Source organism: Rutidosis leptorrhynchoides, chromosome 9 (genome assembly GCF_046630445.1).
Source record: "Rutidosis leptorrhynchoides isolate AG116_Rl617_1_P2 chromosome 9, CSIRO_AGI_Rlap_v1, whole genome shotgun sequence".
NCBI lineage: Eukaryota > Viridiplantae > Streptophyta > Magnoliopsida > Asterales > Asteraceae > Rutidosis > Rutidosis leptorrhynchoides.
In genome coordinates, this window is record NC_092341.1 from 5,619,629 (window position 1) to 5,736,552 (window position 116,924).

Here is a 116,924-nt window from a genome sequence, read left to right on the forward strand (position 1 = left end):
TTCCAATGACCTTGGGCGATTTTGATATTGTCGTTGGTATGGATTGGCTCGATCATTACAGAGCTGATATTGCATGCCATGACAAGTTTATTCTTGTTAAGGCCCCAAGTGGGGGAGAAATGATTATTCATGGTGATAAGAGAAGAAGAACGGTGCCGATATGCACTTTTGCACGGGCGCGTCGTTCCGTTGTTACCGGTGGCATGGCTTTCCTTGCTCATGTGGTTGATACTCGTAATGAGCCACCACCTATTCGTGAAATTCCGGTAGTTAATGAGTTTGAAGACGTTTTTTCGGATGAGTTACCGGGTGTTCCGGCAGAAAGACAAGTCGAGTTTCGCATTGAGTTGGTTCCGGGGGCTACCCCCATCGCTAAAACTCCTTATCGTTTAGCACCAACGGAAATGCAAGAGTTGCTTAATCAAATTCAAGAGTTGCTTGAGAAAGGTTTTATCCGACCGAGTGCTTCGCCGTGGGGCGCTCCGGTCTTATTCGTGAAGAAGAAAGATGGTAGTATGCGTATGTGCATCGATTACCGTGAGTTAAATAAAGTGACGATCAAGAATCGTTATCCGTTACCTAGGATTGACGATTTGTTTGATCAACTTCAAGGCGCGACGTATTTCTCTAAGATCGACCTACGGTCCGGCTATCATCAAATGCGGGTCCGTGAGGAAGACATTGAGAAAACGGCTTTCCGAACGCGTTATGGGCATTATGAGTTTGTGGTTATGCCTTTTGGTCTTACGAATGCACCGGCGGCATTCATGGATCTTATGAACCGGGTGTGCCAACCTATGTTGGACAAGTCGGTCATTGTGTTCATTGACGACATACTAGTATACTCGAAAAGTATGCACGAACATGAACGTCACTTGCGTGAAGTTTTGAAGACATTAAGAAAGGAGAAGTTGTATGCAAAATTCTCTAAATGTGAATTTTGGCTAAGAGAGGTCCAATTTCTTGGCCATATTGTGAACGAAGGCGATATCCAAGTGGATCCGGGGAAGATTGAGACGGTGAAGAGTTGGGGACGACCGACTACGCCTACGGAAATCCGGAGTTTTCTCGGGTTGGCCGGTTATTATCGTCGGTTTATCCAAGATTTTTCTAAGATCGCTTCTTCGTTGACGAAATTGACAAGGAAGAATGCGAAGTTTGTTTGGGAGAACGAGCAAGAAATTGCTTTTCAATTGTTAAAAGAGAAGTTATGTCAGGCTCCGGTGTTAGTGTTGCCGGAAGGTGTCGAAGATATGGTAGTTTATTGTGATGCTTCCTTAAATGGGCTCGGGTGTGTTCTTATGCAAAGGGGTAAAGTCATTGCTTATGCCTCTCGACAATTAAAGGAGCACGATACGAGGTACCCGACTCACGATTTAGAGATGGCGGCGGTTGTGCATGCGTTGAAAATTTGGCGCCATTACTTGTATGGTGTCAAGTGTACGATATATTCGGATCATAAAAATTTGAAACATCTTTTCACTCAAAGAGATTTGAATTATCGTCAACGTAGGTGGATGGATGTGGTGAAGGACTATGATTGTGAGATACTTTATCATCCGGGTAAGGCGAATGTGGTCGCGGATGCGTTAAGTCGAAAGACTCAACATCCGGCGATACGTGTAGCATCGTTACGTTTGGTTATCACTAACGACTTTCTTGAAAAGATGGGTGAAGATCAAATAGAGGCTTATGTTCACAATAAGCATGCGGAGCGAATTGTGGGCCAATCGGAATTCATTACTATGGGCCCGCGGGGTTTATTGTCGTTTCAAGGAAGGGTGTGGGTGCCTAAGATGGGTGATTACCGACGGGTGCTACTTGACGAGGCACATAAGGCAAAATATTCTATTCATCCGGGCGCGACAAAAATGTATCACGACTTGAAGAAAGACTATTGGTGGCCGGGCATGAAACGCGATGTTGTGAAATATGTTGAACGATGTGTTACTTGCTTGCAAGTTAAAGCCGAGCACCAAAAGCCGTATGGTAAGTTGCAACCGTTAGAGATCCCGAAGTGGAAATGGGAGCACATTACCATGGATTTCATCACTAAGTTACCTAAGACGGCGAGGACTCAATATGATTCGATTTGGGTTATAGTTGATCGGTTGACGAAAAGCGCTTTGTTTCTTCCCATTAAAGAAGCAATATCGTCGGAGACCTTGGCTAAGTTGTTTATCAAGGAAGTGGTCGCTCGTCATGGGGTTCCTATATCTATTATCTCGGATCGAGATACCCGTTTTACATCTCGATTTTGGGAAAAGTTTCATGAAGATATGGGTACGCAATTGAAGTTGAGCACGGCGTATCATCCTCAAACGGACGGTCAAACCGAACGTACGAACCAAACTCTAGAAGATATGTTACGGGCGTGCATTATTGATTTTGGTGGTAGTTGGGACGAGCATGTGCCTTTGGTGGAATTCTCGTACAATAATAGTTATCATACTAGTATCGGGATGCCACCATATGAGATGCTCTATGGGCGTAGATGTCGAACTCCCGTTTGTTGGGGAGAAGTGGGTCAACGAGAGATCGGGAGTACCGATTTGGTTTTGGAGACGAACAACAAGATTGATATTATTCGGGAACATTTGAAGAAGGCTCAAGATAGGCAAAAGTCGTATGCCGACAAACGTAGGCGAACGATCGAATTTCAAGAAGGCGACATGGTGATGCTTAAAGTTTCGCCATGGAAGGGTATTATTCGATTTCGAAAACGGGGAAAGTTAGCTCCTCGGTTTATTGGGCCATTCAAGGTTTTAGCTCGTGTTGGCGAAGTTGCATATCGATTGGAATTACCCGAAGAGCTTGCGGGGATCCATAATACATTCCATGTTTCCCACCTCCGTAAGTGTCTTGCGGATGATTCCTTATGGATGCCTTTAGACGAGATCGAGCTAAACAACAAGTTGGAATATGTCGAAGAACCGGTCGCCATACTCGATGAGAAAGTTAAGAGGTTGAGACATAAAGAAGTGAGGACTTTTAAAGTCCAATGGCGGCGTAGCAAGGGTTCCGAGTTCACTTGGGAACCTGAAGAGTTCGTGTTAGTGTATCTTCCCTCTTGTCATGCGGCTTGGATTGCGAGGGCGCAATCCGAATAAGTGGGGGAGAGTTGTAAGACCCGAATAATTGAAGTGTACACATGTGTATATAAGTGTATTGTGCGGTACTCGAATCGGGGTTTGGTTGTATATATTTAAAAAGGCAAAAGGAGCTGGACTGGGAGAGTTGCGCGCCGCGCGGCCTGGTGGCGCGCCGCGCCATCTGTCTGTGACAGATTCTCTCTTTCTTTTAAATTAGATATTTTGAGGGTATTTTGGTAAAATCACTTGGAGGCCGGATTTAATGCCTTAGATCAGTTTTGGGGAGTTCATTTACTCCTTCCACAACTACCAACACTTATCCAAATCAATTCTAAAGAGAGAGTGGCTTTTAGTGAGGGAAACCCCATTTTGGAGAAGAAGAAGAAGGTTTCTTGCTTAAGTCCAAGCATTAAAGTTGTTCGCCTTCCCTCTAGCTTCGTTGTGATAGTTGTGGTATGCTCTAATCTTAATTTCTTTGTTTAATTTGATTTAGGGCTAGGGTTTGGGGTGAAGATGAACATAAAACCCATTTTGTTAGTGTTTTAGGTGTTCTAGGGTAATTTGAGTCATGTAGACTCAATATTGGGTTAACTAGGGTTTGGAAGAGTTAATTGTTGTTAGAGAACCCTAATTAGCTAGTAAAATTGCTAGAACACCATGATTTATGTAAATGGGTGTAAATGGGTTAGTGGTTGACCCAAAATGGGTAGGTTGACTTTGAAAGTGTCAAATGGGTCAAAATGAACCTAAGCTAATTAATATGTGTGGTTGAAGCCTAAAACTAGTGTTAAAATGTGTAATGAACCTACTTTGGTTAATGATAGGGTTTTGTGATGAGTTAACCCGATTTTAGGGTTAAGGGTGCAAATGGGTCGGATTTGTACCATGGGTCAAATTAACACTAGGAGTGAGCTTTAGAGTGTTGACCAACTCGAGTTGTGATTTTGATATTGTGATAAATGTAATAGGTGCGTTACATTGAAGTGTTCAAGCTCGGTTATCTTTCACCAAGAGATTTGGAGGTGAGTGGAATAATTATGCATTCGTGTATATGGCGTGTTTATTTGTGGGTGTTATGGTATGAACCATCGAGCCGGTAGTACCATAGCATGTGTGTAAATTGATGTGAACCACGAGCCGGTAGCATCGAGTGTGAACCACGAGCCGGTAGCACTATAAAATAATTGATGTGAACCACGAGCCGGTAGCATCGAGTGTGAATCACGAGCCGGTAGCACTATAAACAAAGTGTGAACCACGAGCCGGTAGCACTATAAACGAGTGAGACTCAATGCGTATGGTGTGAACCACGAGCCGGTAGCACCATAGCGTCATGGTTAACCATATTAAGATTTGTTGATATTTAGCATGCTAAATTATTTATGGTTGTGTTGAGTATATGCTAACTCGGTTATGTTATTGTATGACTTGTTAAGTGTTTGAGGTTGATGACATGCTTTTGTGTTACACGTTTCGTACGAGGTATCTTGTGTTGTGATTGCAAATAGATGGGCGATATATATGTATGTGTAATTATTGCATTCACTAAGCTTTGCTTACCCTCTCGTTGTTTACCACTTTTATAGGTTCGGTGTTGGACAAGGGTAAGGGCATCGTTTTGGACTAGGGATCCCGCTTGTTGCTAAGGGACGCTTTTGGTTTTAGTAGCTCTCGGAGTTTGACCGATAGTTGGGTAGTTTAATCCCAAACGCCATGCTCATTGTGTAGTTTGGAACTTAAACTTTTTGGTGGTCGAAACTCCTAAATTGTACTAAACTTGTAATTTGGATCGTGTGGGCCCCGCTTGTAAAACTTTAATTTTATGTTTGAAACATGTTAGTTTTACATATTTGGTTGTATGGTAAAAAGCGTTTTGTCTAAAAGTGCCGGGAACTAGTCAATCTTTTCGCGGTTAAAAGTCCCGAGGACAGCCAGATATGGCGCGGCGCGCGGGCAATATGGCGCGGCGCGCCGATGGTCTGCAACAGAATTTTTTTTTTTTTATTTCGTATTTTTACAAGGCTTTGTCGGGTGTTGGTTTGGGTTGTTACAATAACATGTTGTTTTATGGTATCTAGAGCTTGGTTCTAAGTTAAACTCTTGTGTGCAAATACTCAAAGTTTACTCAAAGTTCCAAACTAGTTATCTTGCTATCAAAAATGGAAGGCACAAATGGAAACAATGGTGGTATGGTCAATGGAATGGAGAAACTTGTAGGCAACAACTACAAGTATTGGAAGATGTGTATGGAGGCTTTTCTTCAAGGTCATGATCTATGGGAACTTGTGGTCGGAGGTGATGCCATAATTCCCGTAGAAACTCTAGAGAATGTAGAGTCAAGAAGAAAATGAAAGGTAAGGTGTGGAAAGGCTCTCTTTGCACTGAGAACTTCAATTAGCAAAGAGTTCATAGAAAACGTTCGTGATATTACTTCTCCAAAAGAAGTGTGGGATACTCTTGAGAAACTCTTTTCTAAAAAAACACCGCAAGGTTACAATTCTTGGAAAACGAGTTAGCAATCTTAAGACAAGAAGGTATGACTGTTTCCGAATATTTCTTACGGATCTCTGTTCTGAAATATCAGAGATTGATGCCAACGAGAAAATTAGTGAAGCTCGTTTGCGAAGATATCTAATTCGCGGTTTGAAGAAAGAGTATGTCCCGTTCATAACCTCTATTCACGGGTGGACTACTCAACCTTCGGTCGAAGAATTGGAGAATTTACTCTCTAATCAAGAAGCTTTGGCCAAACAAATGGCTAAAGGATTTGAAAATGATGAGGTATTATTTTCAAAAGGGAAGAACTTCAAGAAAGGTTCTTCAAACAAAGAAAAAGAAGAAGAGCAAACTAGTTACAAAGGTAACTATGAGAAGAAACCTCCTACATGTTACAAGTGTGGGAAGGTTGGTCACATCAAGAGATATTGTCTTTCTAAAGTTACAAAAGTAAACGTGGCTTGTTCAAGCAACGATGATGATGAAGTCAAATGGGAGCAATGTTTTACCATTGATAAGGTTGTCAAGAAGAATCAATGGATTGTCGATTCGGGTTGCTCTCATCATGTGACCGGTGATGGAACTCTCCTTCATGACGTTAAAGATCACAATCAAAATCGAGTTGTAATCACGGACGACAACTCAACTCATCTGGGTAAAAAGGAAGGTAATGTTATTATTGATGTTAATAACACTACAACAAAAGTGTACATATAGGACACCCAAAATGGTCCTATAATGTCACTTTATAGGACCTTTTGGCCTGAAAGGACCAACAGGACATGTGTACCAACTAAGGCGGTCGTATAAAATATAGACGCAAAAAAGTGTCCTAAAAAGGTAATAAGATTATGAAACCAATTATCGGGTCCTATAATATATATAACGACCACACCAAAAAGTCCTTACAAGTATATATCAAGTGACTTCTATTTAAATTGGGACATACAAAAGAGTCCCAAAAGTAAAAAAAAAATATATATATATATTAGTACCAACAAAGTGGTCCTATTTAAGTTTTATATTTTTTAAGGACAAAAAAAAAATGATCCTATTATTATGTTAATACCCAAATAAGAGTCCTATTATAAAAAAACACTACATTAGTACCAATAAAAAAGTCCTAATGTATCGATATATTCTTGTTTACTACCAATAAAAAGGTTCCAAAATACACAAATGTTACTTTAGTACCACCTAATAGGGTCCTAATATAATAATTTTTAAGGTTAGTACCACTAACAAAAGTCCTAATATATATTTCTTAAACTTTAAAACCACAAAATGGGTTCTAATATATAATAAGATGTTAATTTAGTACCAAATACAGAGTCCTAATATAATATTTTCAAGGTTGGTACCATTTAAAAAAGTCCTAAAACAATTGTATTGTTAGACAATATAAGGTCCTTTCAAGTGATAGTATTAAAACCACAAAATGAGTCCTTTCAAGTCATAGTAATTCCAAATAGGTTTCTACATTCGGATTCGGTTCAGATATTCGGGTCCAATTCGAGTTCTTTTACGAATCAGGTATTCGGATCGGGTTAATTATTTGGGCCCGGATCGGATTATTGGATCCATATATTCGGGCCTGATTCAATTTAATTCAAATTTTCAACATCCAATTAATAATTTCTATTAAAAATAATCATAAAATAAATTATAATCATATTATAATAAATTGTACTCATAAATTGAAAAACACCAAACATTAAAAATTCATAGATAATCCAACATATCAATACTAAAATAACATTCAACAAAGAAAATAAAAACAACGAAAAATAACGAAGAATGTCTTCGATCAACACATCTTTATTAATAATTCAAGGGTACCACCTACAAAAAAAAAAATTCATATATTTATAAGCATAAAAGTGCATGTTATATATAAAAATTAATATTATCAAAAAATCACGTAGTGTCGTACCACTATTGTACATCAAAAATAAATTGATCTATTGTTTTTCAACATTTATATACGACTTTTTTCTCAGTTGGTCCCTCTATTATACCCCAAATCGCTAGTTTGGTCCCTCAGTTTTTAATTTGGCAATCAGCGTCCCTGAGTTATTTTAATTTTGCAATTGGCGTCCCTCCGTCAAATTTCTGTTAAAAAGCTCCGTTAACCTGGTCATGTGCAATGCATGTGAGGGTAAAATCGTCTTTTTACTAAAACAAGGGACCACCGGCGCAAAACTAAAACTGAGGGACCACTGGCGCAAAAATAAAAACATAGAATTTTTCTCTTTTTTTCTGTTCTTTTTTTTATTCTTTTTTTTCTCTTTTTTTTTTAATTTTTTCCTTTTTTTTCTTTTTTTTTTAACTTTTTTTTTTGTATCGAAACTTTTTTTAACTTTTTTTAATACTTTTTTTTAACTTTTTTTTTGTATCGAAACTTTTTTTAACTTTTTTTTAATTCTTTTTTTTAACTTTTTTTTCTTGTTCGAAACTTTTTTTTAACTTTTTTTTTCTTGTTCAAAAAAAATTAATGCCATAGCCGAGACTCGAACCCGAGACCTCTCATTGACCCGACACCTCCCTAACCATCTGAACCATTCTGTTTTTCTGATTAAATGTGAGACCCGTAAATATATAACCCGTATTAATAATGTTTTTATTCCCTTCATCATTTTCTTCAAACCAATCGGCCCAAAACAATACTCAATCGTAATAATCAAAACGTTGAAATGGGTTTTAGGATTAACAAACAGAAACGATTTTACTGGAATGATCAAACACGAAAAGAAAGGAAACAAAAATAAAGAAACAGCAGAAGCAGAAGCAGAAGCTGTTCGTGAAAAAAAAAATATAAACTCAAATCGTGTTTTTGAAATTAAAGTTGTTTTAACCCACGATTCCTAAACAAAATATGTTGCAAATCTTTTATAGAAACTTTCTGAATCATCAATTTCAACAGAAACACTAAAACAAATACGAATTTCGCGATGAACAAAACGTTTGACTTTTACAACCGAAACTTTGACTCGTAAATTCGACTTTGATAACAAAAATTGGAAGTTGATATTTTACAGGAAGTTTCACTAGAGGATTCCTAACAGGACTGCATTATTACTTTTTGAAAATTGAATCGAATTCGAGGTTTTGGCAAAATGGGTCAAGAACAGAGGTGTCGATGGAAAAAAAATATTCCTGTTTAAATTCGATAAAAAAATAACTATAATAATAATAATAATAATAATAATAATAATAATAATAATAATAATAATAATAATAATAATAATAATAATAATAGTAATAATAATAGTAATAATAATAGTAATAATAATAATAATAATAATAATAATAATAATAATAATAATAATAATAATAATAATAATAATAATAATAATAATGAAACCGGGTTGTCACATTTGTTGTATTATTTCGATAAAAAAAAAGTTAAAAAAAAGAAGAAAAAAGGAAAAAAAAAGAATAAAAAAAGAACAGAAAAAAAAGAAAAGAAAAAAAAGAGAAAAATTCTATATTTTTATTTTTGCGCCAGTGGTCCCTCAGTTTTAGTTTTGCGTCGGTGGTCCCTTGTTTTAGTAAAAAGACGATTTTACCCTCACATGCATTGCACATGACCAGGTTAACGGAGCTTTTTAACAGAAATTTGACAGAGGGACGTCAATTGCAAAATTAAAATAACTCAGGGACGCTGATTGCCAAATTAAAAACCGAGGGACCAAACTAGCGATTTGAGGTATAATAGAGGGACCAACTGTGCAAAAAAGTCTTTATATACATATTGCTTGATTACGAAAATTAATCAAAATCAAATCAAATCTAATCTTCTGATTATTCGAGGTGCAAATTTGAAAGGTTCAGTAACAAGTTTTGGTTCGGGTTCAGTCGACCTAAATACTTTTTTGACTGAAATTTTAGTGTCAAATATGATTAATATACTATTTTATTCCACCAATATGCCAACTATATGAATAAATTGAAGAATTCATAAGCAACTTCTGACCAATTAGTAAGTAACTGTGCAGGGATTGCCACATGTACTTCTAATACTCATTGATAGGCAATTCTGTAAGGTCTATATTACCTGTGAATCCGAATCTCTACAGCAGCACCTGGATACTTAAGCATAACAATGATCCATTCCAGATTTTCACGAATCATTTTTGCTGTATCAGCAGAGCGATATGGAAAGCGTTGTTGCCTTCATCATCCTAAAAATAAATTAAAAACAAGCAACACATGGGTAAGTATGGATCCAAGTATCATATCATAGTCTAGAACAAAGGGATCAAAAAGGGTTAACTGCAAATAGCAGTAACAAAGATTAATTGAAAACCTAAACACGAAATTTGCTATAGAGATTTTGTGTTATTTTCAACTTGATAGGGAGAAGAGAAGGGTACCTGCAAGTTACAGTTGGCACCTGCAGAAAGAAGCATTCCGACACATGATTTTGATCCTCTTGCCAAAGCCACATGTAGAGGAATGGTATTTTGCACATTCCTTATATTTACATCGACTCCGTCATCAAGGATAATCTGTTCAAACAAAATAGCAACTGAGAAGTGAGAATCACATCTTTAATACTGGGAAAATAGTGTTAACCCACTGCTTTATTTAAATTTCACATGTTTGGTTGTTACAAATAAGTTTAGCAATAATAACTAATTAACAAAAAATCTAATTGCCCCATTTGTATGTAAGTGCTTAGAATTGCTACCCCTGACAGAAGCTAATTGGCATACCTTAACCAATTCAACATCATTAGTCATAGCAGCAGTATGCAAAGCTGTCCGTCCATGTTGGGTGTCTTGAGCAGTAGCAACTGCCCCAGCAGCAAGCAATATCCGTACCAATTCTCTACCATCTGCAACAAAATTTCATAAACTTAAACTCTCTTTTATTTCTCAACTTTTTAGGTATATAATATCACAATAATCAACCATAAACAATAATAAGTCAATATAAAGAATAAAATAATAAACATGTTAAAATGAACATGAGACAGAAACTTACTAGCTTCATGGTCTTTACTAAAACTCTCCCAAAGTCTTTACTAATGCATATAACCTCCATCAGTATCATCATCTATTAATATTTCTGTCTTAATGTAATTCTACTGATTATTTATTAAACACTTTGTGTGCATCTTAATATAAAATCTATTCAACAATCAGTTATGAAATTTTATCATGAACGAGCAAAAAAATTCAAAACCCTAGCATATGAGAATTTCATCAATCCGCTTAGAATGAAATTAAATCAAAACATGTATAGACAAACAGTTTGCATATATATGTAAAAGAAACTAAGAACCAGACTAATCGCTGAATTCTGGAGAAGAAAGAGCAATTCACCAAATCTTCAACCGAATTTACAGCAGCGAAAAGAAAGAACATTACTTCATCGCGATTAATTGATGAACTCAAACCCTAATTTTTACCATATGAAAAGGGCAGAAATCGCTCGAAATACATCAAACCTTCAATTGTGTTCGCTATATGTTCGAGATCCATCTTCGTTTTGTTTGACATCTGATTGTTTTTTGTTTGAGATCTGATTGTTTTGTTGAGATCTTCACGGTTGAACAAATATGTGGCGTAAAAGTTGGTTTTTGTTTGAGATTTAAAATTTTTAAAAGTTAAAAATGATTTTAGGAAGAAAGCTTAAAAATGTTAAAAATTATCATAAGAGGGAATAAGACCAGCAGTTTGAATTTCAGAAACTTAATTTGTAAAAAGCAGAGGAAAATTTATAATGAATATAACTTTTAACTTTTAATATATATCCAACAATAAGTGAAAAATATTAAGACCACTCTTACTTGGCATGTCAGGCCTAATTTACTAAGTCAGAAAAAGTGGAGAATGATGACCTCTGTCAGTTAAGCATGTCAGTTTATATTTTTATTACTATTATTTTTATGATTTTAAATATAACATAAATTAATAAAAATAACTTTCATTAAAAATAAAAAAATTACATTTTCATAGAAAATGTAAAAACATATAATTCCTAAAAATAAAAATAAAAACATTACGATTTCTAAAAAAAAGAAAAACATTACTAACCTGTGACGATCGCTCCAAATCCATATGGACGAACACGTCATTCATTGATTTCATTGCGAGGTATTTGACCTCTATATGATACGTTTTGTAAACATTGCATTCTTTTGAAAAGGCACACCATAAATGAATATTTAAATCAAAGGTTTTCGACATCTGATGATTTCTACATATAGACAATCACCATAAATAAAAGTTTACAACATCATTTCTGTTGACAATGCAGTCAAAATAAGATACATGGTGATGATTTGGTAAATGCAACGTCTCCTTGAAAAATATGTCATGCAAGACTCCATGCACATAGCTTGTTTAACATCTAAGCAAACAGCGGAAGACTTCTAGGAAACCTGAGAATAAACATGCTAACAAGTGTCAACACAAAGGTTGGTGAGTTCATAGTTTTAATGTTGCTCATAATCTGTATATAAAGGTGGATCACAAGATTTCAGTTGTTTAATCCAAAAACGTTTATCAATAGATTCTACATAACAGAGCACCCTGGTAACTAAACTTTAACGCTTATATAATTTGTACCCTTTGTATAATCATCTTAATAATACACGCAAACCAACGTATACGCTTCTCAAATAGCATACGTCCGTTAAAAGGCTAGCGCTCTAGCTCGGACGGGGATGTCAAGCCCTATGGATCCATATACTACTACTCGCGCCCACCAGTTCTTATAACCGGCAGTTACTAGTTACCAAAGCTAAGGGATTTTCGGTTCAAACTCAGTATAGAATTTAGTATGTACTTGTGTCCATTGTTTAAAATAAAGTGCATGTATTCTCAGCCCAAAAATATATATTGCAAAAGTAATTAAAAAGGGAGCAATGAAACTCACGCATATAAATATTGTAAATCAGTTTATAAAGCATTTGCATGTATTCTCAGCCCAAAAATGTAGAGAGTAAAAGGGATCTTATGAAACTCACTCAAATCAGTTTTAGTTTTTGTATTCATTTTATAAAACAGCGCATGTATTCTCAGTCCCAAAAATATATATAAAAAGGGAGTAATGAAACTCACTATTTAATATTGATATACAATATTGTAGAAAAGCACGTAGACGCATCGGAGATGATAAACACGAGGTTTGATTCACAAAAATACCCTCGAACATTACCCATAATTTCCTTGGCAATAACCCATATTTTCCTTAGCTCTAGCTCGCTTGGAAACACGTTTTGAAAATTACTTGGACAGCACTCCGTCGTAATATTTTATGTACATTATTATTTTTGTATCGCAAAAATAATAACATTAATAATAAAAATAATAAGATTAATAATAATCTTATTAATAATAATAATAATAATAATAATAATAATAATAATACGGAGTATATCTATATTTGTGTATGTGTGTGATTATCTCGAGCCAAAAACTGCAATTTATAGAACCTGGCCTGAAATCTGGAGTCATGCGACTCGCATGGAAATGGCCTTCTGGCCATGCGACTCGCATGAGGACCAGGGACAGCTCACATTGTTTTGTATTTTAGTTTGTCGACATATTTAAATATAATATATATTATATTTAATTTATATAATTATTTATATATTATATTATATTTACGTGCATAGTTAACTTGTAACTTTTGTTCCGATAAGTCGTACGTTGTTACTTGACTTATGTCCCGGTTCCGGTTTCTCGAATGTCCTTTCGTACGCTGAGAAAACTTGCATTTTACATTTCGTGACTCGTACCTTTGTTAAAATATAGCCTTAAATTATTCCTAAACTATACCACTCAAAGTATATCTTAAACTTTCGAGTATTTTGGTCATTTACTTCTATAAATCATCGTCTCACTATTTGTTAAAATACATTTTTAAAATAGTGGTTTACTGTAGCAAAGTTACTGTAGCAAAGTCAATTTTTACTGTAGCAATTCACTGTAGCAAAGTAAATTTTACTGTAGCAAATAATGATTTTCGAAAATACTGTAGCATTTTGGGTACTGTAGCAATTTGAAAATACTTTATCAAATTAGTGTTTTACTGGTTCATCTTAAACGTTTTAGTTAACTTATCTAAATATCAATCAAATCAATAATCGAATGTTACTATCGTTTACTAAATAACTTGAATTCATATATATTCAATTAGATATATAAACCAATAAGTTTAATGTACGGTATTATGCAATGAAAACTTTGTTACGTTTTCAAGTTATAGTATATATATGTATCTATTTACATATAATTGTTCACGAATCGTTGAGAAAATCGAAGGGTACTTGAATAGTTCAAAAATTTTGAGATTCAGTTTTACAGACTTTGTTTATCGTGTCGAAATCATTAATCCTTTAAAGATTAAGTTTAAATTTAGTCGCAAATTTTCGGGTCATTACATAACCTAAAATAAAAATAAAAAACATTACAAGTCCTAAAAATAAAAAAACAAACCGAAATTTTCTAAAAATTAACTCGTCCGATCGAGCCTTTCACGGGGTTTTAGGACTATTGTATCCCTCATCACTCTCGTCATGCGGGTAGTGAGGACGTGGGCGGCGGATGAATTCACGGGACCATATGTGGATACAATACAAGTCGACAGACTTGTCGTTGAGTTTTGCTTTCCCGACTAGTTCTTTCCTTTCTTGTTCAGTCGTGAGAAACTCAAAGGTTTGAGTTTCTGGAACAATGTACATAAAATCCGAGGCCTCGAAGTCGACATGCTCTCGTATGTAGTTGAACAAACGCCCTGTGTCCCACCCGTTAACGTCGAGGGACTCGAACGGAGTACATTGCGAGTTGGAATACGATTTCCAATCCTCGCTGAGCTCTCCACCGTGGTAAACATTCAATGAAATAATACTTGAAGAATTCATTTTTAAGCAATATTAGTGTGTTTAATTGAGAAGAGTTGAGAGTGTGTGTTTGGGTTGAGAAAATGGTTGGATATATATAGATAAAAGTGGGGAAAGTGGGGATTAAAAAAAAATATGGCCGTTGATGTTGCGTCGCCCAGGCGACTGACCAACCCGGGACGGACCATCGAAATTTGGTTGGGGAGTGGGTTGACTTGCGACGGGCTTGGGAACGAATGGGAAACGGGCCTCCACTCCCCTTGCTCTAAGTGTATGTTTCGCTAAACTAGATGTTAGTTGTTAACTTGTAGTTGATAGTTGGTAGTTTGTCAGTGTTAACTGATAGCTTATAGTTCGTAGCTTGTAGTTCGTATGTGTTTGACAGTGTAGCTGAAATTGTTAAAAAAAATTAGTAAATGACAAAAAACTATGAGTTTTTTTCCAAATGCTAGTTCTAGTTTTTAACTTTTAACTTTATCGTTTGTTCAAAAGTTTTAAGTTTTAAGCTAGGTCTAGGGTCCAATGAATCAGCATTAAGATCATATTGATCGCCTGAAAAACCGTAAGGTCGTCGGATATGACTTAAACCCTTATACCTAGACCCTAGACCATAAACCATAGACCCGAAACCCTAGACCCTAAACACTAGACCCTAAGCCATAAACTCTAGACCCTAAACCATAAACCATAGACCCGAAACCATAAACTCTAAACCCGAAACCCTAAAACATATACCCTAGACCCTAGGCCCTAAACCTATACCTTAAACCCTAGACCTTGACCCTAAACTCTAGACCTTAGACCATAAACCCTAGACCTTAAACGCTAGACCCTAAACCTAAAACCCTATACCTTAAACCCTATACCATAGACCCTAAACCATAGACCATAAACCCTAGACCCTAAACTCTAATCCCTAGACCCTAAACCCTAGCTAAACCCTAACCATGAATTCAGATGGTCATTCATAACTAACGAGTATAATAACAACTTTAAATCTTCCAAATTAGTAAGGTGACGACAAGATGTTTAATGATTAATATAGTGTTTTAACTCTGAATGGCTCAACACTTAATACTATAATATGCATCATCGGATGTCCGTTAGTCCGGTAATGGATCATTGGTGATTTGGTGGTGTTCAGTTGATCTGATGGTGGTTCAACGGTGGTTTGGTTGTGGTTCAGTTGTTCAGTGGTGGTCCGGAGGTGGTTCGGTTGTTCGTTGATCCACTAGTGAAACACCTTGTATTCTTTTTAATAGAGCAGAAGTCATGAATTACCGAAATACCATTTATCTAAACATGCAACTTAATTATTACAAATCCAGTACTAATCATTTTATTACAAAACAACCAATGATACCCTAAACAAACATTTTATTAAAAGACTAGACATCAGAATTGAGCTCGTCAAACATATCGTCTCCACGTCAACTCCCAACCCAAAACCCTACATCAAAGCAGTGTTGTGGTGTGTTTGTTTTATCGGATTCATGTAGGGTTCACATTGTACATTTATAAAATGTTTATAGTATAATAAAATACATCTTGTTGCCTTTAAAAAAAGTAAGTTGGTGATTCGGTGGTATTTTGATTATAAATTACTACTCTTATCCATATTTTTGCGTTCACAAAAAAAAATCCACAAGAGCATCGGAAACACCGAACCACTACCTGATAATCGGATTACCACTCGAGGATAGAATTATTATTGGACAGTTGAACCACCGAACCATCATCAAAAAACCTAACACACACCGAATCACCACTTTCTACCATAGGAAGAAAAAAAGTGGATATATTACGCACTATTATTAATGAATATAAATGATCAGTTACTGGCCGGGTATATGAACTCGGGTTATTTTTTCGGGTATACAGGGCCGGATAATCGGGTGTGTGTCTAAAATCATTCCCGAACCCTGATCCGTAAAAAAAATAAAAGTCGTTCCCGTACCCGCCCGATCCCCATACCCAACCCGAATCAGGCACAAATTACCTCATTTTTCTACAAACTTTCTTTGCATTCCCTCTTTTCATTTCATTTTGGCGGAATAGTTCCCTCCACCATTTTCACCAAAATATTTGGATATACCCTCTTTAAACGATTTCAGATTTCTCAAACATATTTTTATCTCCATACTTCCAGCTACTCCTCACTCTCATTTAAATTTAAATTCTTCATAAAAATTAATCTTTGTAGATCAACAGTTAGTCAGTTACGTGACCAACCAAGAAGACCACCACCCCCGCCGCTGCCACCAACAACATCGTCGCAGCTGCTCCTAGCACCTCCGCCGCTGCTGCTACTAACAACATGCTGTTAACGTACCCTCCTTCACCACCGTCGTTGTTTCTACCGCCGACCCCCTTCACAAAGTTAGTATATTTTGGGGGGTTTTGAATAGTGAATCGATATTTGCAGAATTGCAATACGAAGGAATCTATCGACTTGAACATAGTATATTTTTCACACATACGTTGAGATTATTGAAATAAGCTATTGTATAAAATACACTATTTGTGAACCCTTAATCATCAATTTCGTTTTCTAGGTTATGATGAATGTGAAAGCATTCAATGCATTTAAAGATTATAACTTATTCAGGTTTGATGCTTCGTTTTACATATGTGTTCAAATTACATAATCATAATAGCCTGCAAATAGATAAAGCATTTAATTTAAAGGATTTGGATTTCAGGTTTTGTATAATTGTCTAGGCTTTTTTATATGTGTTTACTGCTAATTGTGTTTGAAACTAATTTCTTCTTTTATTGTATAATTTAATTCAAAGTTCAAGTATTGGTTAATTTTTTAGATTTATGGTTTTTCAGGGTTGGCGTTGTTGAAGTTTCGCGTCAAATTGAGGATGACCCGTTTGGCATTTGTCTAGTTGGAATGATGACGGTGAAGCCACAGATTCAAGCCCTTGTTCTTGGTATGGAGTCGAGTGTTCGAATGGAAAAGTTGTTGTCTTGTAAGTTATTATCATATTGTTAAATTGCCATTAGATTTGAACTCATGTTTATTGTGGTGTTTGTTAGTTCCATTTACCTGACTTACATATAGAATTAGTTTTGGGTTCATTTTTTGTCGTATTTGTAGATTTATTTACCTGATTCACATGTTCAATTAGTCTTAGGAACTTTGACTGACATATTTGTTTATTGCTGATAATATTGGGGTCTTTTGTATGTATTTGTTGTTTTCTAATCTCATGTATTCATTAAACCTTGGTGCTCATGACCCACATATTATCAACTGTGTTATAATACATCAATTATTGAAGTAGAAGTCAAGAAATGGTGGCTAACAATTTTATATAATTCACAAAAGTCAAATATGTAACACTCTTTGTAGTATAAATATGCATCAATATGTACAAGATAAAAAGACCATTCTAATATACTTACATGAAGTATTATACTTCTTTCTCTCCATTATCATCTTTGTTCTTACACTTCATTATTAGTATTCTTAATCAAGAATCAAACCACTAAAGGTAGTTATAAGCCTACTGAATTATAACACGTTATCAGCACGAAGAGCTCCGTATAATCATGGTGATTCTTCTAGTTGCTCAACCACCACTTCCACCTCTCAAGTTTTCTGCCGGCCACCGTCCTCCGCCGCTGAAACCGTCAGAAGATCCTGAAACTTCCAATGTGTCTTCTCATCAAGAAGTTACCAGCTTGGATTCTTCCATCACTAAGTTATACTCATCAGGTATTCCAAAAATTGTTGACGTTATTTAATTTAAATTACTTTGAATTAATTAATTAACAAGAAAACCAAGACTTTACAACGATCATAAAATGAACCTGTTTTGAGAGGAATAGTTTAAAAAAGGGAGATATTAAGATACACATATATATATTACTTACGCATATATAAACACCCACCTCGGGTATCACCTTCTTGATGAAACCTTCACCACCATTGAATCCTTTTAGAGGCGGAGCCAGAAAATATTTTCAGTGGTGGCACAGATAATAAATTTACTTTATATATATATTTAGAGTAAAATTTAACGTAACTAAAATATCAATAAAAGAAAAGCCTAATATTAAGAATTTAGGTGTTATTTTTAATTTCAATGATAATAATGATGTTTAACCAAAATTTAATACTACAGCTTCTTTTTGCATCTTAAAAAACGTATACAATTAAAAAAGAAAAACATAAAAACAAATGTTAGATTGTAATATTGATTTCTAAGTATACTTATAATCAAAAGCTTATTACTTAAAAAATAAAGGGGTGAAAAGTTAAAAGATTACATTTCAGTAGGGGTGTAAGAGAAAAAGAGTCAAAAGTGTTTACAATGTGTGCAATTGTGATTGGCTATGGGACATATGGGGTCTTCTTCCCCACCAAACCAAATTTACGCTCTCCTCCATGAAAACTCAAATTCTCAGTTTTTTTTTTTGTAACTACAGTCAACAAATATTATCTACCAATTAATTTTTGGATGTATCGAATCGCTAATTTATTTACCATTTTCAGTGGTGGCACGTGCACCCACTAACTACTAAGTGGTTCCGCCCCTGATTATCCTTTTTGCTCGATGAAGCCATAACCACCAAGAACTAGCAAATCAAAACCGTTTCTCTCTCACTATCGTTTCCTTCTATTTCTGTTCAAAGCACTAAACCAACACCTTTGTATTCTACTACATACTTTTCTTTTCGTGACCCTGTTGCTACTTCTTTCTGGGTTATACCCAACGAAATTATGTTGATACATGAAGTAATCGGGTCATTTTAAGAGATAAAAGGGAAGTATATATATTCACAATTCAAAGCTTTGTAGAAGTAGATATGTGGAATATTAAATTGTCTTACTTTATTAATCTCCAAGAAAAAGAGTTATGCAAGTGGTAGTACTATGGCCGACCACTTAAAAGTTCGATGAGCTGTCTTCAATTTTTTTTTTTAAAAAAAAACAAACCCACAATAATGAACCTCTATTCGGAATAATCAAAGTGAGAGTGGGGACGGTGGAGTTTCAAGATAGGGACTTTACCTTGTAAAAAGTAAAGTTGTTTAGATAAAATAAAATAATTAGATACTATGAATGATTTACTATGAAATTTATGTCAATTAAATCAATTGTTATGATGAAAAATATAATAATAAAAGTAATAGTTATAGTTATTTTATTAAGCACATGTGTGGGGGCACCGCAATTGTCGGTAGCTAAAACAAGAGCATATGAACGTAGTAATGTTTTGCATCTCCATAGCAACCCCAACTACTCTTTTGGTTAAATAAATCATTAAAAAAAAAATTTACGGAGTACATTTTTTTTTTTGAGCTAAATGAGTAAATAAAAAAAAAAATAGATAAGTAATAAGTGGCGGAACTTGAACTTTTCATCTGCGGGGGCAAGAGAGATAAGAACTAAAATAATTTATCCAAAAAAACATAAATTTGTTCCAGCAAATATTATAGCATATAGCATACATATTACTAGCAAATATTAAAGTCTAAACAATTTATCAAATATACAAAAACGTAAACAAAATAATTGGAGTTTTGTGTTTAAATTTTCTGATAGGCTACCATTAAGGTATTATGCTACATTTTTTTAATGGGCCAATTGAATTACCTTTAATTTATTATTTTGGGTGGGGCTGGGAAATAATAAATACTACTAATAATTTTCCAGCCCATTACATACAAACGCTATTACGCTAGTTAGAAGAAAAAAATGAGCAGGGGCAACCGCCACACCCTGTCACATGAATCTTCCGCCCCTGTAAGTAATGATAGTGGACAGCATTAAAGAAGATATGGTTATCAATGTATACTGTTTAGAAATTATGATCATAAAGATGATAGATAATGATAGATGAATAATGCACTGAACAAAAATTTCAACTAATTGATATCAATAATACAAAGTAATAATAAAGAAATAATAAAATAATAATTTGATATCAATTGAATTCTCTGTATCTTACGAACAACTTGTGGATATTTATGAAGTTAGTGGTGATGCATGATTGCATGTATATTTAAATATTAACAGGTACAGTAATATAGGTACCTAATTGAATTTATAGCGTGCATAATAAAATTAATAATATAATAATATAGAGTAATATAGAAGAAGAGATATATATCTCTTAGGACGGCGCATATGATGAAAAGCGCAGTGCATATGATTAAAAGCGCATATGATAAAAAGCGCATATAATGAAAAGCGCAGTGCATATGATTAAAAGCGCATATGATAAAAAGCGCATATGATGAAAAGCGCAGCGCATATGATTAAAAGCGCATATGATAAAAGGCGCATATGATTAAAAGCGCAACGCATATGATTAAAAGCGCATATGATAAAAGGCGCATATGATTAAAAGCGCATATGATAAAAGCGCATATGATAAAAGGTGCATATAATGAAAAGCGCATATGATGAAAAGCACAGCGCATATGATTAAAAGCGATTAAAAGTGCATATGATGAAAAGCACATATGGTGATTAATGAAAAGAGTATTGAGAAAAATCACCAATGTTTTCTTGAAAGAATTCAAGGTTATATATGTGGACCAATTCATCCATCAAGTGGACCATTTTGATATTTCATGGTTCTAATAGACGCATCTAGCGGATGGTCTCATGTTTGTGTGTTATTAAGCCGTGATATGGCATTTGCAAAGTTTCTTGCACAAATTATTAAATTGAGAACACATTATTCTGATTACACCATTAAAGGGTGCAAATTGATAATGCTGATGAGTTAACATCTCAAGCATTTAATGATTATTATATTTCTATAGGGATTGTTGTTGAACATCCTATTTCTCATGTACATACAAAATTGATTTAGCTGAATATTTATTGCTTGCAGCTAATATCTAGACAATTGGTAATGAGTACAAAACTCTCAATATTTATATGGGGACATGTAAATTTACATGATGCGACATTGATTCACATTAAACCAAGTGCAAATCATAAATATTCTCCCCTACCAACTTAATTTTCGTCGAGAGCCAAAATGGAACATTTGGTTGTGCAGTGTATTTTCAAATTGCACCACCACAACGCACTAAAATGATTCCTCAAAGAAGGATGAGAATATATGTTGGATATGAAACATCTTCAATCATAAGATATATTGAGCCCATGACGGGTGATGTTTTTACAGCACGTTTTGATGATTGTCATTTTAATGAAACATTGTTCCCTAGATTAGGGGGAGAAATGAAAAATAAAGAAAATGATGTTTCATAGTATGAACATCAATTAAGGTATGTTGATTCTCGCACAAAAGAATGCGAAAAGAAAGTTAAAAAATAATGCATATGCAAGAATTTGCAAATTAATTACTTTATGTATTTAAAGATACAAAAGAGTGACTAAATCATATATAATAGCAGGAAATGCTCCAGCTCGAATTGAAATTCCAAAAGCTGGCAATAATGTCACTCATGAGTCTTTGCCACATCTGAAACGTGGAAGACAAATTGGTTCCAAAGATAAAAATCCTAGAAAAGGAAAATCAGCTGATAATGAGATAAAAGAAAGTGTTCAAGAAGAACCATAAATCAATATTCCTTCTGCAGAGGATATTGATAAATGTAAATACATAAATTGCTATAAATTATGCAATATTATGGAACCGAAATGAAATGAAAAAAAAAAAAAAAAAAATCTTGATGAGATATTTTCATATAATATTACAATGACATCATGAATAAAGATGATGATCTAGAACCAAAATCTGTCATTGAATATCAAAATAGACATGATTGAGCTCAATGAAAAGGAGAAATACGAGCTGAATTAGAATCGCTCAATAAAAGAAAAGTTTTCGGATTAATCGTTATCACTTTGAAAAATGTGAAACGTATGGGATACAAATGAATTTTTATCCGAAAAAGAAATGTGCAAATGAAGTTACAAGGCAAAACTAGACTTGTAACTCAAGATTTCCCACAAAGACCGGAAATGAATTATGAGGAAAACTTATCCTCCTGTAATGGATACAATTACTTATTAGATACTTAATCAACCTGATAGTTACTTAAATGCATCTCATGAATGTTGTAACTACTTATCTGTATGGATCACTTGATAGTGATATACATGAATATACCTGAAGGGTTTAAGGTATCATAAGCATCTAATGCAAAACCCAAGGGAATGTATTCTATTAAATCACAAAGATTTTTATATGGGTCTATACAATTAGGACGTATGTGGTATAACTGATTAAGTGATTACTTGATAAGAAAAGTGTATACACATAAACTTATTTGCCATGTTATTTTATTATGAAAAACAATGATCTTAACATCATATGAACAAATAAAGAGATCTATGAAACCATTCAACTTCTAAAGAATTATTTTGAAATGAAAGATCTTGAAAATACCAAGTATTACCTTAGATTGCAAATTGAGCATATGCCTAATGGTTAACTTATACATCAAACAACTTATACCGAAAAGATTTTAAAACATCTTTTAAAGACAAACTCATTGTTGTTAGATCACTCAATATTGACACTGATCTATTTCATCCCTGCGAAGATCATGAAAATCTTAACAGATCGGAAGTTCCATATTTTAGTGCAATTGAGGTTCTTATGTATCTTATAAATTGTACAAGACCTGACATTTCTCTTGCAGTTAATTTGTTGGCAAGATTCAGCTCAACTTCTACCAAATGACAATGGAACAGGATCAAACACATATTTTGATACCCTTGAGGAACTGCCGATTTAAAATTATTTTATTCTAACGCTTCAAAACAAGATTTGGTTGATTATGTATATGCAGGTCATTCATCAAATCCTCATAAAGATAAATCTCAAACTCGATATGTATTCCTAAATGGAGGTACCACAAAATCATGGCGTTCTAAAAAAACAAACACTTGTTGCAACATCATCAAATTATGCCGAAGTGATTGCATTACATGAAGCCACTCGGGAATATTTTTGGTTAAGATCAATGACACAACTCATTATTGATTCTTGTGGACTAGAACGCGATAAAAGTTCAACAACTATCTATGAAGATAATCCAGCTCGCATAGCACAGATGAAAGAAGGATATATCAAAAGTGACTGAACAAAACACATACCCCCTAGATTCTTCTCAGATACTCAAGATCTTATAAAAGCCAACCAGATTGAAATGAGATACGTTCAATCAACAACTCTGCTGATCTTTATACCAAAGCACTGTCAACTGCTATTTCCAGAACACACGTTCACAATATTGGCATGAGTCAAGTTCAAAAGATGTGACGACTCAATGATGTCTACTTGAGGGGGAGTCAACCTTATACTGCACTCTTTTTCCCTTAGCTAAAGTTTTTATCCCACTGGGTTTTTCTTTAGCAAGGTTTTTAACGAGGCAGTACAAGTTGTTCGCTACTAAAATTGTCATCCAAGGGGGAGTGTTATAATACATCAATTATTGAAGTAGAAGTCAAGAAATGGTGGCTAACAATTTTATATAATTCACAAAAGTCAAATATGTAACACTCTTTGTAGTATAAATATGCATCAATATGTACAAGATAAAAAGACCATTCTAATATACTTACATGAAGTATTATACTTCTTTCTCTCCATTATCATCTTTGTTCTTACACTTCATTATTAGTATTCTTAATCAAGAATCAAACCACTAAAGGTAGTTATAAGCCTACTGAATTATAACAAACTGCATATTTATAATGGCTATTTAATTATTTGGGGTGTTTGTTAGTTTCATTTACCTGATCCAAATATTTAGTGTACACGTAAGAAATAGGTATTGCTACTTATTATGTCGTAAGAAACTTCAACTGACCACTTCTAATTTTTGTAATTAAATTGTAATGAATGAAAATGGTACAATGCAAGTTAAATGTGACCAAACATCAAATAACTTTACAATTTATTAGTTGGTTCTTTGGTGCGATAGATTGTACTCGATGCAAGTGGTACTCTCTACTAAACAATTCATTACTTGGCTCAAGCCTTGAACTGTGACGAAACACCAAACAAGTTTACAATGAAAATGGAAGTATGAATACTGTGTTGTATCTTAATTCAATATATGGTATAACACTTCATATATTTTTGTCTAACATTATGATGAATATTTTTTTTTTTTTTTTTTTTTTTTTTTTACTTATGAACTGTGACGAGATGATACTATACTTTTAATGTGTAAGTTGGTCCGACTTAACTGTAGAATTAGTATTAAATTGTTGTTCTCTTTATGTTATAAGTTGATAAATCTATTTGTTTAAGCAAATGACTGATGAATTGATGAAATTCTTGGAACTGTCTTACTAAGGTGCAGGGAGGTAAAATGACTAAGTTTAAATAAGGAGTAGGAGAGCCCATGACTTTGGGATGTTTATTAGTTTTGAAATAATTTTACTAATAACTTTAGATTTATTAAAATTATATAGCCTGGTGACTTGAAGAAATAACTAGAAGATGCAGGCATACATTTGTATGGACCATGGTGGAATATTTATTTGGTAGCCTAAAATATGCCGGTAGTGCAATTGATTTCGTCTTTTTTAATGATCATGTGTTTACAGTAACATTTTACTTGGTTTGACTATTTTTTATACTCTAATGAAGCTCTATTTAATCTTGCAGCATTTTACTTGGTTTGACTATTTTTTATACTCTAATGAAGCTCTATTTAATCTTGCAGCCCTAGAAATCTGGTGAATCAGTAATGAAATTTTTCAGTCGGGTCATGGTTAAAGGACAAACTAGACGGTATGCACCTATCAAATCTGTAGTTGATAGACTAATTAGACGGTACTAGCAGGTGGAAGTAGGAAACACAATCAACAGCGGGAGATGAGCAGAAACGGAACAAAGGAAGCAGAGGCCAGAATCAGCATAATGATTACTCGATATTGAAAATCCGACATGCATCTTGGCAAGGCAACACCCAGATGGCATATAATCTGTGCAACTGTGTGTGTGTGTGTGTGTAGCCATGGCACCACCAAGGAAGTCTAGAGGTGTGAATAAACAGTATGTGGATCGGATTATGCTGGCAGCACGAATATAATCTGTCCAATCTAATTACTTTAAATTAGTTTTTTTTTATTTATATAGTCGTGTGAATTTGCAGGTTATAAGCTAGTAATTACTTAAAACTGAATACAAAATATTATGATTCACGTGTCATATCTTTAAGATTGACACCGATAAGGAAAGTTACAAATACAAAATCATGTTATTCTAGCAATGTCATAAGATCACCAAATTAAATTCTTATAAGTCCTTTTTATAATAATAATTATGACACAAAAAACTCATTCGTCTTATTAAACAATCGTCGTCTACTAAAAACTTATATTAATATGACCTAAATATAAAGTGTCTTATTATGTTTCGATCTAATATGACTAGGACAAATGAATGTCATATGATAGTATATTTTATATAACTTTAATATAAGGTGTCGTATTTAATTAACACATAATGCGACATCAATCGGTTAAATGTCTTATAAATTTCCCTTTTATGATTCACAATTAAAGTGTCCTATCAAATGATATAATATTTGGGACCCCAACAACTCATCCGTCACATTAAAGACTCAAAGTGTCCAAAAAATTGACAGTTATATGACATAAATATCACATGTCCTATTAGTTAATGATATAATACGACTATGACAAATAAATGTCCTATGATACTTTATTTCTTAACACTTATTTATAAAGTGTACTATTCAATAAACACATAACGCGACACTAAACCATAAAATGTCTTATAAAGTTACATTTTATGATTCACAATTAAAGTGTCCTATGAAATGATATGACAATTAGGACCCCAACAACTCATTCGTCACATTACAGAATCAAAGTGTCCTAAATATTTATAATGATACGACATATATTTCACATGTCTTATTATGTTATGATATAATACGACTATGAAAAATAAATGTCCTATGATAGTTTATTTCATATGACTCTTTTATAAAGTGTCATATTCAATAAACACATATTGCGACACTAAATCGTTATATGTCTTATAAAGTTTCATGTTATGATTCACAATTAAAGTGTCCTATGAAATCATATGATATTTAGGACCCCAACAACTCATCTATCACATTAAAGAATAAAAGTGTCCTAAATATTTATAATGATACGACATATATTTCACATGTCCTATTAGCTTATGATATAATACGACTATGAAAAAAAATGTCCTATGATAGTTTATTTCATATGACCTTTTTATAAAGTGTCCTATTAAATTCACACATAATGCGACACTAAATCTTTAACTGTTTTATAAAGTTCCATTTGATGATTCACAATTAAAGTGTCCTATGAAATCATATGATAATTATAATTAACGTGTCCTAAAATTTTACAATGATACAACATAATATCATATGTCCTGTTAGCTTATGTTATAATACGACTATGACAAATAAATGTCCTATTAGAGTTTATTTCATATGACTTTTATATAAGGTGTTCTATTAAATTAACATGTAATACTACACTATGCCGATAAATGTTTTATAAAGTACTATCTTATGGTTCATACTTAAAGTGTCATATGAAATCATATGACCATTAAGCCAGAAAAATATCAACCAGTCATATTAAGTCCTATTATGTTCTACTATGACACGACCCACACAAATAAACGTCTTATAAAGGTACATTTCATATGACCGTCATATAATGTGTCTTAATAACATAAATTTATAGGACATAAGTACCAAAAGTCCTAACATGATACAATTTAATAAGACTCTCGAAAATAATTGGCCTCTAAAGATATATTTAATATGACGTTCATATTAAATGTCCTATTACATAAACATATAATGAGACTCTATCAAATAAATGTCTTATAAGATCCTCTATTAGGATCTACTTTTCAAGTATCCTATGAAAATATATGATTATGGGACCTACTCTAAAAGCGTATCTCATCATAGGACCCTACTCTAAAAGAGTACCTCATAATAGGACCATACTCTAAAAGCGTAGCTCATAAAAGGACCTAAATATTGTTTGGTCCTATGTAAGTAGCATTTAGGACCATATTTTACTAGGTCCCAGAAAAAAGGTTCTATAGGAGCATTTTTCTTGTAGTGTAATGATACATTTACTTTGGAAGATGTTTATCTTGTTCCTCAATTGACCAAGAATCTAGTTTCGGTACCTCAAATTACCGAATCTGGAAAGCATGTTCTTTTTGGTCCAACGGATGTGAAAGTCATTGAGAATGTCAAGGAGATTGTGGGTGATGTTCTTTTCACGAGAGAAAAGAAAGGTTCTTTGTTTGTGTTGTCCGCAGGTGAGGCTTATGTGAAGAAAATAAGTCAAACCGACAACGGAGCTATTTGGCATGCAAGACTAGGCCATGTGGGATATCAAATGTTACAAAATATATTCTCACATAAGCTAGTAGATGGTATTCCTCAATTAAAGAATGTTCGTGAGGAGGTAATATGCCAAGGGTGTCAATATGGAAAGTCACACTGACTTCTATATAAGAAGTCAACAAACCGAAAACAAGGTTTGCTTGACTTAATTCATACGGATTTGATGGGGCCAACAAGAACACCAAGTTATAGCAGTCATTGCTATGTCATGGTGTTAATCGATGACCATTCTCGGTTCACTTGGGTGAAATTTCTAAAGGAGAAAAGTGAAGCCTTATCAAAGTTCATAGAGTTCAAAGAAGCGGTAGAATCCGAATTTGGGAGAAAGGTAAAATCTCTTAGGAGTGATAACGGTGGAGAATTCATGTCAAATGATTTCTTTACCTATTGTAAAAAAACGGAATTTCTCGTCAAATGACTTGTCCGGATACTCCTCAACAAAATGGTGTTTCGGAATGGAAGATTTCTTACCTTGTTTCGATATGCTTATCTTGGTTGCATGACAAAGGATTTCCTAGGGAGCTTTGGACGGAAGCACTTCAATGTGCTTGTCATGTGTCTAATCGGTTACCATCTTGGCCAGGTACACAAAAATCATATTTTGAGCTAGTTTATGGTGAAAAGCCTAATGTAAGCTATTTTAGGGTGTTCGGTTCTATTTGTCATGTTCAGGTTCCAAAAGCTAACCGAACCAAACTTGACCCAAAAGCTCGAAAGTGTATTTTTGTTGGTTATGATTCTCACAGGAAAGGTTGTGTAACATCCTCAATTGGGCCTAGCTGTAAGATTGCAAAATTGCCCTTAAGTTAGTATTGTGCTATTATATGCTTTTATTTTTATTTAATATTTACTATTTGATGTGCGTAGAGGTGTATACGAAATAGTTATATTTTTACAACAAAATACTATTAAATACAATACAATTTTACACAAGTTATTTATTTATTTATAGAGTGGTTATACCTAAACCTTGCTACAACACTTATAGGCAGTGTACCTAATCGTACAGTAGTGTAGTTTTTAGTAAGTCCGGTTCGTCCACAGGGAACTCGCCAAGTTTAACGCTATATTTTTAAAACTATATTTGTAAATAAATATATATATATTACAATTATTATTATAAAAGGGGGTTTTTACTATTTAATGACCGGTTTGTCGATTTTAAAACTTTAGTCGCAGTTAAAACCTAATGTAAAATATTAAAAATAAATATAACTTAAAGCGTAAAATAAATAACGATTGCGATAAATAAAAATGCGATAAAATAAAATTGCGATAATTAAAAAGTACGATAATTAAAAGTGCAATTAAATACAATGACAATAAATAAAAGTGCGATAATTAAAAGTGCAATTAAATATGAAATAAAGGAATTATGCTTATTTAAACTTCCGTAATCATGATGTTTGACGTGTTGATTTTAGTTTATTCTCATAGGTTAATTGTCTTTTGTCCTGAATTATTTAATATGTCCGTCTAGTTTTTGTCTATAACAGTCCATCAGTCATAAATATAAAGTGCGAGTGTCCTCGTCAAATTATCCTTATATCCGAAGTCAAATATTCCAACTAATTGGGGACTTAAACTGTAGCAAGGTCTTAATACTTTGTTTACAATTATGCCAAGTGTCCTTGTACATAATTCACCCCTGTTTTAATAAGTCTATTAACTATTAATCCATTCCCGTGTCCGGTTAAATGAACGATTATTCGTACATATAAATATCCCGCCCATCGTGTCCGATCGAGTGTATATGGTTATTTATAGGTACGCCCAATTGTAAATCTTTATATTAAATTAACAAACTATCATTTAGTTAAACAAATATAAAGCCCATTAATAGCCCATAGTCTAATTTCCACAAGTGTCGTTCTTTTGTCCAAACCCCAATTATGGTACAAAGTCCAATTACCCAATCTTTAATATTTTAGCCCAACATCATGGTTACTTCGTCTTAAATAAGCATAATAATAACTTAGCTACGAGACATTAATTTAGCAATAAAATTAAACATAACTTACAGTGGATATTAATAGCGTAGTGGTACACGGACAGAGTTTTGACTTACACCCTTACAACATTCGCTAACATACCCTTATTATTAGAATTTAAAATTAAAATTAAAATTATAATATATATATATATATATATATATATATATATATATATATATATATATATATATATATATATATATATATATATATTATACGAGTGAATGAAGAAGAAAAAGATGTATCGAATTCAGCAAAATGCGTTGCCTTTTATAGGCCCCATCTGGATAATGTGCACTCCGCGAGTGCGGTTTTTCTTGCCTTCGAAGCTCCGCGAGTGCGGAGCTGTGGATTCCAGCTCACACTTTGGATCCTAGCTTTGCCGATGGTTTTTAAAATATAAATATAATATATATAATTTTAAGAATTATTTATATATTATATTATATTTATGTGCATAGTTGACTTGTAATTTTCGGCCCGTTACGTCGCACGTTGAAAGTTGACTTAGGTCCCGGTTCCAGATTTTCGAACGTCCTTGTGTACTATTTAATATCTTGTACTTTGCATTTTGCGTCTTGTACTCTTGCAATTTTGAGACGTTTCTCATCAATAATTTGAACCACTTTGATTGTACTTTGTACTTTTTAGCTTTTTGGTCGTTTTGCGTCTTCAAATCATCGAATCTGTCTTTTGTCTTCACCTTTTATTATTTAAACGAATATTACTTGTAAATAGAACAATTGCAACTAAAAGCTTGTCTTTCTTGAGGGATAATGCTATGAAATATATGTTCGTTTTTAGCATTATCAAATATTCCCACACTTGAGCGTTGCTTGTCCTCAAGCAATATAGTCTTGAAATAAAAATACTAGAATCACTTCTTTATTCTTCACACTTTGTACATTAGTGAATTCTGTACGGCGGTATGAACAATGGTAGTAACGTTGTGGTTTATAGTCCCACATGACTATGAAAATTTAGATCCTTAAAGAAATTGGATCTTTATGAAAACATTTGATCTTTTGAAAATTCAATCTAGTTTTTACCCTAGATAAATTTTCCGGAATAACCCTTCACCGGTGTTTGCAAAATATTTTTGTGGGTTTGGTGGGTTTCAGATTTGAAAATTTTAGCTCAAAACTTATGGTTTTGTGTCACCTACTTGCTAACCTTGTATTGAGAAAGCAACACGTCCAGTATACTTGCTCCGTATATTACCTTTCGATAAACTACCGTCCGGTTGTAAAGAAAAGCGTTGAACAAACAACTGTTAAGGCAATGTCCCATGACATGCTTTTAATTATGGTCTATAACGTATCAGATGCAATTACTATCCTTTGTAGGAGCAATAGTAAAGCTCACCCTATAATTTTTCGGTCTGGCACAAGGTCCTGTCTTCGACCATGCTATGCAACCACCGTTCTTACGGTTGACACCCAATTTGGTTCAGGTGACCTAATGAATTCTAGGTGAATTCCTAGGATTTTACGTTCAATGGTAATGAACGCATTGAAAATAGGTTTTCAGAAAACAAATCGGTTTTAATTTTGATCAAAATATTTTCTCGTTCAAGCTCGAGTTTAGATATCAACGAATTCTATGAGTTTGTAATTCTCAATCTTTAAGGTCAATCTCTAGGATTGAGTAATATCAGGCTTAAAAGCTGATTTTTAATCTTTAAGGAGATTATCCTTTCTGGGGATCTGATTCATTAGTCTTATCAAGCTAATTTGCACGGTGCCCTCCTCATTTTACGAGACAGATCCTCTCATGGTTAGGATAAGTCTGACCACTTGGCGACCCTGTTTGATGCTGAGGTCCGTGGATTTCCAGCTGATTTTCGAGAAACTTTTCAAGTTTTTTCGTAGACTCTACAACTGGTCTGGACGACAACTTCCTGACCTAAATCAAGAAGCGCGTGTCTTTTTCGGAAGACTTTACTTCCTTTTAATGATGGAATTGATTCATCGTGTAGATCCATCTATTCTTTCAAAAGTATTACAATAAATCGGGTAAAATGGTTAATTTTGTCTAAAATAAAAGTATCTTTGTACAAAATATGTGATATATGTTTTAAAGAACTTGGTAAATTTTCCCACACTTGGCTTTTATTTTCCTTTATTTGCCTTTTTATTGACCTCTATTCCATTTTAAATGAATTCTAATATTTTGGGGTTGTTTCTCAATTTATGTCCTTTTCGAGGTAACAATAATTTCAGTGTTAACACCTAGTTTTATCGTTCATAAATATGTATAAACATGATTTTGAATTCATTTATTTGAAAATTTTGAAAAATTTTACTAGAATTGGGTACTCAGTATATAAGACTAGGGCTGTTCTTTATTATCAGAGAGCACTAGATTCTAATACAACTACTGCGTTACTAGTATTTTTAATGGTAACCAAGTGTATAAGTTAAAATTTTAAAAATCCGAAAGAATTTAACCCCTTCCCACACTTAAGATCTTGCAATGCCCTCATTTGCAAGAAATTAGTAACAATTTAAATTATTGAGGGTAATTAGCGTAGAAAAAATGATTAAATTTTACCAAAGTTTCCAAACATATTGGCGTTTATTTGTTGAATGATAAATGGTGCACATCATTTGTTCATTCCTGCAGTTGTTATTTCACATATATTTTGCATCTTGTCGTCAAAATTAGTTGCTTTTGCTGAACTTAATGCCAGTCTTTGAAAATGCGCTGTTTTACCCTGTTTTGTACATGAGATAAACTACAAACATATATATACATATTTTTGAAGTTGGGTATATCACCCCACATTCAAAAATTATTAAAAATCTAATAAGAAAAGTTAGAAAATTATAAAAACTATTAAAGTATCAAAAGAAATATTAAAAGTATAAAATTACAAGTTACCAAATAAATAAAAAAAGCATAAAGAAAACCAGGGTTGATAAGGATTGTGCCAGTAGGGATTCCATTCATAGCCGTATGTACTGTAGAATGCTTGAGCTGGGTCATATGTAGGGTATGGTGGTCTTGTCTGTATAGTCCAGGGAGAAAATACGGGCATTGGAGTAGCAATGTAGTTTGCATTTATGTGTGCACGATGACTTATAATTTGGTTTTGATGATACTGCCAATCTTAAAATGCTCTTTGTCTATCCATTTCATACTCATGATGAGCCATAAAAAGTTGCATTTCTGTCATCTCATTCCCCCCTCCCGCGTTACCTTGCTGCTGATCTCTTTCGACCTGTGGATGCGAGCCATCATATGGTGCTGCAGCGTTATGTCGTTTCTTTAAAACCTTAGCACCATGATATACTTTCAAACCAATTGGATCACGGGGTTCTGGTGCTGCAATTATTAATCCCCCCCGACTTCTATCGACACCGAGATACTCATCAATTAAAGTAACAAAGATACCACCTCCGATTATACCATTAGGCCGTATACTCTTAACTAGGCCGTATACTCTTAACTATAGCTGATAAATAATAACCCATACAATAAGGTATACTCAAAGCGCTCTGTGGGTCTCGAATACACATGAGATAAAATAAATCATTCTCATTTACTTTCTCTTTGTTCTTACCTCGCTGTGTAATCGAGTTTGCTAAGAACCTATGGATTACTCTTAGCTCAGCTCTATCAATATCAGTATAAGAGTTATTCCCCCCACGAAATCGGTTATGCCTAGTCATTCTACTCCATACACCATTCATATCAAAATTCTCATCAACCCTCCTACCCTCAACTATCAACCTTTGACAATCAGCAGATGCTAGTTCCTCAGGCGTATATATACACAAAGCCTGAGCCATGTCTAGTAGAGATATATGGTGCATCACACCTCCTAATAAAAATCTAATAAAACTACGATCGGTTAAGGTAGATACCCGATCATTTATTTCAACACTACATAATAATTCTACACACCATTCTCTATATACACGCCTACGTATATTAAACAAACGTTCCCAATCAGTAAAAGTAGAATTACCATACCTTTATGTAAGTAATTCTCTGATTGAACCGGCCAATCCGACTGTTTCTAATGGTTCCCAATCTATTACTCTAGGTACTTCAACAACATTAGACTGAAGTGTGTGCAAGTTTCTCTGGTATTTTGGATAATCTATCCAATGTCGATCAAACATTAAAAATGAGATGGGGTGTGTGAAAACTGGTCTGTTCGACCAGTTTATCTGGTCTGGGATTCCAGACCTCCACGAGTGCGGATGTGGAACCCACAAAGTACCGCGAGTGCGTTTTTTTTTTTACCTTTAATAATAAAACAATTTATGGAGTAATTTAAAATTTTATTTTCCTTTTTATTTAGGACGAGGTTGTTTCGGTACGTTGACCTAGTCCATCCCTCGACAAAATTTTAAAATTTCGTCATTTTAAAGCGTTGTTTTAAAAGCAAAGATTTTTTGGGTTTTTTTAATGTTTTTGGCATACTTTAAATCAATAAGATTAAAAATAATGATAATAAAATTTCTCGTCCCTCCCTTGGGTAGAGCAATTTCGGTTCAACGACCTAGTTTTTAACTCATGATGAATTTTAAATATCAAATTTTTAACTTAACGAAATAAAGTAAATTTTTGTTTTTAAATTCACACCAAACTTAAATTTAAAATGCATAAAATTAAAAAATCATATTATTAAAATTCACACCAAACTTTTATTATATTTTTATTTTTAAAACATACAAACTTATATTAAAAAAATATTAAATTTTCAAATATTTACAAACTTAAATATATTGATTTTAAAAAGTTTACAATATTAATTTAAAATTAATTTTAAAAATAAAGTAAAAATAAAAATTAAAAATCTTTTTGATCTTTTATCCCACTTTAATCAATCAAATATTATCAAAAATATACGCCCCTCTTTTCAGTAAAGTAATTTCGGCTATATTACATAGTTTTACTCCTGACAAATTTTTGAAATATTTTGGGTTGATTGATTGAAGATATTTATACCTTAAGAATAAACGGTAAATTTCGCAGTGATGTAATAAATTTTTGTATGATATCAAAAATTTCGGTCGCAAAACCTAATTTTATTGAGTATCAATTTAATACTTTATAGCGAACAATTTACCGTTTAATATCAAAAGGTTAAAAGCAAAATAAAAAAAATAAAAACTGTACATACTTACCTGTAAGATAGAATTCTCAGTGACCTGTTTTAGCCCACTCATAAGATAGTCGGACTAATTGGTTTTCCATAGCTACATAGGCGTAACCTCGAGCATTCAACGATTTTTCTTCGAAACATATGAACGGTCCTTCTCTGCATAAAGTAACGAACTCGGTATTGGAATATGTCTGATTCGTCGAGCATTTTCCTTCGTGTGACCATTTTCGGCATTTGTGACATCTTTCAAGGTGCCGTGCTCTTCTTTTCGCTACGGATTTTGATTTTCCTTTACCAAAATGTAACTTATTATGATCGTTTCTGAGTTCTTTTCTTACTCTGTCCAATTTGGCTCTTATTACTGATACCAGGTCACTCGGGAGTGTGTCATTATTACGTTTAGTGATCAAAGCGTGTAGCATTAGACCATGGTTCAGATCAAAGGAATTCTTCATCTCTTAAAACCTAAAAAAAATAAAAATTCAGAATGGGGGGAGAAGACTAGTTCTTTAGGGTCTGCTAGGGAAAGACCATTCGGATTCCATTCTCGAGAACTACACGAAAATAGAATATCTAAATCTAACAGAAATACATATTACCCTAAAAAGATTCGAACCTTCCCACACTTAGTTAGATGTGGTGTTGAAATTGTGATTAACTTCATCTTCAACTTCCATTGGATTATCTATGTAATGTTTAACTCTGTGACCATTAACCTTAAATTCAATCCCATTTGAATTTATTAATTCTACCGTTCTGTATGGGAAAACTCTTTTGACTATGAATGGTCCAGACCATCTTGATTTTAATTTTCCAGGAAATAACTTGAATCGTGAATTGAAAAGAAGAACTCTGTCTCCTTCTTTAAATTCTTTTGAACTTCTGATTCTTTTATCATGCCATTTCTTCGTTCTTTCTTTATAGATTAACGAATTTTCGTATGCTTCATGTCTTAATTTTTCTAATTCGTTTAGTTGACTTAATCGTAGACGTCCGGATTCATGTAAATCAAGATTACATATCTTCAAAGCCCAAAATACTTTGTGTTCAATTTCTACTGGAAGATGACATACTTTTTCGTAAACGAGTTTAAAAGGTGTGGTTCCAATTGGAGTTTTATAGGCTGTTCTAAAAGCCCAGAGTGCATCCTCCAATTTCATGGACCATTCCTTCGGATTTGATCCTACGGTTTTCTCTAGAATACGTTTTAATGCTCGGTTGGTATTTTCAACTTGTCCACTTGTTTGTGGATGATAAGCGGTGGAGATTTTATGAGTTACTCCATATCTTTTGAGAACTTTCTCAAGTTGATTATTACAAAAATGAGTACCCCGATCACTTATTAAAGCTTTCGGTGTTCTAAACCTGGCAAAAAGACGCTTTAAAAAATTGACTACAACTCGTGCATCATTAGTTGGGAGAGCTTGTGCTTCCGCCCATTTAGATACATAATCAATGGCAACGAGAATGTAGAGATTATTATGAGATTTTAGAAATGGACCCATAAAGTCAATACCCCAAACGTCAAATACTTCACATACTTGAATGACATTTTGTGGCATTTCATCACGTTGACTTATTTTTCCGGCCCTTTGACAAGCATCACAGGATTTTCAAAGAAGGTGTGCGTCTTTGAAAATTGTAGGCCAATAGAATCCAGCATCGTAAACTTTTCTTGCTGTGAGCTGAGGCCCATAATGCCCTCCTGTTGGTCCTGTGTGACAATGGTTTAAAATTTTACTAGCTTCATCTCCGAATATGCATCGGCGTATTATTCCATCGGGACAACTTTTAAACAAATGTGGATCTTCCCAAAAATAGTGTTTTATATCACTAAAGAATTTCTTTCGTTTTTGGTACGATAATCCTTTTTCAAGGAATCCACATACTAAGTAGTTTGCATAATCTGCAAACCATGGAATTTCATTATAATTTATCTTCAATAGATATTCATCAGGAAAGTTGTCTTGTATGGCCGATTCATTTAGAACTTCTAATTTGGGATTTTCAAGACGAGAAAGATGATCAGCTGCGAGATTTTCTGCTCCCTTTTTATCTCTGATTTCAATATTGAACTCTTGTAAGAGTAATATCCAATGGATTAATCTTGGTTTAGCATCTTGTTTCGAAAATAGGTATCTAAGAGCAGCATGGTCAGTATAGATCACCGTTTTTGCTAGAACGAGATATGAACGAAATTTGTCAAAAGCAAAGACAATAGCAAGGAGTTATTTTTCAGTAGTTGTGTAATTTGTTTGTGCTCCTTGTAACGTCTTACTAGCATAATAAATAGGTTGAAATCGTTTTTTCAATCCTTTGTCCTAAAACGGCTCCCATTGCAAAATCACTTGCATCGCACATTAGTTCAAACGGTAGATTCCAATTTGGAGTTATCATGATCGGTGCATTAGTGAATTTTTCTTTAAGAATATTAAAAGATTTGATGCATTCATCTGAAAAGATGAATGGAGCATCCTTTTCTAGGAATTTATTCATAGGAGTGGCAATTTTAGAAAAATCTTTTATGAAACGTCGGTAAAAACCAGCATGCCCTAGAAAACTCCTAACTCCTCTAATATTGGTGGGATGTGGAAGTTTAGCAATTACATCTACTTTAGCTCTGTCCACTTCAATTCCTTCCTTTGAAATTTTATGACCAAGAACGATGCCTTCTTTAACCATGAAATGACATTTCTCCTAATTAAGTACTAGATTTGATTGTTCACATCTAATAAGCATTCGTTCAAGATTAACTAGACATGATTCAAATGTATCACCGAAGACTGAAAAGTCATCCATGAAAACTTCCATGCATTCTTCTATCATGTCGTGAAAAATCGCCATCATGCACCTTTAAAAGGTTGCAGGGGCGTTGCAAAGTCCAAATGGCATGCGTTTGTAAGCAAAAGTACCATAAGGGCACGTGAACGTAGTTTTCTCTTGGTCCTCGGGTGCTATTGGAATTTGAAAATAACCGGAAAAACCATCAAGAAAACAATAGTAACTATTTCCGGCTAATCTTTCCAACATTTGATCAATGAAAGGTAAGGGAAAGTGATCTTTTCTGGTGGCGTCATTTAATTTTCTATAATCAATAAAAACACGCCATCCTGTTACAGTCCTAGTAGGAATAAGCTCATTTTTCTCATTTGTAATGACAGTCATGCCACCCTTCTTAGGTACGCATTGAACTGGGCTTACCCATGGACTATCAGAGATTGGATAAATTAAACCTGCATCTAGCAGTTTAATAATTTCTTTCTTAACAACTTCTTGCATATTAGGATTTAGTCTTCGTTGGTGTTGTACATACGTTTTATGACCTTCTTCCATAAGGATTTTATGTGTGCAATACGAAGGACTTATTCCTTTAGTGTCATGAATTTTCCACGCAATAGCTGGTTTATGAGATTTTAGCACAGAAATAAGTTGAGATTTTTCATTTTCAGTAAGAGAAGACGATATTATTACAGGTAATTCAGATTCACCATGTAAATAAGCATATTCCAAAATGGTTTGGAAGTGGCTTTAACTCTAATGTCGGTGGTTCTTCTATCGATGATTTATATCGATATCTGTCTTCTTCTTTTAGCATTTGAATTTCTTCTGTTGTTGGTTCATATCCATTAGCCATAAGTGTAGCTAACATTTCAGTTTCATCAATTGGTTCAGTTCCTTCTCCTAAAGAACATTCTCCTGTTCCTTGTAATTATGGAAATTCTTCTAACAATTCTGCATGTGAATCTATAGTTTGAATATAATAACATGTATCATCTGCAGATTGCGGTTGTTGCATGGCTCTATCAACTGAAAATGTAACACTCTCGTCCTCTATACTTAGGGTCAGTTTCTTACCGAACACGTCTATTATTGCTTTGGCCGTGTTAAGAATGGTCTTCCTAATATGAGAGGAACTCGAGAATCTTCTTCCATGTCCAGAATAACAAAATCTACTGGAAATACTAAAGTACCAACTTTAACTAGCATGTTCTCCATTATCCCTCTAGGATATTTTACTGATCGATCGGATAGTTGTATACTTATTCGTGTTGGTTTCAATTCTCCAAGGTCTAGTTTAGCGTATAGTGAATATGGTATTAAATTTATACTAGCACCTAAATCTGCCAATGCTTCTATTGAACTAAGACTACCCAGAAAACATGGAATTGTGAAACTTTCTGGATCTGAAAGTTTTTCTGGTATCTTATTCAACAATACTGCAGAACAATTAGCATTCATAGTAACAGCTGAGAGTTCTTCCATTTTCTTTCTATTTGTGACTAGATCTTTTAGAAATTTAGCATATCTTGGCATTCCTGAAATCACATCAATGAAAGGAAGATTGACATTTATTTGTTTAAACATATCCAAGAATTTGGATTGCTCGGCTTCATGTCTCTCTTTTCTCATTTTACTTGGGTAAGGAAGTGGTGGTTAGTATGGTTTAACATAAGGTTTTGCCTTAACTGTGTTATCTTCATTAACCTTTTCAACTATCGGTTCTGTTTCCTTATCTTGATCAGGTTGTGGTTCTTGTGGAGTAGGAATAGCTTCATCAGAAATTACAGGTATTTCAGGTGGTTTAAGTGCAATACCACTTCTTGGTAATGGCTTTAGCTGTTTCATTCCGGGGGTTAGCATTTGTATCGCTAGGTAAACTTCCCGGTTTTCTTTCACCTATTAACCTTGCTAGGTTACTCACTTCTTGTTCCAGATTTTGAATAGTAGCTTGTTGATTTCTAAATGCTTGAGCATTTTGTTCATTGGTTTGTTTCTGAGATGTGAAAAACTGAGTTTGAGATTCAACTAGCTTCGATATCATATCTTCTAAATTTGGCTTTTTATCATCGGTTTGTGGTGGTTTGTTTTGAAAAATAGGTCTTTGCTGATTGTAAGTATTATTGGATACTTGTTGATTGCTTGGACCTTGTTGGTTGTTGTATGGAACATTTCGGTTATAGTTCTGATTTTGATTGTAGATTGGTCTTGGCGGTTGATAATTATTCTGATAATTATTTCCAGGCCTTTGGTTTATGTATGAAACATTCTCTCTTTGTTCCATTGTTTGTTCAATACTGAGACAATCTTTTGTTAAATGTGGCCCTCCACACTGCTCACAACTAATTCGTATTGAGTGGATATCTTTAGTCATCTTTTCCATTCGTCTCTCGACAGCATCTATCTTTGCGGAAATGGAATCTAAGTCATGGCTAGAATCAGCTCTAGCTGCTTTGGATGATCTAATGATATCTTTTTCTTGGTGCCACTCATGTGAGTGAGAAACAGTGTTATCAATAATTTTATAAGCGTCAGTTACGGTTTTCTTCATAATGGAACCACCAGCTGCTATATCTATGTCTTTCCTTGTAGTGATGTTGCATCCTTGGTAGAATATTTGTACTATTTGACAAGTGTCTAAACCATGTTGCGAACATCCTCTCAATAACTTTCCAAATCTTGTCCATGCCTCATATAGAGTTTCATTTGGCTTTTGCGTGAACGTAACAATTTCTCCTTGAAGTCTCACGGCTTTTGATGCCGGAAAGAATTGTTTAAGAAATTTTTCAACTAAAACGTCCCATGTATCAATCGCCCCTTCAGGTAACGATTCCAACCAATCTTTGGCTTCTCCCTTTAAAGTCCAGGGAAATAACATGAGATATATGTAGTGACCCGAACTTTTCCATTATTATATATATTAAATGAAATTGATATTTACATGATTAAGTGTTTCCAACATGTTAAGCAATCAAACTTATTAAGACTTGATTAATTGGAATAGGTTTCATATAGACAAATGACCACCCAAGTTGACCGGTGATTCACGAACGTTAAAACTTGTAAAAACTATACGATGATATATATATGATTATATATATAGTTAACATGATTTTATTATAAGTATGTATCTCATTAGGTATTTTAACAATGAGTTATATACATAAAAATGAGACTATTAAATTAAGAAACTCGAAAACGATATATATAACGATTATCGTTATAACGTCTTACTAGGTACATATGAATCATATTAAGATATTGATACACTTGGTTAATTATGTTAAATGATAAGTAAATATATCATTAAGTGTATTAACAATGAACTACATATGTAAAAATAAGACTACTAACTTAATGATTTTGAAACGAGACATATATGTAACGATTATCGTTGTAACGACATTTAATGTATATAGATCATATTAAGAGATATTCGTACATCATAATATCATGATAATATAATAATTTAAAATCTCATTTGATATTATAAATATTGGGTTAACAACATTTAACAAGATCGTTAACCTAAAGGTTTCAAAACAACATTTACATGTAACGACTAACGATGACTTAACGACTCAGTTAAAACGTATATACATGTAGTGTTTTAATATATATTCATACACTTTTGAAAGACTTCAAGACACTTATCAAAATAATTCTACTTAACAAAAATGCTTACAATTACATCCTCGTTCAGTTTCATCCACAAATCTACTCGTATGCACCCGTATTCGTACTTATACAATACACAGGTTTTAGATGTATTTACTATTGGTATATACACTCCAATGATCAGCTCTTAGAAGCCCATGTGAGTCACCTAACACATGTGGGAACCATCATTTGGCAACTAGCATGAAATATCTCATAAAATTACAAAAATATGAGTAATCATTCATGACTTATTTACATGAAAATAAAATTACATATCCTTTATATCTAATCCATACACCAATGACCAAAAACACCTATAAACACTTTCATTCTTCAATTTTCTTCATCTAATTGATCTCTCTCAAGTTCTATCTTCAAGTTCTAAGTGTTCTTCAGAAATTCCAAAAGTTCCAGTTTCATAAAATCAAGAATACTTCCAAGATTGCAAGTTTACTTCCAAGTTTTCTAAATCCATTCCAAGTAATCATCCAAGATCAAGAAACCTTTGTTACTTATAGTAGGTTATCTTTCTAATACAAGGTAATAATCATATTCAAACTTTAATTCAATTTCTATAACTATAACAATCTTATTTCGAGTGGAAATCTTACTTGAAATTGTTTTCGTGTCATGATTCTGCTTCAAGAACTTTCAAGCCATCCCAGGATCCTTTGAAGCTAGATCCATTTTTCTCATTTCCATTAGGTTTATCCAAGGAACTTGAGGTAGTAATGATGTTCATAACATCATTCGATTCATACATAAAACGCTGTCTTATTCAACGTTATAAACTTGTAATCACTAGAACATAGTTTAGTTATTTCTAAACTTGTTCGTAAATAAAGTTAATCCTTCTAACTAGACTTTTAAAATCAACTAAACACATGTTCTATATCTATATGATATGCTAACTTAATGATTTAAAACCCGAAAACACGATAAACACCATAAAACTGGATATACGCCGTCGTAGTAAAACCGGGGGCTGTTTTAGTTGGGATAATTAAAAGCTAAGAAGAACTTTGATTTAAAAGCTATACTTCTGGAAAAATGATTTTTCTTATGAACATGAAACTATATCCAAAAATCATGGTTAAACTCAAAGTGAAAGTATGTTTTTCAAAATAGTCATCAAGATGTCGTTCTTTCGACGGAAATGACTACCTCTTTCAAAAACGACTTGTAACTTGTATTTCCGACTATGAACTTATACTTTTTCTATTTATATTCATAAAGTTAAGTTCAATACGAAATCGTGGCCACTGGAATCACTCAAAACGGATTAGAAACGAAGAAATGGCGAGTAAAACAAGATTGATAAAAACTACTCATTTTACCTACGTGAAAGCTAGTAATAAATCTATTCCAACCATAACCTAATCAACTTATATTGTATATTATGTAATCTTGAGATACCATAGACACAGATACAATGTTTTGACCTATTATGTCAACCCATCTATATATATATATTGCGGAACAACCATAGACACTCTATATGTGAATGTTGGAGTTAGCTATACAGGGTTGAGGTTGATTCCAAAATATATATATAGTTTGAGTTGTGATCAATACTGAGATACGTATACACTGGGTCGTGGATTGATTCAAGATAATATTTATCGATTTATTTCTGTACATCTAACTATGGACAACTAGTTGTAGGTTACTAACGAGGACAGCTGACTTAATAAACTTAAAACATCAAAATGTATTAAAAGTATTGTAAATATATTTTGAACATACTTTGATATATATGTATATATTGTTATATGTTCCTGAATCAACCAGTGGCCAAGTCTTACTTCCCGACGAAGTAAAAATCTGTGAAAGTGAGTTATAGTCCCACTTTTAAAAATCTAATATTTTTGGGATGAGAATACATGCAGGTTTTATAAATGATTTACAAAATAGACACAAGTACGTGAAACTACATTCTATGGTTGAATTATCAAAATCGAATATGCCCCTTTTTATTAAGTCTGGTAATCTAAGAATTAGGGAACAGACACCTTAATTGACGCGAATCCTAAAGATAGATCTATAGGGCCTAACAAACCCCATCCAAAGTACCGGATGCTTTAGTACTTCGAAATTCATATCATATCCGAAGGGTGTCCCGGAATGATGGGGATATTCTTATATATGCATCTTGTTAATGTCGGTTACCAGGTGTTCACCATATGAATGATTTTTATCTCTATGTATGGGATGTGTATTGAAATATGAAATCTTGTGGTCTATTGTTACGATTTGATATATATAGGTTAAACCTATAACTCACCAACATTTTTGTTGACGTTTAAAGCATGTTTATTCTCAGGTGAATACTAAAAGCTTCCGCTGTTGCATACTAAAATAAGGACAAGATTTGGAGTCCATGTTTGTATGATATTGTGTAAAAACTGCATTCAAGAAACTGATTTCGATGTAACATATTTGTATTGTAAACCATTATGTAATGGTCGTGTGTAAACAGGATATTTTAGATTATCATTATTTGATAATCTACGTAAAGATTTTTAAACCTTTATTTATGAAATAAAGGTTATGGTTTGTTTTAAAAATGAATGCAGTCTTTGAAAAAACGTCTCATATAGAGGTCAAAACCTCGCAACGAAATCAATTAATATGGAACGTTTTTAATCAATAAGAACGGGACATTTCAGTTGGTATCCGAGCGTTGGTCTTAGAGAACCAGAATTTTGCATTAGTGTGTCTTATCGAGTTTGTTAGGATGCATTAGTGAGTCTGGACTTCGACCGTGTTTACTTGAAAAATGATTGCTTAACAAATTTTGTTGGAAACTATATATTTTTAACATGTGAATATTATGTGATATATTAATCTCTTAACGTGTTTGATATTATGTGATAGATGCCTACCTCTAATACAAGTCCCATTGACTCACCTAATAATAATGAAGTGTCAAATGTAATTTGGAATGATTCATGGACTGATTCACAAGTTCCCGAAGAGGAACCGGAAGAAGAATCGGAACCGGAAGAAGAATCGAAACCGGAGGAGGAGGAACCGGAAGAAGAAATAGAACCGGTGGGGGAAATAATAAAACGGTTAAGTAAAAGAAAATCCTCAACCAACCGACCAAGGTTAATTATGGTCAGCGGTGTTTCCGCCAAGGAAGCAAAATATTGGGAGGATTACCAATTCTCCGATGAATCGGATCCCGACGAGGATTCCGATGATGTTATAGAAATTACCCCAACTGAATTTAAAAAGGCAAAAGAGAACAATAAGGGAAAGGGCATAAAAATAGAGAAATCTGATTCCAACCCCGATGAACTTTATATGTATCGTCAACACCCGTATTTCTTAAGTTGTAACAATAACCCGGGAACCTCTAAACCACCAGGTTTTTCTAGACCAATGTGGAAAACGACAGATCGTATTAGGGGAACATCATATATCCCTAAAAACTTAGCAAAAAGAACCAAGTTCGAAAAAGAAGAAACGAGTGAGTCGGAATAAGATAGTTGTATTTGTGCGGTGTAATATATGTAATATAGTGTGCTTATGCTTTACGATATATGTAAAAATTGCTTGTATTAATAAGTATCTTTTACGAATCTAACTATTGTCTATTTTGCAGTATAAAAACATAAAATAGATAGACAACCCAATATTTTAGAAGACTTACCCAGAGACATGATTGATGAAATCATGTCTAGAGTCGGCCAGAATTCCTCGGCACAACTATTTATGGCAAAATCAGTTTGTAAGACATTCGAAGAATGTTCCAAGAATGCCTTGGTTTAAAAAAGGCTTTCATTTGAAAGATGGGGGATATCACATTGGGAAACCCATAAGTTACGATGTGTTTACTTTGACGCATATATTGCGGGGAACCCAAATGCTATTTTACGCAACGGGTTAAGAAATTATTTTGACTCAATGTATCCGAATATAGGACTTCATGATTTAGAAAAAGCGGCTAACATGCAACATAAAGAAGCATGTTATGCTTACGGGATTGTAATGTTCGCTTCTCACCAAAGTGAGAAAAAGAACATCGGGCTACAACTATTAAACAAAACGTTCCTACAAGTGACGGAGTCGGTAATTGGGGTAAGAAATGAGGTTTTTAGGTTATTACGAGACTGTTGGTCATTACGTAACCTTCGTCCTTTTGAAGACGTTACAACACGTTGTCATACTATCGATCATAACGGTTACGTTCCACAAGATCAAGGATGGGAAGTGGTATTAGTAAAACCAGAATGCATGACTTGTTTCTGGACGTATGAATTACGTGTCTTTGTTGCCTTTGCTGAACGCCTTATTTATTAACTAGAATTGTCTTCGCAATTACTTTGTATCAAAGTTTTATGTGCTATATTTCATGCTATATGTAAAATAGCGGTATTGTAAGTTTGTAAGTTATTGTATAAAGGTTTGAATATGATATATATTTTTTTGTGATTAGTTTTTCATATAGAATTGTAGTAGTTGAAATGGTATGTTAGCTACTAAGTATGAACTTAACGGGTAGGTACTACCCGAATTAAAGAGTATAAAACACTAATATGAAGAAAGAGCTTTTATAAATAAGTTCATATTACGCTACGAAATACTATTGACTACTCTTGATATTCTATATGATTAACTCGTTTCATTTAACTATTTTGAAGGAAATGGCACCGACTACTCGACACACCTTGAATATGAGTGAAGAGGAATTTCGTGTCTTTCTTGCTTCAAACATAGCCGCAGTACAGGCCGCGCTACATACCAACAATAACTTTGGATCTAGCAGTACAGGAAATCGTGTAGGATGCACCTACAAAGAATTCACTGCCTGCAAACCTTTGGAATTTGATGGAACCGAAGGACCGATCGGATTGAAACGGTGGACCGAGAAGGTCGAATCGGTGTTTTCCATAAGTAAGTGTACTGAAGAGGACAAAGTGAAGTACGCTACGCATACCTTCACAGGTTCTGCGTTAACATGGTGGAATACCTATCTAGAGCAAGTGGGACAAGATGATGCTTACGCACTACCGTGGTCAGCATTCAATCACTTGATGAACGAGAAGTACCGTCCCAGAACCGAGGTCAATGAGCTCAAGACAGAACTTAGAGGGTTACGAACCCAAGGATTTGATATTACCACGTACGAAAGACGATTCACAGAATTATGCCTATTGTGTCCGGGAGCGTTCGAAGATGAGGAAGAGAAGATCGACGCGTTTGTGAAAGGATTACCGGAAAGAATCCAAGAAGATATAAGTTCACACGAGCCTGCCTCCATATAACAGGCATGTAGAATGGCTCACAAACTAGTGAACCAGATTGAAGAAAGAATTAAAGAACAGACTGCTGAAGAGGCCAATGTGAAGCAAGTCAAAAGAAAGTGGGAGGAAAACGGTGATAAGAATCACCAATACAACAACAACAGCAATTACAACAATAATCGCAACAACTATCCTAACAATCGCAACATCAATCGCAACTACAACAAACGGCCCAACAACAACAACAACAATAACAACAGCAACTACAACAATCATCTTAACAACAATAATAACCGCAACAACAACAACAATCAGAAGCAGCTATGCCAAAGGTGTGAAAAGTATCACTCGGGGTTCTGCACCAAAATTTTCAACAAGTGTAAAAGAAATGGTCATAGCACGGTGAAGTGTGAGGTCTACGGACCAGGGGTTAACAGAACGAAAGGAACAAATGGTGTCGGAACGAGTAATGGCAGAGCAAGTAGTGTCGGAGCAAGTTATGCCAATGTAGTTTGTTATAAATGTGGAAAACTGGGCCCCATTATTAGAAATTGCCCGAACCAGGAGAACACGAATGGACAAGGCCGCGGAAGAGTTTTCAATATTAATGCGGCAGAGGCACAGGAAGACCCGGAGCTTGTTACGGGTACGTTTCTTATTGACAATAAATCTGCTTACGTTTTATTTGATTCGGGTGCGGATAGAAGCTATATGAGTAGAGATTTTTGTGCTAAATTAAGTTGTCCATTGACGCCTTTGGATAGTAAATTTTTACTCGAGTTAGCAAATGGTAAATTAATTTCAGCAGATAATATATGTCGGAATCGAGAAATTAAACTGGTTAGGGAAACATTTAAGATTGACTTGATACCAGTAGAGTTAGGGAGTTTTGATGTGATAATCGGTATGGACTGGTTGAAAGAAGTGAAAGCAGAGATCATTTGTTACAAAAATGCAATTCGCATTATACGAGAAAAAGGAAAACCCTTAATGGTGTACGGAGAAAAGGGCAACATGAAGCTACATCTTATTAGTAATTTGAAGGTACAAAAACTAATAATTAAGGTTGCTATGCTGTTCTTGCACACGTCGAGAAAGTACAAACTGAAGAAAAGAGCATCAATGATGTTCCCGTCTCAAAAGAATTTCCCGATGTATTTCCGAAAGAATTACCGGGATTACCCCCACATCGATCCGTTGAATTTCAAATAGATCTTGTACCAGGAGCTGCACCAATAGCTCGTGCTCCTTACAGACTCGCACCCAGTGAGATGAAAGAACTACAAAGACAATTACAAGAACTTTTAGAGCGTGGTTTCATTTGACCAAGCACATCACCGTGGGGAGCTCCTGTTTTGTTTGTCAAGAAGAAAGATGGTACATTCAGGTTGTGTATCGACTACCGAGAGTTGAACAAACTTACCATCAAGAACCGCTACCCATTACCGAGAATCGACGACTTATTTGATCAACTACAAGGCTCGTCTGTTTATTCAAAGATTGACTTACGTTCCGGGTATCATCAAATGCGGGTGAAAGAAGATGATATTCCAAAGACTACTTTCAGAACACGTTACGGTCATTACGAGTTTATGGTCATGCCGTTTGGTTTAACTAATACACCAGCTGTGTTCATGGACCTTATGAACCGAGTGTGTGGACCATACCTTGACAAGTTTGTCATTGTTTTCATTGATGACACACTTATTTACTCAAAGAATGACCAAGAACACGGTGAACATTTGAGAAAGGTGTTAGAAGTATTGAGGAAGGAAGAATTGTACGCTAAATTTTCAAAGTGTGCATTTTGGTTGGAAGAAGTTCAATTCCTCGGTCACATAGTGAACAAAGAAGGTATTAAGGTGGATCCGACAAAGATATAAACTGTTGAAAAGTGGGAAACCCCGAAAACTCCGAAACACATACGCCAGTTTTTAGGACTAGCTGGTTACTACAGAAGGTTCATCCAAGACTTTTCCAGAATAGCAAAACCCTTGACTGCATTAACTTATAAAGGGAAGAAATTTGAATGGAAGGATGAACAAGAGAAAGCGTTTCAGTTATTGAAGAAAAAGCTAACTACGGCACCTATATTGTCATTGCCTGAAGGGAATGATGATTTTGTGATTTATTGTGATGCATCAAAGCAAGGTCTCGGTTGTGTATTAATACAACGAACGAAGGTGATTGCTTATGCGTCTAGACAATTGAAGATTCACGAACAAAATTATACGACGCATGATTTGGAATTAGGCGCAATTGTTTTTGCATTAAAGACTTGGAGGCACTACTTATATGGGGTCAAAAGTATTATATATACCGACCACAAAAGTCTTCAACACATATTTGATCAGAAACAACTGAATATGAGGCAGCGAAGGTGGATTGAATTGTTGAATGATTACGACTTTGAGATTCGTTACCACCCGGGGAAGGTAAATGTGGTAGCCGATGCCTTGAGCAGGAAGGACAGAGAACCCATTCAAGTAAAATCTATGAATATAATGATTCACAATAACCTTACTACTCAAATAAAGTAGGCACAACAAGGAGTTTTAAAAGAGGGAAATTTAAAGGATGAAATACCCAAAGGATCGGAGAAGCATCTTAATATTCGAGAAGACGGAACCCGGTATAGGGCTGAAAGGATTTGGGTACCAAAATTTGGAGATATAAGAGAAATGGTACTTAGAGAAGCTCATAAAACCAGATACTCAATACATCCTGGAACGGGGAAGATGTACAAGGATCTCAAGAAACATTTTTGGTGGCCGGGTATGAAAGCCGATGTTGCTAAATACGTAGGAGAATGTTTGACGTGTTCTAAGGTCAAAGCTGAGCATCAGAAACCATCAGGTCTACTTCAACAATCCAAAATCCCGGAATGGAAATGGGAAAACATTACCTTGGATTTCATCACCAAATTGCCAAGGACTGCAAGTGGTTTTGATACTATTTGGGTAATAGTTGATCGTCTCACCAAATCAGCACACTTCCTGCCAATAAGATAAGATGACAAGATGGAGAAGTTAGCACGACTGTATTTGAAGGAAGTCGTCTCCGGACATGGAATACCAATCTCTATTATCTCTAATAGGGATGGCAGATTTATTTCAAGATTCTGGCAGACATTACAGCAAGCATTAGGAACTCGTCTAGACATGAGTACTGCCTATCATCCACAAACTGATGGGCAGAGTGAAAGGACGATACAAACGCTTGAAGACATGCTACGAGAATGTGTTATTGATTTCGGAAACAGTTGGGATCGACATCTACCGTTAGCAGAATTTTCCTACAACAACAGCTACCATTCAAGCATTGAGATGGCGCCATTTGAGGCACTTTATGGTAGAAAGTGCAGGTCTCCGATTTGTTGGAGTGAAGTGGGGGATAGACAAATTACAGGTCCGGAGATAATACAAGAAACTACCGAGAAGATCATCCAAATTCAACAACGGTTGAAAACCGCCCAGAGTCGACAAAAGAGCTACGCCGACATTAAAAGAAAAGATATAGAATTTGAAATTGGAGAGATGCTCATGCTTAAGGTTGCACCTTGGAAAGGCGTTGTTCGATTTGGTAAATGAGGGAAATTAAATCCAAGGTATATAGGACCATTCAAGATTATTGATCGTGTCGGACCAGTAGCTTACCGACTTGAATTACCACAACAACTCGTGGCTGTACATAACACTTTCCACGTCTCAAATTTGAAGAAATATTTTGCTAAAGAAGATCTCACTATTCCGTTGGATGAAATTCAAATCAACGAAAAACTTCAATTCGTCGAAGAACCCGTCAAAATAATGAATCGTGAGGTTAAAAGACTTAAGCAAAACAAGATACTGATTGTTAAAGTTCGATGGAATGCTCGTAGAGGACCCGAGTTCACTTGGGAATGAGAAGATCAGATGAAGAAGAAATACCCGCACTTATTTCCAGAAGATACGTCAACACCTCCAACTACTTAAAATTTCGGGACGAAATTTATTTAACGGGTAGGTACTGTAGTGACCCGAAATTTTCCATGTTTATATATATTAAATGAAATTTTTATTTACATGATTAAGTGTTTCCAACATGTTAAGCAATCAAACTTGTTAAGACTTGATTAATTGAAATAGGTTTCATATAGACAATTGACCACCCAAGTTGACCGGTGATTCACGAACGTTAAAACTTGTAAAAACTATACGATGACATATATATGGTTATATATATAGTTAACATGATTTTATTATAAGTATGTATCTCATTGGGTATTTTAACAATGAGTTATATACATAAAAATGAGACTATTAAATTAAGAAACTCGAAAACGATATATATAACGATTATCGTTATAACAACGTCTTACTAAATACATATGAATCATATTAAGATATTGATACACTAAGTTTAATCATTATAAATGATAAGTAAACATGTCATTAAGTGTATTAACAATGAACTACATATGTAAAAACAAGACTACTAACTTAATGATTTCGAAACGAGACATATATGTAACAATTATCGTTGTAACAACATTTAACTGTATATATATCATACTAAGATATATTAATATATCATAATATCATGATAATGTAATAATTTAACATCTTTTTAGATATAATAAATAATGGGTTAACAACATTTAACAAGATCGTTAACCTAAAGGTTTCAAAACAACATTTACATGTAACGACTAACGATGACTTAACGACTCAGTTAAAATGTATATACATGTAGTGTTTTAATATGTATTCATACAATTTTGAAAGACTTCAATACACTTATCAAAATACTTCTACTTAACAAAAATGCTTACAATTACATCATCGTTTAGTTTCATCAACAATTCTACTCGTATGCACCCGTATTCGTACTCGTACAATACACAGCTTTTAGATGTATGTACTATTGGTATATACACTCCAATGATCAGCTCTTAGCAGCCCATGTGAGTCACCTAACACATGTGGGAACCATCATTTGGCAACTAACATGAAATATCTCATAAAATTACAAAAATATTAGTAATCATTCATTACTTATTTACATGTAAACAAAATTACACATCCTTTATATCTAATCCATATACCAACGACCAAAAACACCTATAAACACTTTCATTCTTCAATTTTCTTCATCTAATTGATCTCTCTCAAGTTCTATCTTTAAGTTCTAAGTGTTCTTCATAAATTCTATAAATTCTTTAAGTTCTAGTTTCATAAAATCAAGAATACTTCCAAGTTTGCTAGCTTACTTCCAATCTTGTAAAGTGATCATCCAACCTCAAGAAATCTTTCTTATTTACAGTAAGATATCTTTTTAATACAAGGTAATACTCATATTTAAACTTTGATTCAATTTTTATAACTATAACAATCTTATTTCGAGTGGAAATCTTACTTGAACTTATTTTCGTGTCATGATTCTGCTTCAAGAACTTTCAAGCCGTCCAAGGATCCTTTGAAGCTAGATCTATTTTTCTCATTTCCAGTAGGTTTATCCACAAAACTTGAGGTAGTAATGATGTTCATAACATCATTCGATTCATATATATAAAACTACCTTATTCGAAGGTTTAAACTTGAAATCACTAGAACATAGTTTAGTTAATTATAAACTTGTTCGCAAACAAAAGTTAATCCTTCTAACTTGACTTTTAAAATCAACTAAACACATGTTCTATATCTATATGATATTCTAACTTAATGATTTAAAACCTGGAAACACGAAAAATACCGTAAAACCGGATATACGCCGTCGTAGTAACACCGCGGGCTGTTTTGGGTTTGATAATTAAAAACTATGATAAACTTTGATTTAAAAGTTATTCTTCTGGTAAAATGATTTTTCTTATGAACATGAAACTATATCCAAAAATCATGGTTAAACTCAAAGTGGAAGTATGTTTTTCAAAATGGTCATCAAGACGTCGTTCTTTCGACTGAAATGGCTACCTCTTACAAAAATGACTTGTAACTTATATTTCTGAATATAAACCTATACTTTTTCTGTTTAGATTCATAAAATAGAGTTCAATATGAAACCATAGCAACTTGATTCACTCAAAACGGATTTAAAACGAAGAAGTTATGGGTAAAACAAGATTGGATAATTTTTCTTGTTGTAGCTACGTGAAAATTGGTAACAAATCTATATTAATCACATCCTAGCTAAATTATATTGTATTATACATGTATTCTAATATATTATGTAATCTTGGGATACCATAGACACGTATGCAAATGTTTTGACATATCATATCGACCCATCTATATATATTATTTGGAACAACCATAGACACTCTATATGCAGTAATGTTGGAGTTAGCTATACAGGGTTAAGGTTGATTCCAAAAATATATATACTTTGAGTTGTGATCTAGCCTGAGACGTGTAAACACTGGGTTGTGGATTGATTCAGATAATATATATCAATTTATTTCTGTACATTTAACTATGGACAACTAGTTGTAGGTTACTAACGAGGACAGCTGACTTAATAAACTTAAAACATCAAAATGTATTAAAAGTGTTGTAAATATATTTTGAACATACTTTGATATATATGTACATATTTGTTATAGGTTCGTGAATCGACCAGTGGCCAAGTCTTACTTCTCGACGAAGTAAAAATCTGTGAAAGTGAGTTATAGTCCCACTTTTAAAAATCTAATATTTTGGGATGAGAATACATACAGTTTTATAAATGTTTTCCGGAATAGACACAAGTAATTGAAACTACATTATATGGGTGAATGATCGAAGCCGAATATGCCCCTTTTGCTTGGTAACCTAAGAATTAGTAAACCGATCTACTAATTGACGCGAATCCTAAAGATAGATCTATTGGGCCTAACGAACCCCATCCAAAGTACCAGATGCTTTAGAACTTCGAATTCGTTTTTATCATGTCCGAAGGATTTTCCGGAATGATAGGGGATATTCTTATATGCATCTTGTTAATGTCGGTTACCAGGTGTTCACCATATGAATGAATTTTATCTCTATGTATGGGATGTATATTGAAATATGAAATCTTGTGGTCTATTATTATGATTTGATAATATATAGGTTAAACCTATAACTCACCAACATTTTTGTTGACGTTTTAAGCATGTTTATTCTCAGGTGATTATTAAAAGCTTCCGATGTTGCATACTAAAATAAGGACAAGATTTGGAGTCCATGCTTGTATGATATTATGTAAAAACTGCATTCAAGAAACTTATTTTTGATGTAATATATTCTTATTGTAAACCATTATGTAATGGTCGTGTGTAAATGGTATATTTTAGATTATCATTATTTGATAATCTACGTAATGTTTTTTTTAAACCTTTATCGATAAAATAAAGGTTATGGTTGTTTTAAAAATTAATGCAGTCTTTGAAAAACGTCTCATATAGAGGTCAAAACATCGTGACGAAATCAATTAATATGGAACGTTTATAATCAATATGAACGGGATATTTCAGACAGTACATCCGGGTAGTACTAAGATGTATAGAGATTTGAAAACGTTGTATTGATGGCCGAAAATGAAGACAGATGTTGCAAGTTTCATTGAAAAATGTCATATATGTGCGCAAGTTAAAGCAGAACATCAGAAACCGTATGGATCTCTACTACAGTTAGAAATTCCTCAGTGGAAATGGGATCATATAAAGATAGATTTTGTAACCAAGTTACCCCGAACCCAGAGAGGGCATGACATGATCTGGGTGATAGTGGATCGTTTGATAAAGAGTGCTCACTTCTTAGCTACTCGTGAAACAGCTTCATTGAGTGATTTGGCAGAGTTGTACTTAAAAGAGATAGTTAGTCGACATGGTGTACCGTTGTCGATAGTTTCCGACAGGGATACTAGGTTCGTATCAAACTTCTGGAACAGTTTACAACAGAATCTGGGTACGCGTGTGAATCTAAGTACAGCTTATCATCCACAAACAGACGGTCAGAGTGAACGAACGATTCAGACATTAGAAGATATGTTGAGAACATGTGTCTTAGAATATGGTGGCTCTTGGGATTCACATCTTCCATTGATAGAGTTTGCTTACAACAATTCATATCATTCGAGTATCGGAATGCTGTCATATGAAATGTTGTATGGTCACAAGTGCAGAACTCCTATATGTTGGTTAGAAGCAGGTGAGAAACAATTTGCAGGTCCCCAAAATTGTTCAGATAACCGCAGAAAAGGTTGAAATTGCACGAGAGAAGTTAAAGGCAACAAGAGACTGACAAAAGATGTATGCTGATCCGCGTAGACGTCCGGTGACATTTAATGTAGGTGATCGTGTTTACTTGAAGGTTTCGCCGTGGAAAGGGGTTATCAGATTTAGCAAACGTGGTAAACTAGCTCCGAGGTTTATTGGACCATTTCCAATCATAGAAATTTTGAATGATCAAACTGTTATTTTAGATCTTCCTTCAGAATTAGCAGGAATTCACAACACGTTCAATGTGTGTTATTTAATAAAGTGTAAAGTAGACGACGAAAGTCAGATTCTTCCGTTGAAAGATTTGAAAGTGGATTTAAGTAAGAAGTTAGTAGAAGATCCAATTCGAATAGTGGACAAGAAGGTCACAAAGTTAAGAAAGAAATAGATTCCAATGGTGTTAGTAGAATGGCAGCACAGTTTAGGTTCTAACATGATGTGGGAAACCGAGGAGTTAATGAGGGCGCGCTATCCCCAGTTATTTGACCTTGACCAGATTCTGAGGACGAAATCTTCTTAAGGAGGGTAGATTTGTAACATCCTCAATCGGGCCTAGCTGTAAGATTGCTAAATTGCCCTTAAGTTAGTATTGTGTTATTATATGCTTTTATTTTTATTTAATATTTACTATTAAATAATGATGTGGTTAGGACCAGTTTGTGACAAAGGTCACAGAACAGGTTTGTTTATGTAATTTGGACTTTGTTTGGATTGCCAAATGATGTGCGAAAGATATCAGATAACTGATAAATACCCGTGTGTTGCACAGTGTGGGAATTTAACCCACTTTAGATGACTAGTGTTGTGTTCTTCTTCCCATTTCTAGATTTTTCTCAAACACTCTGTACTCTCATCCCTTCCAACTACCAAACCCTAATCTTTGATTCTTGTTTTAGAGCTCAAATCAGTTACATCTTTGTGTTCTTTGTGATTTACTGATTTTATCAAGGTAAGAATCAAAACATTTCATGCTCTAATCTTTGAGGAAATTGGGTTTTTGTGTAAAGTTTTAAAAAGTGAGTAGATTGGGTCAAAATGGTTAGATTTGATGTTGTTTGAGTCTAAATTTTGTGGGTTTATGTTTCTACATGTTTAGTGTATTCGATTTGGTCAGTTTTGAGGTCATAATCGAGCTCTAGAGCAAGAATTGGTCGATTTTGGGTGAAACCAGTCATTTTTTCTTCAGCTTCGACTCGACCATCGACCGAGTGTGTAAGACCCACGGCTGAGTGTGTCTGTGAGAGACCATCGACCGAGTGACTAGACACTCAGGCGAGTGAGTGTAGAAAGTCGGCCGGCCGACTGTCTCTGACAGTCGACCGAGTGTCTTTGGCAGTGAAATATTTTACCAAGTGTTGTTGCCCGTTTGTATTTTGATGTTCAGGATGTAAATTTTAAAAGTGCACAAGTGTACAAAAATTTATGTATTGGGTTATTAGGGGTTAACGGACAGAAACTAACTTGTGTATATGTTTTTCTCAGGAGAAAAGGAGAAAGAGAAGGTTCAGTGATTAGATAGCTGAATACCTTCTCGTTTGCTGGTAATCGGTGAGTGGGACTAACTGGAGAATATAGTATAGAGTAGCATGTTATATTATGATTGTCATGCTTGTTAGATATACTTATTGATGACTGCATGTTGGTTAATGCTTGTCTGCTGGAGCCCAGTGCGTCCCTATTATGTGGTGGCCTCGGTAGGAAAGATCAACCTGCGGGTTGGGTTCCTCATGTGGTGGCTTAGACAATCGTGGTGTATATATATGTGAATGGCGTATCCGTCGCGTGTGGATTATATATATACAACACGGTGGTGGAGGAACTTCTAGTAAGCCCCAGTCCGATCAGCTGGTGGTTAATGGTTTGGCCGAGCCGCCAAAGTCTCTGTAGACGGCACTTGGGTGATGTTTGTGTGTTAGACTATGTGACATGATTAGTATAACACTTCTGTATGCTATGGCCTGTAGTTAGTCGTACTCACTTAGCTTCGTGCTAATTCCCCTCCATCTCCTCCCTACAGGTTGATAGCTTTTGTAGATAGTGCTTTTTAGGAGAAGACGGGCATGGTGATGTTATGTTTGACAGGGTTAACTCTGATGTGGTCTTTTAGGATATGAACCATGTACTTTTGAAAGCAGAATGTAATTACGTCTTTTCCAGTTAAATATGTATTTTGTAATGACACGTGACACTGGTTGTGCTAACAATAGTTAATGTTTATTTTGTAATTAATATATAAATGCTTCCGCCACATGTAAAAAAAAATAGCGGTGTCACAGGTTGGAGGTGTATGGATCTAGAAACAAAGAAGTTTACCACTTCAAGAGATGGGGTATTTGATGAAGTGTCTTCTCAATTTTTCGAATCAAGAAAAAATGGTGAAGAAAGTAGAGACTACAAATTTATGTTTCCTAGCTTCAACACTCAGAAGAAAGAGAGAATGATGGTGTTTCTCAAACTCAAGAAGAGGCATCTAGTGAAGAAGTACCAACTCAAGTTAGAAGGATAACAAGAGAAAAGAGACAACCAAGACATCTAAGTGACTATGAGGTGAACACGATCACAACTTGTTTCTTTTCAGGTGGCTTAACCAAAGAACCAACATGTTATGAAGAAGCTAAAGATTCTCCAGATTGGAGAAAATCAATGCAAGAGGAGATTGATGCATTGGAAAAGAATGAAACTTGGGAGGTTGTCAAGAAACCGGAAGCATGTAAACCGGTTACTTGCAAATGGGTGTACCGTTTGAAGAAGAACTCGGATGGAACCATTAATAGGTTCAAGGCTCGTTTGGTGGCTCGTGGCTTTTGTCAAAGATATGGGCTTGATTATGAAGAAACTTTTAGCCCCGTGGCTAAAATGGTGACGGTGAGAACAATAATCTCACTAGCGGCTTACAAAGGGTGGAAATTGTGGCAACTTGATGTGAAGAATGCTTTTCTATATGGAGAGCTTGATCGTGAGGTGTTCATGGAACAACCTGTTGGATGTGAAGAATATAAAAACAAAAGGATTCCGAAGAACAGGGAGGCGCTCCGCGGCCTTGGAAGGCGCGACGCGGCCTAACGCATGAACAGAGCATCAGATTGGGAAACCAACTATCTGGAGTTTTGCCTTTGAGGCGCGGCACGGCCCTCTATAGCCGCGGTGTGGCTCGTCTGACGGGGAGTTTCCAAATTGACGTTTTACTTGTTCTCCAAGGTGTTTCTTTGTTGTTTTTGGCCTATATAAGCATCCTATTGTAACCCTAATCTGTATCTACGAATTATATCAATAAAATCTTCTTAGTTGGTCCGCGGATTAAAGTAATCGACATTCGATTACATATAACCACGTTAAATCTCGTGTTTTTCATTCTTTTATTATTGTTCTTTCGTTTGTTGATTGTGGAAGGGTAATTCTCTGGAATTACTCTATTGTTTGGGTCCTATAATCCTTACAATTGGTATCTAGAGCTCAAGGTTCGAGTTGGGAACGATGGCAGAAGACGGTAAATTAAAGATTGAGCGGTTTGATGGTAAAGACTTCACCTTTTTGAAGATACAAATAGAAGACTACTTGTATCAAAAGAAACTTCACCAACCTTTGTTAGAGACCAAACTCGAAGGCATGAGCGATGCCGATTGGATGCTCTTGGATCGTCAAGCTTTGGGCACGGTTCGTCTTGCACTCGCCAAGAACGTTGTTGGTAATATTATGAACAAAAAGACAACGTTTAATTGTTTGAAGGCGCTCTCTAACATGTATGAGAAACCTACGGCGGCGAATAAGGTTTTTCTCACGCGACAATTGTTCAACACGAAGATGAAGGAAGGTATGAGTGCAATGGATCATATCAATGAATTCAACAATCTTGTTTCAAGATTAGAGTCGGTTGAAATCAAATTTGATGATGAACTAAAAGCACTAATCTTGCTTTCATCATTACCGGAAAGTTGGTCGGGTACGGTTACCGCAGTTAGTAGCTCGACCGGTACTACTAAGCTTGCGTATGAAGGAATTAGTAATTTAATTCTCAGTGAAGACACTCGTAGGAGAAGCTCTGGGGAATTATTATCCGATTCTTTGTTAAGTACCGACAACCGTGGTAGGAAAGTTGATCACGGTGTGAAGAAGAGTAAAGGGAAGTTCAAGAAGAGGTATCCATCGAAAGACCGAAGTGATGTTATTTGTTGGGGTTGCAATCAAAAGGGGCATTATCAAAGATATTGTAAGAATGCTCCGGTTAAAGATGTTAACTTGACCGCAGAAGATACGGAGGATGCATTACTATGTAGTATTGAAAGTTCGGTGGAGTCTTGGGTCTTGGATTCGGGAGCTTCGTTTCACGCTACACCCACTAAGAGAGTGATGAGGAATTTTCGGATGTATCAAGGTAAAGTTAGATTGGCAAACAACAAAAGTCTCGAGATTAAAGGTATAGGAGATGTTGTATTGAAGACTACTCTTGGTTCTAATTGGACTTTGAAGAACGTGAGGTTTATTCCTAAGTTAAAGAGGAAGTTAATCTCGGTTAGTCAATTAGATGAAGAAGGTAATGAGGTTACCTTCAAGAATCGCCAATGGGAGGTGATTAAGGGTAGTAGTGTCGTAGCACGTGGACATAAAAGGGGAACTATTTATATGGTTGAGGTGTTTGAAGAAGACACAGTGATTGCTACGGTTGACGTTGGAGCAAGTTCTATTCTAATGTACCGAAGACTCGGGCATATGGGTGAGAAGAGTATGAAGGTTCTTAGTTCGAGTGGGAGGATTCTAGATTTGAAAAAGATAGAACTTGGGTTTTGCGAACCATGTACTTATGGGAAGCAAAAGAAGGTAACTTTTGTTAGATCGGGGAATTCACCAAAGTTAAAGAAATTGGAGCTAGTTCATACGGATGTTTTTGTGCCAACGAATGTAGAATCACATGGAGGTTCTCGTTATTATGTCACCTTCATTGTGACTCCACTCAAAAGGTATGGGTTTACTTTCTTAAAGCTAAATCCGAAGTTTTTGGTACTTTTGTGAAGTGGAAAGTTATGGTTGAGAATGAGACAAATTTAAAGGTCAAGTACTTAAGGTCGTGTAACAGATTGAAACCGGTGTTAGAAGTAAGATTACTTAATTGCCCTTAGGTTTATAAATATGCTTTTATTTTAATAATATGTTTATTGTTAATTGAATATGTGGTTAAGACCATTTTGTGACAAGGGTCACAGATGTGGTTAGTTTGTTGAATTTGGACTTCGATAGAGTTGCCAAATTAAGTACGAAAGATATTAGATAACTGATAAATACCCGTGTATTGTGGGGTATGGGTTTTAATAACCCATTTAGAGTGCAATTTGTTTCTTTCTTCCCATTTCTAGATATTTCTTATATTAGAACGTACCTAAACTCTACATGATGTTTCGCGAGGTGTATATAAAATAGCTTTAAATTTCAGCAGGAAATACTATTAAATACGATACAATTTTACACAAGATATTTATTTATTTATAGAATGGATATACTTAAACCTTGCTACAACACTTATAGGCAGTGTACCTAATCGTACAGTAGTGTAGTTTTTAGTAAGTCCGGTTCGTTCCACAGGGAAAATCTTTAAACAAAGCTTAACGCTATATTAGTTTACTTTTATAAAAATACAAATATATATATAAGTAATATTATTATTATAAAGGGGGGTTTTTACCGTTTAATGACCGGTTTGTCGATTTTAAAACTTTAGTCGCAGTTAAAACCAAATGTAAAATAATAAATAAAAGACTTAATTTAAAGCGTAAAGTAAATAACGATAATGAAATTGCGATTAATAAAAATGCGATAAAATAAACTTGCGATAATTAAAAAGTACGATAATTAAAAGTGCAATTAACTACAATAACAATAAAAATGCGATAATTAGAAGTGCAATTAAATATAAAATAAAGGAAATTAAATATGAAATAAAAGAATTATGCTTATTTAAACTTCCGTAATCATGATGTTTGACGTGTTGATTTTAGTTTTATGCCCATGGGTTAATTGTCCTTTGTCCTGGATTATTTAATATGTCCGTCTGGTTTTTGTCCATAACAGTCCATCAGTCATAAATATAAAGTGCGAGTGTCCTCGTCAAATTATCCTTATACCCGAAGTTAAATATTCCAACTAATTGGGGACTTAAACTGTAACAAGATTTTAATACTTTGTTTAATAATTACACCAGGATGTCGACTGAGTGTAACCCAAGGTTTTAATATTTTGTCATCAATTATACCAAGTGTCCTTGTACATAATTTCACCCCTGTTTTAATTATTCTAGTGGCTATTAATCCATTCCCGTGTCCGGTTAAATGAACGATTATTCGTACATATAAATACCCCGCCCATCGTGTCCGATCGAGTGTGTATGATAATTTATAGGGACGCCCAATTGTAAATCTTTATATTAACATTAAAAAACTATCATTTAGTTAAACAAATATAAAGCCCATTAATAGCCCATAGTCTAATTTCCACAAGTGTCGTTCTTTTGTCCAAACTCCAATTATGGTACAAAGCCCAATTATCCAATTTTAGTAATTAGCCCAACATCATGATTACTTCGGATTAAATAAGCATAATAATAACTTAGCTACGAGACATTAAATTAAAAAGGTTGAACATAACTTACAATGATTAAAAATAGCGTAGCGTTACACGGACAGAATTTCGACTTACACCCTTACAACATTCGCTAACATACCCTTATTATTAGGATTAAAATTAAAATTAAAATTAAAATTAAAATATAAATATAAATATATACGTTTAGATATATGGATGGATATATTGGATGGTTTTTACGATCAGAATGCGCGAGCTTTATAGGCAGTTTCAAAATTAGGGGCTCCGCGACTCGCGTAGTTTTTGCACTGCAAACTCCACAACTCGCGGAGTTTGCTTTTACAGCTCACATAAGTTTGGAGCCTTTCTTGCCGACGGTTTATAATATATTATATAATATATAAATAACTATAAGAATTATTTAAATATTATATTATATTTATGTGCATAGTTGACTTGTAATTTTTAGTCCGTTGCGTCGAGCGTTGAGAGTTGACTCATGTCCCGGTTCCGGATTTTCGAACGTCCTTGCGTATAATTTAATATCTTGTACTTTGCGTTTTGAATCTTGTACTCTTGTAATTTCGAAACGTTTCTTATCAATAATTGGAACCTCTTTGATTGTATTTTGTACTTTTGAGCTTTTTGGTCGTTTGCGTCTTCAATTCGTCGAATCTGTCTTTTGTCTTCACCTTTTATTATTTAAACGAATATCACTTTTAAATAGAACAATTGCAACTAAAAGCTTGTCTTTCTTGAGGAATAATGCTATGAAATATATGTTCGTTTTTAGCATTATCAAATATTCCTATACTTGAGCGTTGCTTGTCCTCAAGCAATATCGTCTTGAAATACTAGAATCACTTCTTTATTCTTCACACTTTGTACATCAGTGATTTCTATACGGCGGTATAAACAATGATAGTAACGATATGGTTTACAGTCCCACATGACTATAAAAATTTAGATCCATTAAGGAAATTGGATCTTTATGAAAACATTTGATCTTTTGAAAATTAAATCTAGTTTTTGCCTTAGATAAGTTTTCCGGAATAACCCTTCACCGGTGTTTGCAAAATATTTTTGTGGGTTTGGTGGGTTTCAGATTTGAAAATTTTAGCTCAAAACTTGCGGTTTTGTGTCACCCACTTGCTAACCTTGTATTAGGAAAGCAACACGTCCAGTTTACTTGTCCCGTATATTACCTTTCGGTAAACTACCGTCCGGTTGTAAAGGAAAGCGTTGAACAAGCAACTGTTAAGGCAATGTCCCCTGACATGCTTTTAATTATGGTCTATAACGTGTCGGACGCAATTACTATCCTTGGTAGGAGCAATAGTAAAGCTCACCCTTATGATTTTTCGGTCTGACACAAGGTCCTGTCTTTGACCACTATGCAACCACCGTTCTTACGGTTGACACCCGATTTAGTTCAGGTGACCTAATGAATTCCAGGTGAATTCCTAGGATTTTACGTTCAATGGTAATGAACGCATTGAAAATAGAGTTTTCAGAAAACAAATCGGTTTGTAATTTTGATCAAAATATTTTCTCGTTCAAGCTCGAGTTTAGATATCATTGAATTCCTTGAGTTTGTAATTCTCAATCTTTAAGGTCAATCTCAAGGATTGAGTAATATCAGGCTTAAAAGCTGATTTTTGATCTTTTAAGGAGATTATCCTTTCTGGGGACCTGATTCATTAGTCTTATCCAGCTAATTTGCATGGTGCCCCCCATTGTACGAGATAAATCCTTCTCATGGTTAGGATAAATCTGACCACTTGGCGACCCTGTTTAATGCTGAGGTCCGTGGATTTCCTACTGATTTTAGTGATGACTTTTCTAGATTTTTCGTCAACCTACAGCTGGTCTGGACGACAACTTCTTGACCTAAATCAAGAAGCGCGTTTCTTTTTCGGAAGACTTTACTTCCTTTTAATGATGGAATTGATTCATCGTGTAGATCCATCTCTTCTTTTCTTTCATCGGGTAAAATAGTTTAGTTTAGTCCAAAGCAAAAGTATTTTCAGTTATTTGTACAAAAATATGTGACATATGTTTTGAATAACTTGAAGAATTTTCCCACACTTGGCTTTTATTTTCCTTTTTATCGTCCTCTATTCCATTTTAAATGAATTTTAACATTTTGGTTTGTTTCTCAATTTATGTCCTTTCCGAGGATACAATAATTTCGGTGTTAAAACCTAGTTTTATCGTTCATAAATATGTATAAACATGATTTTGAGTTCATTTAATTGAAAATTTTGAAAATTTTTACTAGAATTGAGTAGTCAGTATATAAGACTAGGGCTGTTCTTTATTATCAGAGAGCACTAGATTCTAATACAACTACTGCTTTACTAGTATTTTTAATGGTAACCAAGTGTTTAAGATAAAAATTTTAAAATCCAAAAGAATTTAACCCCTTCCCACACTTAAGATCTTGCAATGCCCTCATTTGCAAGAAATCAGTAACAATTTAAATTATTGAGGGTGATTTGTGTGAAAATGATTAAATTTTACCAAAGTTTCCAAATATATTGGCGTTTGTTTGCTGAATGATAAATGGTGCACATCATTTGTTCATTCCGTCTTGTTGTTATTTCACATATATTTTGCATCTTGTCGTCAAAATTAGTTGCTTTTGCTGAACTTAATGCCAGTCTTTGAAAATGCGTTGTTTTACCCTGTTGTGTACATAAGATAAACTGCAAACATATATACATATTTTTGAAGTTTGGTATATTACCCCACATTCAAAAATTATTAAAATCTAAGAATAAAAGTTAGAAAATAAAAAAAAACTATTACAATATTAACATAAGTATTAAACGTAACAACATTACAAATAATAAAATAAAAAAAACTAAGTAGACTAGGGATGATACTGATACCAATAGGGGTTCCATGCATAACCATAGGTGCTATAGAATGCTTCGGCTGGGTTATACGTAGGATACGGTGGTTGCATCTCTATAGACCAGGGAGGGAATATGGGTTTTGGAGTAGGAATATAGTTTCTACCTATATGTTGGCAATAAGCTATGATTTGGTTTTGATGAACTTGCCAATCTTCAAATGCTCTCTGTCTAGCATTTTCGTACTCCTGTGCAGCTATAAACCTTTGCATTTCTTGCATTTCATTTCCCCCTCCTACATTACCTTGCTGTTGGTTTCTCTCAACCTGTGGATGTCTACCATGGTATTGTACTGCGGCGTTATTTCGCCTCTTCAAAACTTTCGCACCATGGTATACATTTAAACCTATAGTATCGCGGGGTTCTGGTTCTTCGACTAATAATCCCCCCGGACTTATATCCACACCGAGATATTCAGCAATCAAAGTAATAAAAATACCACCTCCTATTATGCTATGCGGTCTCATCCCCCTAACCATAGCTGATAAATAATAACCCACACAATAAGGTATACTTACAGCGCTTTGTGGGTCTCGAATACACATATGGTAAAACAAATCCTGTTCATTTACCTTTTCCTTGTTCTTACCTCTTTGTGTAATCGAATTAGCTAAAAACCTATGAATTACTCTTAATTCAGCTCTATCTATATTCAAATAAGAGTAATTTCCCCCTTTGAATCGGTGATGGCTTGTCATTTGACTCCATACACCATGTGTATCAAAATTTTCATCTATCTTTCTACCATTTAGTATCAACCCTCTACAATCGGCAGATGCTAACTCCTCAGGCGTATATATACGTAAAGCCTGAGCCATGTCTAGTAAAGACATGTGGCGCATCGAACCTCCTAACAAAAATCTAATAAAAGATCGATCGGTTAAACTAGCTACCCGATCATTTAATTCTATACTACACAACAATTCTTCACACCATACTTTATATACAGGTCTACGCATGGTGAATAAACGTACCCAGTCGTTAAAAGTAGAATTACCATACCTCTGTGCAAGTAATTCCCTAATTGGCTCGGCCAATTCTACAGCTTCTAATGGTCCCCATTCTATGACCCTAGGTACCTCAACAACTTTAGAATGAAGAGTATGCAAACCCCTTTGGTATTTTGGATAATCTATCCAAAGTCTGTCAAATCTCAGGTTCGGGTGCAAATCTTCCAAGTGCATATCAGAAAATGTCATGACTGGATGAGGTATATCTTGCTTGTAGTAGTTATCCACCTCCTGTTGTTCCGCATTCTCAGCAGGAGCATTGCGAGCTTGGGATGAAGATTCACCCCTTTCAGTCTGCAAAACACATCAAACACAATTTTTGTGCATCCAAATATGCATTAGTGTCAGCAAAATCATCAATCAAAATAATTACAATGACATGATCAATTTATATCAAACTTAAGCTCATTTTCATATTTTCATCAAATCTACACTTTTTCAAATAAGCATATACGAAAATGTTCGCCAAGTTCATAAGCATTCAACTCAAATAACATGTCAAAATAATCATTACTAGCAATTAAACAAGTTTCAAATGGAATTATCTCTCAAAAATCAAGTTCATGAATTTTAAGACTTGAAAAAGTCCACTTTAATTCTCAAAATCATGTTTAGGCTCAAAGTTTGGATCATTTAACTACCTAAACATGTTACACTACTTAATTTAGCAACAATTCATGACAAAAATCGGCCATAACCTGTTTATATCAAAAAGCCCCAAATTTGCTCAAGAACACAAACCCTAGATTACTCAAAATTTGAAGTTTAAGGCTTCTAATCATGTTAAATAGCATCAATCTAGGTTATACAAGCATAATACATAATCAATTTAAGCATAATTACACTAAAAAGCATCAAAATCAAATCGGGGAAAAAAATTGCTCAAGAACACTAATTTTCGGATTAAATGGTGTTTAGGTGTAGAAATTTACCGTTTTTCTTGAGTAATTCCTTGATAGCATCCTTCTCAACACGATTTTAGTAAAAGATTTGATGATTAACGGTTAAAAATTGTGATTTTGGGGGTGTTTTTGCGATTTTTTTCGGCAGTTTTTCGCTGTATGTGTGGGTGGTAGTGTGGACTGATCAGTTCTTTGCGTTTTATTTTTTTCTGTAATTAGGTCCCTCCGCGAGTCGCGGTGTTTGGACCTTCAAACTCCGCGAGTCGCGGAGTTTTTTATTTTTATTTTATAACATCTTATATTAATTAAAACAATTAAGTAATTAATTTTAAAATTTTGTTTCCCTTGTTATTTAGGACGAGGTCGTTTCGGATCGATGTCTTAGTCCGTCCTTCGACAAAATTTTAAAATTTGTCTTTTTGTAGCGATTGTTTTAAAAGCTAAGATTTTTGTGTTTTTTAATGTTTTTGGCATACTTTAATTCAATAAGATTAAAAATAATGATAATAAAAGTTCTCGTCCCTCCCTTGGGTAAAGCAATTTCGGTTCAAAGACCTAGTCTTCAACTTACGACGAATTTTAAAAATCATATTTTTAACTTAATGAGATAAAGTAAATTTTTGTTTTTAAATTCACACAATTTAAATATAAAATTCAAAATTAATATTAAAAATTCACACCAAACTTTAAAATTTGAAATGCATAAAATTAAAAATTCATATTTTTTAAAAATTAAAGATTCACACCAAACTTAATTTAAAAATTCATATTATAAATTCACACCAAACTTATATTAATTTTTCAAATATTTACAATTTTAAATATATTGTTTTTACAAAGTTTACAATATTAATTTAAGATTTATATATTAATTTTAAAAACATGGTAAAAATAAAATTAAAAATCTTTTTGGCTTTTTATCCCACTTTAATCAATCAAATATTATCAAAAATATGCGCCCCTCTTTTCGGTAAAGTAATTTCGGTTCCATGACCTAATTTAACTCATGACGAATTTTTGAAATATTTTGGGTTGATTGATTAAAGATATTTATACCTTAAGAATAAACGTTAAATTTCGCAGTGATGTAATAAATTTTTGAATGATATCAATAATTTCGATCGCCAAACCTAATTTTATTCAATACCAATTTAATACTTTATAGCGAACAAATTAGCGTTTATTATCAAAAGGTTAAAAATAAAAAATAAAAAAAACTGTACAGACTTACCTGTGAGATAGTATTCTTAGTTATATGATCTATTCCATTCATAAGATAGTCGGTTTAATTGGTTTTCCATGGCTACATAGGCGTAACCTCGAGCATTCAGTGTCTTTTCTTCTAAACATACGAACGGTCCGTCTCTGCATAAAGTAACAAATTCGGTATTTGAATAGGTTTGATTATTTGAACATTTACCTCCATGTGACCATTTTCCGCATTTGTGACATCTTTCTAGGTGTCGTGCTCTTCTTTTCGCTGCGGATTTTGATTTTCCTTTACCAAATTGTAACTTATTATCTTCGCATCTGGATTCTTTTCTAACTTCGTCCAATCTTTTTCTGATTACTGATACTATTTCACTCGGAAGTGTGTCATTATTACGTTTAGTGATCAAAGCGTGTAGCATTAGATCATGGTTTAGTTCACAGGCAGTCTTCATTTCCTAAAAAAAATAAAAATTCAGAATGGGGGGAGAAGACTAGTTCTTTAGGGTCTGCTAGGGAAAGACCATTCGGGTTCCATTTTCGAGAACTACACGAAAACAGACAATCTAACTCTAACAGAAATACATATTATCCTTTAAAGACTTGATTCTCCCCACACTTAGTTAGCTGTGGTGTCGAAATTATGATTAACTTCGTTGTCGACTTCCATCGGACTATCTATGTAGTGTTTAACTCTGTGACCATTAACTTTAAATTCAATCCCATTTGAATTTATTAATTCTATCGTTCCGTATGGGAAAACTCTTTTGACTATGAATGGTCCAGACCATCTTGATTTCAATTTTTCAGGAAATAGCTTGAATCGTGAATTGAAAAGAAGAACTCTGTCTCCTTCTTTAAATTCTTTTGAACTTCTGATTCTTTTATCATGCCATTTCTTCGTTCTTTCTTTATAGATTAACGAATTTTCGTATGCTTCATGTCTTAATTCTTCTAATTCATTTAGTTGACTTAATTGTAGACGTCCGGCTTCATGTAAATCAAGATTACATGTCTTCAAAGCCCAAAATGCTTTGTGTTCAATTTCTACTGGAAGATGACATGCTTTTCCATAAACAAGGCTAAAAGGTGTGGTTCCAATTGGAGTTTTGTAGGCTGTTCTAAAAGCCCAGAGTGCATCCTCCAATTTAATAGACCATTCCTTCGGATTTGATCCTACGGTTTTCTCTAGAATACGTTTTAAAGCTCGGTTGGTATTTTCAACTTGTCCACTTGTTTGTGGATGATATGCGGTGGAGATTTTATGAGTTACTCCATATCTTTTAAGAACTTTCTCAAGTTGATTATTACAGAAATGAGTACCCCGATCACTTATTAAAGCTTTCGGTGTTCCAAACCTTGCAAAAAGACGTTTTAAAAAGTTGACTACAACTCGTGCATCGTTAGTTGGGAGAGCTTGTGCTTCCGCCCATTTAGATACATAATCAATGGCTACGAGAATATAGAGATTATTATGAGATTTTGGAAATGGACCCATAAAGTCAATACCCCAAATGTCAAATACTTCACATACTTGGATGACATTTTGTGGCATTTCATCACGTTGACTTATTTTTCCGGCCCTTTGACAAGCATCACAGGATTTGCAAAGAAGGTGTGAGTCTTTGTAAATTGTAGGCCAATAGAATCCAGCATCATAAACTTTTCTTGCTGTTAGTTGAGGCCCATAATGCCCTCCTGTTGGTCCTGTGTGACAATGGTTTAAAATTTTACTAGCTTCATTTCCAAATACACATCGGCGTATTATTCCATCGGGACAACTTTTAAACAGATGTGGATCTTCCCAAAAATAGTGTTTTATATCACTGAAGAATTTCTTTCGTTTTTGGTACGATAATCCTTTTTCAAGGAATCCACATACTAAATAGTTTGCATAGTCTGCAAACCATGGGATTTCATTATAATCTATCTTCAATAGATATTCATCAGGAAAGTTGTCTTGTATGGCCGATTCATTTAGAACTTCTAATTCGGGATTTTCAAGACGAGAAAGATGATCAGCGGCGAGATTTTCTGCTCCTCTTTTATCTCGGATTTCAATATCAAACTCTTGTAAGAGTAAGATCCAACGGATTAATCTTGGTTTAGCATCTTGTTTTGAAAATAGGTATCTAAGAGCAGAATGGTCGGTATAGACCACCGTTTTTGCTAGAACGACATATGAACGAAATTTGTCAAAAGCAAAGACAATAGCAAGGAGTTCTTTTTCAGTAGTTGTATATTTCGTTTGTGCTCCTTGTAACGTCTTACTAGCATAATATATAGGTTGAAATCGTTTTTTAATCCTTTGTCCTAAAACGGCTCCCATTGCAAAATCACTTGCATCGCACATTAGTTCAAATGGTAGATTCCAATTTGGTGTTATCATGATCGGCGCATTAGTGAGTTTTTCTTTAAGAATATTAAAAGATTTGATACACTCATCGGAAAAGATGAATGGAGCATCCTTTTCTAGGAGTTTATTCATAGGAGTGACAATTTTAGAAAAATCTTTTATGAAACGTCGGTAAAAACCGGCATGCCCTAGAAAACTCCTAACTCCTCTAACATTGGTGGGATGTGGAAGTTTAGCAATTATATCTACTTTAGCTCTATCCACTTCAATTCCTTCATTTGAAATTTTATGACCAAGAACGATGCCTTCTTTAACCATGAAATGGCATTTTTCCCAATTAAGTACTAGATTTGATTGTTCGCATCTAATAAGCATTCGTTCTAGATTAACTAGACATGATTCAAATGTATCACCGAAGACTGAAAAGTCATCCATGAAAACTTCCATGCATTCTTCTATCATGTCATGAAAAATCGCCATCATACACCTTTGAAAGGTTGCAGGGGCGTTACAAAGTCCAAATGGCATGCGTTTGTAAGCAAAAGTACCATAAGGGCACGTGAATGTGGTTTTCTCTTGATCTTCGGGTGCTATTGGAATTTGAAAATATCCGGAAAATCCATCTAGAAAACAATAGTAACTATTTCCGGCTAATCTTTCCAACATTTGATCTATGAAAGGTAAGGGAAAGTGATCTTTTCTGGTGGCGTCATTTAATTTTCTATAATCAATACATACACGCCATCCTGTTACAGTTCTAGTAGGAATAAGCTCATTTTTTTCATTTGTAATGACAGTCATGCCACCCTTCTTAGGCACGCATTGAACTGGGCTTACCCATGGACTATCAGAGATTGGATAAATTAGACCTGCATCTAGCAGTTTAATAATCTCTTTCTTAACTACATCTTGCATATTAGGATTTAGTCTTCGTTGGCGTTGCACATACGTTTTATGACCTTCTTCCATAAGGATTTTATGTGTGCCATACGAAGGACTTATTCCTTTAATATCATGAAGCTTCCATGCAATGGCTGGTTTATGAGCTTTCAACACATAAATGAGTTGTGATTTCTCATTTTCAGTAAGAGAAGACGATATTATTACCGGTAATTCAGATTCACCATGTAAATAAGCGTATTCCAAATGGTTTGAAAGTGGCTTTAACTCTAATTTCGGAGGTTCTTCTATCGATGATTTATATCAATATCTGTCTTCTTCTTTTAGCATTTGAATTTCTTCTGTTGTTGGTTCATATCCATTAGCTATTAGTGTAGCTAACATTTCAGCTTCATCAATTGGTTCATTACTTTCTCCTAAAGAACATTCTCCTGTTCCTTGTAATTCTGGAAATTCTTCTAATAATTCTGCATGTGCATCTATAGTTTGAATATAATAACATGTATCATCTGCAGATTGTGGTTATTGCATTGCTCTATCAACTGAAAAGGTAACACTCTCATCCTCTATACTTAGGGTCAATTTCTTACCGAACACGTCTATCATTGCTTTAGCCGTATTTAAGAATGGTCTTCCTAATATGAGAGGAACTTGAGAATCTTCTTCCATGTCCAGAACAACAAAATCTACTGGAAATACTAAAGTACCAACTTTAACTAGCATGTTCTCCATTATCCCTCTAGGATATTTTATTGATCGATCGGCTAGTTGTATGCTTATTCTTGTTGGTTTCAATTCTCCAAGGTCTAGTTTAGCGTATAGTGAATACGGCATTAGATTTATACTAGCACCTAAGTCTGCCAATGCTTCTATTGAACTAAGACTACCCAGAAAACATGGAATTGTGAAACTTCCTGGATCAGATAGTTTTTCTGGTATCTTATTCAACAGCACTGCTGAACAATTAGCATTCATAGTAACAGCCGAGAGTTCTTCCATTTTCTTTCTATTTGAGATTAGATCTTTCAAGAATTTAGCATATCTAGGCATTCCTGAAATCACATCAATGAAAGGAAGATTTACATTTATCTGTTTAAACATATCCAAGAATTTGGATTGCTCGGCTTCAAGTTTCTCTTTCTTCATTTTACTCGGGTAAGGAAGTGGTGGTTGGTATGGTTTAACATAAGGTTTATCCTTAGCTGTGTTATCTTCATTAACCTTTTCAACTACAGGTTCTTTTTCCTTATCTTGATCAGGTTGGGGTTCTTGTGGAGTAGGAATAGCTTCATCAGAAGTTACAGGTATTTCAGGTGGTTTAAGTGTTGTACCACTTCTTGTGGTAATGGCTTTAGCTGTTTCATTCCGGGGGTTAGCATTTGTATCACTAGGTAGACTTCCCGGTTTTCTTTCACCTATTAACCTTGCTAGGTTACTTACTTCTTGTTCCAGATTTTGAATAGAAGCTTGTTGATTTCTAAATGCTTGAGCATTTTGTTCATTAGTTTGTTTATGAGATGTGAAAAACTGCGTTTGAGTCTCAACTAGCTTCGTCATCATATCTTCTAAATTCGGCTTTTTATCATCGGTTTGTTGTGGTGGTTTGTTTTGAAAATTAGGTCTTTGCTGATTGTAAGTATTATTGGATACTTGTTGATTGCTAGGACCTTGTTGGTTGTTGTATGGAATATTTCTGTTATAATTCTGGTTTTGATTGTAAATCGGTCTTGGCGGTTGATAATTATTCTGATAATTATTTCCAGGCCTTTGGTTTATGTATGAAATATTCTCTCTTTGTTCTATTGTTAATTCAATACTGAGACAATCTTTTGTCAAATGTGGTCCTCCACACTGCTCACAACTAATTCGTATTGCGTGAATATCTTTAGTCATCTTTTCCATTCGTCTCTCGACAGCATCTATCTTTGCGGAAATGGAATCTAAGTCATGGCTAGAATCGGCTCTAGCTGCTTTAGATGATCTAACGATATCTTTTTCTTGGTGCCACTCATGTGAGTGGGAAGCAGTGTTATCAATAATTTTGTAAGCATCAGTTTCGGTTTTCTTCATAATAGAACCACCAGCTGCTATATCTATGTCTTTCCTTGTAGTGATGTCGCATCCTTGGTAGAATATTTGTACTATTTGACAGGTGTCTAAACCATGTTGCGGACATCCTCTTAATAACTTTCCAAATCTTGTCCAAGCCTCATATAGAGTTTCATTCGGCTTCTGTGTGAACGTAACAATTTCTGCTTGAAGTCTTACGGCTTTAGATGCAGGAAAGAATTGTTTAAGGAATTTTTCAACTAAAACATCCCATGTATCAATCGCCCCTTCAGGTAACGATTCCAACCAATCTTTGGCTTCTCCCTTTAAAGTCCAGGGAAATAACATGAGATATATCTGTTCATCCTCCACTTCTCAGATTTTAAATAGTGTGCAGATCCTATTAAAGGTACGTAGATGTTCATTTGGATCTTCCTTCGGCGCGCCACTAAATTGGCATTGATTAGTCACCATGTGTAGAATTTGTCCTTTGATTTCATAATCTGGCGCATTAATGTCTGGATGAGTAATTGCGTGACCTTGGCCAGTGCGTTTAGCTCTCATTCGGTATTCCATACTTAAAGGTTCCAGATTCTCCATAATTGAATTTGTTGAATCGGAATCACTAGAGGATTCTGATTTAATGGTTCGTTCCTCAACAATCTCTGTTTGAATGATTGGTGGTTCCGGAGGAAAATTTAGTGGTTCAGGATCTATGAATCGTCCCTGAATATTCTCCGGATTCTCAATTGTGAGGTCGGGTTCAAAAAATGGATTATCGGAAATTTGAACTGGAGTACTTGGTCGACTGGATGACGATTCTAAAGAAAAATCAGCGGTGGTAATATTTGCTAAATGTCTTGATCTAGTTACAGGTGGTGAACGTACAAAAGGTGGTGAACGTCTTGCTCGGTGCATTCACTGAATATCCTATTAGTTTTTAAAAGGAAAGAAAAATTATAATAAGTTATCCAATCAATAGATTTTTCTGATTTTGCCCACGTTTCGAATAGCCAAAAGATGCAGCAGAGGGGCAGGATTCGTTTGGTCTCAATATAATTGAGGACTGTTTGGCTCCAATAACCCGGTCCACGTACAAATCCAACTATTACTACGAACCAGAAAATTTTGATGTCTATCAATTTAACCACTTAAAATAAATTTTTGTAATTTTAAGAAATTTAGATAAGAAGTAGAATAAAAATCTATGTCTTAAAAACTAGAATGGCGAGAAATAAGAAAGAAAAAGAGTTCGTCGAAAAAGATCGAAAAAGAAAAATAAGAAAGAAAAATAAAAGGTGACGGAAAAATAAAAGAAACTTATAAAACTTAACTAACTTAAAATTATAATCGCAAATTGAGATTACTAATTGAAATGATAATTGATACATTGTAAAAGGTGTCTAAAAATATTAAAGCTTACAGGAAAAACTAAATCCCAAATGGAAATAACTTAAAAAGAAACTAAAACTTAAAAAGGCGTCACAAAATTCTAAAGCACCTAAATTTTAGTCTAAAGAAAAAGCACTTAAGAAATTTTACAGAAAGGCCTAAAAATCTAGAAGTAAAAATAACTATGGCAAAAACTAGGTTTAAAACTAAATATGGGCTAAAAATACAAATATTACTTTAAAACTATTAAAAAGGGACAAAATATAAAAATATACAAAAAGTTGTAAAAATTACAATTTTTATAAAAATATTATTTTTATATTATTTATTTAATAAAACTATTAATTTTAAATAAATAAAACTAATTAAAAATAATTATTACAAATTAATTAAATCTTAAACTAAATAATAAATTAATTAACCCAAAATACTAATTAATTAATAATAATTAAAATTCCGTAATAAATGCCAAATTAGGGTTGCTGTGTGCCCGTGTCAGACGGCTCCGCGAGTCGTGGTAATCCAAGCAGCAAACCCCGCGAGTCGCGGGGTTCCAAAATTCAACTCTGGTACAGTTCAAAATTTGACCTTTTTTTTTATTTCTTTTATATTTTCTGTTTATATCAAAATATTTGTATAATAAAAACTTATATTTAAAAACTTAAATAAAAATAGAACTACTTTATAATTTTATAAATTAAAATCGTAAAACTAGATTTATATATATATTTTTTATATGTTTTAAATAAAAACAAAATACTTAAATAAAACTTAAATAAAAATAAAGAAACTTTATAAAACTTAAATATTTAACAAAATCTTAAAAATACTTATATTTTTGTTTTTCTTTTTATATTTTCGAATATTTAAAACGTATTTTTATAAAAATGAATTTTAATAAAAGTAAACTAAATTTTTTTTTTTTTATATTAGCGTTGCGCTTCCGGCGTTTAAGAGTTCCCCGGCAGCGGCGCCAAAAATAACTTGATGTTTCGCGAGGTGTATATAAAATAGCTTTAAATTTCAGTAGGAAATACTATTAAATACGATACAATTTTACACAAGATATTTATTTATTTATAGAATGGATATACTTAAACCTTGCTACAACACTTATAGGCAGTGTACCTAATCGTACAGTAGTGTAGTTTTTAGTAAGTCCGGTTCGTTCCACAGGGAAAATCTTTAAACAAAGCTTAACGCTATATTAGTTTACTTTTATAAAAATACAAATATATATATAAGTAATATTATTATTATAAAGGGGGTTTTTACCGTTTAATGACCGGTTTGTCGATTTTAAAACTTTAGTCGCAGTTAAAACCAAATGTAAAATAATAAATAAAAGACTTAATTTAAAGCGTAAAGTAAATAACGATAATGAAATTGCGATTAATAAAAATGCGATAAAATAAACTTGCGATAATTAAAAAGTACGATAATTAAAAGTGCAATTAACTACAATAACAATAAAAATGCGATAATTAGAAGTGCAATTAAATATAAAATAAAGGAAATTAAATATGAAATAAAAGAATTATGCTTATTTAAATTTTCGTAATCATGATGTTTGACGTGTTGATTTTAGTTTTATGCCCATGGGTTAATTGTCCTTTGTCCTGGATTATTTAATATGTCCGTCTGGTTTTTGTCCATAACAGTCCATCAGTCATAAATATAAAGTGCGAGTGTCCTCGTCAAATTATCCTTATACCCGAAGTTAAATATTCCAACTAATTGGGGACTTAAACTGTAACAAGATTTTAATACTTTGTTTATTAATTACACCAGGATGTCGACTGAGTGTAACCCAAGGTTTTAATATTTTGTTATCAATTATACCAAGTGTCCTTGTACATAATTTCACCCCTGTTTTAATTATTTTAGTGGCTATTAATCCATTCCCGTGTCCAGTTAAATGAACGATTATTCGTACATATAAATACCCCGCCCATCGTGTCCGATCGAGTGTGTATGATAATTTATAGGGACGCCCAATTGTAAATCTTTATATTAACATTAACAAACTATCATTTAGTTAAACAAATATAAAGCCCATTAATAGCCCATAGTCTAATTTCCACAAGTGTCGTTCTTTTGTCCAAACCCCAATTATGGTACAAAGCCCAATTACCCAATTTTAGTAATTAGCCCAACATCATGATTACTTCGGATTAAATAAGCATAATAATAACTTAGCTACGAGACATTAAATTAAAAAGGTTGAACATAACTTACAATGATTAAAAATAGCGTAGCGTTACACGGACAGAATTTCGACTTACACCCTTACAACATTCGCTAACATACCCTTATTATTAGGATTAAAATTAAAATTAAAATTAAAATATAAATATAAATATATACGTTTAGATATATGGATGGATATATTGGATGGTTTTTACGATCACAATGCGCGAGCTTTATAGGCAGTTTCAAAATTAGGGGCTCCGCGACTCTCGTAGTTTTTGCACTGCAAACTCCGCAACTCGCGGAGTTTGCTTTTACAGCTCACACAAGTTTGGAGCCTTTCTTGCCGACGGTTTATAATATATTATATAATATATAAATAATTATAAGAATTATTTAAATATTATATTATATTTATGTGCATAGTTGACTTGTAATTTTTAGTCCGTTGCGTCGAGCGTTGAGAGTTGACTCATGTCCCGGTTCCGGATTTTCGAACGTCCTTGCGTACAATTTAATATCTTGTACTTTGCGTTTTGAATCTTGTACTCTTGTAATTTCGAGACGTTTCTTATCAATAATTGGAACCTCTTTGATTGTATTTTGTACTTTTGAGCTTTTTGGTCGTTTGCGTCTTCAATTCGTCGAATCTGTCTTTTGTCTTCACCTTTTATTATTTAAACGAATATCACTTTTAAATAGAACAATTGCAACTAAAAGCTTGTCTTTCTTGAGGAATAATGCTATGAAATATATGTTCGTTTTTAGCATTATCACTACACCATCTCAAACCCTAAATTGATCTAAGTAAGAAATTGAATCAAGAGGCTTTAGGAACTGAATCGTATCATCCTTGTAAGCATTTATCTAGGTTAGCATGCTTGAATTCGTGCTCTAATTCATAAGAATTGGGTTTTGGATGTAAAATGGGTTTTATGTATTTTTAAGCTTGAATCTTCATGATTTGTGTTAGTTATGCTTAATTGATGTTAGAAATAGTTGTTATATAGTTTATATGATGTTTTTGAAGTGGTTTTGGTGTTAGAACTTGCAAAAATCAAGATTTGGAGCCAAAAACGTGAAAAACAGCGAGCTGTAGCTGTTCATCAGCTCCCACGCATTTGAGGGCTCAACCACGTGGTTGAGAACGCATTTGAGGGCTCAACCGCATGTTTGAGGTCTCAGCCACGCGGTTGAGCACTGGTCAGCTTTTGGTAAAATTGAAAAGGGCGTAACTTTCAAACCGTAACTCTGTTTTTGATGAATAAACTATCGTTTGAATCGTCTTGAGCTGTACTTTCCAATTATAAGGTTTTAAGAAGCTTGATAAAACTTTATACTGGTCAAAAAAGGGGTTTTGGGGTGTATGTCTTGTTTTGCACTCATGTGAGTGTCGTTATTGATGGAGATTATGATATAGACTTATCAATTAATGATAATATGATTGTATGATGTGGTTTAGAACTTGATATTATGACTTTGGGTGGTTTTGGGTTAAAAACCCGCCATAACAGCTGTTGTTGCTATTCTTCTCCACTCGCACGAGTGAACCTTCACACGTACGGTTGAGGCGGTCAACCGCATGGTGAACTGCACGAGTGAGTGGTTACTTGAACTGTTATATTTGCTAGTTGGATCGTACAATTAAGATGTGACTCGTACGAGTCATATGTCACTCGTGTGGTCAACCGTATGGATCTACTGTTGTCTAATTGGATATTTGGCCAAGGACCAAATGTACGAGTGAGGTGTCAACCGCATGGTTAAGGTTTCTTAGACGTGCGGATGAGTGTCTCTCGTACGGTTGACGGGTCAGATTGATTAAGTGTTCAAGTGCTTGTTTATTGATGCTACTGTCTTGTTGTTGGGATGATATCAAGACATGATTACTGACTTGATTATGTCTATTCTCAGGTAAAAAAGAGAAAGAGAAGACTCAGAAAGATTAGACCTCTGAGAATCTTCAGTTGCTGGTAATCGGTGAGTGGGTCTATCTTCGGATAGAGTTTAAGTAGCAAATCATGCTACTGTGGATTACTCTGACTACCTTATGTAGCGTATTGATTTCCATGCTAGGTGGATAGTTGCATGCTATGTGATCTATATATGTTGTATATGTGCACTGTGTTTGACACCAGCCATTTCTAGGGCGGTTGGGGACTTTCAACCATTCATAGGGCAGTTGAAGTCCGTGTGAGGTCAACCATTCCAAGTGAGGTTGAGTCCAAGTCCTACATTCTGTTAGTATAGTATAGAAGAATGCATGTGTTGCGTTTGGATAGTTATGCAGAGACTGGTAGGAAGGACTATCGGTAGATCCTAGCCCGATCAGCTAGGTCGTGTGCCCGTACAAGCCGCCGATCCTCATATTATCATTGTTTGTATGCTTGATGGTTGTAAGCATGTTAGTTGACTGTTGTATGATGGATTGCTTAAGCTTAATCTATAGATAGATTCCATTCACTTAGCGGTGCGTTAATCCCCCACATTCCTCCCCCTGCAGGTTTAGCTACTGCTGATGGGATCGGGCATTGATGTAGAAGACATGTTTGACTTGCAACTATGATGTGGACTTTTGTAACTGTGTCTGTAATAATGTAACACCGTTTGATAAAGTAAACGTAATTAAGTGGTATTTGTACTAATGTAATTAAGTTTGTGGTTTTACTAAATAAGACTTCTGTTGTGTTATAAAAAAAAAATGGCCGGTATTACAGGTTGGATAATGGAGGAGAATATGGTAGTCTTGAGTTTAACGACCATTGTGCAAAGCTCGGTATTAGAATGTTGAAAACTGTACCGGAGACACCGCAACACAATGGGGTCAACGAAAGTATAATCGTACGTTGAATGAAAGGGCTAGGAGTATGAGACTACATACCGGTTTGCCTAAGATGTTTTGGGTGGATGCGGTTAATACGGCGAATTATTTGATTAATAGGGGACCCTCAACACCTTAGGTTTCCGAATTCCCGAGGAAGAATGACTTGGTAAAAAGGTTAGTTATGATCATCTTAGAATCTTTGGGTGTAATGTTTATGTGAAAACTAAAGATATTGATAAAAATAAACTAGAAGCTAAGTCAAAGAAGTGTACGTTCATTGGTTATGGTTCGGATGAGATGGGCTATCGTTGTTGGGATAATGAAGCTAGAAAAGTTATTCGATCGCGTGATGTTACCTTTGATGAAGATTCGGTCTATGGCAAACCGGTAACGGAGAGTAAAAAATCGGATCATGTTAGTTTTGATGATGTTTCTCTTGATGATCTTGGGGGTTCTAGTGGGAGTTCGAGGAACAATGAATTGCCGATTAATGGTGATGGATCGGATCTTGACAATGATGGGGATGGTTCGAATAGCGGTAATAATTCTGAACATAGTGCGAGTTCTAGTGATGAGGAGGCTACTAATGAAGCCGGTCCAACCATACCGGTCGCTCCTATACTTAGACGCTCGACTAGAGTGCCCAAACCTAATCCTAGGTATTCTCTATCAACAAACTACTTGCTCTATACTGAGAATGGTGAACCCTAAAACTACTTTGAAGCAAGAAAGTCCAAAGAATCAATACAATGGGAGCTTGCTATGAAAGAAGAAATGGGGTCACTTGAGAAGAACAAGACTTGGTCACTAGTGAAATTACCTCATGATAAAAAGGCGTTGCAAAACAAATGGGTGTATAGAATAAAGAATGAGATGGATGGCAAGAAGAGGTACAAAGCACAGTTAGTGGTTAAAGGGTTTCAATAAAAGAAAGGGGTTGATTACCAAGAGATATTTTCACCGATGGTGAAGATGACTACTATTCATTTGGTGCTTTCGTTGGTCGCATCCGAGGACTTACATCTATAACAACTAGATGTGAAGACTGCATTCTTACACGGGGATCTTGATGAGGAGATCTACATGAGGCAACCCAAGGGCTTTGGGTAAAGGGTAAAGAGAAGTGGGTTGGTATGTTAAAAAAAAGTTTGTATGGATTGAAGCAAGCACCTCGGCAATGGTACTTGAGATTTGATGAGTTTATGAAGAAGGTTGGTTTTGTAAAATGTGAAGCAGACCATTGTTGTTACTTGAATAAATTCAAGTCTTCTTACATAATCTTATTGCTATATGTTGATGACATGTTGCTTGCGGGTTCCGACATGTCCGAGATCAATAAGTTGAAAGGTATGCTTTCAAAAGAGTTCGAGATGAAGGATCTTAGTAGTACTAAGCAAATACTTGGAATGAGTATTGTGCGTGATCATGCTAATGGTGTTCTATACTTGTCTCAATCCAAGTATATTGAGAAAGTAGTAGAAAAGTTTAATGTTAATGACGCAAATGCTCGTTCTATGCCTTTGGGTAGCGCGATAAAGTTATCGAAGAATCAATAACCTAAAACAGAAGAAGACAAAGCGGAGATGGAAAAGGTTCCGTATAGATCGGCCGTGGGAAGTATTATGTATGCCATGGTTTGTACGAGACCGGATATAGCTCATGCATTGGGAGGTGTAAGCCGTTATGTGTCTAATCCGGGGAAGGAGCATTGGGAAGCGGTCAAATGGTTACTTCGTTATTTGAAAGGTACTTCTAGTATGGGATTGTGTTTCACTAAGGGCAATGTTATACTTAGAGGTTATGCGGATGCAAATTTGGGTGGATTTGGTGATTCGGGTAAGAGTACTACGGGATATGTGTTCATGGTTGGTAAGACGACGGTTAGTTGGATGTCTAGACTACAAAGGAGTGTTGCTTTATCGACCACTGAGGCCGAGTATATGGCTATTGTGGAAGCTTCCAAAAGAGCTTGTTTGGTTGAAGAATTTCTTGTGTGAGTTGGGTAAAAGACAAGACAATTGCGTCTTATATTGTGACAACCAAAGTGCAATCAATCTCGCGAAGAATCCAGTGTTTCATAATCGTGCGAAACACATTGATTTGAGGTATCATTTTATTCGAGAACGTATTGAGAATGGTACTTTGATATTGGAGAAAGTCCTTGGTATAAAGAATCCCGTGGATATGTTACTAAGGTGGTATCGATGGGCAAGTTGAGGTTTTGCATAGCCTCAACGGGTCTTCTCATGAAGTAATGAGAAGGTGGTGACCGACTAGGGAGATAGAGAGATGATGATTCGATTCTAACAAGAAGTATTGAAGACCTTGTGTCGAAAGTCTGCTTATCCGGCGTATGTGATAGGAGTGTGCGTGTCCCAAATGGAGTTTGGCGGTAAAGGGTGCTTTGGCGATCTTGGTTAGTTTATATGATGGGTTGATAATGTGAGTAATGGTTTTGACTATCTTCAAGTGGGAGATTGTTGGATGTGAAGAATATCAAAATAAAAGATTTCGAAGAACAGGGAGGCGCGCCGCGCCTTGGAAGGCGCGACGGGGCCTAACGCGAGAACAGATCATTAGATTGGGAAACCTACTGTCCGGAGTTTTGCCTTTGAGGTGCGGTGAGGCCCTCTATAGCCGCGACGCGGCTCGTCTGACGGGGAGTTTCCAGATTGACGTTTTTCTTGTTCTCCAAGGTGTTTCTTTGTTATTTTTGGCCTATATAAGCATCCTATTGTAACCCTAATCTGTATCTACGAATTATATCAATAAAATCTCCTTAGTTGGTCCGTGGATTAAAGTAATCGACATTCGATTACATATAAGTTAAATCTCGTGTTTTTCATTCTTTTATTATTGTTTTTTCGTTTGTCGATTGTGGAAGGGTAATTCTCTGGAATTACTCTATTGTTTGGGTCCTATAATCCTTACACAACCTATTGGGTTCACTTCAAATCAATTTCCATAATATGTGTGCCGGTTGAAGAAAGCTCTTTATGGCTTGAAACAAGCTCCAAGAGCTTGGTATGGTAAGGTCGCACAATACCTTGTTTTTTGTGGTTTTAATATTTCTGATGCAGATTCTAGTTTGTTTGTGAAGAAAGAATCAGGTATTCATGTCTTGGTATTACTATATATTGATGACATGATTATCACAGGAGGAAACGAGTCAAAAATCTCTCGTTTAAGTGATGATCTTTGGTTCGTTTTGAAATGAAAAATCTGGGGAGAGATTGGTTGCTTTCTTGGCTTGGAATTTGATAAATTAGAAAACGGGTACTTTATCTCTCAAAGGGGTTATGCAAGAAGTCTCTTGGAACGTTTCAACATGGGGGAGTCAATGCCTATGTATACTCTAATGGAACCAAATCTCAAAATGAAGAAAGATCAAGGAAAAGAACTCAAGGATGTGAAGTTGTTCCGATAAATGGTTGGAAGTTTGATTTATCTAACCATCACAAGGCCGGAAATTGCTTACTCGGTTGGCATTGTTTCACAATTTATGCAATGTCCAACTAATGTTCATCTTGATGCAGCTAAAAGGATCCTTCGTTATATGATAGGTTCAATGGGCCACGGCTTGTGGTATAAGAAGTGTGACGATGTTTTGTTAAACGGTTTCGTAGATGCAGATTGGATGGGAGATGCAAATGATCGCCATTCAACTTCGGGTTACTGTTTTAACATGGGTTCCGCGGTTATTTCATGATGTAGCAAGAAGCAAGATGTTGTTGCTTTGTCTAGCACGGAAGCGGAATACATAGTTGCAACTATGGCAGCTCAAGAGTGTACTTGGCAAAGAAGATTGATTGGTAACATACTTGAAGAAGTAGATTATGTTGTCAAACTGAAATGTGACAATGAAAGTACAATCAAACTTGCTTCGAATCCTGTTTTTCATGCTCGTACTAAGCATATAGAAATGAGGTATCATTTCATTTGTGAAAAGGTTCTTAGCGGGGAAATCGAGCTAGTAAATGTAAGGACAAATGATCAAGTAGCCGACATCTTTACTAAAGCTCTAATGAAAGCCAAGTTCATGGAATTTCGAGAGGCGTTGGGGATTTTTGATCGGGAGTTTGCACTAAGGGGGAGTGTTAAAATATTAGTGTACAACTCAAGTGGCTCAACTTGCTCAACTTGATTTTAGAATTTATTGCTCAAATTGCTCAACTTGTCCAAATGGGTTTAGGCCATTATTGACCAAATTAATGGTTAAGGTGTTTAGTGGACAACTAGACATTATCTTTTGTGGCATACTTGCATAATCAAGTTGCCTTTTATTTTGTTTTATTAGTTCTAGTTGTTAGTGTGTTCACATGTATGCTAGTTGTCATGTTGGTGTGTTCACATGTATGCTAGTTGTCATCTAACTTTACTAGTGGGTTAAGTTGTTGGTGTGTTATGATTATATTTTGCTTTAATCCTCTATAAAAGGATGTGATTGTAACCATTTGAAATCAATCCAACACATTTAGTTTTTTATATTGTTTTTCATATTATTTCCTTAACCTTTCATTCATAGCAAATAACTTGTTGTTTTAGGCAAAGGAATTCAGATTGCAATTTAGATAAACATGCTCTAAATAAGTATAATTCAATGTTATTGATAGAGAAGCAGAAGATCATGGTTATGGTGAGATGTTTTTTCCTTGAAAGCTTACATTTTTTCAATTGAAATTAAAGATTAGATGATTTTACTTTTTCTATTTAACTTCTTTTTAACTTTTTATTTTGTTCAGGAAGTAGCACTAACTTAGTCAGATTATAATTTGCATTTGTTTGTTCAAGGTCAGAGAACAAAAGTTATTTGTTCATTGATAGAGATGATTTTACATTTTTACTATTATTTCCCATAATCAAATGCACTAACTAAGAAGTTACATGGAGATAGTAATTTGTATTGGTTCTCATATAAGTTAGATCTATAGTTGATTATGATTACTCTCTTGTGCTAAGTTTTAAAGCATGAACATTATAAGTAAGGTTGCAAAATTCGATATTCGGGGATTAATCGATCGGGACTTTAGAATGATTAATCAGTAATTCGGGGATTAGTCGGATTGTACTTTATACATTTGAATATTAATTTTTAAAAATTATATGTGTAAATTTAGAAAAAAAACCATTAATATCATAATAAACTTTAACATAATTGTCTAAAATTATTCATTTTGCTCAAAAACTATAAAGTTTTAGTTTAAATTCATGTTAAAATGTTAACCATTTCTGACTTTCACCGACTTTGAATACTAAATTCGATTTTGACCCATCAATTGACGTTGCCCGTTTAATTAAACGGATTTTTGGAAATCGGAACGGATTGCTCTTAAAAATGATTAATAGGGGATTAATCGGCGAGTAATCGGGTTTTTTACAACACTGATTATAAGTATTCATTGATGTTGTTGTATTTTGCAGGATTATTCACGTGAAGAAGTAGTTTTCTTTAATTTTGCGAGCTTTGGTTTTTGAATACTTTCTTTGAATTTATCTGCTTTGCCGGATTTTCAAACCTGTAATATTCACCAAGATGTTTTTGTGTGTTATTTAGGCGATGGCAGGCGAATGTCTCGAACAAGATATCACATTTGGCAATTCACCGGTAAATGAAGTCTCACATTTATATTTTGATATCGGAGGTAATGATTATCATTAGTTATGTAATTTTTTCTTTTCATTTAAACGAGTTTTGTTAGATCGTTTGCCGATTTGTTATTCAAATGTGTTCATTAGAAAAAGATGAGATTATTTTATTTAATTAGTTGTCTACAAAAAGTTTCCGGGTTAAATTTATGATAATTATGTAGGAACTTACGTATCTCATTACATATACTGCAAACATGCAATCATAAGACGTTTAGTAAAGACGTTTGGCTTTCGTAGAATTAAATGGTGTCATGGTTAAAATCCACTGAAAATCAAAACGAACACATTGATTTGGGTTTCGTTTATTTGATAAGATATAATGCAGGTCTGAATACATAGGTTGTTTATTAGTCTTAACTTGTAGAATGTGATGAATATGCCTATTGTTGACTACGTGGGTTGTTTAATTTTGATCGATAAAAATCTACTTTTTGGTGTCTACTGTACATACAACTCAAATTGAGTAACCAAATTACATACTATATTTAAGGGGTTTGAAACATAATCCATCTAAACCATGTTTCCACCGACTGATTTTATTATTATTATATAGATTATATATATATTATATACAAATACATATTGCAACTTGAGGAGAAAAACTATAGATTCTAAGCTTAACATAAAGGGTTAAAGCCAAAAATAGGCTACAAACTTACACAAATGTACCGATATCGCCCACAAACTCATTTCCGTCCTACTGTCGCCTACAAATTTTTAAAAAATGTGCTAAAATCAACATTTTGGCATTTTGACCTGTTACATACTAATTTTGACCTGCTAATTTTTATTTTTTTTATTTTTTTAAGAGTTAAGATCCAATCCACGAACGACACGTGTCAATTTTGACCTGTTTAGCCGGTAGCAAGTCATTTTTGTTTACATTGGTACACTTTTTGAAAGTTTTTGTTTACATTGGTACACTTTTTGAAAGTTTGTAGGCGATAGTAGGACGAAAATAAGTTTGTGGACGACATCGGTACATCTGTGTAAGTTTGTAGCCTATTTTTGGCTTTAACCCTAACATAAATGACCAAAGAATGATGCCTTCGTTTCTTGAAAAAAACATCAATTATCTTTATCGCATTCCTCATACGTAGGTAATGGTTTATTATGTACGGGATACCTTTTATATTAAGTTTGCAAATTTGTAAATTTACACCAAGTTTTAATTATTTCAAATTCCTTTCATTTACTAAGTTATCTTTGTAATTTATATCTCTCACAATATACATTTGCCTTATTGCCTATTTTCTTAAATTTCCCTATCAGTCTCAAATTCTATTGTGGACAAAAGATAATAAAGGTCTAAAAGTATATATACTCAATATATATATAGATAGATTGACTTAACATGCAAGAATATCCAAAAATAAAGGGATTTATGAGATATGCTCCCACATCGCTTAGGGAATAAATGATTTGTGTAATAAAAGAGTCTTGACATTTACCATCCGTTGAGTTATTGAAAACAGCTATGGGCTTTAACTATTTTAGCTTGGGCGTAAAGGAGGTTGGCTAAAACCACAATTTAAAGTAAAAAAAAATGGGATTATAGCCAAAATGCCCATTCCCAACAAGTTTCTTTGCCAGGTTGCCTTGCGAGTTGCCCTCGCAAGGCGCAAGCTTGCGTCTTGCGAACTTGCGACCTTATCTGATCAGATGTTGGATTTTCAGATAAGATTTATTAGATTTTTGTCGGATAAGATTTTACCCTATTTATAGTATGACCCTGGAACTTTGATTTCACAGTCTCATAACCTTGTGCAATTCATTGATTAAAGGCACTTTAAGGTACTAATTTAAGCATTTTTCTTCACTAATTATAGTATTTATTATTATTATTTGTTTGTATGATGATTATTTTTAATTAGTTTGTTATTTACAGTTAATCTCAGTTAATATCAATGGACAGAAGAGCTAGAGCTTCACACCGACCATCACAAGGAGAGTCATCACAACAAGTTGTTGAAAGACGACGACTATTATCCGACCGTCCCATTCTTCCTGGTATTAACGTTGTTGCTCAAGGTGGTTTTTCCGCGTACTGGCGGGGAATAGATGCTGGAGCTTTTCTATATCGTCAAGTTAATGAGTACTATCCCAGACTTGTTAGGGAATTCTATGCTAACTATGTGTTTGATCCACGTAAATTGAAATGTGTTCACGTGAACATGTTTGGTTATTCCTACGATTGGACGTTGGAGGAGTTTGCTGAGATTCTGGATATTCCAGATGGAGATTTCAAGTTTTTCAGTCTTAGCAAGGATGTGAAAAAGGCCCCGAGGAGGTCAGCTACTGGAAATTCATTCTCACCTTATGGGTTTATTTCGGGACTATGTAAACCTGGTTTTGACATGCCAAACAGTGGTCCTGTCATTATCAGGGAGGAAGATATTCAGGACAGTATCAACAGATGATGAATGTCATCAAGAAGAATGTCATCTTTCGAGATGATGCTGATGTGGAGCTATATGTAACTGAAGTTTTGATTTTGATGTGTTTACTCGAACAAATCCCAATTAATCTGGCATATGTGGTTGCTAATCGGATGGCAGGATTGCCTGCAGCTGGTGGGAGAGGATTGCCCTATGGCATGTTGTTGAACAACTTCTTTGCTGATGAAGACGAGTTGGTGTATCCTTCTGATAGAGAGGTGTTGAATGCTCAGATTATGTATGCTGCTCCAATTTAATTAATCTTGGTTGATTATGTAATAAAGTAGGCCGTAGGGCCTTTTGTACTACTTAGTTTGTGTGTTTGCAGTATGTCATTCTGGTTAATGAAATGGTATTTTAATTTTAGCCTATCTGTTTTATTGGTCATTTTAATTTCAGTACAAGTTCAAGGACGACGGGAGTAATTTGGTCAATAACTTTTATAAACTTACACTTAAGCAGTAGATAAATATTTGTAAACATAGATGGACATATACATTAACAGAAGTTAAACAAATAAAAAAAACTCAAACAGCAGCAACATAAAATATTAATCATACCATACGCAAAGACGCAAATCATACCTTGCGACTGGACGCAAGACGCAAAGTTTTTGGATCTTGCGTGCTTGCGTCTTTGCGTCTTGCGTTTGTTATTATTAGGTTATATGAAAGGACCCGTCCTAATCCATCCGGACGAAGTCCATATCAATTATAAACGATTCACAACAGTTAATTACATCGCGAGGTATTTGACCTCTATATAATACATTTTACAAACATTGCATTCGTTTTTGAAAAGACAATCTTTCATTACAACGAACGTTGACGGCATGCATACCATTTTATAATATATCTAACTATAACTGATTTAATAATAATCTTGATGATCTCAACGACTCGAATGCAACGTCTATTGAAATATGTCATGAATGATTCCAAATAATATCTTTAAAATGAGCAATTACACAGCGGAATATTTCTTTCGTACCTGAGAATAAACATGCTTTAAAGTATCAACCAAAAGGTTGGTGAGTTCATTAGTTTAACATAAATAACCATTATCATCATTTTAATAGACCACAAGATTTTCATATATAGTTCTCATAAATATACGTCCCATGCATAGAGACAAAATATCATTCATATGGATTAAACACCTGGTAATCGACATTCACAATATACATATAAGAATATCCCCATCATTCCGGGATCTTCCTTCGAACATGATATAAATTTCGAAGTACTAAAGCATCCGGTACTTTGGATGGGGCTTGTTGGGCCCAATAGATCTATCTTTAGAGTTCGCGTCAATTAGGGTGTCTGTTCCCTAATTCTTAGATTACCAGACTTAATAAAAAGGGGCATATTCGGTTTAATAATTCAACCATAGAATGTAGTTTCGATTACTTGTGTCTATTTCGTAAAACAGTTATAAAAATTGCGCATGTATTCTCAGCCCAAAAATATAAAGAGTAAAAAGGCAAATGAAACTCACCTAATGTATTTTGTAGTAAAAATACATATGACTCAATTGAACAATTGAACAATGCAGGGTTGGCCTAAGATTCACGAACCTATATTAATTGTATATCTATTAAATTATATAATCGTAATCGAACAAAATATAAATATATATATATATATATATATATATATATATATATATATATATATATATATATATATATATATATATATATATATATATATATATATATATTATTAGTGATATAATTTTTATATTAATAACTTATAGGTTTCATTATTTAATTAAATATATTCATTTTATATATTTTAAGTAAATAAAGATATTATTATAGTTAAGTTATGTGTATTAAATATATTTTTATATAAAGATCCATTATTTGTTAATTTAACAAAAATCTTAGATTAAAGATAGTAATAATAATGATAGTAATAATAGTAATAATAATAGTAATAAGAAATGTTAATTTTTAAAAGTGATAATTTTAATAAAGATAATAATTTTAATAATAATAATAATTTTACTAAAAATGATGTTTTTAATAATAAAGGTAAATGATAGTTTTACTAATAATAATTCTTTCAATAATAATATAATTGTAAAAAAAATAATAACTTTTAATAATAATAACATACTAATAAGGATAATCTTATTAATAATAGTAATGATGTTATTATTAGTAATACTTATGTTAATCATAGTAATTAATGATAATGAAAATGATAATTTTGGTAATAATACTTAATACTGATAACTAATACTTATCTTAACAGCAATAATAATAATTATAATAATAAATGATAACACTAATAATAACAATAATGATATTATTACTAATTAGTTTAATGATAATGATAATCATTTTATTATAGTTTGTAATAATAATAATTAACATAATAACAATAATAATAATAATAATAATAATTAATAATAATGATAATAATAATAATTATAACATAGAAAACTACCTTAGCTTAGCAAAGGGTTTCTAAAAACAAACTGTGCCTCATGCAAGGCTCGAACCCATGACCTCTTGCTCTCCCGTTCAACACCCTAACCATTCGATCTGAGCTCTTTTTCTGTATTTAACCGTAACCCGGTTATATATATATATATATATATATATATATATCCTGTTATATTTGTTTTAGCCCAACTATAAACCAGTTGGGTCTTGGCCCAATAACTGAATACGGCCCAAGATTTAACACCCTTGTAGTTCATTAAAAAAAATGGATCCAGTAATTGGTTTTGTTTGTCTCGGTCGACAAATAAAATAAGCAGTCGACACATTCACAATTATTATCCTCTTTACTGTATCTTCTTCATCGGTATTCTTCAATTTCGTGACTCTCCATCTCCTTTCACCATCAACAATCATCGATTTATCATCATCATCGTTAGATCGCCCTTATCAGCCTTAATCATCTTCGTTATCGAATAATAACGGAGAAATCGAAGCAGTAATCGATGTCTGTACAATTTAGGAATGAATCAACAATCACCACATCATATAATTACAGGTATTGCATCACTTTTCATCATCCTTGTTCAATCATCACCGATTTTCATTATTAAGCAGGTATCGACAGAGAACAGTGTTAGGTTTTCTTTTTATTTAATTACTTAATTATTTATGTAGATATATTTTTATCAATAATCCTGTTGACCGTAATTTGTAAATTTATTTCATTCGTATTTACAGTAATGTAATCTATCTGAATATACAAGATTGGAGTATTTGATTTTTCTTTTATTAATTTAGAAAATTAGTTCTGTATGATTCGTGAAAAATAAATTTGATGGTGTTTTGTGGGGAAAAAAATGGTTTGATGGAATAGAATGAGTAAGTCACAACAGTTTTTAGGGAGGTTGTTGTGTTAGGGTTTCGAATAAATACAGGAACAGGATTTGGTCACAGGAATGATCTTAAAAGATTGTTGCAGGTTTGTTATCGTGTTGTTTTTTGATAGAAACAGGTTAACGAAGGTAATAGGAAGAAAAAGAGTAGTAGCAGAACTTACAGCAGGTGTATTTTGGGGGTTCCTCGTGGCTGTTCAAGCATACAGGAAAAGAGCAGCTACAATTATCAATACTGTGGACTTCAATTTAGCTTAGATAAGTGTTTGTTTGCTCTCGATGTTTGCAGGGTATTTTATCATAAAACAGAAACAATGTAGAAGAAGGTAGAGTTTAAGGAATTGATGTTTGTGATGGGTTGAAGTTCACGTTGGTGGTTGATGGAGGTTGAAGGTATTGATCTTCATGGTGGGGACTGAAGATGATGAAGGTTCGATGATAGACCAAGAGTAACAGCAGTGGACCTTCGGATGAGGTGGTTTTGGTCTCAGGTGCTTAAATGGGTGATGTTTGTGTGTAATGGATATGTTCAAGTATATGCTTATAATATAGTTAGATAAGATTAGTTAAAGGTAGATTGAGAAGATAACAAAAATGTATCAAAGTAGAAAGGGATGGTTAGTTTGTTATAATCGAATAAGTCTCTGTAATTGGTAATCATAGATGATTTAGTGGAAGGCAAGAAACAAATAAAGATAGTGATGTGTAACAAAATTTTCATGGGGTTGTTGTCTACAGCATAAATAATTGTTTTTTTATATATATATATATATATATATTTTATATTTAATATTAATATTTATATTAAAAATAGTAATACTATTTATATTAATAATAATAATAATAATAATAATAATAATAATAATAATAATTATTATTATTATTATATTAATGATAATAATAATTAATAACAATAATAATGTTAATAATACTGATATTAATAATTATCAATGATAATAATTATTGATAATATTGTTAATAATCATATTAATAATAATGATAATATTGATATAACAAAAAATATTAATACATGATTATTTTACATAAAATGAAATACTATAAATTTCTACATATATATTATTTATTTTTAAAATATTCATATAAATAACTATATATATAAGTTTATATATATATATATATATATATATATATATATATATATATATATATATATATATATATATATATATATATATATATATATACTTAGCAAGTTTTTATTTTTAAATTACAGACTATTTTACATCATTAATTTCAATAACTATATGTCGTATTATTTTATTAATATGTTTCAACTTATAATATTTATATACATATATATTTACATATTTAATTACAATCAGTTGTCCGTGAATCGTCGAGAGTAGTCAAAGGTTCACTGAATCCATATAACTAGTTCAAAGGTCAAATGTATATATAAACACAGTTCCAAGTTTTTGAGACTTCAACATTACAGATTTTGCTTATCGTGTCGGAACAATATAAAGATCAAGTTTAAATTTGGTCGGAAATCTCCGAGTCATCACAGTACCTACCCGTTAAAGAAATTTCGTCCCGAAATTTGAGTGTGGTTGTCATGGTTAACAACAAGAATGTCTTCATGACGAATATGAGTTGATAAAATAGAATTTTATTACCATAGAGTAATGTGAATAATATGATTCGATTATCAAAGCGGGTGAGTGAAGTTATCACAAAAGAGTGAAATGAATAAATAAAGTTTCGTCTTAACTTTTGAAGTTTTCTTGGTTGAATTCCGGAATTTAAGGGATTTAAAGAAAATCTTCGAAATTTGAGGGATTTGGTTCTTCGGCGAATAAAGAGATTAAGATCTCTATAATTAAATACGGTGATCTCCCTCGATTACTCTATCTGATATTTCCATTATAAATTAAACTCTTTCGTCCCATTATTCTCACCATTCCTATACTTTATTTCTTAGTTCATACATCCAAAAGATTGTGAAAATGCTTAATCCAGTTCTAATCCTTGATATTTTTCCAATTATCATTTCTGTCATCCTTCTTTTCAATCTTCCATCAGGAGAATCTGTTTACTTCTACTATTACCTTGGGGTGATACTATTCTTAATTATACCGTGTCTTTATATTGCTATCCGTATTAATATCCGCGGTTTGTAATCTCCGTGTTGTTATTGGGCTTTATATTTTCTCTTATATTTTGAAACTCTTTGCCTTTTTATTCTCCTCTCGCCCTCTAGTAAAGCAAGTAATGGTCCAGAATTCATAAGCATGGAGTTTCGAATGAACATCATGTTCTAAACAAGAAAGAACGTATTAGCACGATTTGATTTGTCAAATTTCCAGAATCACTGAGAATAGAACTATCAAGAATATATTTTCTTGATATGTTCAGAATTTAAGTAGAATGAGAGAGTTATGTAACATGGCACATGTTGACGTTAGGATATGTGAATCATCACGTCCCATTAGAAACTCAGCATGACTTACTGTAATATAATCACATTGATCAAGTGTCATTATATTATACTAACTCATGCATCAATTCCCAACATTACTTCAATAACATTCATATTTTAAGCTCAAAAGTCTATAGAATATAGAAACTAACAGTTTCTATATGATGTAACACTGTTAGCACGAAGAGATAAATGACTTCAGATAGTATTTATTATAAAAAATATATTCAGAAATATCGAGGATATTTATAATGAAAGATACGATAATATCTTTAAATATCTAAGATCAGAGGATGATAGAGACTATTGTCCGCAAGGGTTTAGAGTAATGAGAAAAATATTCGCTAAAGACTTCAGCAGACATTGAATCATTTAGATTCTTTGAAGTCAAACTTATTCTTTGTGATTTGTCCACGGTTTCTTTCATAGTTTCGCATAATATGCTTTTCGGTACTAAATTTTCTATTGAATGTTTCCAATATAATGATACACAGGAAGTACGAGGAGGTATATAATTTCGGACGAGAATATTTATGAAAATATCCTCAGAAATATCGAAGATATTGATGATGATATTTTGGAATTTCTAAGTTCGATGGTTGATGGAGAAAGATTTTCCTCAAGTTTTTAACATGACTTCGTAGCAAGATATTTTTTAAAGATTTCAACGGATCCAGAATTACCTGAATCCTTTGAATATAGAGTTTGGTCCTTGTATTTGTCCTTGGTCTCCTTCGTGGTTAGCTCAATCCGTTTTCCAGTTCCAACTTTTCTGAGCTTTTCCAACATTCTATTCTCTATCATCAAACTTCCGATGATTAGAGTCGTTTACAGTTTTTGTTGCTTCATTCAACTTTTCAAAATTCAGAGTATTGGTTCGCAGACTGGGTGCTTTTCAGAATTTCAGAATGGAAGATCATTATTCAAAGAGATAAATGTTATACATATAACTGTTGATGTAGATATGATGTGAGTTTTCAAAGTACTGCTTGCCGATTCTTCTACATTTACTGCTACCATATCTGAATCATTGGTTATCGATCTGAGGTGCTTTCAAGAGAATTGTGTTTTTAGATGATTAAACGCTAACGGTAATATGGTGGAATATAAAAGGTTCCCCGGTAACAATAAAAGAGCATACATATAAATCAAGGTGATAATAAGGTTGTTTCGAACGAAAAGTCGAAGTTGATTTGCTGGAGCTGTGACAAAATTTGCTACTTTGAAAGGAATTACCAAGTTATTTTGGGTAATAATAACACTAAAGGAATTAGCACAACTATGTGTTAAATGTTTACTCAGTTTCTGAGAGTTTTTCAGATGCATAACTAAATGCATCAATCTTTTCTCCCGTAGATGAAGTGCGGTTGATTCATCCTATCGATCGAGGTGTTTTCAAGAATCATGAAAGGTTTGAACGTAGATTGTAATCGTCAATATACAAATGAGGTTTAAGATGAAATCAAGTGGCAACTTGAAGAAATATTTAGTTTCATATTTATATTCAATATTTTAATTCATTTTAATTGTCCAATATTATTAGTCCATAGTTGACAGTCCAATAATTCATATATAATTTAATATATAATATTCGAATTAATTAATACGTATCGTGACCCGTATACATGTCTCAGACTCGATCACAACTCAAATTATATATATTATTGTAGAATCAACCTCAACCCGTATAGAGAACTCGTTCATTACTGCATATAGAGTGTCTATGGTTATTCCAAATAATATATATAAATGCGTCGATATGATATGTCAAAACCTTGTATACATGTCCCGATATTTAAAGTGCGTAAAAATAAATAACAGAAATTTAAATGACGAATAATAAAGTGCGTAAAGTAAATAACAGAAATTAAATGACGATAAATAAAATTGCGAGAATATAAATTGCGATAAATAAACTGCGATAAATAAATTGCGATAATTAAATGGTAATACGGAATTAACAGTTAGCTAGGAACAGTTAGCGTGGATTCTTAATAGAATTTCATATTGTTAATTAATCTGTTTCTAATCAATTTTTATTGTGTCCATTATTTCTTCGTTATGCCACTTGATGGATTCTGATAGATCAAAATCCAAATATGTAATTGGATGAATATGATTATTCTGTGGTGAACGGATTTGTATATCGGTAGATGTAAGTAGGATCGTATATGACTTGTTGAAACAGATTCGAAGAACGTACAATGTAACTTATTAATGTGAAATTTAAATAGTCTTCGGGTATTACCTACCCGTTAAAATATTTTCACCATTAACAGTTTGTACAAGAGAATTTTTAATTACAATCTTTATGAAAACATATATACATATATATTTTCTTCAGATGTATTCATGGATTTAATGAGTTAATATGATATTAAACTCATTTGCTTTTCAGTTGGAACTAGAATAAATAATCTCTAAAACTTTAGAGATTACATATTCGCCATGTCGAACGAAGATAAATGAGGTAAAACGATACGTAGAACGAAGATCATACTCAAAGTACATATGATGATATTGAAGCTTGGATTGTTGATGGTACTGGTGCTGTTATTGATTGTACTGTTGGTGCCGGTGATGTTGCTGAAGCTGATACATTTTGCACCATATTCTCCGAATTGATTATTCGAGCGCGAAGTTCGTTAACTTATTACTCCAGGATGATTGTTGGTAACGAGCGGATAAATAAGGTTCAGAATTATGGATAGAATATAATCTTGTCGAGTTACCCTGGAAATGAGACTAAAAATGGTGTCTCGAACAGGTTCGTCGGTAAACACTTCAGGTTCATTGTCAAGAGGTGAATTCGGTTGGTGGAAGGGATTGCCTTCTGCTCGTTTCCATTAATTAAGTCAACTACGAACCCATCAGATTAATTGATAATGGCTGATTGGTTGATTCATGCCGATGACGCTGTTTTCGGAGCTTAGGTGAACATCTATGTCGGAATAGCTGTCGGAATAACTATCGGAATAGCTATCGGAATCTGAGGGACTCGAACTGGTTGCAGGATTCATTTCGTACGATCAGCTGAAGGATTTTCGATAAGAAATAGATTATAGGATGTAGATTAGTACCCTGCAATACATAATTTACATATGCATATATAATACTAAAATCCCATAAGTTACGGAGAAATCTACGGAAGTTGTCAGGCAAAGTTACAGTAACAGATACACTAAAATATGAAGTAGCAGATACGTTAAGATATGAATTTTGTCTATACACTATTCATGCAGTCAATGCAGTAAAACGTGTCTAGACTAAGAATGATAAGTAAGTGATTCTCTAAGAATGATAAGCAGGTAATTTTTGACACAAAATGATAAGCAAAACTTTTGATATGCAGACACGATCGAAGTCCAGACTCAATAATGCATCCTAACGACTTATCAATTAGACACACTAATGCAGACATGGTTCGCTAAGACCACCGCTCTGATACCAACTGAAAGGACCCGTCCTAATCCATCCGGACGAAGTCCATATCGATTATAAATGATTCACAATAGTTAATTACATCGCGAGGTATTTGACCTCTATATGATACATTTTACAAACATTGCATTAGTTTTTGAAAAGACAATCTTTCATTACAACGAAAGTTGACGGCATGCATACCATTTTATAATATATCTAACTATAACTGATTTAATAATAATCTTGATGATCTCAACGACTCGAATGCAACGTCTTTTGAAATATGTCATGAATGATTCCAAATAATATCTTTAAAATGAGCAATTACACAGCGGAAGATTTCTTTCGTACCTGAGAATAAACATGCTTTAAAGTGTCAACTAAAAGGTTGGTGAGTTCATTAGTTTAACATAAATAACCATTATCATCATTTTAATAGACCACAAGATTTCCATATATAGTTCTCATAAATATACGTCCCATGCATAGAGACAAAATATCATTCATATGGATTAAACACCTGGTAATCGACATTCACAATATACATATAAGAATATCCCCATCATTCCGGGATCCTCCTTCGGACATGATATAAATTTCGAAGTACTAAAGCATCCGGTACTTTGGATGGGGCTTGTTGGGCCCGATAGATCTATCTTTAGAGTTCGCGTCAATTAGGGTGTCTGTTCCCTAATTCTTAGATTACCAGACTTAATAAAAAGGGGCATATTCGGTTTAATAATTCAACCATAGAATGTAGTTTCAATTACTTGTGTCTATTTCGTAAAACAGTTATAAAAATTGCGCATGTATTCTCAGCCCAAAAATATAAAGGGTAAAAAGGCAAATGAAACTCACCTAATGTATTTTGTAGTAAAAATACATATGACTCAATTGAACAATTGAACAATGCAGGGTTGGCCTCGGATTCACGAACCTATATTAATTGTATATCTATTAAATAATATAATCGTAATCGAACAAAATATATATATATATATATATATATGTATATATATATATATATATATATATATATATATATATATATATATATATATATATATATTATTAGTGATATAATTTTTATATTAATAACTTATAGGTTTCATTATTTAATTAAATATATTCATTTTATATATTTTAAGTAAATAAAGATATTAATATAGTTAAGTTATGTGTATTAAATATATTTTTATATAAAGATCCATTATTTGTTAATTTAACAAAAATCTTAGATTAAAGATAGTAATAATAATGATAGTAATAATAGTAGTAATAATAGTAATAAGAAATGTTAATTTTTAAAAGTGATAATTTTAATAAAGATAATAATTTTAATAATAATAATAATTTTGCTAAAAATGATGTTGTTAATAATAAAGGTAAATGATAGTTTTACTAATAATAATTCTTTCAATACTAATATAATTGTAAAAAAAATAATAACTTTTAATAATAATAACATACTAATAAGGATAATCTTATTAATAATAGTAATGATGTTATTATTAGTAATACTTATGTAATCATAGTAATTAATGATAATGAAAATGATAATTTTGGTAATAATACTTAATACTGATAACTAATACTTATCTTAACAGCAATAATAATAATTATAATAATAAATGATAACACTAATAATAAAAATAATGATATTATTACTAATTAGTTTAATGATAATGATAATCATTTTATTATAGTTTGTAGTAATAATAATTAACATAATAACAATAATAATAATAATAATAATAATTAATAATAATGATAATAATAATAATTATAACATAGAAAACTACCTTAGCTTAGCAAAGGGTTTCTAAAAACAAACTGTGCCTCATGCAAGGCTCGAACCCATGACCTCTCGCTCTCCCATTCAACACCCTAACCATTCGATCTGAGCTCTTTTTATGTATTTAACCGTAACCCGGTTATATATATATATCCTGTTATATTTGTTTTAGCCCAACTATAAACCAGTTGGGTCTTGGCCCAATAACCGAATACGGCCCAAGATTTAACACCCTTGTAGTTCATTAAAAAAAATGGATCTAGTAATTGGTTTTGTTTGTCTCGGTCGACAAATAAAATAAGCAGCCGACACATTCACAATTATTATCCTCTTTACTGTATCTTCTTCATCGGTATTCTTCAATTTCGTGACTCTCCATCTCCTTTCACCATCAACAATCATCGATTTATCATCATCATCGTTAGATCGCCCTTATCAGCCTTAATCATCTTCGTTATCGAACAATAACAGAGAAATCGAAGCAGTAATCAGTGTCCGTACAATTTAGGAATGAATCAACAATCACCACATCATATAATTACAGATATTGCATCACTTTTCATCATCCTTGTTCAATCATCACCGATTTTCATTATTAAGCAGGTATCGACAGAGAACAGTGTTAGGTTTTCTTTTTATTTAATTACTTAATTATTTATGTAGATATATTTTTATCAATCATCATGTTGACCGTAATTTATAAATTTATTTCATTCGTATTTACAGTAATGTAATCTATCTAATATACAAGATTGGAGTATTTGATTTTTCTTTTGTTAATTTAGAAAATTAGTTTTGTATGATTCGTGAAAAATAAATTTGATGGTGTTTTGTGGGAAAAAAAATGGTTTGATGGAATAGAATGAGTAAGTCACAACAGTTTTTAGGGAGGTTGTTATGTTAGGGTTTCGAATAAATACAGGAACAGGATTTGGTCACAGGAATGATCTTAAAAGATTGTTGCAGGTTTTTTATCGTGTTGTTTTTGGATAGAAACAGGTTAACGAAGGTAATAGGAAGAAAAAGAGTAGCAGCAGAACTTACAGCAGGTGTATTTTGTGGGTTCCTCGTGGCTGTTCAAGCAGACAGCAAAAGAGCAGCTACAATTATCAATACTGTGGACTTCAATTTAGCTCAGATAAGTGTTTGTTTGCTCTCGATGTTTGCAGGGTATTTTATCATAAAACAGAAACAATGTAGAAGAAGGTAGAGTTTAAGGAATTGATGTTTGTGATGGGTTGAGGTTCACATTGGTGGTTGATGGAGGTTGAAGGTATTGATCTTCATGGTGGGGACTGAAGATGATGAAGGTTCGATGATAGACCAAGAGTAACAGCAGTGGACCTTCGGATGAGGTGGTTTTGGTTTCAGGTGCTTAAACGGGTGATGTTTGTGTGTAATGGATATGTACAAGTATATGCTTATAATATAGTTAGATAAGATTAGTTAAAGGTAGATTGAGAAGATAACAAAAATGTATCAAAGTAGAAAGGGATGGTTAGTTTGTTATAATCGAATAAGTCTCTGTAATTGGTAATCATAGATGATTTAGTGGAAGGCAAGAAACAAATAAAGATAGTGATGTGTAACAAAATTTTCATGGGGTTGTTGTCTACAGCATAAATAATTGTTTTTATATATATATATATTTTATATTTAATATTAATATTTATATTAAAAATAGTAATACTATTTATATTAATAATAATAATAATTATTATTATTATTATATTAATGATAATAATAATTAATAACAATAATAATGTTAATAATACTGATATTAATAATTATCAATGATAATAATTATTGATAATATTGTTAATAATCATATTAATAATAATGATAATATTGATATAACAAAAAATATTAATACATGATTATTTTACATAAAATGAAATACTATAAATTTCTACATATATATTATTTATTTTTAAAATATTCATATAAATAACTATATATATATATATATATATATATATATATATATATATATATATATATATATATATATATATATATATATATATATATATATATATATATATATATATATATATATATATTTATACTTAGCAAGTTTTTATTTTTAAATTACAGACTATTTTACATCATTAATTTCAATAACTATATGTCGTATTATTTTATTAATATGTTTCAACTTATAATATTTATATACATATATATTTACATATTTAATTACAATCAGTTGTCCGTGAATCGTCGAGAGTAGTCAAAGGTTCACTGAATCTATATAACTAGTTCAAAGGTCAAATGTATATATAAACACAGTTCCAAGTTTTTGAGACTTCAACATTACAGATTTTGCTTATCGTGTCGGAACAATATAAAGATCAAGTTTAAATTTGGTCGGAAATCTCCGGGTCATCACATTATAAACCTAATAATAACATTCACTTGACACACACACTTACCCAGACGCAGAGAAGCAAATTACGTGAAACCTAGCCAAACGCAAATACGCAAACCTCCATCATCTTCTCTCTCGTTCGAACAGTAGATCGTAACCACCATCACCACCTGCACTACCACCAGTTCATTCATCATATTCACCACCACCACCACCACCACCACGTACCAGCGCCTACGTCACCAACTACGTCACCATCGTCTTCGTCTGCTTCATTTTAACTACGAAAGAAATCAAGAAATCAACCTAATAACAATGGCAAATCCGCAGGCTAGTTCTTCTTTCACTATATATGTTAGTTATATGGGAGTTGTATATCAATTTCATATGTTCATATATAAATGTGAAAATGTGCACACCAACTGTTCGATGAAATGTCTCTATGATAATCATCATTATTTAACCGTATTCTTGCTTTTTTTTTAATAATGGGGTATATTATCTCTTGTTTTGTATAGTTTTTTGGTGAAACAACAATTTGTTTGTCACACCCCCCAAAATGGACCAGGGGTAATTGTGACCAATCATATCATAACACAGTTGTATAAACGAGAACGACTCTATATGAGACTTTTTAAATAAAACCTTTGTTAACAAAACAGCGGAAGCAGTAATACATGTTTACATTATTATTAAAACGTAAAATAAATGTTTATGAACTAAAATATAATATGCCATGTGGACTCCATGCAAGCATCAAATCTATCATCACAAAGTTGCAAACAGCTAGCTCAATCATCACCTGAGACAAAACATGCTTAAAGTGTCAACCAAAAAGGTTGAGTGAAATTCACAGGTTTATAAATAATATCCAAAGTTTTAGACCACAAGATTTAGTTTAAAGTTGATTGATATAGAAATATCAATCTAAAAGTGTTGCTGCATTTTGTAATATCGCTACTAAACAAGTTTACCCTATGACACCTTGTACTGTCAGTGTCGTGGAATCATTATTATGTAACCAAAGACCAACGGTCGAATGGTTAGAGACGTTACTCTCAATAGGCCTACTCACAATAATTAAGTTTGCATTTAAACGTAGCAATTGACGATATTACGGTAGGGATTTAGCATGAATCAAAGCATGACAGCATAGTTAACAATTTAGTACTTGTGTCTAAGTGTAAAACAGTTATAAAGTAAGCATGTGTCTCACCCCAAAAGTTATAAATAGTTAAGTAAATAGTAAAAGTGGGGCAATGAAAATCACCTTAGTAGCACAAAAGAGTATTCCACGAAAGAATTGAACGGAAGGACGTGACCGAGATCTCAACCTAGAGATAGAACGTATGATCAGACATTACCTAACAGACAATAGTATATAGTACTATATTAATAGTAATGGTTCACTAAAGAATTTCCATTTTCGGAAGGTTACTATTTATGAAAAGTTTCCACTTATAGTAATTTTCCAATTTTAGAAAGTTCGGGTTAATCTTTAGCAAGACGTTGTATAACTTTACTCAAACTTCGTTGCTATCAAATAAGTCAGGAATGACCAGATGTAACCGAGGGCCCATGACTCTTGACCAGAATCTAAGTCATGGCATTCGAGATCCACAAGCTTACCCATAAATGGCAACCTAGACATCATTCACTTACGACCGTGAGTAGCGATGAAGTTCACATGAATTGTACATTATCTTTGATTAACCTTCACTTTAGGTTTATATGTTATTATGTATGTTATATTATATTTATTAATGTATTAACAATTTGATTATCTTATATTATATACTATAAGTTATTATTATTTAATTAGTATAGTTATAAAATAAGTGTTTATTAATAATGTATTGTTATTAACTTACATTATAAGCATTATACTTTATTATATGGTATACTTAGTTATTAACCGTAAGTTATAATAATAATATTAATTTAGTATATGTAATATACTTATGTTAATCGAAAATCATACTAATATATGTTAATTAGAATATTAATTCATTAAATATTATATTTATAATTTTTATAAACTTAGTTAATTATACAATTCAGTAGGATATTTTATAAAAATAATTTTATCAAGTTTTTGTATTTATTTCCCACTTTTCTTTATATATATACTCGGTTTATATTAATCAGATTTAATTAGGTAATAAATATTAAATCGACCTAAATAAATAATTTTATATTTTTTACAGGTTCTATATTATGTAAAAATGTTATAAAAATTATTAAATCAAATTTTATATCAAAATATTATTTATTTAATGTTTTCTAATTATTTAACCATTGTAATCGGCCTATAATTAAATAAATAGGAAAAATAATTTAAAAATAATTTTTATATTTTTTTTAAAGTATCTAGTGATGCTAATAATCATATAAAAATTTTATAAAAATATTTAATACATGTTTGTATTTATTTTGTATTTTCTTTATTATTTCTCTCAGTTTAGAATAATGCAAAAGTAAATTCTTTTCAAATACTAATCGTCCTATTTATTTAATTTTTATAATTTTTGCTTATTTATAAAAGTATAATAATCACAAAAAAAAATTATAATTATTTTTATTACTATTTAATATTTTATTACAAATTTTATATTGTTTTTATGTTTAAATACTACATAATTCGTATTTAATTATAAATAATATTCCATAAATTATCAAAATTATTTTTATACATCATAATACTTATAATACTAATTATAACATGTAAAAATAATTTATATATATTAAATTCGAATTTTTAAAGAATATACAAAAAAATAAAAGCAATTCGATAAAAAATATAGAAAATACCTCAAGTACTTTCCCAAGTTTGTGAGAGAGTTTTTCCAAAGATTTGATACAAGTTTTTATGAAATAGAAGTGGGTATTTATAGGAAAAAAATGGTTGGTGAAAAAAAAATATAAATAAAATAAAGGTGCCAATTTTGATAAAAAAAATAAAAACATGTTAAAAATGTTTTTAATAAGTTTTTGTTTCTGAAAATATTTAGTCAAAATTCATGGGCTCATTATTTAATTTATAAAAAAAATCTCTTTTTTTATAAGCTAAAAATATATATATAATGAATAAAATAACTTATCATTTAATTAATAATTATGTTTCATATAGTTTTAAATATAATACGCATTAATATTAATATTAACTAAAGTTATTTTATATAATTAGTGTAAACTTTAGTTAACAAAAAGTGTCGACTAAAAATAAATATTTGATCAATGTCAAATTTAATTATATATTACGTATGGATAACAACCCTATAGTCAAATTAGTCAATTCAGGTATGGAAATATGAGGGTTGTTATATTGTTGCTGGTCAAATTAACTTGACTGTCCAGGCGCAAGGGTCATTTTGCGTCCTTGCGTTCCGGACACAATATGGTCGCAAGACCAAATTTGCGACCTTGCGTACCTATAGTTTAGGACACAAGACCAATCTTGCGTATTTCCGTATCATATGCTGATGTTGCTATTGTTAATTTTACAGGGATGGGTTGAAGGTAAACTGACGATGAAGAATAAAATAAGTATTATAGATGATGTGAAGAAAGTAATGACCGAAAATCAAATAAAAATATTTAAAGAAACGTGTTTTGGGGTATGGTTAGATCTTGAATACATGGGAAACGATCCCGGACTTGTACATGCAATGCTCCAACGTAAAACTGTACGGCCGGAAAGAATTGATGATGATAAGTACCCAGAGGAGCAAGATGACATATGGTTTAGATTTAAGCCTAATTTTTCTATTAGATTTGGTCGCCGTGAATTTTGTCTAGTAACGGGGTTTTTGTTTGGTACCCGTACGGATATGGCACATTACATCCCTAAAAATTATGAAAAAGAGACGGCTCCAATTAGACAACGTTTCTTTCCGTCCATTAAAGAGAGCACAAACATTTTGATTGGTGATATTGAAAAGAAGCTACTAAAAAGTAGTCGGGTTGGTGTTTCGGACGATGATGTGTTTCGACTAGCAATCATATTAGTTGTAGAGAGAGCTTTTATGGATAAACAATCTGCCCATGTGGTGAACAAGAAGTTCTTATATTTAGTTGAAGATTTTTCAATTGTTAATAAGTACCCATGGGGATCTCGTATATGGGAACCGACTTACGAAGCGGTTAGTGAAGGGTTTGGTGTTCGGGAAAGCCAATTAGAGAGCGGCAAGGCGTACACTTTGGCGGGATTTATGTGGGCATTTAAGGTAACGACATGTTTGATTTCAAATACTTTTATTATTTAAAGATAATATATATATATTGATATTGTTAAAACAAATGATTTGTAGATTTGGATCCTCGAGGCTTACCGTCGTACCATTAAATCCTTTGCTACAAAAACGGACAAGAATAGAGTACCGAGGGCTCTTTTTTGGAAGCGTACAACATCGGAGACTTTTGGAATCTCTGATTACATTAAACTCTTAGATATTCAGGTCAGTTGCATTTAATATTTGGAATTACCATTGATTGGTAATTGACTGTTGAAACAGAGAGGAAATGGCAAGGACGCAAGACCATTCCTGCATCCTTGCGTCTTTCTTAAGCTTGGACGCAAGGTTGTACTTGCGGCTTTGCGTACGTGCTACATTGGAGATGCAAAGATTTGTTTGCGTCCTTGCGTCTGTTTGACCAGAAAAGTTCCAAGTATTTTTTGTTATCTTGTGTATAAAGTCATGTTTGATTTTGTAGGATGATTGTCCCAAGAATAAGAAACCTCTACGTGGTCTCTTCCCCACTGATACAGAGAAGGAGTGTCAATGGTGGATTGATAGTGACGCGTTATTTCTTGGAGCTTTAGTTGAACAGGAGATCCAGCAAGAAGAAACCCCAATAATTCCAGAAACTGTAGAGCAGACACAGACACAGACACCAACACATCAAAATACCGAGGTACAAGAATTACATCGTGTGGTAGCGTTGTTGACCGAGCGGGTAGACAAAAGTGAAAAAGAATTTAAAGAGCGGTTGGACAAAGTTGAAAATGAATTAAGTGAATGTAAAAGGAAATTGTCGGAATACGAAGAAAACCCTTTTCCAGAGCAAGAGTATCCGGTATATTAAAATTTATTAATTATTTTTATTTTTTGCATTTGAATATTTGTTCTCATCTGAATTTATATAATTTTTGTTTTTATTTGTTATTTTCTTAGGACGATATGTATTATGAGAAATCTTTCTCTGACAATGAGATTGTCAACCCTTCCCCGATGCAAATACGACGTGGAATAAGAGAAAGACGGCCTACGCGTGCATTAAGGTCCCCGTTTACTTCACCTGGATATAGAAAACCAATTGAGAAGGTAAATTGCTGCATTATAATATTATAATTGTGTTTTTTTTTTTTAAATCATAAATATTTGTTGTTCTTGCTTCACTGATGTGGACGCAAGGTTAGTCTTGCGTCCTTGCGCTTAGTGGATGCAAAGTTAGTCTTGCGTCCTTGCGCTATATGGACGCAAGGTTATTATTGCGTCCTTGCATCTGTGTTTTTTATTAACCAGATTTCCTGTTTTGCACAGTTGTCCAGACATGTCATTGAGAAAGTGGAAAACATGAATGTGGTCAACCTGGATACAGAAGAGCAATTTGTTGATGAGCAAATGGTTGATCAGAAAGCTGTTGATGGACAACCTGATGCTATGGTAGTTGATAACATTGCACCTGGTGAAACAGAAGGACCAAAGAATGTAAGTGGTAAGGATGTGAAGGTGTGTTTTAAGAGAAAAAGGAAGGAAAAGGACTGGGCTACTGAAGAAGAAATCTGGGCCATGATCGACAGACTTATCAATGATCAAGGTTATCTTAAACCACCACCCACTGGAGCATGGAGAGATCAGAGAAAGCATGCACCCCCTGCAAAAGATCCCACGACAATTATACAGAGCAAGCAAGAGACCCGTTGCATGTTCATCTTTCAAAGTGATCAGTTCATTTACCTTAGTACGGAGTTTTGGATTCGCTTGCTGGGGTTAGGAGAGGCAGGATATTTGGAGAACTTAGTGAGTGATCTCCTTAATGTTTTGTTTATGACATGAATTAATTTGTGTTAATATCCTAACCTGTCTTGTTAATTTGTAGCACATTGATGGCTGGGCTACATTTCTTTTAAGATATCGTTAGAGATTTCTCCCCAGAGCAAGCCAGATGTTTAACACTCCTGAGTTTCCACATGAGGTGGTTAAAGCAAGTTCTCGATGGACAATTATGCCATCTGGATTCCTGGCTCAGCTTGCAAACTTTAAAGAATTTTGGGGATTAAGTCAGAAGGAGAAGGAGGAGAGGTTGAAGCAAAAGGAGGAGAAGTTGAAGCAGGCCAAGGCCAAAGATCCTAATTTCAAAGATAATGAAGGAATCACTGTCTTTAGGGAACCAAATTACACGTATATAATTGCTCTTGGGGATGGTAGTGATGAAATGTATCCAGCTTGGTCTTCATGTGATCAGGAAAACATTCTAATTATCAATCTGGTGTTGTTTATAATTAGTAATCACAACATGTTTTTTGTAAACTGGAACAGGCGCAAGGTAAATATTGCGACCTTACGTCTGGAAATGTACTTGGACGCAAGGTTAGACTTTCGACCTTGCATCTGGTAATGTGCTTGGACGCAAGGTATGTCTTGCGACCTTGCGTCTTCGTTCTAGTCGACGCAAGGTTCTTTTGCGTCCTTGCGTATGGATGGTTTTCTGACTAAACGTTCTTTCTGTTTCAGATCTTGATCCCAGTACACTTTAGACAACCAGAACATTTCTTGCTGCTATCATTAAAGTTAGAAGAAATGAAAATTTATGTGTACGACAGTTTACCCGGTCTTGCAAGTGAACAACTACAACATGTTGTCACAATGTTGTGTGAAAACTTGCCCGTCTACTTGCACGCGATTGACTACTATAACAAGACGCCAGAATCACAGCTTGAAGATTACTACCAAAACAATGAGAGTATGGAGTTGATGATTGAAACTGGGCGTAATGTGCCAGTGCAGGCAGGTGAAACCGGTGACTGTGGTGTTTGGGTGTGCATCCATATGGAGAGACTGGTGTTTGCACAGGAGGGGCTTGATGATATTGGAGATCCAAAAAAGGCTGCACAGGAATATAGGAACAGAATGGCAAGGGCGTTCTTCCATGCACGTTTTGATACACTACCGCCACCACCAGAGGAAAAAGATGCGACAAAGGATGATAAAAAGGCTGCACAGTTTGTATGATTGTACCCTTGTTGATATGTAAATGTGTTGTTGAACTTGTTGTTTTTTGAAATTCTGCTATTTTGAAGGTTGTAATTATATGATACAAGTACTTACTAGTAGGTCTATATAAATGTGACTCGGATTGGAAAGAATAGACTGTAAGAGTAGCAGGGTTTGGAAGAAAGATGGACTATCTCCACAATGCATTCTGCAAGCATTACTATACAAGAAAATTTAAGATTGCAGAATTACAAAACTTTTTCCAAACTTCAAACTTATCTCTTAGTTGCAGAAGTGAATAATGAATTACTGATGAAGAATCAAGAGTCTCGTCCTACGGGTGCGCTAACATTCCCTGAAGCTAATGCTATTAACAATAATAATAATAATAATAATAATAATAATAATAATAATAATAATAATAATAATAATAATAATAATAATAATAATAATAAAAGAAATGCACCTGAACGAGGACGTGGGCGAGGTCGTGATCATATTGGCCATAACCATCATCATGGAAATTACCATAACAATAATAAATATCATAACTATGTTCGAAATCACCCTTATGGTAATGGTCGTGGTGGTGGTCGTGGTCGTAATGGTTACGGTGGTCGTGGACAAAGAAATAATAGATCCTATAATTGACATAATTTATTTATGGACCAACGTTTATTTTTAAATCTTCTTATTTTTATATTAAATCTGTTTAATGACGATCGCCACATGTCGCCACCGTCTTACATCACCGACTCATTTCACCGACTTACTTCACCACCACATTCCACTATCTTACATCATAGTCGCATTCTGTTGTCTTACATCACATCCGCATTACACCGACTTATATCACCAATGCATTCCACCGTGTTACATCATCGTCACATTCCGTTGTCTTAAATCACCACCACATCCACCGCATTACATAATCGTCTCATTCATCCATTTTACATCAACACCTCACTTCACCATTGTACATCTACGCATCATTTCACCGTCTTACATCACCACCGCATTCCGTCGTCATGCATAAAACGCCACATTCCACTTTCTTAGATCACTATATCATACCACCGTCATACGTAACCACCATATTCAATTGGCAGGAACTTACCATCAATTGCAGTACCGCCTCATTTTACCGTCTTACATTATCGTCACATTCTGTTGTCTTACATCACCTCCGCATCACACTGACTTACATTACCACTGCATTTGTGACGCCCCGTACTAAATCATCATGTACGGACCACCAACAACAGGATCATTACAAGGTCGAACACTATATGCCATTTCAAAATACGTTTGCATTCAAGATAAAAGGTGATGTCATAACTAACGTCGAATGTTTTACATCAAAAGTATGGTTCTATGAATAGAAGCAATTAAAAATTGTACGTGACCCCAATGGTCGTTACAAATCATAGTTTCAAAAGTAATAAAGTTTATGAATGCAAGATAAACGTTCATGCGGTAAGATCTCTAAAGCAGCGGGTGTCTACAGCAAGACTAGTACAACAGCGGAAGCAACCTTAAGCACCTGAGAAAACATGCTTAAAAACATCAACACAAAGGTTGGTGAGCTATAGTTTAAGTATAACAGTATGTAAGGTAGGCAACGAGATTTCAGTGCTACAAAGAGCGTTTCAAAACAGTATGATAAAGTATATGTTTAACCGTGGGCACTTGGTAACTAACTTAACGTTTATAACCCCCTGAAAGTACACTTGGCGAGTGCGTATGTTTACGAAGTATTAAACACCCATTAAATGCTAGCGCTACTAGCCCGAGTGGGGATGTCAAACCCTATGGATCCATATCTAAGATTCGCGTTCACCGGTTCAAAAACCAATGATTAAACGTTACCGAGCTAAAGGGAATGTTTATGCCGTTGTATAACCCACACATATATAAAGTTTAAGTACTCGTGCCTAGTATGTAAAACATAAAATGTGCATGTATTCTCATTTCCCAAAATAGTTAAAGTAAAAAGGGAATGCTATAACTCACAGTGGTAAAGTAGTAGTAAAGTTGAGTCGGGAAGTAAGCAAGTATGTAGGTCCGGAAAGTCCTCAACCTAAGTCAAATATTACTAAGTCAGTAAATCGTCCCAATAGGTTTAAATGTATGTAAATTAGGTCTTAAGGGTCATCATCATTCATCATCAAACAAAAAGTATAAAGTAAGTTTCGTTCTAGAAAAGAGTTTAAAACAAAGGTTGACTTCGATCAGTCACCACGGCCTTTATACCTACTGAAATAAGGTGAGACTAGTGGCCATGGCTCCATATATAAGTCCTTTAGTTGCTGTAAAAATTCCAGAACCAAACTCGTCTTTGTTTGACCGTGGCGACGGTTTAAGTGCGAGTAGGTCAGAATTTTTCAGCACAACGTTAAAAGGACATAGTGACGTTCAGAGGGCCATAGATCCTAAACCGTAACTCGGATTAAGACGAGTCTTAAACGAAAAATTATCTACTCGAACAGATCTAACTGAAAATCAACTTTACAGTAGCCCATGTATTCTGATCTGTTCCAGAAAACAGTAAACAGTAGGTTCCAGTGGGTTCTTGGTGCTTGACGTTCATCACGGTTCTCATCCTTGATGCATATAGCTTCAAGTGTACAACTCGTTGATGTGTTTACATCATCTTTACCAAGTTTTGACTATCATAACACTAATGCAAGTCTAAGATAAGTAGCACAACTCAATTAAGTGTTGCAAGTAGTTTGATGAACCAAAGTTACATCAAGATCTTAGATCCGACACATACATGAACTCTAAAAGTAATATAAAGCTATAAACTTGAAAGTAAACTAAGTAATCAAGATCTTAAGTTGTAGAACATAGTTCTTAGTTAGATCTTGAAGATCCAAGACCCAAAAGTCTAGATCTAAAGCTATTAAGTTAAATCCTAAGTAATAACACTTGAATCTTTACTTTAATGAAACCATAAGCTATAAAACTTAGATTTTCATCTTGTAAAGTATATGTAAGCTTTCAAGCTTTTGTTTATGACAAAATAAGTAGACCATAAGCTATAGAAACTTAGATCTTTCATAAGTATGTGAAGTTGTAACTAGAAAGTTAAACTTCCATGTTCTTGAACTTATAAGTTAACTTTAGTTCAAGAAAAATGAGATCAAAGTTAACTAGTAACACTTGACCAACAACAACCATAATCACGAATTCAAAATGCTAGGAAATGAAGAAATAATCTAAATAAATAAGTAACTAGTTCATTGTTGTTCATACTTTAAAGATTCAAGCCAAAATTTTGATCTTTAAGAAAGTAAACTTTAAGTTTACAAACATGAATCACAAGTATGATTTTACAACATGAACTTTCAATCTTTCAAAGAATTAAGTGTTGAACCATAAACTAGTAAGTTTAGGTTCTTATGTGTTCTTGTAAATACAAGATAATATGAAGAATCAAACTAGGTAGTTTGATTCTTGTAACTAGTAAGTAGCAACTAACAAAGACAAGTAATCAAACAACAACATGAAACAAGTAACAAGCAAGCAAAAGATGATGATGATGAGAGTGTTTAGCTATGGTTTTAAGACAAAGAAAAGAAGGAGAAAGTCTTGCAAGGAACTCACAATTAGAGAGCAAAAGATGAGAGAAAAATGAGAGAAAAGCTTGAGAGAAAAGTGGTGAATGTGTGTGTGAAGAAATGAGGAAGTAATACTAGTAATATGTAACAAAAAAAGATTTTTGAACTCCCCATGCCATCCTAGGCCGACGGCTCTCAAAGGGGAAGGGAGGAAGGAAAAACCCACTAGGTTCTTTATGTAATTGGCTTAAAAGATGGGTATAAGGTTAGCTTGTATGGGGACTAGGTGTAAGTATCATGTAACTAGATTCTTTACAAAGTTAATTAATCTAGTTGTTACATAATGTAATACTTGCATATTAAGATGGGCTAAATAATCCTTTAAGATAAGTAGGGTGGGCTTCTAAGTCCATTAACATCAATAAAATCTCAAGTCCAAGTAATTAACAAATAAATCCAATAAAGCCCAAGTAATTAACTAGTAACCTTAGTTAATTAAAAATGATTAATAATAATTAACCATGTATGTAAATAATATCCGAAATATTATTCCTGTAAAGTTCATGTGTCACAAAGACGTGTCGGGCAATTAAAATTCATGTATGGTAACAAGTAAATGTATAGAAATACATTCATTAAATCACAAGTATTAATAACAAATATTATTAAGTAAACGTTGGAAAATCCAGGGTCGTTACAGCATTCCACCGTGTTACACCATCGTCATATTCCGTTGTCTTAAATCACCACCACATCCACCGTATTACATCGTCGTCTAATTCAACCGTCTTACATCAACACCTCGCTTCATCGTTGTACATCTACACCTCATTTCATCGTCTTACATCGCCACCGCATTCTGTCGTCATGCATAAACCACCACATTCCACTTTATTAGAACACTATATCATACCACCGTCATACATAACCAGCATATTAATTGGCAGGAACTTTCCATCAATTGTGGCACTACCTCATTCCACCCTCTTACATCACCGCCTCATTTCAACGACTTACTTCACCGCCACATTCCACCATATTACATCATCGTCACTTTATGTCGTCTTACATTTCCTTCTCATTACACCGACTTACATCACCACTGCATCCCACCGTGTTACATCATCTTCATATTCTGTTGTCTCTGCCGTATTACATCATACTTCACCGTTGTACATCTACACCTCATTTCACCGTCTTACATCACCACCTCATTCCGTCGTCATGCATAAACCACCACATTCCACTTTCTTAGATCACTATATCATACCACCATCATACATAACCACCATATTCAATTGGCGGGAACTTTCCATCAATTGCAGTGACATAACAGCGACATGTCGCAACAATAGGTCTGGCGAAAAATTTTCCCGCTGCGTGGTAAACTTTTTCAGTTTGAGGGTAAATTTTAAATGAAAACTAAATCAAAAATATAAATTGCGACGACATGTAGTGGTGACATGTCGCCACAATAAGTCAGGCGGGAAACTTTCCCGCTACGCGGTAAACTTTTTCAGTTTGGAGGGAAAATTTAATTGAAAATTAAATCAAAATTATAAATTGCGGCGACATTTAGTGGCGGCATGTCGCCACAATAGATATGGCGGGAAATTTTCCCGCCACATGGTAGACTTTTGCAGTTTAGAGGGAAAAATTTAATTGAAAAGTAAATAAAAAATACCAATTATGGCGTCACTTATGGCGACATGTCGCCACAAACTAATTTTTCAAACTTTGACCAGGTTTTTGTTGAGAGAAAAAGGAAAATTAAATGGGAAATTACATTTGCGGCGATATTTATGGCGACACGTCGCCACAAAATATAAAATTGACTCAAAAAGTCAAAAATAAAAGTTTTTTGTCTTTTAGCGGGTCTTTTACGGCTACATTTGTGTCGCCGCAAATGGCTTCGTGGCAAAAGACCGGATTTCTGGTAGTGGCAGCACCGGCTAAATTATTATTTGTGGCTACCGTCTACTTCATTTGGCAAGAGTGGAACAGCAGATTGTATAAATACAAGCGACGATCAGTTGAGCAGTTAGTGGAGATCATTTTCTGCTATCAGGTTGAAGCTGATGTCTATCAGATGGAAGAATTCAAGGCAACGGAAGAATTAAAGGCAGGCTCAATTGATGAAGTCGGCTTGGAAAATTTCCTAGATATAACATTCGTGTGATGTGTTCGGTCAATAGGTGTTTGCCTTGTTAAATTATGTCTGTTTAGGCATTGTTCTTGGTTGTCTAGCTCCTAAACATGTTTGGGAGCTAGTTTTTTTACTCTCGTGTGACATCTTTTATTAATAAAATTCACCGGGAAAATTCATTATTTATAAAAAACTTTAATTTAATTCCTTTTTTTTTTTTTTTTTTGATAAAAAAGTGGTGAGCTCAAATTAATTGAATTGAGAGTAGAGACGTAGACAAAGAGTGTCTATATTACTATTACTTTCATAAAAAAACGTAACAAAACAGGTGAGTATTAACGATTCTTGCTTTTATATTTTCATGTTCAAATATGTAAAGGCCAAAATTTATATAAAAAGACACGTATTTCTAGTCCAATGCAAAATAGAATATTACGTATCATATTAGTGTCTATATTACTATTACTATTTTAGTACGAGTAAGACCACAGATAACGCAGTGTGATCCTCCCTGGTACCGTCTACATGTCCTTACAAACGCCCCACAAACGCCAGGAATGTGGCGTTTGTGGGTGGTTCTCTGCCGGCGTTTGTCAAGAAGAAATGCAGAAGAAGGGGATGGTGCGGGTGATGTGGCCATGTTTATTTGGTTGTGTTTAAATTAGTTGGAAAGAAGCTGAACGTAAAAAAAAAGGTTTTTAGGATTTCATACCTGGGTTTGAAAAGAAAAAAAAGGAACCTGCAAATTAAAATGAAAAAGACGAACTCATGATTAAAAGGGTTTTTTTAATTTACAAATAACCCTCTAGCGTATATAAGGCTACAAAAACTACACAAAGTTACTAAAAATATTTTAGTCCCTTTAAGTTTTTTTAATGATTTTATTTTATTAATTATTAAAGTAAGTATGCCTTTTATGATTTAATTTTAATAAGGTACGTAGTATATCTTAATATTAAGTTTTTTACTTATTCTATTAGATAAAAATAATTAAAACAAAAAATCAAAATAAAATGTCACGTCATTTTCATTATTTCACAATATCCATGGTCTAAGATGTAAGTTTGTTCACATATGAACAAAAATCACTTATGAATGAGCATCTTTTCAAACTCTGAAATCATGAGCCTCATTTGTCCTTTTTAAAAGATGTATATCGAGTCTAATGGCAAATAGAATATTACGTATCATATTAATTTCTATTATTATTTTTAGTAACATGAGTTTGTTAGCATGTCAATTGGATTCCAAGATAATAATAAGTTAGTATCTTTTTTTTAAGGTGTTATGTTATACTTTAACTTTTAAAGAGTTATTTTTTTTTTATTAATTTTACTTTAATAATTTTATTTAGTTATATTATATAATTATAATTGATAAAATTATACGAGGGAAATTGAGTTTTTAAACATATATTCTTTAATATAAAAGTTTAAAATAATGTAAAGTCAAAACATACGAAAAGAATAATATTTAATATTTGATACATTAATTAATATTATACTTTTTCGATAAATTCACTTATGCTATAGTGAATACCGCATCAATAATAAAATTATATTGGATTATGTACAAGGTAACCTTAATCGTTGATGCATATTTATAGCATACAACGTAACCCTAATCATCTAATTAATCCTAATAGACCTAAGCTCACATATTGAACTTAGGTCAATCTATTTAATTCATCTAACAGATACGCCGTTCGATTCTCATAAGTAAATGCATTAATGTCAGTTCAAAAAAATATTGTGCCGGTCTAACATAATATTTATATTTCATTCTTATTTATAATAAATAAATGCCATCATGTGAGTCCAAAAAATGTAATTTAATCACTTTTTTTTATATTTATGCGAGATATGTTAAGAATTGTTAATAGCAGTCAAAGTTTCTTGCTATTCTAGTTACGTTAAATAATCTATTTAATAATACTTTTCTTTTATTATACATTAACCACAATTATCAACAATTATAAAATCTATACTTAAATTAGTAGTTAATGTTCATTCGAAATTACTTGTGCGGTACAAGTTTAGCTTTTTTTAACGTTCTTGAGTTTTTTTTCTTAAGACCTTCTTTATCGCGCCTGTGTTGAGGTGTGTGTTGGGCCAACACGCCACCTAGCATACCATAACAAGGCGTGTTGGCTCATGTGTTGGTGGTGTGCATCAAGTGAGCACGGACAATATTGCTCATGTGCTGCATTTTCTCCCATTTTTTAATTAGTTTTTATTCCCCTTTTTACCCAACTTCCAATTAGATTTTAACATATCACCCAACACGCCACTTAACACTCTACCACATTACACAGCAGTATAGCAGCACGCTCATCAAGCACCTCATCCCCACCCAGCAACACGCCAACACGTCCCTTCAGGGATAAAGATGGTCTAAAGGAAAGGAGAGGAGAGTAGAGGATAGTGAACTACTTAACTATTTTTGAGTTTTTTTTTTATAAAAGAAAGGAATAGAGAATAGAGGAGTTGAGGTGATAATAGATGGTCTTTTTGTCCATAAAGTTATCCGGCCAAATTTGAGCGGATTGTGGTGGAAAGCATTTCTTATATATGTATGATCATTATTCTATCCTTGTGAACCCCATTACTGCGTATTTATTTCCAGTCTTTTTTCTTGTTTACGTATACTCAAGTCTCTCAAAAGCAAAAACATTGTACTATCTTTGCAAACAACCCGAGTGTGTATCTTACAATTTAATTCTTTGTTTCGGGTTTGCTATCTTTGCAAACCTTTGTAGTGTGCAATCATCTTTGTGTGCTTATGGATGATATTCATCCGAACATTGTACTATCTTATTAATCTATAAAATTTCGCTTGCTTTTCTAAAAAAAAAAAAAAAAACACAGAAGCGGCAGTAGTGTGGGACATCTCCAAGAAAGAAAACAAATAATATGTAACAATCATATAATTGAAATAATAGAGATAGAGAAGAGATGTGTTTATTTCGATGATAATTTACTTAAAGAGCCTCATTGGTTTTTATAATATTCAGTAAGGTTACAATAAAAAATAATCTGAATCACACTTTAAATTATGTGATGCAATTTAATTATTGGTTTAATTTAATTATCATTTCCTTTCTTTTAGTTTCTTCCCAACTCGAGAACTCATAAATTATTTTAAATTACAACCCTTTCCATCCTTATTATCTCTTCTCTTCTCTACCTCATTCCTTTCCACCGAAAAAAAACTCGAGAACACAGCGTAAAAGTACAAACCAACCATTCAAGCTTAAAACATGCAATCAACCATAAATTAATTGAAGGTGATTACAGCACAACAGCGTTTAATTTGAGGGAGGTGTCCATGTATTGCATGTTTTG

The 116,924-nt window shown here is 33.6% G+C and overlaps 3 protein-coding genes and 1 long non-coding RNA gene across 8 annotated transcripts; 3 read left to right on the forward strand and 1 right to left on the reverse strand.

Moving 5' to 3' along the window:
• Positions 1–7,260: 7,260 nt before the first annotated feature.
• Positions 7,261–11,275, reverse strand: LOC139867009 (E3 ubiquitin-protein ligase KEG-like). 5 transcript variants are annotated; one of them, XR_011765723.1, is made up of 5 exons: positions 10,919–11,270; positions 10,307–10,428; positions 9,965–10,099; positions 9,646–9,772; positions 7,261–7,430 (listed from the first exon to the last, which is right to left on the reverse strand). XR_011765723.1 is itself a non-coding variant. In XM_071855317.1 (5 exons), the coding sequence occupies exons 1-4, from the start codon at positions 11,093–11,095 to the stop codon at positions 9,719–9,721; spliced, it is 402 nt and encodes a 133-aa protein (XP_071711418.1). In that variant the 5' UTR covers positions 11,096–11,275; the 3' UTR covers positions 7,261–7,430; positions 9,646–9,718. The 5 variants fall into 5 exon arrangements, 2 of the variants coding, with proteins under 2 accessions (XP_071711418.1, XP_071711419.1); XR_011765722.1 differs by having other exon boundaries at positions 10,878–11,270; XR_011765721.1 differs by having other exon boundaries at positions 10,578–11,268.
• A 5,234-nt stretch (positions 11,276–16,509) lies between these two features.
• On the forward strand, positions 16,510–25,469 carry LOC139869435 (uncharacterized). Its single transcript, XR_011766059.1, has 3 exons — positions 16,510–17,053; positions 17,281–17,423; positions 25,129–25,469. It is a non-coding gene; the product is annotated as an uncharacterized lncRNA (long non-coding RNA).
• Positions 25,470–27,368: 1,899 nt separating this feature from the next.
• Positions 27,369–27,952, forward strand: LOC139866649 (uncharacterized). Its single transcript, XM_071854938.1, has 2 exons — positions 27,369–27,419; positions 27,560–27,952. Exons 1-2 carry the CDS (start codon positions 27,369–27,371, stop codon positions 27,950–27,952), a joined length of 444 nt encoding a protein of 147 aa, XP_071711039.1.
• Positions 27,953–28,266: 314 nt separating this feature from the next.
• On the forward strand, positions 28,267–82,620 carry LOC139866653 (uncharacterized). The gene is made up of 5 exons (XM_071854940.1): positions 28,267–28,435; positions 57,299–57,663; positions 58,324–58,522; positions 82,274–82,303; positions 82,463–82,620. Exons 1-5 carry the CDS (start codon positions 28,267–28,269, stop codon positions 82,618–82,620), a joined length of 921 nt encoding a protein of 306 aa, XP_071711041.1.
• The last annotated feature ends 34,304 nt before the right edge of the window (positions 82,621–116,924 follow it).

Coding starts and splice junctions, on each gene's coding strand:
- LOC139866653 (XM_071854940.1), top strand. CDS start 28,267: ATGACTTGTCCGGATACTCCTCAACAAAATGGTGTTTCGGAATGGAAG. Junction 57,664..58,323: donor ATAGGTTCAAGGCTCGTTTG/GTGGCTCGTGGC, acceptor ATTGGTATCTAG/AGCTCAAGGTTCGAGTTGGG. Junction 58,523..82,273: donor CTTGGATCGTCAAGCTTTGG/GCACGGTTCGTC, acceptor TTTCTGATGCAG/ATTCTAGTTTGTTTGTGAAG.
- LOC139867009 (XM_071855317.1), bottom strand. CDS start 11,095: ATGTCAAACAAAACGAAGATGGATCTCGAACATATAGCGAACACAATT. Junction 10,429..11,004: donor ATTTCTGCCCTTTTCATATG/GTAAAAATTAGG, acceptor ATTTTGTTGCAG/ATGGTAGAGAATTGGTACGG. Junction 10,100..10,306: donor ATGATGTTGAATTGGTTAAG/GTATGCCAATTA, acceptor TTGTTTGAACAG/ATTATCCTTGATGACGGAGT.
- LOC139866649 (XM_071854938.1), top strand. CDS start 27,369: ATGGGACCTACTCTAAAAGCGTATCTCATCATAGGACCCTACTCTAAA. Junction 27,420..27,559: donor TAGGACCCTACTCTAAAAGA/GTACCTCATAAT, acceptor TTTTTCTTGTAG/TGTAATGATACATTTACTTT.